This window comes from Condylostylus longicornis, unplaced genomic scaffold (assembly GCF_029603195.1).
Source record: "Condylostylus longicornis isolate FDR11 unplaced genomic scaffold, ASM2960319v2 ptg000007l, whole genome shotgun sequence".
In the NCBI taxonomy this organism is placed as follows: domain Eukaryota; kingdom Metazoa; phylum Arthropoda; class Insecta; order Diptera; family Dolichopodidae; genus Condylostylus; species Condylostylus longicornis.
In genome coordinates, this window is record NW_026577976.1 from 1,259,095 (window position 1) to 1,403,273 (window position 144,179).

Here is a 144,179-nt window from a genome sequence, read left to right on the forward strand (position 1 = left end):
TGGCATAGTAAAAACGTAATTTGAGTTTTGAGATGACTTCAAGTCAAATACTCAAGCTGCTATATAAACTAGTTAAATGTCAAAAAAGTAAATCAGGAATGGATGTTATACACAAATTTTACAGAATAATAAGAAAAGAAGTAAAAGTAAATACAAACGAAATTTGTACATAGCTACATAATAATAGGTCTGGTATAAAACTTGAAAAAACTTTTAAAAGAGAAAACAGCAACGTTTTCATTTTGAAAAAAAATTTTCATTTTGAAAAAAATAAACCAGACGGAAAAGTTGAAAAAACTTTTAAAAACTTTATAAATAGGTGAGAAACGCCAAATTTCAAGATATTTATCAAGCATAAACAAATGTTTTTTGGTTATACAAAAAACCGAAAATTTTAATTTTGGATTATAAATGTGTGAAACTTAAAAAAGGATTTATGAATCCAATTTGTTTATTTTACTTTATTTTTAATTAGAGAGTTTCGAAAAATTATTGTTGGTAAAATTTTTTTGAAATATGTAACTAGAAAAACATACGTTTTGACACCTTTATGATTTTAAAAGTTTTCAGAACACTAAATTTTAATTTACAAAATTTGCAAAAACCTTAAACATTGAGAAAATGATAACGTCATCAAAAAGTATTATAGTGGACTCTTCACAAGGGAAACTTTAGAGTTTTTCCAAGTTTTATTAAGTTTTAACAAACTCTAATAACAGACGTAAAGTGTGGATATTTATAGCTAATTAAAATTTGAAACTGACCAGATTTGTTTTGTAGAAAGGGTTCATTACGCTATTTAAGAAACTGTAATAATACTGAAGAAAATTAATAGGTTTATAAACACTTTCTTGTCCATCAAGGCGACTGGAATGAATGGTGTTATCCTAGATGTGCTACCTAGCCCAATGGAACTAATGCTTTTAAAAATCCCATAGATTTTAAAAATTTGTAGAAATTGTTTAATACTATGTTACGATGCTTATACCCAATATCAGCAGTAGTGGTATTTCTTCATTGTTTAGGCTTCTGGTAATGAATGATGTTATGCTTAGACAGGACAAAAGAAGCATAGTATATTTCGATGATCTTTCGGTCGTATTTTCTTTCAAAAATAATGTAAATCATTGAAACAAATAGAATGTTTACATTGACAACATAATGTAAACATTCTATTTTTATGAAGTGAATTTCATTTTTATCATAATTTTCTTTCTTTGAAAAGCTTCTGAACTTTCGCGTCAACGCTGTCAAACAACATGTGCTAAAATTAATACAACTTGTAAAAACATAAAGTAATTTTTGATGAAAAAAAGCACGTTCACGAGACTACGCTTAATATTTTTTTATAAATATCTTTGAAATTTAATTCTATCACATGAAACTTTTTATATTAGCAACCGGTGGCAACGACTCACTTTTTGTGCTGTCCGTACTTCTTTCTAGTAAGCTTGAAATGAACGAAAGCGATTGCGTATGGTTGTGTTTTTTTTAAATTAATTAAAAACTAAAATTCGATGCCAGACAGTTGGTGAGCCTGCTTAATTGTCATTTTTTGATTTTTACTGAATGTTGGCTACCATATGACATATTTCTTTTCAACATGGCTACGTCAGGTTGGTCTATTTTAGATTATATAGATTAAATAAATTAAAAATTTGAAATTTTTAAAAATATAAAAATTATAAGTAGCTCTTTATAGTGCAAATTAATTCTATTTAAAGTTAGAAAACGAAATAAATTTTTATTCGACTTATTATTGGTAGAGAAAATAAATTTAAAAGTAGTGTTTTGACGTGTTGGCTGAGGCCTATGTAGAAAGTGGGTTTTTTTTTACCGCGTGGCTATTAAAAAAATAGGCTTTAATAGATTTTTTAATTTAGTTTGTTTAAAATTTAGTAAGTTTATCCTTAGATTGAAGAAATTAATTTTGATCATTTGGCATTCCAATAAAGGATAACTAGTTTTGCAATTTTCAATGAGTCATCATAGTAATGATTATGACAAAAAATAACTTAAAAAGAAAAGCAAAAATGGATAAAAAATACTTTTTTGTTTATTTCAAGGTAAGAAAGGTAAAAAAACTAAAGGGAAAGTTATTTCTCTGCAATCATTTTTGAGCAATGGTGAAGCAACTCCGGGAGTGACACAAGTCACAAAAATTGTTAAACCCCGATTTGAAGAAAGTGATGAAGAAGATACAACGCTTCAAGTTTTGCAACTGCCAACTGCTCCGAGAGCAAGTCGCATATTTGATGACGACTCAGTGCCAACAAAGCCTCCATTTATTGCCCATATATCGAATTTGCCTTTTGATATTAAAGAGGATGATCTTTATGATTTTTTCCCAATTCCAATTATATCGCTACGTCTGCCTAGGGAAGATGGTGAAAATGGTCGCCTTAGAGGTTTCGGTTATATTGAATTTGAAACAAGGGATGATTTAATACAAGCTATTAGCTTACCCGATCCACACATTAGGAATCGTAGAATTCGTATAGAAGTTTCGAATGAAAACGAACAACAGCAAGGAAATAGAAGGGAACGAAATAATAGGAATCGTTTTGATGGATTTGGTGGCTCAAATGAAACTCGCGAAGCATCTGATTGGAGGCGGGATAACAAACAACAAAGTGATGACAGAAACGATAATAGAAGAACTGGCGGTTATGGGTAAGTTTACAAAATACGATTTCATTCTTCAATAAATAATATTTTATTTTACAGAAGATATAGAGATCGTCAGAATGTAGAATCTCGAGATGGTTCAACAGATTGGAGATCTAGAGATGGGCCGAAATCAGAAAACTCACCACGGAGGGATGGCAGAGATGGGGACCGATATAATAATCGGCGTGATCGCGATGACTACCGAAATAGAAGGAACAACAATGAAGACGAGCCACAACAAGAAAGACCAAAACTAAATTTAAAACCACGTACACTACCTTTACCGGAGATAGTTACAAAACCAATTGAAGACGATGAACCAAAACGTGAAGACAGTCCAGAACCGGTACAGCAACCGCCTAAACCGCGGGGTGTTGGTGGTGAAAAAATTTTCGGTTCTGCTAAACCAGTTGACACTGCTGCCCGCGAAAAGGAGATAGAAGAAAGAATGGAGCGGGAACGTCTAGAAAAAGTAAAACAACTTGAAGAAGAAAAGGAAAAGAAAGATGAAGAAAATAGTAAAAAGGAAAATGATGATGAACTACAACAAGAAAGCGAGGAAACAGAAAAAGAAACCCTAGTGGAGAAAGACGCTAAAGAAAATAAAGAAAATAAAGTTATTGTAAGCAGTTGGCGTGTTCGTGACGAAAGTAAACAAGAAGAAAGCAACAGAAGATACAGTCCACCTCCACCACCTAGAAGAAATGGTAATTTTAAATTAAATAATTTCTTTTATAAGCTTCTACTATTATATTTTTAGATGATAGAAGAGGAGGTGGAAGAGACATGAGAGACAATAGAGATCGTGATGGAAGAGACAACAGAGATCGGGATGGTAGAGATAATAGAGATCGAGATGGAAGAGATAATAGAGATCGAGATAACAGAGACAACCGAGATCGTGATATGAGGGATAATCGAGATCAAAGACGTGTTGGTGGTAATCGTGGTTATGATAGAGATAACCGAGATCATAGAGATAATCGAGATCAAAGAGAAAATCGTATGAACAGAGATAATCGTAATGATAGGTAGACTAAACCACTATTTGAATCAAGATATTTTTATTTTTTAAATAAGAAAATATTTTAACATTTGCAAATTACAGGAACGATCGTGACAATTACAATAGGGATAGGGGTTATAGCAATAAAGATAGCGGAAGGAACAATCGCGATAATCGAGATAATCGTGACAATCGCGACAACCGCGATAATCGCGATAACCGTGATAATCGCGATAATCGTGACAACCGCGATAACAGACAACATCGCGACGAAAAACATAAAAGAGAACACAGATCAGAAAGACCAATGCCACAATTTAAACAAACAGTAGGTCCAGTAAGTATTTTCTGTTTTTATTTTTTTTTTATAACAAAAACAAATAATGTTTTGATAACAAAAAAATCTAGTAATTTTTTTCAATTTGTTATTTATTCGCTTGAAACATTAAAAAGTTTAAATGCAATATCTTCCATTTTGTTTCTAATTTTGAAAATAAAAAAATTAAGCTTTGTACCAGGTTAAATTATTTTTTGACCTATGACAATAATTTTTTCTTGTACATATACTAGATTATCTGTACTTACTGCAGTACTGTATATTAATATTAATAAAATTGTATATTACATACAGTAATTTATTTTCGTTTTTTCATATTTTTTTCAATAAATGTAAAATTTATTGAGAAAATTATGAAAAAACGATGTTGACATAATTGAGCATAGAGCCTAGGGCATGAAATTTAAATTTTAATAATGCATTTTTATTTTATTATCTCTTACACCTCTTGTAGAAAAAAATACAATACAATTCGTGTAATTCTTTAAATATTTATCAATATTAAAGACTTCACAGAATTTTTTAACTTTTTTACTATACATACATATTATTTACGTATACGTTATTATGCAGTGAATCATACACAAAATTTTATATGAATTAGTTCAATTAAATAAACCTCTTAACTATTTTCAAATACATTAATATCAAAAATTTTTATTTTTTCAATAATTAATCTAGGTTGTTCAATCAGTCAATAAATTTAATGGGTTAGATGAAGAGGATGGTTCAGAGTAAGGCAATAGAAAAATATTTGCAGAGGAAACAAAATAAGTAAAAAACATTTTAAAAAATCCGGTTAAAAAAATATAAATAATAAAACAAAAAAAAAAAGAAAAATAAAATAAAAAAATATTAAATACTGAAAACAAAAAATTTTTATTTTAAAATTAAAAGAAAAAAAAAACGCAAAAGCAAACACTTAAATTTAAAATTATAAAATTAATATTAAATATATATATATTTAAATATATATTTTGAGTATTAACTTTACTTTGTAAAATCATTGTACGTTTCATAAACACATACATAACTTTTAAAATATTTTTACCAATCAAAATTTAATTACACTACCGTATTAGCTAATATTGCATTACCATTATTATAAAATTGGAAAAAATTAATTGGAAAAGACCAATTAAAATAATTTTAAGAAAAATATTTATATATATTATAAACAAGAAAATGGTCGATAAAATGCGGTTTTTGCAGCTGATTCTAATTTTGTTATCATATCGATTTTTTATATATTAAAATTTTCTTTGGTTAAAATTATCGAATCTTGTTCTAAACCAAGAAAGTAAACAAATTGTAAACATATATGTATATAATTAGTCAATTTTTGAAAAACAGAACTAGAATCAGCTGCTAGTTGAACAAAATATTATTTTTAATACAATTTCACTATTACAGTAAAAAAAAGCATACGGTAATAATTTTTAATCGTATTTTGAAAATTTACAACGATTTTACGAAATATAATAAATACTCTACAATTATTCTTAATGCAATTACTATTTACTATTATTATTATTAGTTTTGTGTTAAATTTTTTTTTTATTTGGCCCTAATACATTTTTTTTTTAAATTTATTATTTTCTATTTTCAATATTACAATTTAATTTTTTTTTAGTAGTGATTCTCTTAAATTAAAAAAAATAATGGAAAAAATATTGTTTATCGTTATTCACTTTTTATATAAATACATAAAAATATTTTTTTTTTTGTAAGTCATATTTATTAGTATAAATTATTAAAATGAGAAAAGTCAACAAAATTTAAAACAAATAAAAAGTTTATTAAATTAATTTATAAAAAAAATTGTGAATATTGTTTTGCATAAATAAAATAATGTAAGAGAAACACGTTACGGAAAGAAATAAACAAAATAAAATATTCATAGAAACAAATCATTGTAGAAATAGAAAAATTTAATGAATTTAAAATAGGTAATGGAATTTGAAATGAAATATACATAATTATGCACCCCAAAAAAAAATAAAATAGAAAATAAATAAAAAGTTAATTTAGAATATAAGAAATAAAAAAAAATAATAGCAAATCTAAATATTAAGAAGTAAGAAAAAGAAAATGTTAAAAGTTCAGAGAAAGGAAAAAGATGGAATAAATACTTTTTTAAACTTATTCAGTTCAATATAAAAGTAACTATTTTCAATTTTTTAGCATATTTATTGAATATAATATACACTTGTGTTCTTATAAATTTTAAAAAATTGTATCAAAATATCTTAAAAGAATTGCCATTATAAAAATATCTTATACACATTTAACGCCGTTTATTTCTCATTTTTGTATTAAAAAAAGAAAAAAATAAATAAATAACTAATATACTTTGATGTTAAATATAATAAGGTAGAAAAAAAGACAATATACAATATTTTCCATAGAGATTTCGTTCTTTAAAAATCTACATAAATAAAAGTTCTTTAATCACATATTTTTACCATAAAATCTTCAAAGGAAAAAAATTTATTAAAAATTGCTTTATTTAATTTATATAAAAATTTCATGGGATAAATTATTTGTATAATCCATACATGAATTTGATATTAGATTAAATTCTTAGCATGATTTTTTTTAATGAATGTAAATATTTGAAGTATGTACACATCCACATATTTTAGGATACACTTGAACTGATGGGATATAATTCAAAAATATTGTAGTTTTCAAAAGAAAAATCATTTTTTAAAATTTAAGATTTAGCAATGAAAACATTAATATTTTTGGCTAAAATCCCATCAATTCAAATGAAATATCTTAGAAAATATAGTTGATAGTAAAAATTATGGTTAGTAGTTTAACAAGAAATAGAAATTTGATTTTTATGTTAAGAGTTTTTATTTTTTTTTTGAAGTATCAAAACGAAATTCCGGTTGTTGTGTTAATTTTTGGTAATTAATCTATTTTATTTTTTGTAATAAGGAAATAATTATTTCCGATTAATACAAATTGTGCAGAGCAAGAGAATATGTAATAAAGAATTTTTAAATTTTCACTATTAATTTTAATTATAATAATATTTGCCCCTCGAACATTTTTCTTTTACATACATATTACATATTATAGTATATAAGAAGAAAAAATAAAAATTTTACTTGATTTAAACTTATAGAACAGTTTTCAAAAACAAGTTCTTTTCAAAAATATTAAAATTTGAAAAAGCTGCATCTTCTTTAAAAATACAAGATAGCCCAGCCCTACTTTTTTTTTATTTACTTTGAGAATCACTTTAGAAATTTCTGGTAAATATTTTTGGGACTGTTTTTTAAAACCAAATTATAAGACTGCTTTGATCTTTCATTTAAGACTTAAAAAGCACATTTAGTAAATTTGATACTAAATCTAAACTGCACAATTATAAACAATTCTTTATTTTATTTATTGGTTTCTTTTTCAATTTCACTAAAAAAAAGGCAATTTTAAATTTTTAAATGTAGATTTAAAATATATTTTTAAACTTGCGATGTAATTTTGTAAGCTTTTCTCTTAACAAAAAAAAAAAATATATAATTACAAATATTAGAAGTGAATGGAGAGTAAAATAATAAAATGAAATTCAATAGAATTGTTGAAACAATGTAGCTGAATTTAAAAAATATGTAAGAATTCTTTTATGTTCGTATTGTAATGTAATGATTACATTACACTACCTACTTTATTTTTGTAATATAATTTTTAAAAATAATTATTCTCGCCTATTTTATTATTATTATTATATATTTTCTTTAATTTAGGGTTGATAAAATTTCGATAGTCATCTGAAATATAGCTTATACTTTACAATATAAAAAATTTCTTATTATAAGATTCATATTTAAAAAAAAAAAAATAATTTTTATATCAAAAACAATTGGGTTGCATCGTTATTTAAATTTTTAAAATATTTTTTATTTGGTCAAATATTTTTTAACATAGCTAAATACTTTTTTGTAAATTTAAACTCTTTATGACATAAAAACAAAAAGAAATAAATATGTTTTTTGTTATGTTTGTTTTTAATATCAAAAAATTCATGTTAAATTCTATTATATTTCCGTTTAATATTTAAAAATTACTACATATATATATATATATTTTTTTTGTAAATTTATATCATTACTATTTATGTATTTAAATAATTTTCACATTATTTTAAATAATGTAAAAATTTAAAATTCATTTTGTTTTCAAATTTTCAATACAACTGAAGAATATTTATTTTGCAAATAGATATATGTATAAAAAACTTTTGTTTAAATAATATTATAAAATTTAATAACCATTTATAAAGAAAACTTTCTAAAAACATATACATACATACCTTTTTGATGTTATAAATTTTAATTTAAAAATGAAAAATGTTTTAAATTTAAGAAGGTTTCGATATATTTTGAAACGAAAAAAAAAAAATAAATAAATTAATCGTAATTGTAATTCTGTAAAAGAAAATATTACTTTTTTTCTTGCTCAGCCTTTAATATATTTTGGCACGAGAATGAAATAATAATGATAACAAGAATAATAAAAATAAATTTTGTAATATGTTATAACTTGATTTTAATTTTTAAGGCACTAGAATATATTATAATTTGAGTATGTAATTTATAGGAACCAAAATATGAAAAAAAAAGTACTGAATTAATGAAAATTAATATCAATTTCATACCAGGAATGGACCCTTATTATAATCAATCAATTATAATTCTGAACAAATTATTTTATTATTTTTATTTATATTGAAAAAACTAATTAAGAAATATGAAAAAAAAATAATTTGTTTTTCTAGCTATTTTGCTTATAGAAATCAAATAAACTAAATTGTATTGCATTACAAGTTTTAAAAAAAAAGCAATTTATTGAAATTAAATTTCTTTTTTATAAAATTTTTAATAAAGGTTTAATTTTTAAAATTGTATTTAATTTTTTTTCTTACTTAATAGAAGGGTCCTCAGTAGATTTAATTTTTTTACGAATTCTTCCTGTAAATATTTTTTAAATCATAAAAATTTTTCATTCTATGCAGTTTTAGTAATATAAATATATACATTTCATATCATTCATTTTTTAGATAGAATTAGATTTTAAAATAAAAAGGAAAATTTCACACCTAATAATAGAGTTAATACTTTAGCAATATTATTGAAATCAAAAATTTATACTTTTACTTTTATATTCTGATAATTCTAGATAATATTTTATCATAATTCTTTTAATTTGCAAACCCAAAAAAACAACCATACAGTTGACCAAACAATTGGTCTAAATTTCTAATTCAATGATTTTAATTAAACTATTTAATATTTAATTATTATATTATTAAATTTCAAATAGTTTAATATCTTTTAGTATTTGAAGAACTATTTATGCTTTTAATAAAGCATTTCAATGTCCGAAAATAAACGAAAAAATTCTTTCGAAATCGAACTTTTTTCTTTTAAAATCTTCTTTACTTTGTAATAAAAAATTATTTAATTGAGAATTATCAGATTTATTCAGATACCTTACAATATTATTGTCTCAAAGTCAGTTATAAAGTTATTAATTAACAAAATCTATTAATAAAAAACATTTCAAAATACATAAATGAATAGTAGAATTAAATGACCAAAGTTAAAAAATTAAAAAAATTTTAAATAAACTTAAAGTGCTTTTTTAATTGCAAAAAAAACAAAAAGATGCAATAGAAACAACAAACAAAATAAACAAAATCAATGAAAAAAATAATAATTTTATTAAGTGTAATAATAAAAATCTTGATGAAAATGAAAAAACGTTCATAAAAATTAAAAATATTATTCGATTTTTTTTTTTAGAGAACTATTTTGACAGTCACTTCATAAATAACTTAAAATCTTTACGCTGTAAAATACAAACTTTTTAAAATTCTGGAATTTTCGATAATTCAGATATGTATTTGATGCTCTAACTTAAATTTTAATTTTTTTTTTGTGTCATTACAGATCTACAGGGACTGATTAGTTTACTTTTTCAGATTTTTAATATTTTACATTTCTCTATGTGATTTTGTTCAAGCTTAAAATACTTTTGCAGCATTAAAAAAAATTTTTATGATTTTGTAGATTTGATTTATCGAATATGCTTTATATTAAGATTCAAGTTAGAACTGAATTTTCGAAAATTCCCTGTTATACATATTGCATTCAATTTTTCTAAATTTATTATATTGTATTTACCAAAAACAAAATTATTTGACTTATTATTTTTGCCATAAACAACTGTTTTTAACTAGACTTTATTTGTTAAAATTCTTAAATTCATCTTAAATCTAGCTCTTGAGATTTCAACTTAGAACTTATGTTTTTGGAAAACGGAGTATTCTGCAGAATATATTAAATAGCATTCTTTTGAAAAAATACCTTGTATCTATAGAATTTCGATTGTTTACGCACACTTTCTTTATATGAAAAGTAAAACTAAAATAAAAATTTACTAAAAATTGAAAAATATAAATTTTATACAAAAAAAATAATAAAATATATATAATAAATTATTATTTTAGAAAAGAAAAAAAATTATAATATAATTTAAAGTTTTATAAATGGCTTATATTTAAATATTACAATTATTAAATAGAATGACATTTAAATATTGATAAGTGTTAAAATTTATTTAAAAATTTCAATTTAATGTTAAATATTTGATTTAATTATTAAAATATTAAATGTTACAAATTACTAAAATTAATTTTCTAATAAATAAATGAAATTTGCAGTAAAAGAACGGAGGAGAGCGAAAGTTAATGTCATTTCAAAATTCACAGCTGAAACTCGTCATTCGATAAAAAACGCAAAAATTAGTCATGTTCAAAAAATAACATATCAATTATATTTTATACAGCGGTGAAGTTAATGGGGGATACTCGATAATTCAGTTCTTACTTAATCTTAATATAAAGCACGCTTAATAAATCCCAACTGTAGATTTGCAAAAAGTAAAAAATTAATTTTTAAACTTCTTTATAACTTCTTCAAAAATATTTTAAATTAGAAGAAGAGTATAATAGAAAAATGTTGGATATTGTAGAATTGTTCGGGTATGTTAGAAGTCTAAGATTCGATTCACAACTTTCAATGCATATCTGAATTATCGTAAATTCTCCAATGCTTAATATAATTATTGAAAAATTTTAAAATTCCTTTTTGGTTTTGAAATTGAGAAAAGTTTTTAATTTTGAATGTATGCGATTGTTAACCCTATTTACAAACTAAAATTTTTAAATAAAAAACAAAACATTTGTAAAAAAGTGACTGTCAGAATTAGATTCTTAAATAAAATTATACATAAAATGTATGTATATATTTGTATATGCATATACATATAATGTATAATAAATAAATTTGATTAAAATATTATTAAAATACTAAGAGAATGAAAAACAAATTAAACAAAAACAATTATCTTTTAGCATGAAACATTTAACTATCTTTATAATTAGAATTTAAGTAATTGACATCTATTTAATACACGAATAAGGTAATAAATTTAAAGAAAAGAAACTTAAAAAATTAAAATCAGTAGCCTAAAATAACAAAACAAAAAACAAATATTATAAAAATATGAAATTTACGTATTTGTATATTTCATAGATTTTAATTACAATTATATTAAATGTAATATATATATATTACATATATATATATATATATATATATATATATATATATATATATATATTATATAAATATATTTCTTCTATATATTATATAATATTTTATTGAATATAATAATATGAATATAATAATAATAATGCATACATACGTGTAAAATAATATTAAAATATATATACATATTATAATGTAAAACATAAAAATATGTTAACATTAAATTGTATTCACATTATACATACATACATACATATATAATATAGGGAAGAGTAAGAAATCAGAAAAATAGTCAAACAAAAAATGAAAAAAAAATTAAAAATTAATTAATTAATAAAACAATATATAAATAAATAAATTAATTATATAATGGCTGATTAATAAATATAAAAATTTTTATATTTTTATTTAATAATTTTGTGTACATACGTGTATTTAATTATTGTGTATATGTGTATGTAAATTAAATATAATTAAATAAAATTCCTTATGTATTTTATAATCAAAATCCATTCAAATTAAGTAAAACAAATTTCCATTTTATATTTTTATTTAGCCAATATAAATTTGAAAATATATTTATATGTATATATTAAATACAATATACATACATACATATATACATATATGAGAAATAAAAAAATAAAATAAAATAAAAATATAATTATTGAAAATGTTAAAAAATAAAAATTTTGAACTCATCAAAAAAGAATAAACAAATTCCATTTGCATTAATTAACCAACAAGCACTCTACTACTATTGGGATGGAAATTTAGAAGTCATTTTTCAAGTTCAGGTATTTCGAAGAAAATTCATTTCCATTCTAAGACCTAATAATAATATAAAAAAAAAAATATAGTCACTGTTAACAACATACTAACACGACAATTTATAACAATAATATTATTTGCATAATTATACATATTTTACATTAATTATGATAATTAAAATAAAATCCTAAGTGTATCAAAATTATTGTTTTATTTTTAAAATAATGATCTAAATATAAAATATTTATTAATAAATTTTAGTTTACATGCAAATTTTTATTTAGCATAGAAATTAAATAATAATATACGAATTTAATTTATAAAACAATCATACGCACTTAGGATTTTTTTCATTCATATCTTAAATTAATGCAAGAGCAAATAAATTAATATATTATAGACCTTTTCACAAATGCGGTATATAGCGATAAATAGCGAAAACTGCAATTTATTTCTGTTCATAAACAAATTTTACTAATCTATAATTTGTTCATGAACATTGCTAATTTTTGACAATTAAGTAAAATTAGTTAAAAGTAGCGCAGTATAATTAAAAAATATGCAAATTGAATTTCGCAGCTATTGCCAGCATTCAGTATTGCGTTTATGAAAATCTCTTATATACTTAATAACATTATTTTAATATTGTTCTATATTAAATAAAAAAAAAAAAAAAATAAGCAAATGTATTTCAGAAGCAAATACAAATGAAAAAATTAAAATGCCTTAAAAAAAAAACAGTACACTGGTACAAAAAAAATTAAAATTTCTTTTTGTGAATTTTTTTCAATATATTTAAATAAATTTATTGAAATTTAAAAAAATTAATAAATTTTATACTGCTTTGTAGGTTGGCTTTGAAAATATTTCTTTAATTAGTACAAGAAGTAAAAAATCCCTTTTACAATTTAGTTATAAAATTCCTCAAAAACTTTTAAAATCTATAAGAAAAAATTGGGGGCAAATATAGTTGTTCTATAATTATTTATCCGATCCAATTTATTTTTTACAACGTAATTGTTTTATTTAATTTATAATAGATATCAGCCTTTTCGAACAAGTCAAAGACATTTTATTTATACTATCTTAGATAATATTATATACTATTTTATTACATATATCTTAGATTACAATCTAAATACAAGTTAACTATTACTAAAATCATTAATATATTTTGAAATGATATACATTTTGCTAATTGACCAGTGTACTAAACTTAAAAAATAACAAAAAAAAAAAATGGAAACATAATTTAACGATTTACGTAGAAATAAAGAAAAATAACATCGTTGAAATATTTAAATATAAAGAGAAAAATATTTAAAGCAAAAATGTTGAAAAAAAATTTTAGCAATACAAAAAATGTATTTATTAAAAATGTAAAATGTAAAAACAATATTAAATGCTTTAAAAATATAAAAAAAAAGAAAAAAAATCAAAATATATTTCTTTTTATATTAATAAATAAAACTTGAAAAATATGATTTAAAAAAAAATGAATTAAGAAAATTTAATTAAAGACTAACTTTTTGGTTTTTACCAAAAATTTTTAGTAATAAATAAATTGTTACAAAAAAGAAAACAATTAAAAAAATAATAATAATTTTTAATTTATTTTGTTTTTTTTTTTTTTTATTATTCCCCCATCAAACAAAAAAAAAGAAAAACTAGCAAAACAATTACATAAAATAAATAATTATCTAAAATATTTTTATTTTTTAAATATACATAATAGAACTGTATAAAACTGTACAATAATAATAATAAAAAAAAAACAATGGGTTCGATAAAAACACAAAACAAATAATTCTTTTATTTTTAATATTAAAACACTAGTAATTTTGAAATCTATCACAATTACAGTGACTGAATGAATCCGCAGTGATTCTTTAAAAAAGCAAAATAAAAACTGTTATACTTTTGAATCTATAAAAATTAACGAAACTAAACCCCAATTTCAGATTTTAGAGTATTTTAAAGTTTACAATATAAAAAAAATCTAATGTGGTCAGCATATAACCGACCGCAATGTGTATTGTATTATAAAAATATTATAAAAATGTCTGTTAAATACTTCTTTCCAATTTTTAGGACATTAGTAAGCTTATAGTTAACATATCTAGAAATATGTAAATTTGGCTCTTACTAGAGTATCGCTTTGTGCTACCCGAATTCCCCAAAATGCTCGCCAGTTAATTTTGGTAACAACTAGAACTCAAATATCAAATTTCCAGAAATTCTATCAATTCGTTCCGTAGATATGGTAATAAATGTAAAATCGGCTCGCAGATCTGTTTTCGAGCCCTGATCTGATTTATATGTTCTTTGTTTTAGTACGAAGAATTTAAATATTAAATTTCAATGAAATCGATTGATTATTTCTCTTTATATACGCAAAAATGTATATCTGGCCCGTAGTAAAAGTCCAGTTGTTGACACCTGATTTCTTCCAAAAGTTAGCAGGTTTCGCGAACGATCGACCAAAGCTTATATATGAAATTTCAAGTAAATCTGTTGAATATTTTCTTCGAAATGGTCAAAAATGTAAAACAGGCCTGCTAAAAAGTGCAGTTCCCGAGGTCTGATATATCCCAAAAGTTGATCAATCCGTGCCATGGTCGAAATAAATTTATATATAAAATTTCATTAAAATCGGTTAAGCAGAACTTTAGATACACGCGTGCACACACAGACCGAAAGACCGACAGGTTGCTAAAAATAGTTTACTTACACTTCCCTACTATGGAAAAGTGCACTCCCACCCAAAACTCGATATGCAAAATTTGTTGCCATCACATAACCTAACTGTTGTATACACAATACGGTCGGTAAAAAATTAACAGATAGGCTAAACTTTCCAATTAATCAAGTTATATTCATAAGAGACATATACACATGTATGTGCATATATTTTTACATAAATGCATTAGAACTGTATATTTTTGAATTATACCTATGTGTATACATATATTTTTTAGTGTTCCAAACAATCTCATCATATTTAATCAGCAACTGATCAATCATACAATATTTAACATTATGAGATCCACAAAAGAAATGTGATCAATCATATACAAATTCTTCCAAAAGTAACAATTTTCTACTTCTAAATTTTTTATAAGCAATAAATAACTCTTTAGCATTTATCTTGACAACATATCTGACATACATATGTAATTCAAGTTATCCCTGAATTTTGCTTAACTTTTTAATAAAGTTTTTAAAAGAACTTTGCTTGAAATAAGAATTTTTGAAAACGCTGTTCCCAAGGTTAGAATTGCGACCTTTCAATATTTCATATGCAAGTTAAATGTACAGCTTAAGACTTTAAAGTTTTAAACTTAAGAATTGCATTTTCAAAAATACTAACACGAACATACCCCTGTTTACACACACAAAACTTGGAAGTACATACGTTTGCGAACTTGTAAACTTGAAAGTACATACGTTTATGAAAAATACTTTTCGGGATAGCCAGGAGCTGTAAGAAATGTATGAACTTAAAAAACAAAAAACCATATTTTAATTTTTAATTTTTTATTGTTACAAAATTGTAACAGAATAGTGATAACTTAATAAGAATTATAAACGTCTTATCGTTTTCTGTGTAAATGTAAACGATTCTTGCGTTTCCAAGCAGCACGACGTGATCCACCAATTGTTTGTGAATATCTATAACCTTTTCCAATACCTCTAGAGCTTTTACCAGCTGAAGTTAAACCACGTAATTCACGATGTTTGTGAACTGCTTTGCAGATCCAATTAATTTTAGGATCGCGACGAATAGCATTGTGGAATGGATCAATTAAGATAACTTCGAAATATTTATATGAAGCATCTTGAGCAACCCAATATGAATTTAGAACTCTAAGACTTCCAAGTCTACGACCAACACGTTCCTATGAAATAAAAATAATTTTATTAGATTTTGCATTTAAAATAAATGGTATTTTTGAAAATATATGTGTCAGACATCTAAGGAAGTTTAAATCAACAGGGTTTTTATGTTTTCTAAATGATTATCATCATTTAATTAGTTGAGTTCATGTTTGCAATAAATTACAACATCCAGCTTCTTTTTATTACTGTACTATGAAAATTAGGTTTGGTTTGTTCGTAGCTCTGTGCAGCTGTTTATTTACTCTGATTTTGACAAATATTTGCCTTCTTTGGTCATTTTTCACTTTGCACATTTAGAAAATTACGAGTACAAACTTCTTAAGTACATATGTATATAAAAAATGAGTTGATAAGGATTGCAAACATAGACTAAACCTTTCTTACGCTAAGTGAAAAATTTAATATTTACCTCAGCAATAGATTGCAAGCAGCGATATGGTTTAAGTTCATTAACACCATGACTTTTTGGTTTACCATATGTGCAACCTTTTGGTACTGGACGTTTGCGACCACCACGTCGTACACGTACTCTATAGATTACATAGCCTTGTTTAGCACGATATCCTAAGCGGCGAGCTTTATCAGGACGGGATGGGCGTGGAGCCCTATGCAATTTTGTCATTTGGCGATATTGCCACACACGAATACGTAATAAATATCGCATAACATCACTTTGCTTTTTCCGATAAAGCTCCTGCATATAACGATACGCTCCCATTTTGATTTACCTAGATAGACCTAGTAACGTGTAAAAATTAGAAATATGTATTTATAACATTGTTTTTGATTGTTTTTAATCAAAGCGTCACATCATCGGTCTATCATTTTAAACCGACAACTTTCATCTTCGACAAACATTTTCAATCCTTACCTGAAATTATAAAACAAAAAATTTTAAATATAATAGATGTATGGGTACAATTATACATGTAATATTAAGAGTTACATTCCAAGTCGTTTTTTCTTGGTTATATTTAATAAATTCTCTACACGTGGACTTTTGCACGTGTATTGAAATTTAGAGCATGCTTTTCACCAGCAACTTACCTAGAAATAGAAAGAAGTGTGTAAACATAAATAACTTTATTCACATTATAAAATATTTCATTAAATTTTCAATATAATCAGATTTTTTACCAATGCTCGTCATGTAATAAAATTTATTACAACTCGGAGTGGTGCATGGTATCTCATCATTTTATTGAATTTTTTAAAAACTTGAATAAAATTTGCAATATTTCAATTTTTTATATAAATGACTTTTTCTGAAGTCGATCTTATATGTAAATTGATTCACTAAAATTTTTATATACTACTTAATAAAGATTTCTGGTGTTTCTATTTAAATTAGAAGACAAAGCAATTCCTTAGTATTTTTAAAACAAATATAATTTAAAATTACAATTAAATTATAGTTGATTGCAAAAATTTTTTAAGATTTAAAAAATTCAATTTAATATTTTAAGATATTTATAACCAGTAAAGACATACCTCTGTCTTCTTTGAGATCCAATGAAGAAAGAAAGAATGAAAATTGATTTTGACACGAATATGGAACAAAAAAACGAGGAAGTACAATTTACAAAATGAAGTTTCATTGACAATCGTTTCACAATCACAATCGAAAAGGAACACTCATCATCAGGGTTGCCTTCCCAAAATTTTTTTTTTGTCAATTTAAAAAAAACAACAATTTAACCCAAAAACTTTAAGGGTACAAATTTTTAAACTTCATAAGTTCATCAATAATTCTTAATTTTTTACCCTTAATTTCCATTATTTTTCTTCAATTGCAACTCAAAACGAAAATTAAAATTAAATATACGAACAATGGAACTGAATCTCAATTTGCTGCTCAAATTACCATAGTTATCATATGGACAAGTTAATTTTTGATAATTGTTGGAAGCCTTTCGTTATATTTTATCTGTACGGTGTTGTCGCATAAAACTTCAGCTCCTTAAATTTTTTGATAGCTTTCAAATCATAACCCCAAATGTTACGATTGTTTTGGGTTTTTAATTCAGTTAATGTTTTTAGCAATTTGACATTCAGCTTTAAGTGTCATTTGGCATCTAGCCTATTAAGACTATTAAAGTTAAGCATATTAATAATTTGAAATGTTTCATACCATTTGATCAAAAATTTTCAATTTTTATTCTCTATGCGAATATTGGGCGAACAATAAAAAAAATAAAATATTTTTGAGTTCTGATAGTTATATTTGTTGCTTAGCAATTATCAATTTAATTCTAATAAATATTTTGCTAATTATTAAATCTTTTAAATAAATGAGAAAATCAAAATTCAACATTTGAAGGATAGTTTTAATAAAATAACTGAATTTCGGAAAATATTTAAATTTTTAATAATAAATACAATATTTGGGAAAATGAAGAAAAAAAATTTAAGTATTTGTTAATAATTTTGATCTGACATTAATTTGTGGTTTAACCTTTGAACATTAAATGCATATGCATGGAACATTAGCAAAATTATGCACAATTTTACGGTAATGTGTCAAAAAATATGTCAAATTGTAAATAATGAAAATTATTTTACACTAATGAGAGTTAAAAAAGATTAAAGTATTTTTTTTTAGAGCGATCTTCAATAAAAATTTTATAAACCAATAAATATATTTAATCTGTACAATACCAATTTACAAAACCGGCAGCTTATACAAAGCCGCACGAAATTACCGCGCGGTAATCGCGATATTTAAATTCCGATTTCCAATAGAAAGCGAGCGTAAAATGAATTTCAAACATATCACAGCCTGATTGTGTATCATGCTTTTTTACTCACTTTCAAATCGGAAGTTTCAATATTTTCTAGTGGATGTTTCATCTTTAAAATAAGATTACTAATTTTTTTAATTGGGTTTTTGCATTTTTCCTCAAATTATCGACTGAACGTCTCACTTTCTTAAACAAATTGAACAAATTTTCTATAAATTTTAGAAAAAAACAAGATACACAATACCGAATAGTTCTTCTCACTCAAAAATTACGTTATACAAGAATATGATATTTACTCATTTTCTTCTCACTATCCTAGTAAAATAACGAGATAGACGATCAGTCCCTTTTAATTGGCATAAACCACTTAAAGCAATAATAATAATCATAATTAATTTAGCAAGACCAAACTGCTATTGCAAAATACTTCAGGAAAAATATTTGCAAAAAAGGTTAATAAAGTGTACCTAGTAAAGTGGATGAAAGTTTTTATTAAAAAATACTAATAAAAAAATCTGTAAAAAATGATATTTGTGCAGACAAAATGAAAATAAAATAACATTTCTTTCTGCAATAATCATTAATGTCAAAAACACATGATTTTTTTTGCAGTAATATTAAGAAATAAGTTCCTTTTTATTACCTAGTCAATTTTCTTCTTTTTAAGTTTTTCTTTTAAAATTGAAGAGAGTAAAAATTATTTTTTTCTTTTAAAATGTGAATTTAATAACATTTTTTGTTAATAACATTTAGGAATTAATATATAGAAATTCTCTTTTTTTCGATTTTGGTATCCCCACACACCAACAAAATAAATTTTCAAAGTTAAAAAATAACCAAAAAAGAAAAAATGAAAAAAAAAATATAAAAATTTGGTTTGTGTGGGGATGAAAATAAAAAAGTACTTGGTGTTCGAAATACTTTGAAGATTTTACATTACTTAAAACTTTTTTTTTTTTTGTTTTTATTATCAATAATTTACCTTCAGATAGTGGTTGCAGCAGGTGGTATTTTACATACGAAAATTTTCATTAAAAAGAGACTTTTCTTTTGAAGTTCAAAACTGAATAAGTAAGTTGTAACAAAAATTTAGTGGTAGGGCTATCCGTTCATTTATTCATCCACCACCGTTTATTGTATGGTTAAATTTTTATTATGGAAACAAATAGGAATTACAACCACAGACACGATATGAAAGCAGGCTAAAACGATACATTGCCGATACTCAAGTGATTCAGATCAAATTTGTTTCTTGAATCGAATGGACATTTTATATTTTGTTTAAATTGAATCGGTGAGGTCAAAAAGGCTTATACAACAAAAAATAATGAAAACTGAACAATTAGTAAAAACAAATTCAATTTAATGTCAGTGTTTTTCGTTTATTCAAAAAAAAAAAAAAAGCGGATTAATAATTTTGTGCTTTTTTTTCCTCTCGATTTGTGCTGGTTGTAGATTTATTTTTAAATGAAGGTTACTCAAAAGAAAATAGTGAAAGTGTTTAAATTATAAATAATTAAATGTTAAAAAAAAAAGAGTAATTTTCAATTTATGAATTATTTTAATTACAACAATAATTTATACTAATGAATAAAAGTAATAAAGTTCCCAATTTCCTATACTTTAACATTATGAAAATATATTTTGGTTATTCAATCAAAATTTAATAATCCTAGAATTGATGACCCTCATAAGATATTTTTCTTCAAATTATTGTACCTTTTATATGCATGTGTGTTTTAATATAATTTCATCAATAAAATCAATTCAAAAAGGTTTTCTTATTTGAAAAAGATAAATACAAAAAAAAAGAAAAATTACAAAAATGGCATGTTTAGGAAATTCTAGATTTTATACAAGGGTTGTTCAACCAGAGAAATTATGTCAAATAATATTAAATAATACAAATAAAAATGTAGTAGCTGTTGGTTCATCTAATATTGGATTACCTTATAAAAAAATATATAATAATAACGATTATAATCTAAAAACAAATGAAACAATTTCCGCTTTAACATCCTCACCAATATCTTCAAAATCTACAGCATCAAAATTTTATCAACAAAAGAATTCACCAGTTAATAATAACGGTATCATTTTTGCAACAAAATCTTCTGGTACTGGATTATTATCTTATCCGAAAATATCAAAACAAAATGGATTTATAAGAAGTTTTTCTTTAAAATTCAACGTAAGTAAAAAAAAAAAAACATTTCTTTTGTATTTTTCTAAATTTAATTATTAATTATTTGTCTATTGATTACATAATTAATTTATTGAAGAAAACAATTAAAAATTACCTAAGTGCACATACAAAACAAATGTCAAATTCACTATCATGTCATTGAATTATATTATGGGATAGTGTCTTATATCTAATTATTTAAATTAAATTCAGTGTCCAATTGTGTGAAGCGTGAAGATTTTGTTGAATTTCAAATACATTACAAATAAATACAAACATACTGGGTATATAAGTAGGTACTAGTTCATCATATCTACATAGCTACTAACAGTAATGAATGATATTCAAAAAATTCACTTTTAATTTTTAGTAATTTTGAATTTCTTTCTTATTTTTTTTTTTGAAGTTAATGTTTAATTAAATCAAAATTTTATAGCATGTAAATTAAATTTTATTTTCACTTTCTTTTTGGCGTTCAAAAAATTTTTTTCCTTCATTTAGTTTGTATTATTATTGCATAAACATAATTTTATACAGAAAAAAAAGACAGAGTCGTATTTTTATATTTAGACATTTAAAACTTTTTTTATTTTACACGAGGCTTTCGTGTTAATTATTTTAATGTTAAAATATAAGTATATAGGTATTAAATGAAAGTACTATTTGAGTACTTTAGCGATTAAATTCTTAAAAATCAGGTTTTTGTTTTATGTACGTGGATTTAGTAAGCAAGAACTTATAACTGTGTTACACAATATTTTCTTCATAATAGTAAAAATAATAATAATATTTTATTTCATTCAAAAATTTAAAGATTATTAATTAACAATTTAATTTACTTATAAATATAATGAAAATTTACATATTAAACAAAAACTACACAATTACTTCAAAATTATTTAATGTTTCTGAAATTTTGGATGAGAATATTGTAGAAATATACTATTGTGTTGGGAAACATGTATCGAATGCACACTTAGTTTTTTGCATGTAATAATATTGTGTTATGGGGGTAGAAAATTTTAAATTTTTAAAAAGAAACCATTAAGTGCTTGTTTATTATGTAATATCTAAAAACAAATATAGAATTAAAAATAAATATGTATCTAAAAATAAATACAAATAATTAAGAATACATAGTTATGCAGCAATGGCTAGTAGAGTCTCAATGGAGTCGTGGTTAGAACCCAAAATTATTATATTCAATCTTCTTTACTTCGTTTCTGTTTAAAAAAAATTTTATTTTATTTTACATAAAAAGTATTAGTTTTTTTTTTAACAGTGCTCATAGAGTTGAAATTGCTCATAACACAAGCATTTTTTGGTCTAGTTTTTTAAGATGTAAGATGATCGGGTCTTTGTTCCTTTATGATTGTTGTACGAAAACAAAATTCACATGGACATTTCGAAATAGTGAAATTATTTTATATTTTATAAATAAAAAGATTACTAAATTAAACTGATTAATTTTTTCGTTGAATTTTTGAAGTTTTCAATTATTCAGTTTGCCTTGACGTTTATAATTCGATACAACTGCTTTAATATATCAAATTTTGCTAGCAATGCAATGGTGATGTTTCATTTTTTCCATTCTCTTATATAACTAATGTGTTAAGATATTGAATTACAATAATAATATCACAATAATTCTACCCTGAATTTTGTTTTTGTAAGCAAAGGCATATTTATGTATTTTAAATTATGTAGGTATGTTCCTATGTATTTTCTAAATTGTCCATGTAAAAACTACAAAAAAGGAAAACTTTGTCTTTTGTGACAATAACAAAATCAAAATTATTTGAATTTTTTCTTGTATCTCATATTAATTTGAAATTCACGAGGCGTACAAACCTTATATTTAATGGAAAGAGTAAAAGAAAGTTTTTTTGGTTTCTGTTTCTCTTTCCTCAAAAATTAAATTATTGTATTTAAGTAACTTTATAATATTATTTGAAATTCAATATGAAAATACGTTTACATTATGTTTAAAATTTTGAAATTAACAAAAATGAATTTTATGTTGTTGCCATTTAAAATTAAAGGAATGAATGCGATTCTGATTTCTAAATTTTTTTTTTGTTTACATTTTCTCTTTTCTGTTCTTATAGCAAAAGTTACATGTGTTTCAGTGTCATAAAGTGGTTATGCAATTTTTTGACATTTGTTATCAAAAGTCTGCAAGCAAAAATTTTTTCTTTATTTTTTTTTGTTTTGATAGTACTCGGCTGTAAACTGTTTGTGAACATGTGCGAACTCAATGTTTCTGTATATGTTTTGTTTTTATATTTTTATTATTGTTATTTTAAAAGTTCTATTTTATTTCAGAATTTTTCGCTGCAAATGAGAAAATAGATAAATTTAATATTTTGTTTATGTCAGTAGGGTAGCATTCACATAATATTATTACATATGCAGTTGAATTATGTAGTTTTCTTAATTTTTTTACTTTCATCAGCTGATTTGCTTTGAAATTAGTTAAATTTTTGTTAATAAAAAGTTAGGTTATGACGCATTATGTCAACAAAATTGAAATTTGTAATTTTCGATGAAGTAGGTGTTTAGTTTTAATTCTAGAAAAGTGATAAGTAAAATTTTGTTGTTTCAAAGTAAATTATTGAGTAATTTCAAATTGCTTGGAATAAAAATTATGTTTGATGAAAATAAATGAAAAATATTATTTTATTAGAAACCCTTTTATACTTGACAATGTTTTACGGCAAGCTATCGAATATATTTTAAGGTGGAGATTTTTGTTTTTGATCTTGTAGAAGTAAAATGAATATTTCTTATTTTAAAATTGAAAGAAATTAATCGACTAAATTTTAAATCTTTATTTGTTGTTTCTTATTATAAATATGATTCTGTGTATGTGCAAAAATAAGTACTTACATATCTGTAAGCTAACAGTGTTGGAATAACAAATGTAAATACAACTTACATACATACTCGTATTTGAAGATGCAAAAATATCAAATCCATAAGGTCGAGATATTTTCAAATATTTGTTTAAGTTATCTTTTTAAAAATATTGATATTGAAAGCTGATTTGTTTGAGTTAGTGTTATCAAAAATTCTGACGATTTACTTAGTATGTGGTACCTACTTACTCAATGCTTTTCATTTCCTTGTTTTAAGTCAAGTGATTTGTTACAAAATGATAATTATTTGTATAACTTCTACAACAACAATTTTATTGTTCAATATGAAAAAAATTGTATTTTTTTTATTAAATCTTAAATTTGGTGATTTATTATTAAATATACTTCAATATTTAGTTATTATACAAATAAAAATATGATTAGATTCAATTGTTTTGTGATCCTGGCATTTACATATGTATGTATATGCGGCTATGGTTAGAATATTCAGATATGTACTTTAGATTGTAAGTGCATTGAAACAAAATCAAATCATCACTTTGTGATACGATAACGCGTAAAGAATTAAAATTTATACAATATTAATTGTACTTGTGTACATCTTTCAATTCGGAATACAATAATATAACATTTAATTTTCATAAAACCATTAAAAAATTAATCATATATCCTAAATTATTAATTCTTTAACATGGTATTAAATACGAGTACTACAAATACTTAAGTAATTTTAAAATAATTTCAATAATAATTAATATTATAGTTAAATTATTTTAAACAACGAATAAAATTTATCTACATTCATCTCAATTATCTTAATTTTATAGGTGCCTTGACCAAGATTCTACTTACCCGTTTTAACTATTAAAAAATCAAAATAATTTAAAATCATTTTTATGATAATTGAAATGAATTGTCACGTTTGAATTAATTTATGTCAGGTTTATTGTAATTACTTACATATTTTGCATTTTTTTTTTAAAAGACGTGTCCCATTTCGAATTTAATTTTTCTTGTTGTATACCCGTTTAGAAAGTAAAATTTAATTTTTTACTCACAACAAGTTTTTGAAAGGGTAAAAATATGTTCTTGTGTGTTTTCCTTTTTGTCTTTTCCTTTAAAAAAAATGATTTATGTTAAATTCAATTTATGATTTAGCGGCTAGTAATAATTTTATTGGATCTTAGTCTAAGTGTCCTTTTATTATTGATTGGTTTCTTGCGTTTGTTCTTCAAAAAAAAGTGCAAATTTTTTCTAATTCATTTTACTTGAAAGGTGGAAATCGTTTAAAATTCGATCTATCAGTATTAAACTACATATTTGTCGCATATATATATATGTATGTACATATATAAATTATTATTTAATAAAAAAAAAATGTTATGTAAATCGGTTGTAAATAAATTTAACAAAACTTGATTTTCAAAATACAAAAATATTAAATTCCTTTTTCTTGCAAGTTTTTTTTTTTTATATCAATTTTTGGGAATTTTTATTGGTGGCCGACGTAACTTGCCAAAAGTTATGTAAACTGAAAAAAAAAAAATTCAATTTGATCACAAAAAATTTAAAATGTGAACTTGTTTATCAAGTCACAATTAAATTTAGAGCAACTTTTACAAAATATTGAAATGGATGTTGTGCATAAGAGAAATTGGGGCATTTTTCTATATTGTAGTTGTACGCGCATATAAACGTACGTTAAGTATGCACGTAAATATATGTATATGATTATGTGTGTATATAAAATAATTTATGTATTATCAATTGTTCAGAAAGAGACTTGTGTAATTAACGATAAGAAATTGTTTACATACATGTACATGATTAAGGCTGTCTATAATGTCTACTGATGTAGTTTCTGATTTCCTTTCTAAAGCGAGCAAATTTCATGTGTACATATTTGAAAAAAAAATATATACATATATACTTAACCACATAAGTATTTATTTACGCATAATATACTTTAATAAATCAACAATGAACGTATGTATGTAGTTTTGGTTTCCAATTTCAGGATAATTTTTTTATTATTAAAAAATTTAAGAAAAGAGTGTAGTTCAATTTGTGTTTTGATATACATACGTAATTGAATACGTAATCGAAGAAATTGAATTGGGAAGTTTTACATAGTTATATATTACATACATACTTGCATTTTGTGAAGAATTAGGTGTAAAGTATTGTTTCTCTTTAGAACAGAATCGTTATAAAAGCACTATAGTTAGGCTACAGATTTCTCATGGGCCCTTTAATCGAGACTGCTTATGAGGTATCTGCCAAGTGTGTTCTGGAAAGCGAGTGCACTTCCCGGTTTTTTGAGAACGAAGAATAAAATGTTTTTATCACAAGGAGAATGGGTTTGGAAATGGTGCACTGTCGCCCTAACACTATATGAATTGCTAATTAAATACAAATAATGTTAAAGAATGTTCGAACACAGAAAAACGCATTTATTTCTCAGAAAATTTTTGATTGTGAAGAAATTTTCAATTTTAATTATCTACAGCCACTTATTTTTTGTTATTATTTAATTAATATTCATTACTTATCTAATTGATTAATATTACTGTTATCCTAATGAAAATATTAATGTTACAAATAACGACACTTACATAATATTATTTTATAAAAAGCATTCTACAATTATACGCATTGTTACGAACTTGTATACTTGAATTATAAGAACTTGTATAGTTTTTACTACGATATTAACGTGAATTTACTACGATATTACTACTATTTTCTAAGTAATACTAGTTATTGAAAGTACACGCAAAGTTATGCTTGCTCAATTTATCCCAAATTTTTATGTTTAATAATACTATACTTACTTGTCCGCAAGCATAATAACTTTTCGGAAATAATCAAAAATTTTAAAAATCATTTTTCGTTGCGCTTACGGCATAAATTTTACGTAAATTTTTTATTTTTGTTCATTTGATGTTTACGATAATGCGTGCATTGATATCTAGTTCTTTAAAATTATCTTATCAATATATGTATATATAACGTTAAAGAATGTTCGAACCCTTAGGTAGCAATTTATAAATATTTTCTTTATTTATTGAATAAATTGAGTAGTATTTCAACTAATTTTTTTTGGTTTCAACGAAACAATTTTTATAAATTATAAATTATTTAGTGTTTATTAATCATAAAATACAAAATTCGAAAATAAATTGCTGTAATCTAGTACAAATACAAATTTTTATTCCTTTTGTTAGGGTGAACTAAAATCGAATTATAATTTTTTTTTTCAAATTAATTAGTTATGCTTTTCTTGAATTATTTTCATTTTTAATCTTGAACTGTATAGGGTAATATATAAAGAGTAAATTGACTAAACTATTTTATTTTTAACAAGCATTTTTGTGTTCTGGTTGATTAACCATAAATAAATGTAAAAACTGAAAATTCAAGATGGAATTTATTCAAGGAGAAAATTTAAAACGATTATTATTTAGATCTCAGATTATTTATGTACTCATGCATATTTGCAATAATATATTAATTCATATTTTAAAATTCATTATTATTTAATAAGTACTTATTGAAAATATTCAAATTAAATAAATACAATTATTATATCGTAATCATTTCTTTGACTAAACAAATTTATTTTCTGTTAAGAAATTACAAGATCTTATTGGTTTTGAGTACCATTGTTAAATATTAAGATTTAATACTTTACTACTTACTTATATCGCATTATTTAGTAGTACACACAAACTTACCATATCAACTTAGTTACGTACATAATTTGGCACAGGATTGATAATATGCTAATTCTATTTTAAATTAAAAACTCATATTTTTTTTTCTATTAACCATAGTGTAAATATTAAAATTAAATATTTTCTTAAAAAAAAAGTAAAAAATGTATAAAAAAACCTTAAAGAAGAAGCTTAAAATAGTTATGTAATTAAAATATAAAAAATTTTAGGTTAGGTCGTCTTCTGAATGTATGGGTTCGTGCACTGCTCTTACACATATTAAAATGGATTTTGTTGTTATGGCGTTTTGTTGAGTTAAAAAAGAGTTTTGTAAAATAAGCTTATAGTTAGGCGTTATTTTAGTTTATTATTTAAATTGAATTACTTTTGTTTTAATTTCAATAAGTATATGAGTATCAAATAAATATTAAGTATTTACTTAAGCACTAATATTACTTTAACCTCAATAATCATAAATACGAACATATGAATGGTTTTAAAATTTTTATATTGTACTCGTAGAAGCATTGGTTTCTAAAATAAAGCTTGTATATACTTAAAAAAAAAAAATATGAATCAATAAAAATTTAATTGGAAAATTAAATACATTCAACAATGCTTAAAAGTTTTCGTTTACAGTAAGTAAATATTCTTAATTTAACATTATTTGTAGGTGTTGTAGACAACTAGTCTTTTGTTAATAAGTTGGTCAAACAATTAATTCATATATAAATATATATTTGTTTCATCTAAATTTAACAATAGTAAAAATGAGTGTTCTTAATTTGTACTTACTTCAATTTTGGCAGCCAATGAACCACTTACTTTTTATTGAGTATTCCTTTCGACAGTTCAAATTTTCACTGAAACACTTTGTACTTTCAATGTATTTGGAAATGTGATATTAATTGTGTTTAATGTGGTGCGTATCTTTGGGAGAAAAGTGATAAGTTTATAAAATATTCTATGTTATAAGTAATTTATTAGTAAATTATTTGAAATAAGTAATTGAAAAAAAAAAATTGAAAATAGTTTTTATGGAATTTATTTCACATTCAATTATGCTGATTTAATAATTAAAGGCAAAATGGAAATTGGACTATGTTCTTTCTTACATAATTAAAAATTTAAAATTTGTTCTGGTTTTTGTGATTTTTTGAACTTGTTATTTAATTTTATTGGTATGGAAATTATTTAATAAAATTTTTTAAAGGTTCTTTTTGAGGTTTTTTTTATGTTATTTTCTATTGATTCTATGCTATCGAAATTTTTCTGATTTAATTTAAAATTTGATTATTTTGTTTATTTATTTTCGAAAATAAAAATAATTTTGTACGCAATTTAATTTCGAAATATTTTCGAAATTGATGTGGGTACAAAATATATCAAATATACTTATTTCTAAATTTGGGTATATTAAATTTGTTATACAGTGCTGAAATTTTATTTCGATGGCTTTGGCCACATATGATGTTTAGAGATTATTGTTGATCATTGAATTTAGTGCTTTAGTATGTAGTGGTTCTATATATATATTTTGACTTTCGACCCATACCTATATACATATTTTGTGTATGTAGTTTTGAATAATTTTATTTGTTGGCAAATTAGGGAATTCGGATAAAAGTTTTATTTAAATAAAATTTGTTGGAAGGACCATTTATGAACCAAATTTTCGCAAATTTTAATTATTACCTATAAACGATTAGCATATAATGACAATTAACCGAAATAATATCAAATAACATAAATAATCATTTATTGAAAATGAAAGAAAATGTTGTTTTGATGTCTATCTAAGGTGAGTGTGTCCAATGGCAAATCAATCTGAATTGATTTAATATTGTCACCTTTAACGAATCACGTGGGAAGCATCAATAATGGAAATTGAATAAAAACTGAACAGCAAAAAAATCACCCGTTTTATAAGGGTAAAACATTACTATTGTTCCGTTTGTTAAATCATCTATCATTCCTTTAGTTAGTTTTCATTGTAAATGAACACATTTTTTTTGTATATATAAGTATAAGTATGTAAGTAGATAGTATGGTGAATATTCTTTAAATTTTAACAAATGAAATTGGCCTTCAAATTTATTATTATTACTTACATATTTATTTTTCGTGTATGTACCTTACATACCTACATATAATATTTTTTTTATTTTATTTACATTTTATTGTATTCTTACATTAATATTATTTTTTTTTTTTTTGTTAACACACCCAATCACAAACATAGATATTTATTTTAAACATAGCTCTAATTTACTTCAAATGTAAAAATTTTTTTTTTTTTAAATTATTACTATCTATGTATATTCAAAGTCATTATAATAATTTAGCTATCTGTGAGTTGCCATTGTGTGTGCATAGCTACATTATTAAGTATATTTTTAAACTTTTTTAAGAGGGTTTTGTAAAATACTTGTATATTGTGAATTGATGATGATAATTGTTTTGATAATATGATATTGGTGATGAAATATTCACAATATTTCATGTGTATTTTATTTATTACAACATTTTTTTCTTTCTTCTTTGATTACTTTAAAATTTAAAAAGAATTCAATTTTTCGTGATATGTACATACACTGTACATACATTGTACGAGTGTTAAGGTAGGGAGTTAGGTACACAAAAAGGCATGCTAAGGTAAAAATAAAAATAGATATAAAAAATATACGCGACAAATATTACACGCTTACTTATATAGTAAAAACAAAAATTAAATTTATTTTAATTTTAGGAGTTTTGCCTTAAAATATGCAGTGGGTATATCAAAAAATTTCTGGATTAAGAGAGGAATAATTAATTTTTAGGAAATAAAACTTGGAAATTTTATTTTTGGAAAATTTTTCAGGATTCTTAATTATAAAATCAGATTTGTGGGATAATTCGTCCAAAAATTCCAAGTCTTGTATTTCATTTAGTAAGTCTTTTAATAGCTTTTGATAAAATTTTTTCGACTTTCGAAATTATAGAATAATTTAAGAGCTTATGGGGAAAATTCTCGATCCAATATAAGAAAAAAATTTATAGTATTTTGTAATTAATGAAAAAAATATGCTAATAGGAATTTTGGCTGCAATATTTTAGAAAACTAAATGTCTTACTTTTATCTTACAATCTTATTATATATTAATAATAATATTAATAATTAAAATGTGGAAAAGATAGTTTTCCCCTTAAATCTTCGATATTTTTCGTGGCATTACTTTAATTGAACTATTTTATAATTCAATTATTTGAATTTATTACAGATTTGAATAACGAGGACTGAAATATTGTGCATAATAAATAATATTTATTTTGTTTTGAGCTGGGTTGCCCAGTTTTTCTTTACTAAAAGCGATATAAAACTAAGTAGTTACTATACATAATTTCTTGTTATTCTAATATGTAGTAATAACCATCAGATCCCAATTTACTGTAACTGAATAACAAAATGTTAAAACAATACATTAAGAATAAGGAATTGTTAAAATAATATTAAAATTATTTTAAGAACTAGTTCTCCAACTAGATGTTTTTTCCATCATATACCTAAAAACAGTATATAAAACATAGCGAAACTAATTCTTATATTAATTATGATTGAAATTTGTTCTTTGCAAATTGCAAATCTTAAATGTTCTAGAGTATAAAATGCGGGGAATTACCGATATTAATATGTATACAAGTTCGTATTTGTTTTAAACAAATTAAATTACATTTTGTATTAAGTATGTTTCAGTACAAGTAAAACTTTCACACTTGTATAAAACATTTAAAAAAAAAATTTAAAATATAAATTAAGTAAACGTTTTAAGCACTTAAATTTTCATTATAAAGACCTTGGTTTTTATATGTAAAATAAGAGTATAAGAAAGATATTCTTTAAAAAAAAAAAAGAAGATCGGAAGGTACTTTTTGGAATTTTCTTTCAACTATTGTCTACTTAAATTTTGTTCATAATATTTTATACGTTAGTCATAAAGCACCAATGTACATAGTTAATGATTTTAAAAATAGTTTAGCCTTCATTTTATAGAACGTGCCTAGAATAATTACTATAAATTTAATTTTTTTAAAATTTGCTTTACAAGATGAAAACATAAGTAATAATATGTAATAAGCAAGTTGACATAATAAAATACAACAGAACAATGTATACGTACCTAAAACAATATAAGAAAAAAAAACTGAAATAATTATTATTCATCGCTTAATACTCTCAAGAATTGGTCAAAAGTCTTTTTAGTTTTGTGTTCATATTCAATTTTTAAAAACTAATATACTAAGTATAAGTATAATTTGTTTTAATGCACGGATAAAGACAAAGATTTTACGCCTTGTTTTAATAATTATTGTGTTTTAGTTGGAGTTCCCATTGGTCGCACGATGTACTTAATAATAACGAGTGCAAATATTTATTGATAATTTATTGAGTTTTATATAAAGGAATATAAGACCATGAACTCCTTACATATTCCGTTTTAATAAAAGCTGTTTTGTATATGATACGCTCTTTTGTTAATGTTGATCCTGTTACATATAGGCTACTCCTCAACATTAACCTATAAATTTTTAATTTAATTATTATAGAAATATTAAAAACGTTAAGCCATCTATCGGAATTAATGTTCATCATTACTCCTCTCAACTACTTTCATATACTTAGCTGGATAAGTGTTATACGTTTACAAAGTGATATGTAATATTAAATGAAATGCAATGTGAATTATTTTATATTAAGTGGAATAATTCTCCAAAATCATTTAATTGAACTTTTCTATTTATAATTATTTAAATTGATTTGTTTGATAATAAATTCACCCAAACAATTAAGAACAATAGCAATTCCGAATTTTCGGCATATGTGTTAGATATTTTTTCCTTTTTACGTATTCTTATATGTACAACTCTTCCTTAAAAAAAAATACTGGAGCCTATACGAATTTGTTCTACATAAATTACATAAATAATTAAATATTTTATATATTTTAATTTTCGTAAGTAAACTTTGATATTGAACAAAAATTATAAGTAATTTTTTTTAATAAAATTCATCGACTATCATTACAAAAGTTCGTGTCAGGTCGTATTTCATAAAAGAAAATTATTCCTTTTTTCTAGCAATAATGAACTTCTTATATTATATATTGTATATTTATGTATATAATAATATCCTATATAATAATATCCTATACAGCTTCGCACATACACGTACATCTTAACTATTAAGTACAAATTGTATATAAACCTATAATGTCTTCAAGTTCATTGTATACCATAATGTATGAAGGTACCACATTCATTTTGAATTTTTGATAATTGCGCCTTTCAAAAAATTAAACAATTAAAAAATTTAATAATATTATGTAAAGTTCATCCGCATCATGAACGTTTACCGTTTAAAACTAATAATTTAGTGTGTAAAATCAATTCACAAAATGATGATTATGTAGTTATTTTTTTATGATGACAAGTCAGCAATTAAATGGAAGAGCAAAACTTAGTTTGCAAATTTTTATTTGTAAGTAAATAAGTCTTCATATAATCGTGAATTTACTTTCACTAAGTGGTAACAAAAGTGAATCAACAGTTTTCGTTCGATTCAGGAAAAAGAAGAGAAAAAAATAAAAGTGCAAAAATTAATACTTTTTTTGAAAAAACAGAAAATGTAATATGATTTATAAGGTTGCCGAATACATGAAATTCTTTATTCATTTAAATTATACTACAAAACTGTTATACACAACATTATAACTCATATTTTTTATTTAATAAGTAAATAAATTTATAAAAAAATTTCTATCAGTTTCGAAATTTGCCAGTTCCGTCAAATTATTTTCAATATACACGATGAACAGGCCTTATTAAGTATAATAAATTAATAGTAAGAGGATAAATCATGAGAGATGTCGGATATTCAACGAATATTTGGGTATAAAGATTTCAACAAGTTGCAATTTTCATGAACGATAATAAATCGATGGGAAATAAAATTTCACATTATGAGCTTCAAATTTTTGATATTGATTCATCTTTGAGTTTTTTAATTAAATTTGAATTGTGTACCACTGTAATTAAATAATTTTTTGTTAAATTGCTTTAACAATTTCAGTAAATAAATAAAATTATTATTGAAGTTGGCAATATTAAGTTAAAAAAAAAAAATAAAGTATAGAAACAAAAATATCTTCATACCACAACTGTAGTAATGAACTAGGAAAATCAAAAAGGTAATTTTGAACTTTTATAGATAGCCAGTTTTCGCTGTATGCAAGCTGTACAATAAATTTTATATTTAACTTTTATACATGTAGTTATTATGTGTTTATACATAAAAATGCTTAAGTAATGTGTACGTACTTATAAGTGTACTTACATGAGTTTTTTTATTTTTCTTTTGCTATTTTTTCGAACAGCTGAAAGATTTTCGTCAGGTGATAGGTAACCTTGCAAGAAAATTATATTATTATTTTCTTTTTATTTTCATATTTTTTATTTTAAATTTATTAAAGTTTGTATACAGACATATATGTAGCTACATTTATGTATAATTGCTAGTTTAAGAAAAAATCCTTGTATTGAAGTTGTCAACATATTTTTATGCAATATACGCGTTTGAAGTAAATTTTTTTTTTTCGATATCTTATTGATTTTAATAATAGTATTGAGGGTAGCCCTTTATTTTATAGTTTGTAAAGGTATAAGTATAACAGTATATTTATTTTTAAGTAATTGACATTTTCTTTTTATACAATATGTGTATAATAATTACATACTCATAGAAAGTTTGAATGAAAACCGGTTTTATTTTTTTTAGGATTTTTTCTTAAATTTTGTGTTATTGTGAATAAAATTGAAATTTATGAAGAAAATTGGTACATAGTTATTAAATCCTTTAAATAAAATAAAAATTTTTAGCATTTTTTTTCAAGAAAATGATGAATTTTTATTATAATAAAAAATTGGTGCATTGTGATTTGTTCTCTTTTGTTTCGCGGAATATTATTTAAAATACAAGTAAAAGAGGAATTTTAAATTGTGATTATCGCAATATGAAATCTAGTGCAAGGTTTTTCCAAAAAAAATATTTATATACCTGTATCTACATATATATTTTAAAACATGTTATAAAAGTTTCAACGTAAGTGTTAAATTTGAGTTGTTTTTTGAGTAAAAATGGGGATAACCTGCTGGATAAGTCTGTCTAATGACGAGTTCGAATTCAAGTAATGCAATCTCTTTTGTTTTTTTTTTGTTAAATTTTATTAATAATTTGTTGGAACTAGTTTGATTTGTATAATGTTAAAATTTTAGTTTAAGTATTTGGAATCCATTTTGTATAATTTTGCCTTTTCAGTTATAATTTCCGTTCTTTGAATTTTAAAGTAAATAAATACTTTACTTTTTGTTAATCTTATGTTTGAAATAATGTAAAAGTAAAAGTAGAATATTAATTTGATAGCATTACTAAGTAGTTATTCCAATTTGTTCTTGTTTATTATTAATTTTAATCGCATAAGATTCACTTTATATGGAAAAGTTACACAATTCACTAGAATTTTTGTTTTCAATTATGTTTTGTTAATTAATTATTAGGGGACTTTTTTCAGACACTTATTGTTTTTCTGAATAAAACTGATTGTTGTTATAATACTGTCGTCTCGTACTGGTCTAATATGATTAATTCATTTCAAGTCTTTAATAAAATTCAATCATCTCAATAAAATTCAAAAAGAGATTGAATTAATAAGAAAAAGGATGTGAAATCAAGTGCAAAGCTTTTAAACATGTTGGCCAGTGTAGAACGGTCTTTATTATTAAAATTTGTTTTTTAGGAATAAAGAGATAAGCAGGGTTATAATCGAGAATATAATAGAAAAATTTTACTTCTACCACCATCTTCAAGTATTCAATTTTATTTATTTTATTTTTACATTTATACTTAATATTGTTATATTTTAATTGCACAAAGTAAAGGTCAAATTTTATGATACTTCATTTGAAGCTCTTATTTACCAATTTTTTTTTAAGTTATCCGGCAACTTCTAGTGATATTAAGGGATATACAAAAACTTATACACTTAAAATTTTTAATTGTTATGTTAAATTTTTTATATTACCTAAAATTGTTAATGATCTTCGTGAAATAAATTTCCCGAAATGACAATTTATATAACAGTAAAATTATAGTGTGGCAACAAATTTAATAGTAGCCATGAAGCCCAAGAATATTACGCCATAAATTGTTTAAATAATTGATGTATCAAAACTTGGACAACCATAATGCACCAAACCATCATATATTGATCGTTTTATACATACCTACAGAAATTTTAATAAATTATGAATTTTGATGAGTTTTAGGCCCCTTACAACTTTCTTTTTATTATTTATGTAGTTTTTCTTTTTTTTTTTATTAATTTTATGGTCAATGCAATTATGAGAAAAATTTTATTTTTAAATTTTAAAAATAATTTTAATATTTTAGTCATAAGATCATTGTTATTGTCATTGGTCACAACAATTCAATATTCAAAGAAAAAAAATCTATAAAAACCTACGAAAAATTTTTATTACTTTATGTCATACGTAATATAACAGAAATATTTAACCTATAAGTATGTATATATGTATGTAGTTATGTCGAGTATTTATTATACATTATGTTTAACTGGATAAAATAAAAATAAATAAATTAAGAGTATATTTTACTAGAAAACAAAAGTAAAATTTATGATTAAAGTTAAAATAAAGAGAGTGGAAGACAAATTTTTATTTTATTGTTTTTTCTCTTAAGGCTTTTATTTAAAATTGTTAATAAAAACAAGTTGAATTATTTCTTTTTTTTGTAATATGTTAAGATTTTTCATAAAGAGAGAATAAAAATTTACAGCTCAAAATAGGGCAGTATGTTTTTACATTTACAGTCAAAATTTTGGTAGCAAAATAGTAGGAAAATTAAGAATGTTATTTAAATCTGTATCATTGAGGGTTAAAAAATTCTGTATGTCAAGTTTAATTATGTACATTCTGTAATTTTGTTTTCAGAAGTGTATATAAGTTAATGTTTTAGCTTCGACCTGTTTAAGACCTATAATGTAATCATAATACATTAATATCAAAAACATTTTTGAAAATTATCTACGATAATAAGAACCCCTTACATATTTTCAAAATAAAATTTGGCAATATTATTAAATAAGAAATCATGAATTCCATGTGGAAAATGAAATTAATTACGGTAAAAGCTTTGACTCCAAATATCATCTTAAAAGTTGAAATTCTTTTTTTGTAAAATTTGTTTTGAGCTCTTAAAATTTGTCACCTTTAAAGCTTACTTTGTGTTTTATCACTACATTTATCTTGACAAAATTTTTTTCTTTCACTTCAACTTTTGATATTTTTGATCTTGAACTTCCCATGATTCATTTTTATATTTTGTATGTGCAAGTTTAGATTTTATATGGTTACTTAGGGTTAATTTTTATTATAAGGAGATATAATAACGACTGTGTACACGTACACGTGTAAGTTTTCGTGAAAAAATAAGAAATTATTACTTTATGAAAAAAAAGAAACATTTGCAATTTATCTTAATGGAAATTTCTTCATGCAACTGCAGAACAGATGGATGACGTAATCAAAGGAACGAGTTAGAGGCAGAAAAATTCATTAAAAAAATTTTTCTCCTCGAACTGGACTCGAACCAGTGACCTACCGCTTTCTAGGCGGACGCTCTACCAACTGAGCCACAGAGGCATGAAGAAATTGCCGACGAAATGTTCTCTACATTGCTTATACTGTAATACACATGATTACTAAGTATTTGTTTTGTTTACATTGATTGCTACATACAATCTACTATTGAAACACACAATAACAAGAACATATATATTTATAGGATTGTGCCTATTGCACTAATTAAATTATGAATTTTACTAATACAACATCATAGTTGCGGAATTAATAAGAATGCGCTTATTACAATTTCTTTTGTCAAATAATAAATTTGGCATGTTTTTTTTTTTGAAAAATTTCATTTGACATTTCATTAGAGTTTTTATTTATGAAGCTATGCAAAAGAAAGTTTATGCTTATGTAACTTGTGTCAAATAATTTTTAATTTATAATTGAAATCGTTTTAATTTTAACTTACATGAAATGAAGAAAACTTTTTGATATATTTTATATTCTTTGAGTTTATTACAGAAATATCAATGATTTAAACAAGACCTAGTAGGTATAATTTTTATAGTATGTTAATGTTCGAACAAGGTTGACATTTAGTGGTTAGTTTAAATATTATGATTTAATTTATGCGTGTTACGATACGTATTCGTACGTTCACTGACCGCCTGGTGATCACGGGGTAGTGGTAGCAAAACGTCACATTTGTGCTAATTGGGGTGCGGTAGGCCTAATGCACCACCGTCCACGTCAATCAATCATGATTTAAATTATCTCTTATATTATGTTTTTTATTTGGAAAAACTATGTAAAGTAAGCAATCTTATCATTATTTTAAATTGAAATCAGATAGAATCAAATATGTTATATAAGTAATACTCGTATTATATATAACAGTTATATCATATAACAGTTTAAAGGGAATTTATAAAAGTATTATAGTAAATAATATCGTAAATTACTTATTTTACTATTCTAGTATTATAGTAAATATTGTATGCATAACAGTTCTTATATAACAATAAACATATATAACATTTGACATTTTATATAATAATATAGAACAGATTTGAATGTGAAACTCTAATTTTTTGTTCGAATTCGGTCCGCGTTTTTATTCATTGACAATAAAAGCAAATTTTGACAGAAAGATATACGTAATCTGTATAAGAATATGGTTAATTAAACAAAATCTTATACGTACTTGCAAAAGATTTAATTACTTTTATAAAATAATTTTTTTGCCCATATAAGATTAACGTATTTAATTCAGGCTTTAAAATTTCTATTACGTGGTTTAATAAAAATCAATGAAAATTTTTATATGAAAACAAAAAATGATAACTTTAAATTAATTTTATTCCTTAAAACCTTGATCTTAATTTAGTATTCAATTCTTGAACTCATTATATTAGTATTGAATTCTTGAATGAAATGTGAGTAAAATAAGCTTTTTTTCTTTACACACAACACCTATAATCATGCCATTATTGACCAATGTATGATCATATTGCGAAAAGTTAAAATTTAATTTAAATAATAAAATTAAATTGAATTTCGCCTTAAGCTGCACCCTTACAATAATCAATAAAAATGCATTTAAAATATTAAAATTTCCATAATATGTACATGAGTTAGTGATTGTCTCCTTTATATATACCATACAACAAAAGAAATAAAATAATTTTAATCACGGAGTTTTTTCTAAAATAAAAAATTCTATTTGCGAACCGATAAAACTATTTCTGAGATCATGACTTGTAATTTGTTTGATTAAGTTAAAAATTATTAAGTAAATTATTAAATTTTATTCAATATATTGAGTGATGATGATTTCATTGATATTATGTTGTACATAATAATGAAAATCCACCAAAGTAAAAATGGAATTTCCTATACTGTATAGAAAACAAATTCGCTCTCTTTATAGATGATTACTTTTTCATAATATTTTACAGTGTCTACTTATTCCGAGAATTTTAAATGTTCTTCTGTTTGCAATATATGCTTCTACATATTGTGGATAACGTCTGCATGCAAAACGATGTGTGGTAAAAAAAGGGAATAAAGTAAAATGATCCATATTTCCTTCGTTTTGCGAAATACAAGAAGAGCTCTAAAAATGTTCTGAACTTTCTTAATATTTTTCTCATAATTTGCATATAATCAGTTGAAATTCGTTAAAAGTCTTTATTGAACGGTAATGAAAGTTAAGGTTGTAAATTTAAAGGTCTCAATCTTTTAAAAAATATGCAAATTTCTATACGAATAATAACATTATTATAATAAAATTAGTGCTAAACTAAAAAATTTTCTTGTTAAACAGTTGAGCAATTTTAATCTTAATTTGCATTTCATAAGGCATGTAATTGTATGCCTGAAACAATTTTTTTATGACTTTGAGCAAATTTATTATACCCTTCACCTTAGTAAATTTGAATTTCGGTATGTCAACTTTGTCATGGAGTTTGTACCCTCTTAAAGGAGTCGTCTTTGGTATGGACAGGCATATATATTGTTGCTCAGCGTAAAATTCTGCGTTGATTTAGACATGTCCGTACGTCCGTCCGTTCATCCGTCCATCCAATCGCACGATAATTCGAATTTCAACGAATAAAGCATATGCAACCAAACTTTCACAAGTTGTTTTTTTTTGTTCCAAGGAAGAATCATGTTGTTACTGGACCAACTCGGAAAATGGGTTCGTGTAGCTGCCGTAACACTCAAAGAGATTATTTTAAATATTTCAAAAACTAATAAAGATATACATAAATATGAAATTTTGTATACATGTGTTCAATTATATCTTGCATGCGCTCTAAAAATTTTAATATAATAGCTGTAATAACTGATTCAGGTAGTTCCCATACAACCTTAAAAGGTCAAATTTTTAATATTCGGAAAAATAACAAAGTTATATTCATGAGACTTGGCAGTTATTTGTTTAATTATGGGTCAGACATATGCTTGAAGTTTTTGTGGAATAATCTGACAGGTTCGAGGAACTATAAAACCATGATAAGCTAATTCTAAATATTTTAAAAACAAAACAAATTTTTATACTCTGATTGTCAAGGCAGGGTATAATTCAATCGTTTTTACTTGTTTTCTGTTTCAGAATATTATATAAGTATATTTAATTATTACTAGTTAATAGCAAATTTTTCTTAAAAAGGGTAATATATGTAATAATCTATATGCCACAATACAAACTTAATTATTATGTAAAAGGCGAACTATTAATAAATTTTATCAAAAATGTAATTTCTGGTTAGTTTAGAGAATTCATTTATTAAAATTATTTTATTAATTTCCGAATTCTATATATAAAGACAGAGTGTTCCCATTATAATTTTCATTTTTGTTAATTCACCTATTATTCCTAATTCAATAAATAATTATTTGTCTGTCAAGTGGAGTTATCATAAAAGTTGTTGAGAGATTCCCTAACAAAAACAAAAATAATTCTCCAATTATTTAGATTTAAATTTTGGGTGGGAATTAGAGCGCTAAATGTGGATGTGAACAAAGAAAAAATTCTTAAAATTTTGATAAAAGTATAAAATACTAATTAAATAGCCGAATTTGTAAATTAAGTTCGAAGTCAAAATGCATCAACAACTATTATTAGACGCAATTTTGTATTACACAGAAGTAATTTAATATTTTCTAGCTAAAAAACCCAATAATATTTTGAAAACAGCGCGATTAAGATTAAGACAGATTAAGAGTACATAATTGCTTAAAAATTGTCTAGTAACTTTAGACTTATCGTGCTAAATAAAACTAAAAATGTGAACGTATGGATTTCTCTTTCTTCAATCTAACATAGAAAGCAATCTATTTAAGAGATAAAAAAAAATTTATTGCTACTCGTTAGTCACTTATTTATATTAAATTTATTTTCTAGACTGTTACATAATATTAGTAAATGCAAAATTTTATCAATTTTTGCTACACATTTCGTAATTTTCTAAATTTTTTTGTTTTTTGACATAAAAATGTAACACAAATGGTAATTCATTAATTACATAAGAAAAAAATTGTCAAAATATATTTTTAAAAGCAAATTGAATTTTGACATTTATCTGATTTATTTGACTTTAAATTTTCTTATTTTGTTTAAGTAAATCGATTTAAAAATAAGACACTTCAGTTTCTATAAGTGGATTAAGTGACATACTCTCCAATATTTTTATATTTGCTTGTTTTCAAAGTGGGCAATTGAAATAAAAAAATTGCTGATGTCTTCACATGTACAAGAGGAGAAAGATAATACACGAAATTGTTTAAAATTTCATAATTTTGCATTTAGGTTTTTTAAACTTTGTTGTTTTCTTTGTACACGCTTTTAACTTTCTAGTGAATAGCGCTTACATGAATGATTTTTGCATTTATTTATTTTGCGAAAAATAAGAGTTTATGTATATCTAAGTAGAGTAGATCAATCGATTGTGATCGAATATAATCGATTATGTCATAATGTAATTATTAAATTCTGATTCGGTAATTGGATTGTTAATTATATTTTTGGAATTCTTATAATAATAATTTCCTCAATTGATTTTTCAACTTTTGAATAATAATGAAGAAGACTAAAAATTGGAAAAACAAATTTTTTTTTTTTTAAATTTAAATGAAATTTTAATTTAAAATTTACGGCATTATCACAATTTTAACATAACAAATAGGGTTTGTCTATTAGAAAACCATCAATACGTCAAAATCGAGTTAGTTTTTGATAGTTTTATAGAGTATGCAATAATTTTAACGTTTTGGACAAATTCACTTCAATAATTCAAATCAGTTCAATAAAACGATATAACAGCAGTTTCGTAGCAGTTATCCATTACATCCAAAATGCAGTGAAAAAAGTTTTACTATTGTTTAACTGTTGTATTAATACCGTAATGAAACGAAAAAAACGACTGCATTGTTTAAGTCTCGATTTTTTCACTTCGTTGTTTCTCGTCTTATTGCACAGTTAAATTTTTAGTAATTTTATTATTTCTACACTGTATAAATTTTTTATTCTTCAATATAAATAACAGATACAATGTATTACTGCATTTACTACATTTTGGATACCAGGGTATTTTGTATGTAGTATATATGAAACTTCGTGTAATATTTCAATTGGTTTATCAGCAGTAATGGAGAATTTGGCGAAAAACCCAACTACTATTTAAAATTTATTAAATTTTTAGTAGTTTTTGTTGATATTTAGCAAATATTATAAGTGTTGGTATGTAAGTTCATATATTGGAAGTTTGTTTGTAAGTTGGAATATATGTATAATAAATTTTCATTAATAAAATATAATTTTTTTTAATAAATGAATATAGTATGTAATAGTTAGATATGTATATGAGCACAGCTAGGTACATACATACATAAATTGTACGTATTTATATTATAATATGAAATAAATAATATCATGCAATGTGAAATAAAATTAAGCGAACTTTCAGGTAATCGCCCCCGTTATACTATATAACGGTGATTATATTTTTTATTTTCATTACATTTTTTTTTATAATTTACCACTTTAATAACAATTTTCAATTATACTTTCGATTTCATTTTTTTGGAATTCTCTTCTTTTTTGTCTGCATTTTATTGCGAATGTTATGTAAGTAAAGCGGAAAGAAAAGCAAAACAAAAAAAAATTAAAAAAATGTAAAAAGTAGAAATTTTTTCTTCTTTATTAAAGGAAGAAGTGAAAAAATCAATCGACAGGTACAAGATTTTTTTGGTTTTTTTTTTTGTTTCTTTTTGTGTTTTTGTTTAAGTACACCTGTACACACTTTTGTTGACTTCTTTCAGCAATAAAAAAATTTATAACGAAAAATAACTCAGTTTTCGCGCTATTGTGGTATAGACTTACAATTTTTTTTTCATTAAATGCAAAATAAGAAAAAAAAGAAACGGTTTTGGTTCACGCAAATTTAAAATTTTGCGGATACATGTGAAGTTCGGTTTGATTTAAATCTCAATTTTAAGCTGCTCTGCATGCGTAAAAATTCAACGCTTTTTGTGTTTTTTATAGTGCAAAATTTTTTTTTGTTTTTGTTTTGGGGTCTTTCTTAAGTTTCCAAATATTTTCGGTTTCTTATATGGCGTGGTCAGTTTTACGACGCGTTAAATTAGTTTTTTTTTTGGGGTTTTTGTCTCTTTTTTTTTACTTCATGTATTTTTATAAAATTTAATTGGAATGAAAAACGATTCGCGAATGTGTGAACTGTACTTTTTTTTCGTGATGTGATAAAAGAAAAACAAAACAACATTTCATTTATTTTTAATATTGGTTCCGGTTTGTAGAGAATTGTTAAGAAGTGAAACTATTTAATTTACAATAATTAGATAAAAAAGTAAGTAGGTACATGTATAATAAAGGTTTTGAGAATTAAAAGTCACATAAGTTTTGATGATTAAAAAAGGTTATTTACAATGTGAAATTAAACAATAGCTATGATAAAACAATTTGTATATATGTATGTATGTATGTATGCGCAATATAAATGTTTCATATTGATGAAAAAAATCTGATTTGATCAGTACATAAACGACCACAAGGGGTATTGTCTAAAATAGCGAAAGTCTTACAGAAAATTATGAAAATGCCTTTTAAAAACTTTTTTCCAATTTTTAAGAAAATTGGTAAGCTTTTAGTTAAGATACCTGTGAATTTGGCACACACAAACCGATAGACCGACCCACAAACCGATACACTGTCATTTCTCTAAAAATGGTTTACTTATGCTTCCCTACCATGAAGAAATGTGTTTCCCTTCGAAATTAGGAACATCCGAAAAAAGGGGCCTTCACATAACCTCCCTTATTGTATGCAATACAATAATTAAAAGACGTCGGTAATTAAAAGACGAGGAAAGTCGTCAATACAGAAAGTTAAAATAATTATAACCAATTTTTTTTTTAATAGTCACATACATATTTACTTAATTTGATCACTTGCACTAATACAGAATTTACAGTTTCGTTTCGATGCTGCAACAATTATGACGTCGATAAAACCGAACTGTATCGAACTTAAAAAAACTAAGAGAAATAAACAGTAAAATATTAATAAACTTAAATATTTAATATAAATAAAACTACGGCAGGCTAACTAGTTAACTTTGAGACGCTATGAAACTAGGGCGGGATGTTATGCACTAGCCCTATGTTCCTCCTAGGAGTGAAGAAGCACAAAAAAAAATTTATAGAAGCAAAAAATGTATGAAAATCAAATGGTCAGAAAATTACATTTTGCTAGATTTAGGATAGTTTTGCTCTAAGGCAAAAATAAAAGCAATAATTTTATTAAGTATAATGCAAAATATTAGTATTAGAAAATATTTTAATTATTTTGGAAGATTGTTCTATATTTTTAAGAATTGAAATGTAAAGAGTCAGGAATTGAGTTGCAATAAGGAAAATTTTATTTTTCAAAAGAATTTATTCCTTTAAAAGAATTGTATTAAAAATATATAACGGTCAAAGAGCTTTTAAAACCAGCACCAGTGAGTGAAAATCGGAGAAAAAAATCAAAAATTTTGTTTAACCTAATTTTGAATTTTATTGTTGCTTCTTTAATTTTCTTTTAAAATTATTTTTGTTACGTTAAAAATTCCTAAAATTTAATTAAAAATAAATAAAAATAATTAAAGTAATAAAAATAATAATTAAGTTTTAAGTTGGTAGCAAAACAATTTATTATTACCTATGATTGTTTAAATTGTACAGCAATTTAATTTATATTGTTTTGCTTTAAATGTTACGTGTTATATGTTATGTTAAATCCAATGTAAACAGTATTTGTAAACGCAGGAAAGTGCAAAAAAGGTATAAAGAAAATAAAAAGAAAATTTTTTTTTATTTACACGAAAATTATTTATAAGAAAAAAAATTTTTTTTTTTAATTTATTGTTAAACATTTTTAAGGTAGTAAGGTAGTTAATCGATTATGCCAGTTGAATTTTTTATTTTTTATATCAATATACTATAAGTACATTTTATACAATAAGTGTATATGAAAATTAAATTTAAACAATTACTTAAGTAAATTTAATTTTATTTCTCACAAATACCACAAGTAAATAAATTTATTTAAATTAACTATACAGTACACTCGCGGTTGTGTGAACATCCCACTTAATATGAGCAAAAAAAAATTTTTAATATTAACTCTTTATACTCCAAAGCTGTTTTTGTTTTTATTCCACCAGTTCCACGCTAACAGATGAAGCACAGAGATAAGTTGTTTACGACGCGAACATATAACAGTGCGATAACAAAAGTAGTTGTTATCATGTTATTATGTAGTATCGATAAAATTTTTACATTTGACAGGTATTACACCATGTATATCACTCGACAAAATCATTGTCGAGTTACACTCGACATTGGAGTGGAAAGGGTTAATACTTTACAATTTGAATAACTTATCACTCTAGTCTATTGTACGAACAGCCAAACTCATTGATATAAAAGTGCTTTTTCATTATTAAAAATTTTCTATTTCTTATCATATTTGCTTTGGTCAAACTGTTAACTTTGCAGTTATGTTACATACATGCATGGACCAATTTCAAATTTTTATTCATTCAATTCACAAAAAATTAATTTGTATGTAAATTCAAATTTATATAATATGTCCACATTACTTCGTTTTCGTGGTTTTTGAAGTGCTTCTTGGAAAAGTCTTATTTGCATCGGGAATTGAGTGACCCGTATGTAAATATATAATTTTAGAAATTTAGAGATTAATATTCTTGTTTATTTCATAAGAATAGAAACGTCTTATATTATTCTTTTTACTATTATGCATGCACCATGTATGTTCAATAAATTTACAGTTTATAACTGCTTATTACTTTTAAAAAAATGTAAAATATAAGGCAAAAGTAAAGTAAATTACACTAAATGTTTTTGTATTAACGCTAAAGTCTATGGTACATATATATATAAAAAAATTTAAACCACCCACATTGTGAACAAACTCTTTATTATGAACTAAGAGGCGCGGAGTTATTCTGTTCACACTACCGCCTGTGCTGTATTTTATTTTTTTGCGCCTTTACTGTATATGATGTGCATTTAATTTATTAAGTATTATAATTTTTTAACTTAAGATTAATTTTTTATAGTACTTTATAGTTATAGTTGTAAAAATAAAGTTGGGTCAAACCAATGGTTTGTATTGTAGCACTTTTCCCTTCAACAAGTGAAAATTCTGCTTTTAAATACAGTCTATGTATACCTATCACACTATAAAAATTATTTTCATTCATATACAAAACTATTACTAGGATTGCATATATTTAGGATGACGCATATATGCAGTCTTTGAAATAAAGCAAAAATTAACATAAAAAGGGGTTAACATTATGCTCGATTTTAAGGGTTAATTGTGTGAGTTAAGAAAAATAATTATATTTTTTAATGTCATGGAATTTACCGTTAACTTTTTGCGTTTATAGAAATTTGAAAAAGCTTGCGGTTTCGGAAATATAGGGTGTCAAAAATTCAAATTTTACGATTTTCAAGAGGTGATAACTTGAGAGGGGGTGGAAATGGAAAAAAAATTTCTTCTAACGAAATGAACTATTTGTTAATGTCTAAAAGCCTCCAAAATTTCAAAGTTCTAGAATATAGGATCTAGAAGAAAAACGACATCAAAAATTTGGAAAAAAAGGACTTTAGATAACGGTAAATTTCAACGGCCATTTTGTTTTTCTAAAGTTTAGCTATAGTATACCGCGCTAGGGGAAGCAAGCCGCTGCCTTTCTGCGTTTGCAAAATTTCAAAAATACTTATGGTTTCATTGCAACAAATATTTAAAAAAGGCCATTTTTAGGGTTTTGGGGGGGTATAACTTCTAGAGGGGGGGAGATAGGTAAAAATTTTGTTCTACGAAAATAAGTTTCTAGTAAAGATCTATGTATATATAAAATTTCAGCTTTCTATCTTCAAGGGTGTAGAAGTTTTGTAAACAGACACACGGACAGACGGACGGACGGACGGACGGACGGACGGACGGACGGACGGACGGACGGACGGACGGACGGACGGACGGACAGAGTGAAACTAATAAGCACTTTTTTCAAAAAAATTTTTGGAAAAGTGCTAAAAAGTAAAAACTTAACATTCGATTATTGACATTTTAAACATAATTAGCCTTTATATTTTTTTGAGTTGTTGCAATCATTTTTGTTTTCTTCTTTATGGTCAGTAACAATGTTGAATTTCAATTCTTTTATTTTAAAGAAACACGATTATTGATTACATATTATGGTCATTCATTTCTTATTTAAAATGAATCAATGAATTGTTAAGCAATTTTTTTTTGTATGTATTTTAATTGTTTATAGATTAATGATCTGTCATAAATTGAGTAAGTTATTTGAATAAATTTTTTACGATATAAAATTTTAAAAAATTATTTTTAAAATAAACAATGACCAGTAGTACATTTTTAATACAAGAAAATTAATTATTTTTGATATTCTATTGTTATTTATATGACCTTATGGTAATAAAAGGCAAAAGGATATATTTTTTGCAGTTTGTAAAATTAAGGAAAAACAGAAAAAATAGTGTAGAATCTAAAATTTTTTAAAAATTGTAATTTAGACCGAAAAAAAAAACTATTGTACACTTGTAATTGTTTTGAAGATTGTGAAGAATTATGAGTTTTTTGTTAAGTGATAAATAGAAATTCTGGCCGATCTTGTTGGTTTAGTCCTCTTTTAAAGGTGCTTGAATATACAATAAATTCCTGTGAATAAAGAACGTACAAGTATTCCTCACTTAACGTAATTTTTGAGACCCAAAATTTTCTACGTTAACTGAAATTACATGATCATGAAACGTGTTCGTTTATAAAACAACATAAGATTTCAATACATACTACAAAAAAAAAAATCAAAAATAGGAACGTATTAAAATTATATTATATCATAATATGTTTTGATTTCATACACATACGTAGGTAATTATTTTTTTTTCCATTGACATCAACTGAATTTCCTACAAAATCGTGAATTAATATTTGCTTTAAGATTTTTTTGTGCCCTTCAATATTTTGTGAGGCTCCACACTTTTCCATATGCCGGCGGTAACTTCATTCTCATATTTTTCCAAAAATATAAATAGCAGAATTCAGAAGTTCGAAAGCTTTTTCTAATTTGGGATTAAATTGGGAATTTTGGTTTTTCTGGTGAAACATTTTCTTCATTTTCATTATTACTATTCTCCACTTCTAATAAATTTAACAAATCGGTGTTTTTCCTTAAAAAAAAAAAAATACGATAAGCGAGGGAAAAATTTACGATAACTGAAATAATGTCGCATAATGTAATTTAATTAATAAATCGTCAACAAGAAAATGTTATAAATGAAAAAATCAAACCAAAAACACGATTATTAAAGTCTGAAACCAAAAATAATAAACGATCAATTTTACATTTTTCATCCAGAAAAATATTTTTTATTTAATGATTAAATTAAATAAAAAATTATATTAACAAAACCTAGAGGGTTAAAATTATATTAACCCTTAAATATTTAAATTATTATATATTTTCTATTTATGAACGTGTGACAAAAACAACGTCTGTTATAGTAAAACTATACGTATAGTATATTACTAATGTTAACTATTTTCTTATAACAATGTTCATTTTATTGTAAATTTATGCACATTTTGTGAGAATTTTAATGAATAAGCGAAAAAAGTGCATTCAAAATGTAATTTCTACTCATATAATTAAAATTTTTTTTAGCATGACCTTTGTAAAAGATTCGAAAATATTTAATTTTAACTTCTTTGTATTTAAATTAGTGGCTGCTTTCTTTTTTATTCGCATTTATAGCTGCATGCCATACTTTTATACTATGTAAGTATGTATATAGCATTAAAGCTATGATTAATAAAATAATCATAAAAAGCGATTACAAAACAAAATGCCGATAATTTATTTATGCAATTGTATTTAAATTAGAAAATTTTCTTCTTTTTAGACGATTTTAAACTCTGTATGTATACTTATACATATAAATGTGAATAAGAGTGTACACTGAATAAGTGAAGAAATTTTTGTTTTGTTTGAAACTTCATGCAATATAAAAAAGAAAATAGTATCCGAATAACATCATTATCACTGAGATCAGCTGGTGGTAACGATATAATTAAACTATTAACGATATATTACGTCGTATACATATATATGTATGTACATACTTACATAATGTATGTAAAAATTTTTGCTACCATACTGCACATAAAGTATATGCATATATTTTTAATTTTTTGATTTCAATAAAGAATTTTATTAATTTTATCACGTTCAGTAATGATTTTTGAGCATTCATATTTATAACATTGTGCATATGTATACATAGGTATGTATGTATATTAAATTAAATGTATACACTTATACAGTAAAAATTAAGGAAGTAAAATTTCATAAATGTTGTCCAAAAAAATGTTAAATTTTATTTTATTTTAAATTAAATGATTCCGCATAGTAACGTTAAGCAATTTTAAATATGAAATTAATTTTCTTTGCATAAATTTATTCAAGAAGAAAAAAAAAGGGAATTAAATTAAAAGGTTCAAATTAAATTTTTATATCTGAATTTTAAAGATCGTGCAGATTATTGCAAAAATTCAAATAATAACGCGAATCAATATTATAAAACTGAAAAATTTAAACTACCATTAAAAACTTTTAAATATGATGTCGTATTGTGTGATATGAGAATGAGTCAAAATGTATAAAGGCTATATGTATTTTGCTACAATTTGTTAGTCTGTCAGTCTGTCTGTCTTTCGATCTGTTGGCCTGTTAATTTGTTAGTCTGTTGATCTGTCTGTCTTTCGATCTGTTGGTCTGTTGTTCAGTTCGATCAGTCGGTCTGTTGATCTGTCGGTCTGCCGATCTGTCTGTCTCTCTGTCGATCTGTGTAGCATGTGTGTATCTCACGTTCGGCTGAACCGATTTTTACGAAATTTTATACTTGTAACGTGAGTTTATTTTGACTATGTCACAAAATTAAAAACTTTTCGGATATATATCAAGCCTCGTGAACTTGCCGATTTTAAAAGTTTTCGCGAGCCGATTTTAAATTTTTGCGCATTTAAAGAGAATTCAGAAACTGAACTAATGTGATTTTACATTTTTTGCTATATCTATGGAACTGGTCGATGAAATTTCTTGAAATTTAATATTTAAGTTCGGTTGGTTACCAAAAATAATTACCTAACTTTTCAGGGAATTCCAGCGGAAGTCTACTAAGAGCCAAGTTTACATTTTTTACAGAAATATTGACAAAAACCTTACCAGCGTCCTTAAAATTGTAACAAACTGTTTAAAACGCATTTTCATATTCTTCTGTTTAATAAAATTATGCATTGCAATTCGTTATGTGCTAATTTTTTTAATGTTATTTTTTGTAATCAAAATTCCTAGCACCCTTTTTTTTCATAAACTCATAGGTATACACTCTTAGGTATGCTTATAATAAATATGCTCATCAAAAATTCAGTAACTATCCGTCAAAGTAAAATTTTAAAAGCAAAAATTAAAATAGTAAAACGAAAAATGAAAACCAAATGTAAATTGAATGTTTAAATAAAAAATATTTTTACATAAGTAAATTTGATTTTAAATTTTGAATAACCAATGAATCTTCAATATACAATATCGCAATAGTTTCTATATCCATACCATTTGGAATGGAAAAAAAGCGAGAAAAACACAAAACAAAAACCCATTGAATTGATAAATTTCGATCCTATCTATATCTATTCGTATCTTACCTACCTATATTTACGAATTTATTTACATTCAATAGAGAGGAATGAGACAAAAAAACAAAAAAGCAATTCCAAACGTAAACGTTACGCATTCCAAAAATTGTGCCAAATTCATTTTCAATCATTACCGATAGCAATGAAAAAGCAAAAAAAATAAAAAACAAATAAAAATAGTAATTGCTTTATAGCTCTTCTCATTCCTTATTATTTAACAGTGTTCGATGAATTTATTGAATGAAGAAATTATCACTTTATTTTTAACACTTTTCCATATTACCTTTTGCTTATTTTTGCTTGTTAGTTTACTTTATATATTAATTTAGTTTTTTTGAATATTTTATAATTTTATCATTTTAAAATCTGATTATTTTAGGTAACTGTTGAAAAATTAAAATTTGATTAAGTTAGTAATAGAATTTCTCCTGTCTGTAAGGATATAGAAAGTAAATTTATTACTTTATAACTGGGAGTTCTGTGAACCTTCTTGAAGAATTCAGAACCGAACCGGATGGGAGTAGGACAAAATATAGCAAATCAGATGAGTTAACGAAAAATTTGCAAGTTTTAGTTCGATTAGATTTTGAGTTTTTGGCAATAATGGGGTCAGTAAAGAAATAAATAGATTAACATGAATTGTTTGTATAAAAGTTAAAGGTTTTATAAAAATTCATAATGTGTTCATTTGCTAAATTAGAGAAATCTAATACTAAAGTTGTCAATCTTAACACAAGCACATTTCTTATATTATGAAATTATTATGTATAAGTATAATTAGTTTAAAATGACCGTAATGATGTTATAATATTGTTATACTCATCTTATCCAATTTTCAAAGAATTACGAGTATGACAATAACATTAATTTTTCATACTTTTATTATTTCTTTTGTTTTTTTTTTGTCTATACGTATAATTTTTAACTAGCCAAACCACTTTCACATGATAATTACTTTTAGTGACTTCTCTTATGTGTGTAATAAAAATAATAAAAGAAATTGTTAATGTTATGTTATTGTACGCATATTAAGTTATAATAGTATGAATTTATGTATGTTGCAATGACATATGTATAATGTCATAATAACCATAAATTTGTTATCAAAGAAAAGAAGAAGAGAAGAGAAGAAGAATTTTTATGGTGTAAAAGATAACAATAGCAGCAGTAATGATGGCAACAATTACCTACTTGATATTTAAAAATTATATACGAGAAATGAGGGGACAATTGGGTTTAGCTTTCTGTCGGTAGCTGCCAAATAACTTCAAAAGTTTTAAAACATTTTAAAATTTTATATAGTCTAAAAAAACAAAAGGTGATATTTAGTAAATTATATTAAATATTAAAAAAAAAACCTAACTTTCATTAATTTTTAGGGGTGCCACGGAGTTGAATAGATTATGTGATTTATTATTGAATCGAATTAAATATGTGATATAAACAATCAACACACTTATTTAGAACGAATCGCAAGTTTAAATTTTTCTAAAGTTCATTCAGTATCAAAGAATATTTCATTATAATCAGAATATATGAACTGCGTATACTTATGTGTATTTAGGCATATCAGACAAATATCAGATGATCAATATAGATTTTAGTTTCATTACTGAAAGAAGTGATTGTCAAGAAAAAAAACAAAATATTGTAAAAATTTTTTTGTAAACAAGAAATTTTAAGAGACATGCTAAATATTTACTTTTTCTGGTCTATTAATTTAATTAGATTGTTATTATTCAGTTAAATCTTGAGTAAAGATAAAACATAAAGTTTTTCAATATATGCTCATTTAAGAATTTTAGCACATATGCATAAAGATTTATATATGTCTAAGTAAAATAAATCGAGTCACTTTCATTAGTTGACTAATTTAAAGAAAACATTCAAAATGTCCTTGTGTACCTATATATAGAGTCCAATGTTACTAATTTTAGATTTATTATTCGAATAGACAAAATTGTTTTTAGAAATAATTATTTAAGTATTTACATGTTATGAAGTATAAAATTTTGTATGAAATAGAACATTAACATAAATAGCCTTATTCTTTGAGTAAAATTATCTTCTATCTTCCTTTATTATACATAATGAACGTCTAAATTCGAAAAAATTTCAATTTTCGGTAACTCATGAAACTATATGGGTATCATAAATTTATAAAATACAAAAAGAACTGACACTGTTCTCCTACAATAGTGAATAGTATCTACATATATTTGAATATATTTATGTAAATTCATTTTGTACCCCTAAAAGTATGCAACTTGGTATTTTAATTCAAATTTATTATGTATAATTTCAAAACAGTTAAATTAATTGAAATATTGTCACTTGCTAGTAATTTCCCACCAGTACGTCGTAAATATCAAGCATATATGTATATATGTTATGTGCATGTATACATTTTTGAGGAATAAAGATTATTTCACAAAGAGAGAAGTTAAACAAAAAACTCATCTTTAAACTTAATATTTAAGTTTGGGCTCCAAAGCATTAAAATATAATAGTTTGAGGTTAGTTTTATTAAAATTAATTATATATGTATAAATGTGAAGCTATTTAATTACGGTAATTTTAATAAGTGTGAAGCTATTAGTTAATTTTACGTAAATTAATATCATTAAAATAATAAAATGTTATTACCATTATTTGCTTTTTTACGCTTATAAATGCTTTGAACTATAAAAGAAATGCGGTTAAAATTTTTTTCAAATCGTGTTTTTTTATATCTACTACTTTTTTTTTGTATTTTCAGACTATTTCATAATTACACATACAATATATATATATATATATATATTTTCTATATGCATTTTATATTTGGAATGCGTTACAATTTCTTGTTTATTAGAAGGAAATTAATAATATAAAATTTTAAAAGAAAATATGTGTAGGAAATCTAATAAATTTTATTGAATTTGTCTACACTCGTACATTTTTTGTAATGAATTTTATAGTATTCTTGCATAATGAAAATTAATTTCTGGAATTTCTATATCAATTTGATTTCATACGTTGTTTCTTTTATTTCATATACAATGCAAGTCAAATATTAATTGTTGATTTTTTTTTGTGTTTTTCGGAAAATATTTTGTATTAATATGAAATATAATAATTAGATAATAAATGAATTGGAGCTTTAAAAAAATGAATCATTTATTTGTATAGATTGTTTACAATTTGCAATGGTATTGATTGACAAATTTATTGAAATAAATCAAGCCAGTTAAAAATTAAGAAAAATATTTTAGAGTGAGAAAATATTATTCGAGTTATTTTGAAATATCACTTGAAATTTAGGATTAAGTTACGCTGTATAATTATTTCGGAGTTAAAATTTGGAAGATACTTTGAACTTCGGCTCCTTTAGAAAATTATCTTGTGAAAATCGCAAATTATTAGCACCTCGGCTTTAAGGTTCGATTTGTTGGTTTTTCTGTTCGATTTTAATATATTGTGGATGTGCAATAGATGGTATAATTGTTCTTACATTCACTAAATTTAAAATTTTTAATTGCGACTTGTGGATTTTGTTCGTAGAGGTTCTGTGATAGTATCCAAATAAGTTTTTTAATGTTTTACTTTTAAATTTTTTGAATTTTGTTTGTATTTCTGTCGTTACGTTATACTATATTCCAATACGTTATCAATACTATGCGTTACCATGCTAATCTATTTCCTTTTGATACAATCTCATTTGTTTGTTCATTCCAGTTAAGATACTCTTCTAAGTTTATTTCAAAATATTCAAAAGATTTTTATTTTAATGTCCACCCCCCGGAGATATTCTGTGAAATATTATTAAAATTCAAAATATTTTGACTCCTTTTAAGTGTTACAAGCATATTTTAATTATCTTTAATTTTTAAATCTCACATTTCCTCACAATAAAATTATTTATGCAATATTAAGAATGTTTTGACCTTTTAATATTTTTAAAAAACACACTCCATTAATTTCTTTATGTAAAATAATATTTTAAAAAATGTTAACAATTTTCTTTTATTATGTTAAAAAAACATAAAATAATTATTTATACAAACTATAATTTTTTTTTAAAGAATTATTAATGAATGAATTTTTTTATCGATAAGTAATTATTTAAATATAAAAAGAAATTGTCGCTGAAAATAAAATATGCGTGTATATAAGGAAATGCAAAAAAAAATTTTTTTTACAATTAATTCACGTTCTACAGGATTCAGCATTAAACTTGATATCGAAAAAAATGCTATGTATATGTAATGTTGTAATGTACAACAGGGGTCGGCAACCTATTTCGGGCGCGGGAACTTTTCAACATAAAATTTTTACCACACATTTTTGCTACGATAAAATATGAATTATTAAAAGAGATTTCTTCCTGTGCTTCTTTCGTCTCTTTCACGCTCTATAAGTAAATTTATTGATTTTTTCCAATAATATGGTGGTCGATTAGCGGGCTACATGTGGCACGTTGGCCACAGATTTCCGATCCCTGATCTACATAACCCTGATGTATGCTACACTATATAGACAAAAAAACTTATTACGAAATCATTTCTGTTTTTCAAGATTATTGTATTATTTTACAATACAATAAATTTAATATTGAAAAGAAGTCGTAAAAAAAATAATCGTAAATTTTAATAACTCTTGTTCAATCATCACGTATCTATATACAAATATTGTTATACATACGAGTACTATATACATTTAATTGCCATATGATTTAATGGACTGCATCATATAATATGTATATCTTTTGTTTTTTCTTTAAAATTATTAGATAATTAATTATAATTGATTTTTACTACAGAAATTATTACAATTATTTTGTAAATGAATTTAAAATAAATATGTAATTATAATATACATTGTTGCGTTACAGATAATACTTAATAATAAAAATACACAAAATGCATTTTTGCTCTACATATTTGTATGTGTGTCCTTGAGAAAAATAATTTTCATCAAATTTTTATTAATATCACATACTATACAATATAATTATTACATATAAATGTAAATGTAACAGAAAATAAAAGATTAATTATCTTATAGTTTGAGTGCATTGTTTTTGTTTTTATGTTAAACGATATTCAAGAATATTATTATGTTATCATGAATGTTATGTTAAACAAGGTCAGTTTACATAGCGAAAATGTACAGAGGAAAATGAGGAATAAATATGAAATGCAAACAAAATTTATGAGAAAATAATATTTAGTAATAAGTTTCTTATTCATATGACTTCATATGCATAATCGGCAATTTCTTCATACCTTTGTAGCTCAGTTGGTAGAGCGTCCGCCTAGAAAGCGGTAGGTCATTGGTTCGAGTCCAGTTCGAGGAGAAAAATTTTTTAATTAATTTTTCTGCCTTTAACTCGTTCCTTTGATTACGTCATCCATCTGTTCCGCAGTTGCATGAAGAAATTTCCATTAAGTTAAAAAAAAATGCATTATCTCTTTATTTATTGGGTATTGTTGTTTGTGTTTTACTTATAAATTGGTTAAACAAACATATAATATCGGCTCTATTTATTTGTAAAACCTTATGTATTTTTTTAAAGATTCACACAATTTATTAATTAATAAATAATAATTACTCTACAGGAAATTCTAATTAACTAATTACTGTCCTGACTTAATAGTACTCTCGAAACAGGTCATGATAGAGTGCGTTCTGAGTAACAAAAATCACAACAATGACATTTTCCATTTTGGTCATCCTTCTCGAGTTATGAGACTGCAAGGTTGAAATTTCTGAAAATCGTTCATTAAAAATGTAATGATTAGACGGAAAAGTAATAATTATGAGGCCTTAATGAGAAGTGCCCACTTTAAGGTCTTATAACTCGAGAAAGAGGACGGAGGATCCAAAATGCAAAATGTTGCAGGATGCTTTTCTTCATCTGGAGGAATTCTAACATTCTGCTTCGAGAGCTCTATCGAGTTTTGGACATCGTGCTAAGTTCTTGAGTTAAAATAACTGCCAGAGTAACAGAACTGGGTTTTTTTTTAGAGAAATGAGATTAAGTGGAACTTAAACTAAAAGCTATTTAAATTATAGACTTTGGCTATATAAAATGTGAAAGTTGAGAGACACGTGATTATTCTATAGCAATCATTTTTGTTTATATAGAAAATTAGAACTAAGGTCACCATATGTGAACCACCCTTTATTATATAACAATTCTAACAACGTAGTTATTATTAGGACTAAATTGCCATATAAACCGAAAATTGTTGGAAATAAATAAATTCATATACGTAATTAACACAAAACAATTTTTATAATTTAGTCTTAAGATTTTCTCCGTTATTATTTCCACAGATAAACTATTTTTCATGAAATAATACCCAACTTTGTAAATTTTATAAGTGCACTCATAACCTTTTAGAAATTGTGTATGCAAAAGCATTTAATCATTTTAAACAATAAATTATGCAGTTTTTTCTTTTTAAAACCACACTTTTTATATTTGTTTTCTCTATTGTTGCAAATTTTATAATGGATCGACCATGTTATACAAAATTTTAATAAACTATTAATATTTGATCTCGTTTTTTTTTCTTTAGTGTGACGAATTTCAGTGAACAATAAAGATTTTCTCTTAATTTTTTTTTCTCTTTTTAAATATTCATAAATCACGAAGTCATAACTAAAATAAGAAAAAAATTTATTATAAAAATATTAACAATTAAAGAATTACATGCAACAAGTTTATAACAATAGGATAATTAATGTTGTTGGTATCATCAAGATTTGTTTGATGTTTGATATAATATAAACGCAATATATAATATACACATACATACATAAGTATATTTCTTGTTTTGGAAAAAGGAACTCATTGCAAAAAAAATTATATTATTTTATAAAAATAGAGAAAAAATTATATTTATTGCTCTTAAAATAAATGATAAAAGATCAGCGAGAAAAGAAAAAAAAATCCCAAAATGTCATTCATAAAATGAGTAACTTTTGAATAATTTGCCACAATACTTGCACATAATGTTATGAAAATGAAAAATTTTTGATAATGATAAATGACATAAATGAGAATTGTTATTATGTCATTTTAAAGTAACTTTAGTTATAAATAAAAGAGTTAAAAAAAGTGATTGAATTAACTGGCAAAAGAAGGTTATTTTCTAACAGTAACTGACGGAAAGTCATTTTTCAAAAATTAGAATATAGGAACCAAAGGTATTCGATAGGGTTTAGTGCGGAAAATTCCAAAATATATTCGACAAATGCATGTAGAAGGTACCGTTCAAAAGCTTTGTTCGGCGATTCTTATAAAAATCTATTCGGCGAAATCATAAACTCCAAGAACTTTTAATATTACCAGCACACATTTAATGCACTTTCTGCAAACACACTTTTTAAATGTATTTTGTATTTATGTATGTATATGCTCATCTTGCATATAAAGAAATGTTTACATGAATCTTGTGGTTGACCATTTAGCTATTATAATACTTTCGCGCATGTGAATTTATGATGTGACATAATCATTAAATAAAAGTAATATTAAATTATATTTTTTACAATTATAATACAAAATAAAAAGAAATGACTTATACTATGAATGCAGATTTTTTTTTAACTGTTACAAGGATGAATCGAATTACTGAATTGATAGTTAAAAAAAAACTAAAAATTTTTGCGCATTTTGAGGGTAAAATTTTAAAAAGACAATAAAAATTGTCTTATTTAAAAATTTAAAAAAGGAAGGCCAGCTGTAAAAAATATATATATACATATATGTACAATATAAAAAATTCAAAATGTACCGAAAATATTATCAACTGTATTTATGCATTTATGGTCATCTAAAACGATAAACACAAAAAAGAAGTGAAGAAAAATTAAATGATGCGGTTTACGTGCAAAGTATACTCGCTAGTTTCGATAGGTAAATCGTTCACTAAATATGGTACAATAAAAATATTGCGGTATAATAAAAACGTATATACATGTATGTGTGCTAGTATACGCATCTACAATATGATTTTTAAATGATAAAATTGAAATTGACCCAAATAATTCGATTTTATGTTAAACGAGAAAAAAAGTAGAGTTGACTTTGTCAACTCTGTGATACCCGTACGAATTTGTTGTCCTATGTGCGAATAACTATGGGGCAGACTATGACTTTAAGTTGCCGTATTACCATATTAATTTATACAAAATTTCAGTACTATGTGTTTTTCAAAATACTGGTTGTGCCAAACTACTATTGAAGTTGTATGGCAGCTACCAGAAAGAGCCAAGAAATTTTAGCGAATTTTATCAAGCACATCGGCCCTACTAATATATTCACTTGTGTGAAATCTCAATATCACAGCTTTTATAGTTTCTGAGATATAGCCAAATAACTTTTGAAGTTGTATGGCAGGTACCAGAAGGAGCCAAGTAATTTCAACGACTTTTATGAGACACATTGGCCCTACTAATATATTCGTTCGTGTGAAATTTCAATACCATAGCTTTAATAGTTTCTGAAATGTAGTCAAATAACTTTTGAAGTTGTATGGCAGGTACCAGAAGGAGCCAAGTAATTTCAACGACTTTTATAAAACACATTGGCCCTATTAATATATTCATTTGTGTGAAATTTCAATACCATAGCTTTAATAGTTTCTGAAATATAGTCAAATAACTTTTGAAGTTGTATGGCAGGTACCAGAAGGAGATAAGTGATTTCAACGACTTTTATGAGACACATTGGCCCTATTAATATATTCGTTTGTGTGAAATTTCAATACCACAACTTTTATAGTTTCTGAGATATAGCCAAATAAATTTTGAAGTTGTATGGCAGCTACCCGAACCGGTACCCCGATCACGTCCAATTTAAATAGGGTTCTGGCACTTACTACAATAAATCATTTGTGAAAATTTGGTGAACTTAGCTCAATTAGTTTTTGAGTTATCGTTCGGACGGACGGACGGACGGACGGACGGACAGACAAAGCTAAATCAACTCAGAATTTGACGCTGATCAAAAACATACACTTGAGTCTATATCTAACACCGTTATTTCTTAGCGTTACAAACGGTAAGGCAAATTTAGTATACCCTTCGAACATACGTTCGTACGGGTATAAAAAAAAAAAGAGCTTTAAAAAACCAAAAATTTCAAAATTTATTTAAAACTCTGGTGCTGTGTACGTAAGGCGGAAAGTAATTAAAATACAAATAAGTAGAATATTTGTTTTTTAAATTTGCCGCTTTTTTTTGACTAATTCATTTAGCAAATTCATTGAATTAAAATTTTGTAAAATGTACTTTATATTATGTGCTTATCTTTAATATTACTTACTCGTTTAAATAGGCAAGGTCAAAGATAATAATTCATCAGCGTTTTTATAACTAAAATTTACATAATATTGCATTTATTTACTTTCACTTCAACGGTTCCATGTAATTTAAATAAACTTTATAAGATTTTGCATAATTATGTGTGCAGTATGTTCAAAAAGTTGATTAAATGACTCATTAGAAATGAATTTTTTTTAGAAATTACTAGTACATTTTGATGCGAGAAAATTGAGCTTTTAAAGAACTTTAGTTTTTTTTTATCTTTTAGGGTTAAGACGTCCGTGGTCGTTCCTTTTTGCAGCCAATAAACTATTCTGTTTGTGCACATATTTACCAGTTTTGTTGTCACTTTCTTCTTCATGACGGGACTGTTGATGTATTTAGTTGAATACTCATTTTTTTTCGGCATGGACACTGTCAAATTTTTCTCGGCTTTAAAGTCTTCTTTTTTCCTCGGCATATTCCGCATTCTATGAATTCGGTACGAATTTTGAATGTCGTAATCGTTTATTTTTTATGCCAGTTTTAATGGATCAATATTTTTCACTGGAATTGGAAAAGAACTTTTAAAATTTCTATTAAATCATGGTAATTTAGTAGATCTTTCATCTTTGTGGACAAGTTCATAATTGAAAACTGTGTTAATAAAGTTTTTTCTTTATTGGAATAAATTTATGTCATTCACATTAAATTTATACCATTATTCCAATTTTACAGGCATGAAATCAAGTAAATATTGTTATGCATACGTTCATCAATAATTGTCCTTCTTTTTGGTGTTTTCGTTTGAACTTGTTATTATGTAAGTCCTTTGGTCCAAAAATAATTGTAATTTAGTTAACCTTTTCTGGAAAATCTCGTTATAGAAATTTTTATTAAAATTTCAATTTGTAATTCAAATATTTTTACGCGCACTTTTAATATAAAATTATTATTCTTTTCATATACATGCTTTGCTTTTTGTTTGTTTTTTCTTAAACTGCTTACATTCTTCTATATAAAATGCATTGTTTGTCATCTTACAAGTTTATTAATTCACCCTATGTGTATGACAACTTAATTTGTATTAAGACATAACTGAAGATCATCAATTCATAGAAAGATATCAAATAATTATGCGCATAATATTGAAGTTGAGTGGTTTGATTTATCGATATTTTTAGGACCTGAATATATTAAGGCGGATATTAAAAATTTATAAAAATTGATTAAAATTTAACAAAAAATAATATTTTTTAAACAAAAATAAAATGAAGAGCTTAACTTTTTTTTAGAAATCTAAGAGCGGTGTAGTGTAAATTTAATGGTTCGCATGTTAAAATAATTTCTTTTTTTCATAAATAAAACAAAATGGAAATGATTTACACACACACAAAATTCATGCACAAATTGTCACATAACATCATCATCGTCATCATTGTATCTTTGACGGTAGAGCAAAAAATTATATAAAATGACAAAAGAATCGTAAAATTTGACAAAACTTGTATTAACAATTCTGTTAACATGACTTGCGGTTTTTTCTATTGTATTGATTTTTAGAGGAATTTAAAATAAGAAAAAAAAATTACACTAAAGTTTGAAAGATAAGGAACATACTGGAATTTTGTGAATATTTTGCTCAATGTCATGATTATAATGCGTTTTTGTAAGATATTTTGAAAAAAACTAAAATTATTTGCTTATTATTATCTAATCTTCGCCTTCAACACTATGTTTCTAATATTAGCTAATTAACGGTTTAGCACTTATTGATAGAATTCTACAATCAAAGGCGAAAGGTTTAAAATCGGTTCAGTGTTTATTGAAACCAACATCGAATGTTTTCTGGTTTGAGCCCAGGTCGGTTCGTTATAAGAAATTAAATATAATATTGTGCAATTTAATATTCAATACCAGCTTATATACAGTTCATGTTAAAAATTGTAGTCCACAAGTTTGATTAACTAGCTTAAATGCATCCAGTGCACAAAACCTCCAAAGATAGTTTTAAATATAAATACGATTTGATGGAATGTTATAATTTGAATGTTTTTTTTCTAAATATTTATAGGAATTTTTTTACATAAAATGTCGTAATGATCATAATTAAATACATAATAATTAAAATATTTTCCAATGAACTAATTATTTTTAGGATTCACATAATATTAAATTCCTCAAATTTTTGTTATAAATAATCACATTACTATGAAATTTACAAGATTTTTCCATTTATTATGAATTTAATTGAATTTTTAATTATTTTCTCAATAATTTGGTAATTATTGTTCAGCACTGTAGTTTGATTTTTATAATTCATTTAACGCTAATTAAATAAATTATAAATAAAATGAAAAAATTGTTTTATGTTTTTGTTCAAAAGTTGGTTATCCTCAATTTGCACTCTGAAATTTTTCTTCTCTTTTTCTTTTCGATTAAATATTTCATGTTGATCACTGCTAAAAAAATGCTACTGCTGATAATTTTTTTAATGCTTGGCATTGCAACTTGGGTATATGCAATTACCAAAGATATTTTGACTTTATTTTCTGAAACTTTGGCTTTTTTTTTCATTAAAGTGTTTTTAACAAAAGCGCAGACAAAACAACTTAAATATGCACATTTTATGTGTGGTTTGTATTAAAGTTTTATTCATTTGGATTTTTGTTTTAAATAGTTTAGCACTTAGGTTTTCCACTCTCTTATTTTTTCATTATATTTGATAATCGCATGTGAAAGTATAAAACGGTATAAATTTTTTTTTTTTATAAAAATACAAAAAAGATGAAAAAGGAAAACAAAACCAAAAAAAAAAAAACAAGAAGTTTAAGGTTGTTGAACATTGCTAATCGTATACCAGTTTGGAAATGCTATATAATAAGATTATACTTACTCGTATACTTATAGTGAAAAGTGATAAAAATTGTTTCATCTAATAATAAAAGAGTAAGGAAGTTTATTAGGTTGATTCAAGAAGAGTTTCAAGCAGAAAGTTTTATAAAATTTTTGGGAAATGTAACACAAATTTGTAGACCAGCGAACTACTATGTAAGCTCTTTACCCTTTATAAAGGCTTAGGTAATATTTTGCTTTGCTACGATCTTTTTCAAAAATTTTAGGAGATAGCTTGAGAAATTACAAAAAAAATATTGCTTTAATAAATTGTATTATTCATTTAAAAAGGAAAAAGTATTTAATGTCTAAACTTTAACCAAAGATAATCCAAACAAAAATATTTAAACTTCCATAGAAGTGGTTTTTCATACATACACACATTCATATACAAATTTCAAGAAATATTTAGATCGAAAAATTAGATCAATTTTTCCACATAAAACTTTATAGAGGTTTGTCGATGGGCCTCTTAGTTCTGGGCATTTGTATGAGGTGGTGCTCACAGTTTTACTAGTCTAGTTTTACTATAGTAGGGATGTTTTGTATAAGTTTTAGGTTCTCCTGTTACTAAATCTAATTAATTATTTATTAATTCTAATTTAATATTTTAATTTGTTACGTTTTGCTGTACTACTGAGGATAAAAAATTACAAAACATAAAAAACTAAATAAAATTTGGTGTTTATTGAAATCATTATTACGTTCAGCTTGTTAATTTTAATGAATAAAAATCAAATTATAATTTCATAATTGTTTTAAATACAATTTTATATAATTACTCAAAAAATAATGACATTCTAATTTATATAGTGTCTTGAATTCATATTTTATGGTATTTAATTTTTAACAAGAAGCTAATTTTATGGCATGTCGTTAATATAATTAACAATACTTAAATTTAATATTTTATTTGTGATTAATTCTATTAATATTTTTCTTAAATGTTAAGCATTTAACATAGATTTGTTAAAAAATCAAAAAAAAAAATGACGTCCTGCTTACATTGTTTTGTTGATTTGTAAAGTGTTAAAAATTTTAATTAAAATGATTCTGTAATGTTATTAAAATATTTTGCGAAATTAATGTTGGTATTTGCTTGTCGTAAAATTAAGTGAAGTAAGTGAAATGAAAACTAGATAAGTATATAGAAAATTTTTATAGTATACGGAGGTTTGCTTATTTTTTTCTACTGCGAAAATTATATTTTTTATGAAGTAAAATATAAAAATTAATTTTATTACGGTGTTATTTAGACATAATAATATGTAATTACAATTAAAAACTAATTAAATTTTAAAATAAAAACCCTACCCTATACAATAGTTAATATTCACAATGTTGTTAAAACAGTCGATTCTTATATGTTATGTTTTGGCCGACCGTATTGCATACAATAAGAGAGGTTATGTGATGGCAAACAATTTTGCATATCGAGTTTTCGGTGGGAACGCATTTCTCCATAGTAAGGAAGTGTAAATAAACTATTTTTAGCAACCCGTCGGTCTGTGTGTGCACACGTGTATCTTAAGTTCGGCTGAACCGAATTTGATGAAATTTTATATGAAAGTTTATTTCGACTATGGCACAGATTAATCAACTTTTGGGATATATCAGGTCTCGAGAACTGCTTTTTTTAGCGGGCCTGTTTTAAATTTTTGACCACTTTGAATAAAATATTCAACTGATTGAAATTTCATATATAAGCACTCCGCGAAACCTCCTAACTTTTGGAAGAAATCAGGCGTCAGCAACTGGACGTTTACTACTGGCCAAATATTCATTTTTGCGTATATAAAGAGAAATAATCAACCGATTTCATTGAAATTTAATTATACACAAAAGAAAGAATAGGGCTCGGAAACTGATCTGAGGGCCGAATTTACATTTTCTACTATATCTATGGAACGAATGGATGAAATTTCTTAAAATGTGATATTTGAGTTCCGGTTGTAACAAGAAACTACTGAGGAACTTTTCGTATAATTCGGACAGCATAAAATGAAACTCTACTTAGAGCCAAATTCACATTTTTCTAGGTATGTTAACTAAAAGATTCCTTCTAACAGTATTCCTTCTAACATTCGTTGACAACATAGCAATTCGACGTTCGCGTAAATTTGCATTTTACAGATTTGGACTTGAAAGTATTCTTATAACTTTAGTATCGTTTGATATTCTTTCTTTAATTCTTGGTTAAAATCGTACAAACATCGCTGTACAGTGAGAAACCTTGAAATTATTCAAATTTTCGAATTAGCGGTAGTTGCAGTTAAGTTAGATAATAAAATTTTTCTAATAAATACCATTTTACATTTCTCATTTTTAATTATCATTTTTGTTTGCTTCAACTTATAAAAACGACCAACAATAGCGCTCTAAAAAAGATTCTGCTAATTAATCATTATAGATAATTAAGCAACTCTTTTTATAATTTTTTAAATTAATTATAATTTAATTTTAATTTTGATTTCATATATGTAGGTACATGAAATGTGTTGCAAATCGGCTAATATTAAAATTTAATATGGAAAAAAAAATCTATTAGAGTCTTAATGGCAAATATTTCATAATTACCAATGAACGAAACGTTTTAAGAATGAATTAGTATTAAAGAGTGGTTTTACAAAGATCTATGTTCATACCTACATTCATATTAAGGTTATGTTAAAAGAGAATGCATATTATTGCAACAAAAATGATTTTGCATTTTTATAATTTTCCATCGAATATTGCAACAACAATAATTAATGATTATTAAAATAAATTAAAAATTTATAAATGCCAGCTTAAAAATGCTAATAATTTGAATCTATATAAATCTATTGTAAAATAGAAAAAAATAGAAATACAAAAAAGCGCGCGTTTTTTTCACAACCATATTATTGTCCATAATATAACGGTATATAAATATGAAAATAATAATAATTTATCATTTTTATCAAATACCCCATGATTAATCAATTATAATTGCCTTCGTTTTACAGATTTAGTTCGAACTTATTTTTAGGTATCTTTAGGTTTAGGTTTAGCTTTTTTTTTTAGAAAAATTTCAACAGAGATGAAGGTACAAAAGTAACATCACATTTAAAGTAAACAAATCTTGTCAAAAATAATTAATGAACGTGTAGAAAAACATGTGAGTAAAATGACTGCAACAGTATAGTATTTCTGGAGGGGAATTTATATTTTGTTTTTTTTTTATTGATTTTATCACACGCTTCTATATGATGCTGTGAAATTGAATAATCGATTGATAAATCAATCTAGATATAGGGATTTTTCTAATTTTGTAATATGCCTGTTGAGTTTTTTGTTTTTCAATCTTGTTTTTTTTTTATTGTAAACATAAAATTTAGGACAAGGTTATATTTGTTAGTTGTTTCTTGTAACAAGTTTTTTTTGTTTTCTTCATCTTGTTAATATAATAAAATATGAAAGTGAAAATTAGGTGGTAAATATATTGAGAAATTTCAATAATAATTAAATATTGGTAAATCAAAAAATTCAAAACAAAAAAAAAAAATAAAAAAAAAATTTAAGATTCTGTTTAATTTATGAGTACTCTGAAAAATATTTGATTATATTAGGAAAAGGTTTTCTTTTTCTAGATAATTTTTGTGCTAGACATGAAAATCAATAGATAAACTGCGATTGTTTTAGGAATATTTGATTTACGGTAAAATATAGCGCCTTGAATGGGTGATTTACAAAAAATTTCACAAATTATGAATTGTACAGCGTTTCAAAACTTTTTAAATGACATCTCATATGATAATATTTAGTCACTTTGAATTTCATTAAAAAAAAAAATGAGGCTTGAATGAGCTTAATAGTACCAATGCCAATTATTTTGGAACGAATCCAATGCCAATTACTTTGGAATTAATTTCGAACGAATTAATTTCAACTCTCGCGGATGGTGGCCAGGTTAAGTTTTGAAATTATAAACTTTACTTAATACTTACAATACGAGTAATGATATTTTTAAAATAATATATTAGCGCTCCGCTCTGATGACGAAGAGGGAGCGCTCTTTGGGAGGATATCGGTTTGACGGATTGGAGGTGTCTCTGGGTGATCTGCTGAGCTTTTTCAAGGGACTTTAATGGTATGTACTGTGGAGGAACGCCGATGGGCCTTCTGAGTTGCTTGGGCTGCCGCTCCCGTCTCTAAACTAAATGAAACTAGTAAACTCTTATAAATCCCTGTATCGAAAGTATATGCCAAATTGTGTCATAAATGTTTTAATTGTTTTGGATTAATATACTCGAAAACTATTTTAGATTTAATCTGCTAATTATATACCTACCTTAGTACGTATTATACATATGCTAAAATTTCTATAACATTCCCTTACTATTTTCATCCTTTATTTTAACTTAACATTATATGAAAGTTTTTGATAAATATTATAATTGATTTTTTTTTTCTTATATATGATTTCAGAGTTTAGCTACATCATCACATCACCATTTACCTTCTAGAATAGCAGTAACAGAGCAAAATGAAAATAACAGTAATAATACCAATAATAGTATAAGAGGTTATAGTTCAGTACATACACAACAGCCAGCTGGTCCAGTTAGAGAAATTCAAATTGATCCATATAGTTTAATTGACGATGACTTAAAGTTTTTTTATAAAAATATTCGAAATGTAAGTTTAAAAAGAAATTATTTTAAAGAATTAAAATTATGAAAAAAAAATCCATTTCAAGACCGCTCTAAGCGGTACTACACAGACAATCTTTTAAAATTATTCCGCTCAGATCATGATAAGCATATTTTATAATTTGCAATTTACATACTTTTGTAAGTACCTATATGTAAGAACATAATATATTTAAAATATTCACAAAGTTAAAATTATAATTTTTACATATTAAATTAATAGTTCCTTAATATAATAATAAAATTTAGTTATAAATTACGATATAGTATTCTCGTACGTGTGCAGTATTATAAAAAAATTTTTAAATACTATATACAGTAATCCATTTATATAATATGCATTTGTAATATCCTTAAATGCAACTTGTTTGAGAGTACATTTAAGATTTTTAAAATTTAAAAAAAAAAATCAGTCAACGCATTTATCTGGGGATGACTGTATTAACACCATATTTTTCACTATATTATTTTGATTATTGTTAAAAAAAAACTATTTTCATTGTTGTTAAAATTTCATTCAACTAAATAATTGTGTAATTTACTTGAAAATTACTTAACACCTTTGATGTGCTATTAATAATCACAAACAAAACAAAAAATACAATGAATTATAATGCAAAACTTAAATTTGCCTACAATGTACTTAAAATTTACTAGAATATTTTAGACACATGAAAAATTTTACTTAATGTGAGATTTTAATAAAGCAGAAATTGTATATTGTTTGTACATATGTAAAAGTTGTCATTTTCAGTTATTATTTTACTGTAAAACATTAATAGATAGGTAATTTTTTATTTGTCAGTTTGTTAATTGTTTAAAAAAAAAAGAGACTTCTATTTATTATCATTTGCTATTATATTTAATTTAAAGTAACCTTCACGAATTCGAATGTGTAAATTTAAAATTTTAAAATGGTTGAAAAATGGGATTTGCTTTAACAAATATTTACAATTTACGTCAATGAATTTTTTTGGTTACACATTTTATGTTTTTTGACAGTGATTTAATTAATATTTATGGCAAAAGTTGTTAACATTGATTTTTAATAATATTATTAAACAAATTTTCATGCAATCTTCATTTTTTTAATCAATATTTTTTAAAATGAAATTTTTTTTAAATTTAATTATCTTATATACGCAGCCTTATCATGAATTTCAGTTCGTAACCCTTCCGAAAATTACGAATGTTTTATTGCCAATTTCGAATTACGAAAATTTTGCTTCGATTATTAGTAATAGAGTAATTATAAATTACGTTCGTAGTAAAATACATGTCAAATGTCTATTCCGAAATGGATATTCCGAAAAATGGTGCTGCCATTGCTAATTCAGAATCTCTACGAAAGGGATTTGTGAACATTCAAAATGTCGTAGCTAAGTTCGTAATTTGTAGGTTTCTTCTAGTGGAATTCATGATAGGACTGATAGTATAAAATTTAATGCAAAGCTTTTCTTAAAAAATATGAAGTGTACTGCAATAAAGACCTCGTGGCCGTGAGGTGGTTGTAAAATGGCACACTTATGAAAAGAGATTTAAAAAAAAAAAACATTAATTAGAAAGTAATTAGTAGGAAATTTTCAATCCATATACATATAGATTTTTTTTGAATAAATTTAATAGCTATAAATAGGAAAGAAAATAAAATATTTAATAAATTGATTTTCTTCTTTTGTTTTCTAGGTTTTACAGAAAGGTACAAATCAAGTTGAATTAGAGAGAATCGCATCATATTATTTTGATGGTTTAGGTAAAGCTTTCCGACCGATGTTAGTTATGTTAATGGCCAGATCAATAAACTATCATATGAACACAGAATCAAGGTGAGTATAAAAAAAAAAACATAAAATGTATTAAAAGATACACGTACACATGTACATATATATTATGTACTGTGTTGCCATACTTTTGCATTTAATTCCACATGTTTATTATTAAATTGACTGCATTGTTTTCATTTTTTATTTTTTTTTTTTTATTAATTTTATAGCATTTCATTATGGTTTGTGATGCTTTTAAGAAATTATATGGTTTTTTTTTTTCATTTACGAAATTTATAACAGTTTATGGGTAAATAAACACCCATTTATTATTATGCATATATTGTGGACTATATCGCCATACCATCTTCATTATATGTATACCATCAATGCGTTGCAAAGGTCTCCACGGTTGTTATATAAATGATTGTGCAGTTTTTGTTTTAGATTTTGTTTTTCATTTTTGTGGTATAGGTGGAAATGCGTATATGAAATTGTCAACTCGCGTGTATGCAATTTACATATGAAATTTTGAAATTTTTTTTTGTTTTGTTGAAAATGCATCAATTTTTTTTGAAAGAGTTTTGGTTTCTTTTTTTTAATAAACCTATTGAAGAAAGAAAAAATAATTTTTTTGACATACTTTATAGGCATGTTGGTATGTATATATGTATATGCAATGTATTCAAAGTACAATAAAATTGGTTAATTTATTAAAACAACTAGTATAGGTTTTACTTACTTTTATGCATATTTAGTATGTTTGTCGATATGCTAGCATTAAATAATTTTTTTTTTAATATTACGAAAATTTTAATATTTGGTAATCGGTTATAGTAATTCTCATAAAATTATATTTGTTGCCTAAAAACTTTAATTATTTTTATCCGGTTTTATTTTTTTTTTTCAATTCTTTGTAAATTGAAAAAATTGAAGGAATGCAATAAAAACAAAAAAAAAATGCATTTTCAGTTTTCATTTTCTTTATTATTTTTTTTTTAATATTTTAATAATAATAAAGAAGATGAGACTGGATTAATTTTCTTTTCATGCCATTTTTGAATCCGAAATAAATTTAAATTTAGTATTTTTTTTTTAAATAAAATAAATAAGGAAAAAAAGAAAAAGATTGAATTGAGTGTGTTTGTAAACGAAATTGCATAAATGCATAAATATCTGTAATATTTTTAAAATAATGAAATTTATTTGTTATACAATTGCAAACACGGATAGTTTCTCATTTTAATAGAAATAAAATAATAAATAATGTTGGGTTAAACCAATGGTTTATAAAGAAACATTTCAACAAGTGAAAATACTGCTTTTAGAAAAATCTATTACATGATTAAAATTACTTTCTAAATATATTTCAAAGATTGCATATATTTAGGATGAGAAAAAAAAAAATTAAAGATGTATTAACATAATGCTCGAATTCAAGAGTTAATTGTGTGAGCTAGGAAAAAAATCATATTTTTTGATGACATGGTATATACCGTTAGCTTTCTGCATAAAAAATTTAGTAAATCTTGCAATTTCGAAAAAATAAGGAGCTAGAAATTAAAATTTTATAAATTTTGAGATTTCATAACTTGAGAGAGGATGGAAGAGAAAAAAAAATTTCTTCTAAAATATAAACTATTTATTATTATTTAAAACTTTTTAAAATTTTATGGTCCTGCGGCTTACTATCTAGAAAAAAAACAGCAACAAAAATTTCGGTAACAGTAACGAATTTCAGATAGCGGTCATTTTGTTTTTTAAAGTTTAAATATGCTGTTCTGCAACAGAACAGACTAGCTACTACTTTTCTGCTTTTGCAAAATTTGAAAAATGTTTGTGGTTTCGCTGCAATAAATAGTTATAAAATAGCACTTTTTTCTATAATTTCAAATTTGATTGATGTTCAAAATAACGTTAAATTACTTATTATCAGCTTTTTCGAATAATAATTTTTATTTTTGATATTTCAGTCATCTTTTGGAAAGACAAAGAACTGTTGCACTATTCGCAGAAATGATTCATTCAGCTAGTTTAGTACATGATGATGTAATAGATCAATCAGATTTTCGTAGGGGAAAACCTAGTGTAAATGCCATTTGGAGTCATAAAAAGGTAATCATTTAATATTAATTTACATTTTCTTTTACATGAATTTTAAATTTTATTGAATAATTTGAATAATTGAAAAAAAAAAACTGAAAGTATATAATTTCTTCAATATTAACAAAAAAAAAAAATATTTAAATTAAAAATATAAATTAAATTTTTATGTTATACCTTAATTAAGCAACTAAAAGGTGTGTATTCTCTTTTATCTTAGCGATTTTAAAAATTTAAATTTTAAAATTATACTTAAAATATGTTCAATAATAATTTTATTATAAATAATAATTTATGTACATTTATTTTTCTCTTAAACTTTCGATAGTGTTAACAAACATTTCAAAATTTTTCTTTTAGTTTTTCGATTTCATTTCGAATTCAATGAATGTATTAAATATTCACATTTTCATTTTTTTTTTGATATTTTACTTCTTCATGGTATGTCTTCTACTACCAGATTTACTGATGTCTTCATCATAATGAACAATATTGAATTGATATATTACATAACAGGTTTAAACGGTAAATATTATTAATAATGTGTTAGCAGAAAGTGAAGGTTTCGAGTTATTCAAAAATAAAGTAATTTCTTACAATATTCTTTTCTCACTATGTAAAAATAATATTATTATTGCATTAACCTTGAGATTTTTTCGCAAATACTCGTATTTTTGAAATGTGAATGAAAATTTTTTTGCTATTGTGAAAATGGCATCCTTTGATTCATTTTGGAAATTATCAACTCTATTATCTTTTAAGTACAAAGTTTTTAATAAAGGTGTGTGAACAGAAATTATGTTGCAAAAATTTGTTTACAGTAAATTTATTTAATATAATTGAGAATTAAAAATCATGAATTGAAATTTTTGAACTTAATTAATTTGAAGAACAAATATTCGCAAAATTTGAACAAATATGGGAAATTTTGAAAGGTTTGCAACTTGATCTTAGATGGTTTGTGTTAAGAATAAGTTTACTTAAAATTATTCCATAAGCACCGTCATATAATTAATTCTTTTTGAAAATTTAGAAATGTAGATTTTTTTATTGAAAATTTATTATCAATTTACATTAAAGAAATAAATTCCTCTCATAACTCATAACTCCAAGACCTACTTTTATTATTGATTTTAAATTACCTAATATTTAATAACATTCGCTTAATAAAATGTCGTTCTCATTTACGATCTAAAATGAATTATGCTTAAAATTTTCAATATTTCATAAAATTTATATTAAATAACAATAATATTAGCTATTTTTGAATTTCGTATAAAAATTAAGTAATTCTAAAATTATTTAATTTTCTAATTGAAAACTTTCATAATGACATAATCAAATGTTCAAAACGATTATAACAGGTGAATCATCATATACCTACTTATATACAACGCACTAAATATCAAAGACCACAGAGCATAATGAATTTTTTTTTTTTTAATTTTTATTGTGTTTTCTTTTATGTTAGTCTTCTTTTATTTACTTATTTTTTTTTCTCTTAATGTTTAAAATTTATATACCGTAAAAATTTGTATTTTATCGCTTTAATTATTGTTATTATTATTAAATATTATTATGTGAGAGAAGGTGTAACATAACCAACATGCAACTGGAGAAAGTGGGAAGTTTTGAACGTTTAATAATTTAGCTACCGCAAAAATTTTGGAAAAATTTATTTTTTGTTTTTTTTTTGCTATATAGCACACTTTGTTTGAAATTCGCTATATAAATTAATATTAAGTAGTGTAATAAGGAAATGGACGTTAATAAATTAAGTTCGAATGCACTTTATTAATATATGAACTATTAATTGAATTGTCCAAAACATAAAAATAAAAACTGCTTACATTGAATGTTATATTGAATGTGCTTATTTAAAAAAAAATTATTTATTTTTTAAATAAAATATTGAATTAATTATTTTGCAATTATTTTAAACTTTAGTATAATAAAAATTATATAATAAACTTTCTTTAATAAAAACAATTTGCTGTAAAATTATAAATTTCTTGATGTCATGATATGATTTCGAATTTGAAGATTGAAGAATAATGTAATTAGAGCTATAATATAAAATTATTGCCATAAAGCTATATAAAATTATTTTATATATAAATTAAGCACATTCTTTACATTTGATAATAAAACAGATTTTATTGTTAAAATTTTTATTTCTGAATTTCTGCAAGTGCCCCGCTCTAGGCGGAACACGCTGGCGCGGAACAGACATATCGAAAATTAGTATCAGGGAAAATTAGACTCGGGATGGCTTAGATAGTGCACCTGTAATAGTAAGTGCAATGACGACATGTTGATCAAAGGATAGTGGTGGCAAAACGGTTCATTTGTGCCAACTGGGGTGTGGTGAACTAAATTTAAAATATTTTATTTTTTTGAATGAACTTCGAAGTTTTTTAGTAGCTAAAATGAAAAATTGCTTATAATTAGGCGCAACTTAATTTTTTTTTAGAAATATTTTATTCAATAATAATAATTTGCAATTTTATTGCTCATAAAAATTTTTAAAATTATTGCCATTGACTTGCGTTTTGTTGAAGTGCATTATAACACTGAATCAACAATTCCGGACTAGATATATGAAATGCTTTTTCTGTATATAAGAAAATTCTGTACTTAATATAAATTGGGGTATTAATAATGTGACATTTATTTTCCATCTTATATTATTTTCCATATGTAAAGTGCGTAACAATTCCCCTAAAAAATTTATTTTAGATTATCTATGGTGTAGTAGGGGACGGTATATGTTTAGAGGTTATATAACTTGTACAAATAGGATAACATTAATGAAAAGGAGGATTAATATTACTGAATTTCTATTTATTCTGTGAATTATAAAAAAAATATGCCAAGTTCACTTATTAATATACCAAAATATGCCAAGTTTCCAAGTCATCTGAATTGGAAAGTGAAAAATTTAGTTGGCAGTTTTGAATTTTTTTATATATTTAGAAGGGATTATTCTCATAATTTTACTATATCGAAGAAAATAAAGAGTTAAGAGAGTTCTGATCAAATATATTGTATAATAAAAATTAAATTTTTTGTGGATCATATTTTAAAATTCAGTCCTATCATGTAGTTCCATTTTGATAATTTTATATTTGCCAATTAAATTTTTGGTTATTGAATGTTTTTCCCTTTATTAAACAATTATTGTGAAAAAAAAAGTATTTCAAAAATTATTGTAAATATTTTAGGCATGTAAAAAACAAATAAATTTTAAAATATTTCAATTTCTTCCACAACCTTTTTTTTTATTGTTGATTTTTGTTTTTTATTTATTACATTTTTATTAAAGTTCAAACGAAAAACACCATTTGAATATAACCATCTTTTGAATTAAAACAACCACTTTATTAATTTAACAACATATCGGGGTCACAAATTATCGCAGTTTAAATAGAAAGAAATTTTATTTTTAACTCTTTTTTTTTTCATTTCTTCTCTCTTTTAATTTACTTCTTTGTTATAATATTTGTGTATATGTGGTGACGGGCACGGCGCTATCGCGTATACTTCTGTAATTTTTAAAAGTTGGCGCGCTAAAGAAAGTGAAATTATTACGCGATCAGAGTTTATAATAGTTATTTAGTAGTTATTTATATACATACACATATATATATATATAAATGACTGTGAAGTTTTAGTTTCTTCTTGGAGTTTTTCTTTGTTTACTATACACTTTTAAAACTTGTTTAGCTTTTTTTTGTCTATTGAACGTATAAAATCATTATTTCAATTTAAGTTTGAATTTACACCTGTACAACTGCTTTTGAAATTTTTAGTGTTAGGAAAAAAATGTATGTAATTTGTAGGTATATGTACATTTTCATTATTAAAATTGAACTTTTATATGGTAGATTTTATTATCATTATTGGTAATCGAATTATAAATTTTTTTTTTGTTTTTGATTTCTTATTGTTTTTCTATGATGATCGACTACTCTGACATGTGTGCATAGAATATTAAATGAAAATGATTGACGGAAATGAATTTATAATTGACTTGATGAACCCATACTTAAAAAATTTAGGGTAATTTTTGAATTTATTAAAAAAAAAAAAATAAAAGTGCATTTTTTGTTTGACTTTTAAAAGAAAAACAAAAATACCTTGTTAACAATCATGTTAATCACACGGATCATATTAAATTATGATTTTTCATTTTCTTATATTACAAAAAAAAGAAAAAATATGAAGACGGATCTAATTAAATTTCTTTATTAAATATTCGTTCATGCAGGGTACATAGAGGAATTCAAAAATTATTCAAATTTTATTATAAGCCGAGATATAATCTTGCTTCTCTTTAAAATTTAAGTGAATTAATACAAAATTTCATTAGTCAGACAGTAGACAACGCATGTTATGTGTAAAAATATCAAATGGAATTTAAAATTTTTTAAAAATTTCTACTAATAACATATTTAGTTTGCCTAATAATGTATTTGTAATATTCAATTAAAATGACACTATTTATACTAAGTATTGCCGAGGTTTTTGATATTTTCACATTTGTTAACCCAATATTCAAAATTTGGAGATAAATCCATTCATTTTTGTGGTATCTTACATTAAAACTCTGAAAATTTGTTACAACCCTTTGATATTTTTGATAATCGCATTCTATTTTTTTGTATTAACATTAAATGAGTTCCGTTTCCTTCATATCGACTGTTGCGATACGATAAAGGACTTGATTGATTCGGAATGTAATAACAAACGAAAATTTTATTAAAAATGTTAATTAGAAATAAGATTATATTGACTAAACTGGAAAATTTATGACTTTGGCAATAATTGACCATATAACCCAAAAAAAAAACACTTATCAAGAATGTAGATAAAATTAAGAAAATTACATTAAGTAGAGTTACCAATTATGTAACCTTAATTATGCCTTAAAATTTTTTCCATCTTAAAAAAATATGAAGTCAATCGAATAAATAGAATATTTTACCGATTACTTTAAAAAAATTTTTTTTCATATCATCATGAAAAATTATTGATTAAATATTACAATTTTACATCAAAAATGTGTTAATTTTCTAAAGAAATTTTTTTGAGCGTTAAACAATCATCAGTACTTAGTATTTATTTAAGTGTGTAATTGAAAATTTACGTAAAATCCGGGTTCTTTTTTATGCATAAGAATATTATACCCTTTTTATATTGTGCTAATTAACAACTAATTTAGAAATTTTTTTTTGTTGAATTTATTTGATGATATATAAAATTAGTATGAATAGAATTCTTAGACTATATAAAATGTAAAAATACCTTTAATGTTATACCCTTAATGATATTATGGGCAATAGTTAGAATTATTTGTAATGGTCAAAACTTGCTATAATAGTTACATAACATAATAAATTTTTCTGTAAATTTGAAATACTAAAATCAATCTTATATTTTTAAGCAAATATGTAAGTATAATAGAAATAATCTTCTTCTTACATACTTGTCTTTCGTGATTGAAACATAAGAAACTTTAAAGTATAGTGCGGAGATTAAAATTGTATTGATATCATGTACTTTTAAGCGTATGATTCCAAGAAAAATGTTAAGGGCAAACGTTTTGCTGTCCAAACTTATCTAATTAGTGAGTTAATTTTATTTTAATATGTCATCCTAAAAGTATGCAAAGAACGATATGTCATAAGCAGTACAAATAGAAAATTACATTGTATGTATTAAAAAAAAATGTGTTCGCTATTTTAAGAGAAATGTGCTACTTTAAAAACCATCGGCTTGATTCGAATTTATTATTATAACAGTTATATAATCGTGAATTGTACGTGAAAACTTTTCGAATTGTTTTATTAAATTTATATAATGCATTTTTGTTTTGCATTTCTTAAGTAATAATTATATTTTTTGTTTTTCTTTTTCCTTCTAGGTTACAATGGCGGGAGATTATATTTTATCAGTGGCTTCTATTCTTATTTCAAGGTTAAACAATAATGAAGTTACTTTAGCATTACAACAGGTAAGAGTATGTTATAAAAATGCAATTCTTCTTCTTTGTCACGATATTTTTTTCCTATATGACCTTCATACGATTCTTGTTTTAAATATAAGATTGTTTAGATTTTATTCCACTCATTCACCGATTCTACTGTCCGAAGTTTTGAAATTTCAGAGCCCATGACGTTGGTTTTTTGAAAAACAAAACCTTAAAACCAGATTATATTATGGAACACACATTAGTAAGCTGTGCCAAAAGTTATTAAATTCCATTTTCAAAAAAAAAATATTCATTTCCTTATTGAATTTTCACATTTCGTTGTTTAAATATTTTTATGTATATTCAATTTTTATTTAGATAAGTAATTATCATATACGCATTTTTATTTTATTTTATTCTCGTACATGTATACAATATAGTTTTTTTAAATAAATTTGTCGATATATAAAAGTTTTTATATAAATTTGACGATTTTGGTGGCAAATAACTTAGCGTTTCGATTTGAAAATTTGAAATAAAGAAAAAGGAAAAATAATGTTGAAATTTTGTTTTTTTTTGACAATTTAGTCACGTTCATTTCGGAAATCTTAGCTTCTTTAATTTTTTTTTCATATACATAATGGGTTTTATTCGCTCTCTATTTACTATATGCTTTTGTTTTATTAAACAATGTACGTATTAAAGATCGTTTACATAATTTTTTTTTTGAAAATTTTAATTATTTTGTTAACTAAATTAAAATGTTATTGACAATATTTAAAAAATTGTAATATTTGTAGTAGTATTTAAAGTAATTGTTTTAATAAATTTATTTTGAAATTAGTAAAAATTTGGAAAATATTATAAATATTAATATTAGGTTAGGTTGACGCGGCTATCTAAGCGTATACACTTCTGCGCGATGTGATACCGACGCATCTGCATATCATAATCTAAAGTCTAAAAATTAAATTATATAGTATTCTGTAAACTGTAATGAAAATAAAAGTAAGATAGTTTAAAAACATCGAATTTTATGTACAAATTATTAGGTGCTTATTAAAAGTATATTACTCTAAGGTAAATACTGAATTACCTGCCTATTTATAACGAAATTTCTTGTAATTGTTATTTTGGATGCGGTGCTACGTATATTAAAATATTGTTATACATATTTTGTTTCATTGGCTTATATTGTTTCTATGTGTACTCGAGCTTATCCACAATTATAAATGCACTGTAGTATTTAAGGTGCCCTCTATTTATTTTGTTGCTAAAAATTTATTGTTATTGTCAAAGTTTTCAAGATAAACAAAATATTTATGTAAACACGATTTAAGAAATTTTCATAAATTTGTTAAACATATTCTATTTAATTATATATAAACAAACATAATAATTATATGTACTTCTTATATATTCGCATTACAAGGGATTTTTAGATTAAAATTTTTGATTAAATATTTAAAATATGTTTTATGAATTTTAAAAGAATTCAAAAATAAATCTTATTTCGGGTGAGCACAATGTTCTGTAATGGTTAAATTTTATGAAATAGTGTCCATTGTTTACTATTATAACATGTATGCCTTAATTTGTCGTTTTACTCTACGTATACACAAATAATTTTTATGGCATATTTTAGAAATATATTTGACTTAGGTTAATAAATTGTACAAGATGTTTCCATTTTGAATCAAAATATGGCAAATATTTTTCGAAAAATATTTTGGCAAATTTATTAAGAAAATTTTATATTAAATAGTAGAAGTAATTTAACGGTAACGGTATAAGTAATTTCAATACCGGGTAGTTTTAAATTGCTTTACAGCAAAACGAAATTGAAAAGTAAATCCCCTAACTTCAAAGTTGCAGTAATACTGTATTAATATACATTTTAATTTGTGAGTTCTTTGCACTGAATTCTGTATTATATGCAAGTCATTCCTACAATTTCCAAATCAGGGGGCCTGTCAACTTGTAGCTGAAAATCATTTTTAATTATAAGTTTTTCGAATAGTGCAGAATCTTTGCGTCAAAATGTTTAATAATAATCGACAATAATATGCAATAATCGACAAGTTGGAAACAAGAAGGCAATTAAATCTTATGTGCAAAAGAAGAAAGCTGTTTTTACTGCTTTTTTATTTGTTCAAGAATTAGTATTGATTTTTTTTGGATAAGTAAAGTTATAAAGTTATTCCACAGAGTATAGACAATGAAACACTTTGTATATTTTGAAAACGCAAATTTGTCTAGCAATGATTACCGATAAATACATGCTAATTAATATTTCGATATGAGTAAAATTTCTATATATTTTGGCTTTAGTGATTTTCTTTGCGAAATTTAAATTCGCACTTTTTTTTTTATTTTAAAAATTACTCATATTTCGCATAAAAAGTAGTGTTTTAATGAATGTGTAGAAGAAACAATGTATTCAATTAGCTCATAAACTTTTAATGAATATTATAATTGATTATGTATACATAATGTTAGATATATGTACGCACATACATATGTTTACATAATATGTATATATAATTTAATGTCAACAATAAAAGGTTGATTACACAAAATATATACTTAACTGCTTCGTCAATATTAATATAATTGCAATGTTTAAGACAACAAGATCAACATAAATCTCTTTGCGATTTTGAATTGAAAATAATGTATGTATATAGAGTCTCATCAATATTAAAGAAGGAAATAATTTTTATGTAAATTTATTGCTATTAGAACAAAGATTAAGTGCAAAAAAATGTGTGAATTGCATAAAAAACAATTAACCTCACCTTAATTTTTTTTTTTTTTATGTGACAAATAAATATTTTTAAATCAATTTTCAAAATATGTACGAGTAGAAGTAGTTAAGCAAAAAGAAAATATTTGAATGCATACCGAATTATGGTGTCTAAACTTTTATTAATTACATATTTACATTAGTAGGATCAGTTGCACATTGCATATCGTATATTTTTTATGCTAATATTTTTTCTATATAGTAAATTATGTAAAATTTATAAGTGATATTCGAATGTATTTGCAAAAAGAATTTTAAAAATGTTTTTATAATAAGATATTTATGTGTAGTACGTGTTCATTTAATTTGTGTAAATTTAATACCAGATATTTTGTAATATACAGATTTAAAAACATGCAATACGATTTAATTTGATGAATGAGTTTGATGCGTTTTTATACATAAACTAATATACATAGATGCAAATATCCTTTTATCCTTTTAAATAAAATTTGGTCTGATATTCGGCTATCCGAATAATGATTCATATTTGAAGCAAATTAAGAATTATTTTGCAGATTTTTGTATTAGAGCACAATTTAAAGGTATGGTGCACCACACTTATGGGCAATAATAGATTTTTTTCATACAAAATTTTTCCGACAGAAATATTTTTCTGAAATACAGTCGTATTTTTCCTTATAAGTACATAATTAAATAATAAGGAACGAAGATCTGCAGAAAAGAAAATGCTTTTGCAAACTTTAGAAGACAAATAAAAATTCAAGGCAGACTTTCATTTCGAAAATCATTTATTCCAATCTTTCAAAATTTTCTTGCTCAATTCTCCTACTCAGCTTCATAATCAAAAAATGGTTTCCAAAATTTTTGACAAGCAGTAACTTTTGTAAATAATTTTTACCACAAAACAATAGAAAAATCACTAATTTCTTTTTCGCTGAAAATTCGTCGTTTTACGGCGAATTTCGGCGAAAATTAATTTTTTTAACAACTGCTGTGTCGGTAAATTTTGATTCCTGCTAATAATTATATAACTATATAATTAAAAAATTAAAAGCGCAAAATTTTTGATTTTTCGTTTTATTCTTAATTTATATTAACAAACTAATGAACGAACACACGAAAATAAAAAAAAAAATTAAATAGCTAAGATAATTAAACAATTTTTAATGGCATAATTTTTTACACTCAGATATCAGATTAGGTGTTGATCGAAAGTAAGGGTTAATTTAGACTAAGGGTTATTACAAACAACTTATTTAAAACAAATGTTGAAACAGTTTTAACAAGGTTAAGTTTTGAATTTCATAGCTTTAATACTTTAATACTATAAAAGTGTTATAATCGGTTCTGTTTATCATTTACATTTCTGTTAACCTTTCTTGCATGTATTCGTTTTGGAGAGAGAAGATGAATTTCAACATTTACATACACGTACATATATATCTATACTAAATCGTTGCATTAATTACAAATCAATGCGGAAATTTCAATTTAAATGTGAAAATTTATTTTTATTTACTTGTTACGATTATGCGTTAAACGATTGAAGCCAAACTGGCTGGCAGAGTTACTTGTTTTAATCGTATATGCGTATTTTTTGTACATATATCATCATAATTTTTATTATTTTTATTTACATTTAAACCACTATTAAGTTGAATTGTCTTACACCACCAGTAGTAGTATTACTCAATGTTATGTAATGAAAAATTTCCAAGTTTTTGTTTTTGTTGTTTTATTTTTATGCAAAAGCAAAATAGTAAATATGTAAAATTTGTGTCGATCTCATGTCATTTATAATGCATAGTTAGATTTTTAAATTTTTTTGTTATTAGAACATTGCGGCCAAACTTTCTAAATTAAAGCACAGAAAAGTAAAATATTCTTAGAGAAGACAACTTATTTAAGTGTAATACACCTTAAACTCGTCTATTTAACATATTAGAAAATGCGATTTGAATAATTTTTATTTACTAAACGTAATATTACTTTAGAATGAGAGTTTGTGAATGATTTCAGATTTAAAATTTTTTATTACAAATTGAAATTGAAATCAAACCTACACCCGAACAGACTGACAGATGCGCACAGATTGACAGACAGCTAATCAATTGCTATTTAAGTTTCATTTACAAGAAAACACTTAATTCAATAAAGTGATGATTATTTTAATTACTAAACAATCATTTCATTTAACCAACGATTCGATTTTTATTTTCCGGGTTTTTTAATACGAAAGTGCAATTATTGGGATTTAATTTAAACCTCAAATATGTCAAAAAAATATGGTATGTCAAAATTTTTAATATATTCCTTTAATTTCTATAAGTTCATTGAAGAATTTGTTAACAAAAAGCTAAACGACCTTGAATGAGTACTAATAATAGCTTATAATAACATGAGTTGAAGATCGTGATAGCAAATTAAATTTATCGTAACTGCATTTTACTATATGTATATAAATACCTTCAAACATCATTAGCATAACGGTAGTTTTTTACGTGACTATTTAATAAAATATTTAGAAAATTTCACACAAGAAGCTGTCCAAAATTTAAAAAATGTAAAAATCATAAAAAATTTCAAAAAATTTGCCGCAATTTAACCAAAAATTTAATATTTATAGGTGTAACTAATAATGTGTAATCAATTTAACCCTCGTATTTGTCCTATTTTTTTTATGTAAATTAAATTAAGTATGTATTGAGGTATTGAATTTAATTCACTAACTTTAAATGAATTTTTATTTGATTAGATTTAAAAATTTTTCAAAAAATACCACCAAAGACAACAAAAAATAAAGAAGTCGAAACAAAAAAAACAAATTAAATATTTCGGAATAATTCAAGTTTTAAGTGATTTAATTTTATTTGTTAAACTTATGCAATTGATTTTCGTTTATGATCGGTTTTAAGAGGAATTTACTTGGTATCAAATAACAAAATCGCTAATGAAATTTTTATTAAACAAGAAGAAAACACAGAAAAATATAAGACTGTTATGATAGTAAAATCTCATCTTTTGCGGATATGCGAGTTAAATCGTAAAAATCATGTTATTGTAATATTTGCCATTTATTATTTTTGTCTCTTTCCTTTTTTTTTGTTTTCTTCAATAATTACGATCATTGGGAGTTATTGATGAGAGATATTCAAAAAAAGAAGGAAAGGTATTTAAAAAACACATTTAAAAAATTTATTTGTAAAAATTTAACATAATTAAAATGATGACTGCACCAGAATTACCACAAGGATGGGTCAATTTCAAAAACCTTGTCCTAAAAATAAGTGAATTTATTGAATAGTTTAAAGAATTTTAGAATGAGTCGTCCAAAATAAATAATTAATAATGATATCAAAGTTTACATAGAAAATTTAGGAATTTTCAGGCAGTGTTATTAATTTATAAAGGAACTTATTTAGGAATTTAATTTATAATTAAAATAACTTCAGTAATCAATTGAGTTTTCAGATTTTCAAAGAATGCTTCTAATGTTATTTTAAAATCAGCTTCAATTTGATAAAGATCAACTTGATTTATACAGGCAATATAATTTTAATTGCTGATTGTATTTAGGCAACAGTCCTTAAAACAGCCTTCTTTTGCAAAGAGGTATAACTAGTAATCTTTTAGCTAGTATAAAATTATTATATAATGCCGAAATTAAATTCAATTCGGCTTAAATATAAATTTGTAATTTATATATGAAAACCATTTCCCCGCACTTCAGTAGATCAATGTGTGAATGTAATATTGAAAAAAAAAATTGAATGTCGAAAATAAATAATATATAAAAAGTTTTATTAATTTTTTAATATTTAAAAAAAAAAAATTTTTTCCTATTTTAAGATTTCAACAGATTTAGTTCAAGGTGAATTTATGCAACTTGGTGCAAAGGAAACAGAAAATGAACGATTTGCGCATTATCTTTCAAAAACATATAAAAAAACAGCTTCTTTGATTGCAAATTCATTAAAATCGGTTGGTTTATATAGTTTAATTTATTTATTTTAATTTTATATAATTAATTAATTTCCTAATTATAATTGTTTTTAGGTAGCCATTTTAGCTGGTGCTAATGATGAAGTAATCGATATTGCTTTTCAATATGGTAGAAATATTGGTTTAGCTTTTCAATTAGTTGACGATATGTTAGATTTTGTATCATCAGCGGAAGCAATGGGTAAACCAGCAGCAGCTGATTTAAAATTGGGTTTAGCAACAGCACCAGTACTTTTCGCATGCGAAAAGGTAAACCAATTCTAATATTTTTCCTATTTTTAATATCATTAGTGCAAAATTTTATTAGGCCTCAATATAGTATATGTTTAATAAATCTGTATATACATTAATAATATCTATTCTTATGCTAGACTAAGAACAGTATATATGAGTGTGATATTTATTAAAGTGTTTTTTATTATTATTATTTTTTAGTATCCCGAATTAAATCCAATGATAATGCGTCATTTTAAGGAGCCTGGTGATGTTGAACGAGCATACGAATTAGTACACAAGTCACAAGGATTAGAACAAACTAGATTTTTGGCTAGAAAACATAGTATTGAAGGGATTCGATTAGCACAAGAATTAACTGATTCACCATATCAGAAAGGCTTAATGATAGCATCAGATTTAGTCATTAATCGAATTAAATAATATTAAATTTGTTTTTTTTTGGATGCAATAATTAATTTAGTTTATATATTTAAAAAAAAAACATAATATAATTATTTCTATAATTTTTTTTTCCAATTTCAAAATTAAACAAAATATGCTTCGCTACCTTTTTCTATTAAATCTTGTTGTTTTCTTTTTAATTATGTTATTTTTTGTTTAATTTAATTTTAAGTTAATTTAACGTATTAAATATAAAATTTAATTTATAATGAAATTTTTATCGTAAAACGAAATCAAACCTTAAATGTTTAAATTAATTTAGATTGAAATATTTGAGTAACCAAACAAAAACAAAAAATTAAATAAATTTAATATGCGTGAAAATTTGTTAAATTTTTTAACAAGAATTTTTGATTCTAGCTTGTATAATTTAAAAGTGCTTCCTTTACAAGATGTGCATATTGGAATTGTAGTAATCTTGAGATTTTATTTTGGTTTTTATCAAACAGAAACCCTTTAAGAAGCTTTTATCCTTCTATATTTTGAATTTTATTCTACTTTTGTTCAGCTAATACAACCACTTGATTATTTATTGAGGCAGTTTTGCAGAAATATTATCACGTTTTTAAAAATTTCTAATAACAATATTAATTTAAGTTGTTTTATTGTCAAAAGGTTTCAGGTACGAATTCAATAGTTAATAACAAACTAAATTCAATTCTTTTTTTGTTTATCAAGATGATATTGACAACTCCATCTATCTTCTAATTCAAGATTACTAACAATGACACAAGTAATGCGGATAAACTTTTTTTTCCAACTTTTTCTAATTATAATTTAATAATTTTATTATCTCCTTAACTTTTTATAACATTTGTACATAAAATTCGGTACTATGATTAATGCTTATAATACGTTCAAATCGTAGGCCACATCAAATAAATTAAATTGATTATTAATTTACAAAAACATGTAATATATTCGACTTTTAATTACTTAAATAAAATGTTAATTATAAATGTATTTTAAATTTAATGTGTAATAGAAATACCATAATAAATTGAAAATAAATAAATAAAAATTAATTTTCATTTTAAAATAAAAATTAATCTTAGAACAACTAAAATTATAATTATTGTTATGAATGCAATTAAGAAATTAAGAAATTATTATTGATATTGTATATATTCTTGTAATATATTGAGACAAAAATCTAACAGAAAAAGATTGTACTGTAAAATGTAAAATAATAAAAAGTTAAAATTGAACTGAGAATGTAAAAAATATAATCTAGCATGAAAATGGAAACATGTATTTAAAATTAGAAACAATTTAATTTAAAATTAAATTTTTTGTACTTTTTATTTTTAAATTTAAATTTAAAGCTTTTGACTCAATTGAGAATCGCTGAATAGAGAAGACAAGCTTTTAGAAAATATTGCAATAAGGCCAAATATTGTTGAAGTCTTTTAATATTTAGTAAAACACAGAATTATGTATAATTAAATTAAATTACCGTTCTATTGAAAAGTTCTATATACAAGTTATACAATATAAAAATTTTGTCTTATAAAAATGTATATACGACAAGCATGTTTCCAAGAAAAAATTTTAAGACGAAAAATAAATTATTATCATTTTCTTAAAAAAAAATTTATAATTTTAAAATTTTGTGTTTGTTTTCTTAATTTGTGAATTAAATTTTTTATTTAAATTATAATTGAATGCAAAATTTTGTAAAAATTTATTTATATTAATCAGAGTAAAAAGAAATAACTTGATATTGCGAGTTAATGTTCAACCGTAATTCAGTGTTTTTTCAGTGTACAGAGGATTCATCTCTTTTGTTTGAAAACTTTTCGAAAAAAAAGACAATATTCTTAAATATTAATTGAAAAACATAATGAAAATTGGTGCTTATATTACAAAGTAATTAGATTTTTTAAATTTAAGTTATAGAAAAACTAATCTATATTTATATTTGTAAAATTTTAAATGAATAATATAAAAATTCGTTTAATATTAATAATAATTATTCGTTCAAAAGTAATATAATTTTCTTACTAATTTTCTTGATCATGATTAACACAAATTTTCCAACTGTTATACAAAATAAAAATATAATATTTTCTTGAGCATTGCGTAATAACTTTGCGCTTTTCAAAAAATGAAATAGCAATTTTGTTATCTTTGGTTCAAAATTAAATTTTATTAATTGAAAAATATTTTTAACATTAATTTGATATTGTATACAAAGATGTTATACTCGTATGAAGTCAATTCATATTTTTCTCCTTTCTTTGCTAATGCACATTACTGTTAAAGATTTTTTTTTTAAATTAAAATGAAATTGAACATTTGAAATGTGAAATATTAAATATGTAGTTGATAAATAGTCATAATTAAGTTCAACTTATATTCGGAAATATAAACAAAATTTTATATCTAAGGTTCTGTACCAAAAAAAAAATATTTATGTATATTTTTTATGGAATTTTATAAACGGAATTTTATTGAAATTTAACGTACTTTTAATATAAAATTGTTTAAATTCCAAAAAGCCATATTACTTTTAAAAAAGTATAATGGAAATTTTTTGGTAAACCAAATTTGGCTGAAAAGTAATTGGTAAACCATAAAATATGAGCGAATCATTAATTATGGAGAGTTCATAAAAATTATAAATTATACTTAATTATTTTTAAAATTGAGAAGAATATTAATTCATAAAATTATTATTATTTTTATTTTTCATTATAATTTTAATTATTATTATTTTTATTATTGTTATTATTACTTTTATTATTGATATTATCCTTTTTATTATTATTATTGAAATTAAGTTTTATTTTGTTTATTATGATTAATTCTTTATTTTAGAATATTAATTTTAAATGTCTAGCAATTAAGATTAGGAAAAAAGTAAATATTTTGAAATTCATATTGCCGATTTTCATAATCGTTTTTCACCAAAACATAATAGCAATTTTTTTTAACAGTCATAAATGTTTGCTTGTTAACATTTCGTTTTTAAACAAAATTCAAATTTAAACACCTTTAACACTATAATATCATGTTAAATTAATTTTCTAATATTTCAGTTTAATTTAATATATTTGTAAATTTTAAAATCGATGCATAGATCAATTAATTTAATATTTAACATTTACTCATATGAAAGACAAAATAAAATTGTATGAATAAAAAATTCTATTTTGGGTGTAACATTTTATAATTAGTCATAATTATTTTAAAAATTATTTTAATACATATTATGTTATATAATTTTAAGAGTCAGAAAAAAATAAAATTGCTATAAAAAATATTACCATACTCAATTGGATATTGCACTGCCAAAATTAATAGAAAAAATCGAAATTTATGAAAATTAAATATCAAAATTTTATAATAAATCAAGCAATATATGTAATTATGCGGCACAAATAGTTAACCTGAAATTATTTTAACTATTATACTAAATTATAATTGAGATGCATTAGCTATTTAACATCATATATTCATTTATTTGGATTATTTTTTTAGAAATTGAATTTTTATAAAAATCGCTTTATTATAAATCCATTAACTAATATTATGATCCGTGCATAGTTTAATTCGTGTATATTATAACTCATGTATATAAATATATTAAATTTATAAAGAATATGCACTGAAGAATTGAAATAATTTTTAAAATTTTCAAGAAAATTCAAAAACATATTGTCCATTAATAATTGGAGTGAACAGAATTCAGTTATTATAGCGAATATTAAATGTTACTAATTAAACTGAATATAAGTTTTCCAATCATAAAATTCATATTTTCTTATATTAAATTAACACCAAAGTTAAATTGCACTATTTTCATTTTTGCAAAAATGAATAATTAATAAAATTGGTAGCTATAAATGGAAAATTTGAATGTGAATAAAAAAAATTTTATTATTTTGAATTAAAAATTTTTTATTTTTCTTTTATTTCATACATTAAAATGTCCTTAAATGCCCAAAAAAGAAAAATTTGTAATATTTGTATAAAATATATAAGAACAATTTTAATAAAAAAAAATATTAAAACCAAAATGTCCAAATAGAATTTCCTATTGTAAAAAACGTTACACGCTTGTACTGTTATTTTAACTATTTCATACATTATTTTTGTAAAAAAAAATATTTTTTTTTTATTTGTAATTAAAGTCATAGTATGGACAAAATTACAATATTTTATGTAAATAAACAAGGAAATTAATAAATAAATAAACTTGAAAAAAATTTATTGCTCTTAATTTGAAGAAAAATCTTAATTATTCGTATTAAGAAGCAAGAAATTAAAATTTAGGAAAAAAAGAAGGAGAGTTTTAGCCACAATATTGTTGGTCAAAAGTAATGATGTTAAGCAGTTAAACTCGATGTAGATTAATTTTTTTTTCACTTTTTATATTGCGATACCTTAACTCTAAGAAACCCTAAAGATTTCTTTAATTTTTCAAGTTGCCATTCAGTACTTAAAAACTTTCGTTTCAATTCTCTTTTCTCGTATCAATTTCGCGTGGAATGAACTAATTTAGCTTACCGACTCAGTTTAAATCAGATATTATTTATCTATATTCAGTTAATCGCACGACTTGAGGTTATGGAATATTATTGAAAAAAATTTTGGTTTTCAATATAAAATTTCGAATTTCGGAATAGATTTTATTCAGAAAATTACAAAATTTTTAAATAACAACCCAACATGTCAAGTGAGAGAGTAGGAGAATATGGGTGATTGTTTTTATAACAAACAGTCAAAATTGTAAGAAAATAATAAAAATTCATATTTATCTTGGTGTCTGGGCCCGAACTCAAGCTTGTATGCATAACATTTTAAATGTATTATCAATCTTTTGAATTTTTTGAATTAAAAAAGTATTTTTCAATTGCTGTAGCTTGTTCCCTAGCATAGGTCATATATTTTATAATAAAAATTTTAATAATAAAAAATTTATAGTAAAAAACAAATATAAACCTTTCTTAACTCTCGATTGGTAATTTTCAAAGAGCATGGAACTGAGTTTTTGATAAAGTCGATCGTATCAGAAATTGTTTTGATTGGAAGGACGGAAAAAGAAGACTTGAAACTATCGTTTTTAAAACAAACTGTTAAATTAAATTTTGTATTACTATAACAAAATCAACGGTTTTGAACCGCAATTTTTGTTAAATTTAGAAAGAATCAGTACGAGGGAGAGCTGGTATTTTAATTTAGGCATTTTAAATAAAAGTACTGGCCTTACAAGATATAAGAACCATACACGATATCAAAAATGAGGAGTCAAAAAATTATGTGACTATTTGTATGCAGTCTTGAGATATAGAATTGTTTGTTCGTCCAAATATTGTCAGACACTATTATCTGCATGAAGAATTTTATAAACTTTTTCATCATGACCTTGATCAAAAATTTTTTTTAATTATTTTAAACTTTATGAAGAGTGCTATTTCTATAAAGCATATATTTTCAAAAATCAAAATTAAAAATTGGAACCTCTACGGAGTTTATCATTGAAAATCATATGAGGATAGCGGTAAAATCGATTAAACAACAAATTACTTAATATGTAAACCATTGTTTTGTGAAAATAGGACAGTAGGTATTTAACTGTAAAAGTTGCTAAATAAAATAACTTTAAAACAATATGTTATCCTGTGGGATAGGCAATTTTGTGTGCACTTTACATTTCCTTAAACGATAACAAATCAAAAATAATGTAAAACACCTTTATTTTGGTAACCATATAAGTAAATTTTTTTTCCTGTATACACATTTCGTGTCACAGAGCTATAAAAGAAATTTTTAAAAAAGTTTTATGTACCTAGGAATTTTATATAAACTTGAATATAATAGGAATATTACAATACAAGCAATTTTTTTTTGAAAATACTATTGAAATTCAAAAAAGGAAGGGATTAGAAAGTATTATTTCAAATATGTAAATGTGTGTATGTCTTTACCCAATTGGAATATTCTGTGATTGCCCGAGTTTTTGTAGTGCGTGTTATTACCATTTCTGATTATTTGACTGACTGACAGCGATGAACAATAACACTAACCTATTTTTTGATATTAAGTCGAAAAAAATCTAAAAATCAAATTATGAGTGCACCTACATACATATGTGAATTAGTTATTGATTATTCTTAATAGAAATTATTCTTATTAGAAATAATTATGTTCTATATTTTAAAATTAAAAAAAAAAAATAAAAAATGAAATGCATTTTAATTTAAGGAAATGCATTTTTTATCATTACAATTGTATTTTTTGTTTTAATATTGTGTTTGCTTTGAAATTCCAATATAAAAGAATTTATTTTTTACTTTGAAATTTCTGAATTCTTTAAATTATCGCATTGATTGGATAAGTTGTAATGAGGACGAAATCATAATTTTTTTTTGTAGTATTCATTTGTTTATATTTTACTTATTCCTCTTCGGAGGAAATATAATTTTCTTTCAGTGGTGTGGCATGCTTATTTTGAACATTGAACAGTGAAGTATTTTGATAATTATTTAGTTTCCTGCTAGACGTATACATTTAATATTAAGCTGGCTTATTTGTTCATCAAATTTCATATGTAAGGGGAAGATATTATTTTCGAAAACGAGATTTCGTTCCAGAAATTTTGCAAAATTGAATTAATTATAGATTTGGCTTAGAAAATAATATTATTTAATTAGAAAGTCATAATTGTAGAAGCATTTGAATAGAATCAAAAAAAAATATTGCACTTTCTAAAGACGATAACTGTTTTGAGTTTTTTAAAACAATATTCACGTATTAATTTTACTTTTAATTGTAGGAATTTAATTGATCATTTACTAAAATTTGTATCGTAGAAGCATATTCCTGGATTTAATAATTAAAAATTCTTTGTATTAAAGCTAACTGTTTTGGCAATTAAATCTAGAACTTGTGTATTAATTTAGAATTATCAAATTCTTATTGCTCTAACATTGAAATTTTCGGTGATATACATATGAATTTCATATTCCAAGTGAAATATTAATTTTGTAAAAACAAAAAACGTCACTGATTTAAAAATCACAATAATTATATTATTATAGGAGAAGGAAAATTATATGAAGAAAATTTTCGTGCATGGTACAGACTAACATTTAGGAGCTTCTCTTTTGCAATAGTTACTCCTCTTTTCCTATTCTACATTATAATATTATAGTCTATATTTAATGAAAAAAAAAACAAATTGTATTAAACGACAATATAACTACTCCTAAGTATTAAATAGGTAAACCTACTGTATATAGTTACTATTTTTGGCTGTAGGATAAAATGCCATTTTGATTTCTCGTTAGTTAAAATAAATACAATTTTCTTATTTATACTCTGTTATATTTGGTTCCCTACGAACCGAAAATAGGAAATTTGATTGTAAGTTTATTTTATTTGTTTTAATTTTTCAATAATATAAGAATTTATATTTACAAATTTTTCTTCATTCTTATTGTTTTTTTTTAGTTCACATTTAGTTTTTAAGATGATATGATCAATTTTGAAAACCGGAATTTTCATAATAATACAACGGTTTATGATTCTGTTCTAATATTCATCAATATAACAATATTTGCAAGGAATAAGAAAAGGATTAAATTTAATTATAATTTATAAGAATTTTAATTAATTTTTAATAACTTAAAAGTTAAAGAAAAGTTCTAAGTTTTTAATGAATCTAATTAAGAAAACAAAAAATCAATTTATAAATAATTTGAGTTGCTAAGAGTCTAAAATATTTCAATTTTTTTTCAAATATTTGATTTTCTTTTATTTTGTTTGTAAAAAGAATTTCATTTGGTTATTAAAAATTTTTAAAAAATAATTAATTATAAGCGATATGGGAACATTTTGTTACGATCAATATGAGCACCCGTTATTGTGGTGTGATGAAAAAAAGAAATTTGTTGAGAAAAAGAATGCCGACGAAAGTATGATGCAATGGAGGCAGAAAAGAATTGAAGAAAAAACAAAACAACAAAGGGATAAACTTGAGGTGAGTCGAACAAAATTTTATTACTTATTTAAGTTTTTATAGGGTTTCTGATTGAATTTTTTGAAATTTCTAACGTTTCCAACCCGACTCTAAATTAGACTTCGAATATTATTTATTTGAAATTCAAGTCTAATCTCGTTTATCGGCTTTTATTTATAAATTTTTAAAAATATTTTAATTTCTCAACTTCTACCTTGAAAGTTCAAGTTTTGAGAATTTTCACACAACTATGCGATTAGTATCCCGGTTCAACAAAGTAACGGTCCTTTCAACAAAGTAACAGTCTCCCATTGTCATTTTCTTTGTTATTTAACCATAATTTAATTCACAATATTTTTTTCAATAAAGATTTTACTTTATTTTTATATGATGCCGTTATCTCAGCATGCTATTCCACAGCAGTTTTTCTTTTAGCACATTTCCAAAAAGATTTGGAAGAAAAGGACAATAAATGAAATATTACTGGTTGGCTTTTATATTGCTTATTTGCTTCCAAACTTCTATATCATTCAAGATGGAAAACTGAAAGTTAAATTATGACTATTCTGAATGTAATTTGTGACTATTTTAAACGGACAATATGAAATTGGACCTGAATTTTTTATCTTATAAAAAAGCATAGCGAAATTTCAATAAGTTAAAAAATTTTTTCAGATAAAACGATATCTAACCGATTTATTTTTAACTTTTTCAAATTACTTCTCTTTTCAACGAATATTTTATAATAGGAGAACGTAAACTGTTTACAATTTGAAGTGAAAGATACATTTTTCAATAGATGAAAATTTCTTTTTACTCTCAGTTATTTCTTCCTTCTCAATTCTTTCTGCTTGGATAATTTTCGGCTTTTTTAATGACATAAATTTCTTTTATGAAGGACCTCTATGAAAGCAAGAATGTAGCGGAAATTTCTTTAACCAAAAATATACCTTTAGATTGCTGGTGTAAATTTTCAGTAATAGTGCATTGCGGTGAATGATATCTTTTTGTGCCACCAATCTATACATATTTCTCAATTACATTGCCTAAGGAGCTCTTTTGAAACCCATCCTCCTCATTCATAAATAAGAATATGGTATGCTATATACAAATCTGCATGGTCAATTGTGTTAGTAAAAGTTTTATTTAAAATATTACTTTTAAATTCCCCATAAGTGTGTATGTATATTAAAATAATAAGGCTATTTGGATGAAAGAAATCTCCTTTTCTTCGGATTAAAATACTTTAATTTTTGCTAATATATTTCGGGCTCTGCAAACCCAAATTATCAAATTGTTTTCTTCCAATTAAGAAAATAAAAATTAAAATAAAACTCTCTTTAAATTAGAAATATTATACCTGACTTAACCTAAACTTTTTTATTTTTTTTCTATATTAATTGTTAACTAAAATTATACTCAATTGCTTTAATACTTAAAACTGGTCAAACAATTAACTAAAAGAGCCATGCAGACGCGTTTTCTTTACACGTATTCAGCAGGTAGCCCCTGTTGGATTTGTGTATCTGTTTCATGAACTTCTCTCCTGTGTTTTCCCTTTATCCATTTTATTACCTTCAAGTTGTCTTTCGTAATTTTGTGATCCATTTCGTTAATCATTTTCATTATCTGGATCTGAGCCTAAATAGGTTCCATACTTAATTTAATAAAAGGAGGAAAGGTGCTTTTTTTTTATGTTATAAGTTGCCTAAAAAACTAAAAAACCTAATGGTGTTAAGTACATAATCTGCAATACTTAACAAGTAAATGAAAATACAGACACTTTTAAAATTTTTACAATCTGATTAGAGTTAAGGCTTATTAAGAAAAAACGTGGGTTCTACCACATTTCTTTTATCGACCCGTAAAATGCCTCAGTTCCTGAGGCCCGAAATATTCTAATAGTTGATAATATCGTAACATCCGAGACATAGCCAAGATGAACTCATATATGAATTATATATAAGAATAATTTTGCTAAAAATAGTTTACTACGCTTCCCTACTATGGAGAAGTGCGTTCCCACCAAAAACTCAACGTCCAAAATTTGGTATTATCATATAACCTCTCTTGTTGCAATACGGTCGGTAAAAACAATTTTAATTGTGGGTTGTGTCACTCTGCCCCTCTGCCAACTCTGCCTCTGCTCCCTCATATAATATTTAAATTTTATATTAAGGTAAAATAATATTATGTATATAGTATCATACTGTTATGTATTATACTGACTATGTAAATATAGTATTATGTATATTATAGCAAAACAAATTTAAACCTATCATATTTTTCCAAATAATTTTCAAATCATTTATTTTATGAACAAAATTAACTGTTTAATTATAAATAACATTTTAAAATGTAAGAACTTTTATACTTACACTTTAGCCATTATATATTAAAAATTTTTATAAAAATAATTTATTTTTAAATTTAGGTTAAATTTTAAATTTGTACAGAAATACTTTATTATTTGAAATGATATTAATTTCAAGGTGTTTTATAATTTATTTAATTTTAAAAATGATTTGCACGAAATGCAATAAATTATCACTCAAATATTTTTTATTAGATTGACAAATCAATGCAAATTTTTTAATTGAATTTTTATGTTCTTGATGAAAAAATTTATGACGCACTCATACTATATACATACATATGTATAGGGTGTCCGCCAAGTTACATGTTAACAATTTTTAACTTTGAGTAATAAAGCTTAAGTACTCGTAATTGTGTTTTTGAAAATATTTTTGGTTTCAGTTATTTTTCGAATGTTTTAACCTTATGTTTTAGCTTTATAGACATATTATTCCTTAGATTTTGGCAACATTATGTTATATAAAACTGAAAGATGGCTTGTATTCCAGTAAAAAAAAACCATAGAGTAGTAAAGTCTAGTTATAAGTAAATGACGTTTAAAGCAAAATTATTGGAAATTTTTCTGATTTTCGACATACAAATCGCCAAAATTTTGATTTTTGACATACAAATCTCTAAAACTAAAAAATTATTCGAAACCATTAATTCCCCATTAGAAGATGAAATTTATGCGCCTCAAAATGAGCATACAAAACTGATTTTACCTGTCAATATTCCTGATTTATTCCTTAAAATTAAGAAATTAAACGATTTTTAGAAATTCCAAATTTAAGATCTTATATCTCCAGAAGAAAGGCCACAAAAGTAAAGTGCCATTAGGTGTTTTCTGTTCATCCGAATGTATTCTATCACTCTATTTCTGGAGTACTGTCGATTCTTGGACACCCTGTATTGCAGCTTGTTATAAATATTTACTTAAATATGCTTTGGCATAAAATGTTATCTCTTAATTTTTCATATATAAAATTTCTATTTTTGGGCTAATTAAAAATAAGGTTATAATATTGTAAAAGTGTTAAAGTGTTACAGTTATTTTTAAAAATTATCCTTGTGTAGCAATAACTAGTTATTCCTTTTATACAATTAGTAGCTAATAATGCAATGCAATAATCAACTAGATTAATCTGCTTATTTTGAAAATAAATGGTGTGTAATTTAAAATTTTATAATTACAAATTTATTGATTTTAGATTTATATTTAAATAGATATTCGTAAGGTATGCATGCTTATTCTTATAGAGAATAAATTAAATTGTTCTATTTTTATTCATAAATTTAATATAAAAACCTTATCATAAAATTACATCATTTTCCTATTATAATGAACAGGAAATATAAATGTAAAATTATCAAAAATTTTTATATTTTACTTTAATTTTTAATATAAGAATGTAAAAGTTTTATATACTTTTAATAATTGTAAATGTATAAGAATATTTTATTAAATATAGGTCATGTTACCACCTAAAAACAGGATTTTCAAATTGATTTTGTGTACAAAAGTAGAATTTCTACTTAAAAAAGAATTCTGATTTCAAAACATTTTAGATTTATGTATTACATAATTTTTATTATAGTAGTGTTATATATGTATAACAGTTTGAAAAGTTGATTTGTAGGTATGTATTTCAAATATGATATAACCCCTACACATTTCTATAAATCCTTCCTATTCAAAAATATTTATATATCCTTACCTTTCTCTATATAGAATATTTCACTATATAAATAACAATTTTGTTTATTTTTTTTGCAAAAAGGAATAAACCAAAAGACAGATAACAGTATATGAGAAACAAAACAAAAATTTGACATATTTTTTCTTCCTTAAAATATTATCGAGAGTGATGAATGCAAACTCCTGTTCTTCTTTCTTTATTTCATGTAATACATACATATATCATATAATGTATAATACTTGTGCACATTTCCTAACCATTTTATTGTTATATTTATACATTTTACGAGTATATTATATAGAATTTTTTTAAGCTTAATGTTCGACTACATGTGCTCTACAATATACTACATAAGTCTATATAAAATTCTTTCAAAAATTTTTTACAATAGAAAATATTCAGAGGAAAATTTAAATAAAATTTTCATGTTGCCTTCCTTTTAGACATATAAATTTCGTGACTATAGTCTTCAGACTTTAATAATTTTATAATAAAAAAAAAGTCTAGAAGCGAAGAAACGTAACAAATATAAATAACAAATCAAAAATAAATACGGAAAATGTGTTTTTTCTTCTTTGTTTTCGTTCTTTTACTTTATTTTACTTTTTTACCTTATAGGGAAGAGCAAAATCCAAAGGAATAAAAATGAAATCCTCCGAATAAAATAAAAAATTTCTTCGGTTTTTGATCAGTCAGATTATCCTTTGAAATTTATTTTGCTTCTTTTGTTGTTTATCATAAAAATATTTTGCTTTTCTTTAATTATTTTTGTCTATGGTATATGTGCACATATTGTTAAATAATTTATTTATTATGTCTAATAATATACAATTTAGTATGTATTTCTTAACTACATAATAAACAATAATAATTATTAAGGTTATTTTAAAGTTTTTTAATTGTTCCGGAAGTTCATCATAATTTGCCGAATATAGATTTTATGTGTGTTTAAAAAAATAAATTTAAGTTAAATTTCCTTGCATACCTTTAGGAATATTGTTTCAAGTTTACCATAATCAGTTGTTGTTATACGACAATTTTTATTACTATGCTGCCAAAATTTTACCGTAACGATTTAGTTTTGTAATTGTAAATATAATTATTAAAAAATTTCGTCATTAAAGTATAATGTCAAAAATCAAAATAAATTAATTTTGATTTTCAATAAAATTTATTATACGAGTATTTCTAATGCAAAGACTCTTTTTGAAGTATTTAGAGTTTTCCAAGACATTGGCAACTATAAACGGCATAATTATATTAGCCTGATTTTTTCAAACACTTTTCTCAAGATCTGGAACACCAATATTGCAAAAAGTTATAGAGATTGCGTAGAGATTTTTTCAATGATGAGACGCTTGACTATATTTTGTGAATTTTCAATGATCTGCATTAAATAAAAATTTGCATCTTGATAAAATTTTAAGTAGGACCTGAGCGCCGGGCTCAGAAGATATCCCCTGGTGCTGGAAAGAGGTGTGGAAGAAGTTGGGAGGGCCATGGCCGAGTCATTTGAGTCCTTAGCGGAATGAGAGGCGAGGTTCACAGGCTTTTAAATAAAGCCAAACGAGAAGGGACCTGGGATAGGTATAGGGAAAAATTGGCCATGTATAACAAAGAGATCTGCAGGGCCAGGCGTAGAAGTTTCAGATCCTTTTGCGAAGGCGTAGCGGAAACGCCGGCTGCTGCTAGGCTACATCTCTGAGGAGGCCGGATTGTAGTTACACGGCGAATGAAGAGCAAAGGGGCTCTTCTTCTTCTGGAGACGCATTTTACTGGCGACAATTTTGACAAAAATCGGATGACATGGGAAAGTAGGTCCCCATGTCGTGAGGATTGGAAAAGGGCGGCAAATATTTTTACGTATTTTATGTACGTAAAAAAAAGGACTGGGTGCCTGGACATGTGGGCGTACAAGAAAACGAGGCGGCGGACGCGTTGGCGAAAAGGGGGGCAAGCACACCTCTTCTTGGGCCAAAGCCCTTCTGCGAAATCGGACCACATACGATTCAAGGAGAATTAAAAAGGAAATGGAGAGGTGGCGTTCGGAGCGCTGGATTTGTCTTCCAGGACTTCGACAGGCTAGGGAGCTTTTGGGAAATTATGACCAGAGGCGCTTTAAGAAAATCATGGGACTCAGGTGAGAATTCTCACCGGGGTCTTGACGGGGCATTGTCGCCTCAGGGCTTATCCTAGAAGGTTTGGCCTGGGAAGAGAAGATGTATGCAGGTTTTGCGGACAGGATGAGGAGTTCTCTGCACACTTTTTAAGGGAATGCATGAGAAGCCAGGTACTGGGAAACTACGTACTCACGCCGGCGGAGCTGCGGTCTGCCGGCCTTCAAAGTTGGCGGATGAGTTTCGAGGGGGTGTTGCAGGGCTATGTCCCACACCTAGTTGGCGGGCACAATAGATCTATATTTTCTGGTCGTGATGCCCTGTTACCCCTTCTTTGCAATCTACAATCTAACCAACGAATGCATGGTCGGGCGGATATAGCAATTAGATTGACTTAGAATGTAATTCTCAGCAAGAAAATGTGTATTTTATGATAGTGCAGGTAACATTTTTGTGGTATATCAGACGTGATTAGAAAGGGAATTCCTCTTTTATAATGTGTAGGTGTGTATTACATAATATATATAGCAGAAATAAAACGAATGGCCCCTAAAATAGTTCTGTTGCAGAAGCTTTGTGGAAACCCTGTGCTCCCAAGGGGAGTAAAGCAGGGAAAAAATTTAAAGTTTTATTTTGGTTTTCTAATTCTAGATTCTTTTATGGTAATACATAAATTATTTAAGGCTATTACGTAAAAAATTTTAATTTAGGTTTAAAATTAGCATACTCATTAAAAATATTCGTTTATTTGCGATTTTTGCATTCATAACTAATTAGTAATGATAAGAATGCACAGAAGAAACTTAATCACAGTTTCGTAATTGTGTGTACTTATGCATGTGAAAACGCAATTATAATAATTATTTCCGTTCCCTTAAAAAATATTCGTGTTTCCTCATATCAGTTGCATTTATAGAAAATATTAAAAGAAAAATGTTATTTGAGACCAATATCGCCTTTTATTTTTCAGTTTTAATGTTTTCACTTAATTTACTCATATCTTCCTTTTTATGTTTAAAAAATTTTTGCAATTAAACTCATCGCAAATGCATTTTTAAATTCTAAAGAATTTCATATTGATAAAAAATTTTTTTTGATAAGTTGTGGAAAACTTTAAAAATAATTTTTTTTTAGCGTACTTTAATCTTTTTTAATGTGGAATTGTAAGGATATCTTTTTGTTTATTTATTTTCTTATTTAAATAAAAACTTTTTCAAGCAATTATCCTTAATATCCTTTCAATGTCAGCTTGAATATTCCCTTTCTTAATTTTGTTATTTTTTTTTGTTGTTATTGTAAATTTATAATTTGTAATTTTTAATTCAAAACTTCAGACCTACTTTTAAAATCGAAATAATTTAAATAACAATATGCAATTATGATTTATGAAATTCTTGATATGAAATTATTGCGCATAAATTCAAAAGTTTAACTGGATTAAGAGGTCCTTGCTATAATTTCATTTTTGTTCTGATAAAAATTTATAAAACTTGAAAGTTTTTTTTGTTTTATTGCAGTCAAGGGAAGTTTAACAAAGTGTGTTACTAAAATTCTGATAAAATTTTGCATTCTCATTTTCCTTTTATTATTAAAAAGTAGGCCTATATTTCGAATTTGAATATACTGTACGAAAATATGTTCTTAATTTTTAAAAACTTATCGCTAAACTGAAAGTTTTGTCTTTTAGAAAATTTTTTAATAACCTTCGACTTGCATTTTTCATTACTGCTAACTGATTTTTGTCTAAAATGTTCTTGTTGTTTGTTATAGTATACAGATCTATCACAGAAACATTGTCCATGGGGTAAACCGGGTGGTGGTGCACCAAATGTTGACGTACGACGACATGATATTACTGTTGAAGGATTACATTCTACACCAGGAACGGTAATAAAAAAATTTTTTTTTTAATAAATAAAATATAAAAAAATTTTTTTAAAAATTTCAGTTCAATTTTGATTTTCATATAGTTAAGATCACCAATACGAAAATATTATAATTAATAATTTTTTTTTTTGTTTTAGAAAATTATACCAGGTTTAAGAAGTTATCCATCATCACGTAGGCCAAGTATACCAAGAGGGCATTATTTAGGTGGTTGTGATCCTCCACCACATGGTTTAGGTAGTGGTCAAAAGAGAGGTTCTGGTATTTCTGGAATTGGGCCTACTAGTCCATATAATACAACAAATCTAGGAAATATAAGTATAAGTAGGGAATTAGGAGGTGGTGGTGCAGGTCGAACTGATAGTTCACAAATTCGTAGTGCTGCCGAAAGATTATTTATTACATTAAAAGATCAACCGAATTCAAAAGGTAAACCACACGTTGATATTGAATTGAGATATAAAACAACACCGACCGGTAATAAAATGTTGGATAAAATTGTAGTTACTGAACAAGAATGTCCTGGAACAAAAAAAAAATCAAGAGAGGTGAGAAATATTATTTTTTTTCCTAAAATTTACATATGTGTTTCATTTTTATTAAAAAAAGATAAGAGTTTCATAGAACGTGTACAATTAATTTTGAATTGTGAGGATGTAGAATGTTGTCCTTCTACATATGGAATGACGACATCCTAATAATTTCGATCATAGCCATTTCTCGATTTTGATTCATAATTTAGATTAAATTTTCCGAGCTTTACAAAGTTTTAGAATTCCTGAAGATATTTCATTTGAGTGTGATAGAAAATTTTGTCAAAATAAGAACTTGAACTTTTAAAATTACAAATTTTATGGTTACATTAGGGTAAAAATATATATGCGAAACTTTTAACGTAACTGCTGAAATTTTTAGCTATAAACCGCGATTATAGTTTCATATGTAGGTACTGAAATCTGTAAATAGCAACTATTTGTATTTCAGCATTGTTTTAAAATTTTTATTTTATAAAATCATTAATCCGTCATTACAAAATCATACACAAATTCATGATCATCATAATCATCATATCTTAGTTAAATTTTCCATACATACATTTTTTTTTGAATATTGATACTCCATTCATTATATTTTTTTTACAAGAATCCTTGGGGTAGACCAGGTCCAGGGGGTAAACCTTGGAGAAGTCAAAGTAAAGTCGGACATGATTTTTTACATTCTATGGTATTTAAAAAAAATAATTTCGAAATTACATTAAAAATGTTTTTTTTTTTTAATTTTATTTTCTTTTCATGTTATTCATCCATCATCATCAGGGTTGGACAAGTGAACAAATGTTACGAGATATGGATGATGTTAAAAATGGTTTGAGAACAAGATCAACTGGTGCAAAACCAAAATTAAAAAAGAAACGTTCACGTGGTGATGAAGTTCTTAAAAGCTGTTGTGAATTATGTGTTTGTAAATGTCCTGTTAAAGTTGAAAGAAGTGGCAGTAAAAATGGTGTAAGAACATCAGCTGGTGTTAATGTTACAACTAAAGCTGATTTAAAACGTGAAATACAAAAAGATTTAGAATTAGAAAAAGAGAAAATTGATTTTCATACAACTGGTAGTGGTCTTTCGAAAGTTCATCAAAAACCACCACCAAAAGTATGTCCACGTTATGAGGGTACATTAACAACACCAAGTAGTAATGTTGAACTTGTACCATTATTAGCACGTAGAAGAGGTGCAAATCGTCCTATAAGTTTATCAAGTACAGATGTTACAAAAAGAACTGTGGAAAATAGGTACGAACCACCAAGTAGTTCTGTAAAGAAATTCATTTTGCATATTCGTTAGGATTTTTTTTTTTGTGTTTTTTCATTGTTTTTTTTTTCTGTTCTTTCAATGCAATTAGATTAATAACTTACTTATATAGTTGTAAAATAAATTATTCACTGTATGCAAATTAATTATAAGATTAATTTAATTTAATATAAAATTATATATTATAATTATATTTATATAGTTTTATTTAAAAAAAAAAAAAAAAATGTAAAAATTCAAAAAAAAAAAAATCATAAAATTCACTGAACATAAAATGGAAATCACTAACATTTATGAATTTCTCATCATTTCATTAATATAAGAAAAAAAAATTATCATTAAAAAATTCATTATTTTGCAATTTCAATTGCTATATTTAAAAACAAACACTGTGGAACGCTTCAACAACAACAAAATCAAAAATAATACCTATAATAATATTTGTAATAAAATACAAAATCCAAAATCATATCTCATCTAATGTTATAGCACACCATTTGCTTTGGATATCACAAGAGATTTGAATAATCAAGTAATTGAAAAAAGGCAAAATCGGACATTACATAGATTGGCAGAACGTCAAGCATGTAGCGATCATTTCCAAACATTGGATACATATTGGGGTCGACCTGGTTATGGTGCTCCAAAAGGTGTCGTTAGAAAATTAAATTTAGATGAATTATTGTGGTCTGGTGGAGAATAAATTCATTTTTGTTCTCATTGCATTTTTTTTTTGTTTTTTTCAATCATTATTCATTTTGTTTTTCTTTTATATTTCCATTATTTAATTAGTTTGTTTTTATAATAGTTACTATTTATGTTAATATAATTAATAGTCAGTGAAAATATAGGCAAAAATAATATAGGACAATAAAATTAAAATGAAAAAAAAATCAAGATGCTGCCAATATTAAGATATTTTATAGTATTTTTTTTTTTTTCATCTAGATTTCATCAATTCATTTTGTAATGTAATATTTATTGAACCAAGATTTTCCTGGTTCCATACCAAAATCCTGGTTATAATTATTAATTTGAGCTGATTACATAATTTGTTAACTGTTCGGTATGTTGTTCGGTGATTTATAAAATTAAATTGTCGCCCAAATTCGCTATTTTCATTAAAATTTTAAATTAAAAATAAAATAAATGTAGAAACTAATTTTAAATCTTTTTTATTCTAGACCCTAAGATATGACATTAAAATTTAAATGAATTAAAGAAATCTAGAATATTTAATATCATTTCGTTTTTGTAATGCCGAATATATCTATTAGGATTCAGGTGTCATATCATAAAGTAGAAATTATTTTCCGAAGTATTCCGAAGTAGCGAAATTTACAAAAACAATGCTAAAACTATTAAATTCCGATCTATTCTGTCGTAGTTATATACGGCATTACAGTTTTTGTATATTTTTAAATTATACTTTTAGATTTTAGTTTTCTTTAGAGTATGCTAGTAGTCTTATGTAGTATAATATATCTCATTTAAAATATAATATTTTATAAATTTTTTTTTTATAATGGTACCCATTCCATTTTTACAATTTTCATTTAAAATCTTCTTCCAATTAATTTGTATTTTTTTTTTAAAACTAATTACATTAATATGTTATAATTTTAATGTAGTAATTCGTAATTGTATGAATATTTAGAATAATAAAATTTTATTGCAATAAAATTATAGTATAAATGAATAAATATAGGAAATTTTCATTTAAATTAAAAATAAATAATGAGAAAAATTTTGCCAACTTACTTAAGCGGTAACTTGGTTTAAAGTTTTACCTTATTTAGAAGCATAATTTAAAAAAAAAATAAGCTGATCTTATGTAAAAATTCCTTTCCTTTTGCTTAAGCCTCATATCATTAATTGATATGATTTTGATATTTAATCAATTGGTAAAGGTGGAAAAATTTATTTATTTCAAAAAAATTAATTTTAAAAAGTGTAAATATTAAACATTATTTGTAAATTTATAAAGATAATAAATAAAATTAAGAAAAATTAAAATAAAAATTGATAAAATAAAATTGATTAAATATAAATTGATATCTATGTGAAAATTATATAACATGTATTTTGTTTCTATGAATTTCCATTAAGAAATTTTAGTGTTATTTGTACAAAAGAACTTAATGATTAAGTCTCAGAGGTCAGCGTAATATATATATGTGGTAGATAGCCCTGTTCTTATATCGTTGTAGCTTCAACAGTTTTGCTGGATATTCGTCAGGCCAAATTTTATCATCCGATTTTTGTTAACCTTCTAAAACTAACCCTAGACATTTGAGTTCTTTTACCATATTTTTTTCAAAAAAACTCTAAGGAATCACTTACAGAGAACGTTTACACCAGAACTGGACCGCCCTCTATAAATGTATGAAAAATAGTGTGCGTTTACACTGCGAATTATTGTAAGTTGAAACTTGGAGTCATTACCGTAATAAAAATTCCTGCTGCCGAATCGAAATTTATGATCGTAATCTTTTAGTTGATGACTTCCGTATGAGCTATATGATGATGCGTTTTTTCAGATTGTTAATTTGTGACTGGAAAATTTGTGACATTTCTGTACTCATAACCACTATTTGATTTGTCTTTGTATTTCAAAAAAATCAAAGAAGAAATTCAAAGAATTTGTTCTATAGAATTCGGTTCTTAATGTTAAAACTGCAAAGCTTTGAAATCTCTATATTTAATTTTTTCATAAAGCATTGAAAGCTTTTCAGCTCTAACATTAAGAACTGCATTTTCAGAAATACTCTTATACTTTAATTTGACTTACTTTATTTTACAAGCGTGAACTTGTTTTGTAATAAACATTGGCTAGATTTCAATAGTTAGACAAGATGAGATTTTATTTTGATTTCTGTTTTATACTGAAATTACAAAATGATCTATTATACCACACTAAAATAATCATAATATATTGTTGCCAGATTCTTGGGTTTGTTTTTCCATATTTAATGTGAGATTTCAATAGATACAATTGACAATATTTTTTGGCTTTTGAATTACTAAATAAAATTTTTTGCAAATTATCAAATATAATTTAAAATATTTTTAATTTAAATATTTTAGTGTATATTTGACAAACTCTGGTTTTTCTATTTCAACTTTGAAAAGTAACTGTAGGACATTGCATGTAATAAGAACCTGAAATAAAATTTAAAACCTTACGATAAATAACAATTGCAATTTGCCACTTTTTTTAAAACTTTCACCAAAATTTTTCAAAATTTTTTTAAAAAAACGTAGGAAATGTTTTTTTTTATTTTGCTTTAAAAAGTTTTGAAAAATTTCCTTTTTTGGTTGAAACCGAAAAAGGAAATTTTTTTTTTTTAAATAATATGGTGAAAATACTTGATAATTAGTTTTTTACGATAAAGCAAATACAAGAACCATTTATGTAAATTTTGATGGCTCTCAAACTGTATCGAATTTTTTGTCATTTTTACTAAGCATTTGAAAATTATATGTGGCTTTCTAGTAAATAAATTAATGTAAAACTTTAAAACTTTATTTACTCGAACTACACCAAAGAGTGTTTTTTAAACTGATATTACCCAGATTTTGGTATTAAGGATATTGTTGTATTAAAATTATTGTATAATAATGGTATACAAGTAATATTGTATACAAGTTAATACATTTGTTATTAGATGCAATTATAAAGATATAGGTGCTATTTAATTTCAAGTGTGTACTTCCCATTCTTATATTTGATAACATTATTAATTGTTTTAAAATAAATTTAATTCTGTGCTTATAAAAAGTATTTGAAAAAAAATGCTTAAGATGTAGACTGTAGAGAATCACTTGAAAACGTAAATAAAGTGCTAATTAATATTTACCAAAATATTTTAAGAATATTTTAAAAAATATTTAAAATTTTCCGGAAAATTTCTGCAAAGAGCGTGGTAGATAAGACAGATATGATTTGATAAAAGTTAAAAAACATATTTAAATACCAGAAAGGTTCGATATTTTTACTACTTCAAAATTTCTGCTTGATTTATTGGATTAAAATTAGCTTGAAAAAATACTTAAAATTTAAATTTTAAAATTCTTTTATTTTATTTCTGTAGTTTGTGGAAATGTTTTATTTTAAATTACTTCGAATAGTAGCGACAATTTAATTTTAGTTGCAACGCCTTTTTATATTATTAAATAAATTATTAATTAAGTTGAAATTTTGAGATATGAACAGAAAAAAAATGTTCTTCTGATTTTATTAATTTTATTAGTTTATAATATTTTTAAGCCTATAATATTTAATTGGATTTTTAGCATTGTTATTTTAGCGTCACAGTAACGTATTAGATTAAAAAGAAAAACGCATTTTTGGTATATAAGAGTAAAATAATATAAGAATGAAAAATAATTCAAGTGAAATTCTTTTCAAATACAAGAGTCCGAGTTCTTGCATTTGAATAAATTTAAAAAATCGAATGCGATCATTGATATTTCACCATTAGAAGTTTAACAAAGAAATTTTATTTTAAGTATTGGTTTACCTCACTATATCTTTTTGCATACGTTTAGGAGAAATTTAAAAACTGCATCAACTTGATGTTGACCATGTGTAATAGCACAACTAAGTTATATTCACAATATTTTTTAAGCAGGAAAAGTCTCCGAATTTATAGCTTTGTATTATAGAAAACCTTTTTAATATTATGAAATTTCCGATATAAAGAAATCTAATTTCATATCGCTCGCTTCAAATAGAATCAATAGATTATCCAAGTCCGCCTATTTTCACATAATGTAAATTTATCCGTGCATCGCTTACTTTCAAAACATCCACATCATAATTACAAAATATGTGATCTTTTCTATGTAATATTAAACAGGTCACACTATAGTTCTTAATTAATTTCTTTACTCCTTTTTATACAGGAGACAAAACGAAATGTAGAATTAGATTATCTGTGCTAAAAATAGAAGCATTTTGGCTTTCCAAAAGCACCTATAAATAATAAGCTTATTTTTATTTCTTATAAAAATACTAATAAATTTATTTTAAAATTAATTTAAATGTATGTAAAATTATTTGAAAAAGAAGAGTTATTTATCGTATATTCATAATACTTTGCGAGATAAATTAAAGTTTTCGATTTTTATTAAATAATAAAATCAAAAACTGGTTTTGGGGAATTTTAAATTAAATAAGGTTGAATCGAATCAATGGTTTGTAAAGTAGTTTTCTTAAGCGTTTTAAAACAATCTACTGCAATTTCATTCATTCATATCATTGGATGGTTAAGTAAGTGAGTTAAGATAAATAATTTTATCTCTTTGCTTTTGTAGAAATTGGCAAATATAAGGCATCGAGAATTGAAATATTATTAGCTTTTCAATATTAGTTGAGCTGTAACTTTTAGAAGCGGGAGTCAAAAATTTCTAGTATAATATTAATATTCATATACAAAATTTATTACAGCTTTCTATCTTAAAGAAAGTTGAAATTTTGTAAAAAGAGGTACGAAAGGGTGATGGACGGACCGATAGAAAGGAAATAATAACCACTTTTTCAAATTTTTTTTAATATTGAGAGCACAAATGTGAGATATGCACATGTATAAAAATAAATCTACTTCCATATATAATCTTCGAATATGAATCATGTTCTTGGGAAATAATTTTTAAGTTGATTTAATTTTGTAATTTAGTATTTTAGTCGGCACATTGCTTTTATTTTTTTTGTAAATTATATAAATAATTTTAGATAATAATATTATGAAAATAAAATTCCATGTTAAAAAATGTAGGTAAATAGAATCGAAAACAATATTTTTTTAAATGTGTTTACGTGATTTTATTTTAAATTTTCAAAGTATTTGTTACTCTTTTTAGCAAATATGCGAATTTTGGTCTAAGAGAGTTTTCATTATCTCAATTGCAATTGAGAGAATGAAAATTCTCTTAGCTTCTGTGGCAATGTGTAACTCAGTAGGTCACGGAGATTACTCGGACGTCATACTATCATAGTGGATGAGACACCGGCGTTCGGTCTTTACACACATGAACTTGCTGTAGATAAGTTTTGGGAGAGTATTTTAGTCGAGGTTATTTGAATTGTTACACCAAATTTAAATTTATTCCAAACATTTGTCTTATCGTTCTTTGAATTCCGAAGGTTTTCTATTATACTCGCATAATATATTTTAATTGTGTGCACGTTTATTTATTTTATTTTACTCTTCTTGCTTCTTACAGGTCCGACCATGCTTTGTTTATTTTTTAGCACTTTTCCAAAAATTTTTTGAAAAAAAGTGCTTATTAGTTTCACTCTGTCCGTCCACCCGCCCGTTCGTCTGTCCGGGTGTCTGTTTACAAAACTTCTACGCCGTTAAAGATAGAAAGCTGAAATTTTATACGTACATAGGTCTTTACTAGAAACTTATCTCCCCCTCTAGAAGTTATACCCCCCAAAACCCTAAAAAAGGCCTTTTTTAACTATTTGTTGCAATGACACCATAAGCATTTTTTAAATTTTGCAAACGCAGAAAGACAGTGGCTTGCTTTGCCTAGCGCGGTATACTTTAGTTAAACTTTAAAAAGACAAAATGGCCGTTCAAATTTACCGTTATCTAAAGTCTTTTTTTCTCCAAATTTTTGATTTCGTTTTTCTTCTAGAACCCAGCCTGTATAAGCTTGAAATTTTAGGGGCTTTTAGATATTAACAAATAGTTTATTTTGTTAGAAGAAATTTTTTTCCATCTCCACCCCTCTCAAGTTATCGCCTCTTGAAATTTGTAAAATTTGAATTTTTGACGCCTTATATTTCCGAAACCGGAAGCTTTTTCAAATTTCTATAAATGAAGAAAGGTAACGGTATGACATTAAAAAATATAATTATTTTCCTTAACTCACGCAATTAACCCTTAAAATCGAGCATTATGTTAACCCCTCTTTATATTAATTTCTGCTTTATTTCAAAGACTGCATAAACCGTTCATCCTAAATATATGCAATCCCAGAAATAGTTTCGTTTATGAATGAAAATAATTTTAATAGTGTGGTGGATATACATGGACTGTTTTTAACACTAAACATACCATAACGGTATAATTTTATTGCGTTTGCACATTTGACTTCATGACTTTTTCTAAGTAATTAATGTACAGTTATAACATTTTTTTTTTGTTTGTTTTGTTTATTCTGAGTAATTCTTGTTGTATACCGATATCTACCACAACGGGTCATTTGACCCGCTATGTTAGGGAAAAGTGCTACAATACAAACCATTGGTTTGGCCCAACTTTATTTTAAATAGTATGGTATCCAGAATTTAATTAAAACTTTTTAAAATTTTATGTGATTTAATTACCTTTTTATACCCGTACGAACGTATGTTCGAAGGGTATACTAAATTTGCCTTACCGTTTGTAACGCTAAGAAATAACGGTGTTAGATATAGACTCAAGTGTATGTTTTTGATCAGCGTTAAATTCTGAGTTGATTTAGCTTTGTCTGTCCGTCCGTCCGTCCGTCCGTCCGTCCGTCCGTCCGTCCGTCCGTCCGTCCGTCCGTCCGTCCGTCCGTCCGTCCCAACGATAACTCAAAAACTAATTGAGCTAAGTTTACCAAATTTTCACAAATGATTTATTGTAGTAAGTGCCAGAACCCTATTTAAATTGGACATGATCGGGGTACCGGTTCGGGTAGCTGCCATACAACTTCAAAATTTATTTGGCTATATCTCAGAAACTATAAAAGTTATGGTATTGAAATTTCACACAAACGAATATATTAGTAGGGCCAATATGCCACATAAAACTCGTTGAAATTACTTGGCTCCTTCTGGTACCTGCCATACAACTTCAAAAATTATTTGGCTATATTTCAGAAACTATTAAAGTTATGGTATTGAAATTTCACACAAACAAATATATTAGTAGGGCCAATATGCCACATAAAACTCGTTGAAATTACTTGGCTACTTCTGGTACCTGCCATACAACTTCAAAAATTATTTGGCTATATTTCAGAAACTATTAAAGCTATGGTATTGAAATTTCACACAAACGAATATATTAGTAGGGCCGATGTTCTGGTAGCTGCCATACAACATCAATAGTAGTTTGGCACAACCAGTATTTTGAACAACACATAGTACTGAAATTTTGCATAAATTAATATGTTAATACGGCAACTTAAAGACATAGTCTGCCCCATAGTTAGTTATGGCACATTAGTTATTCGCACATAGGATAACAAATTCGTACGGGTATCACAGAGTTGACATGGTGAACTCTATTTTTTTTCTCGTTTTTCAATATTTTATTCAATTGTTTAGTTATTTTTTGATAGGTGTAGTCATAAGATTGAGTTAATATTAAAAAAAAATTGTTTCTTATAAATTTCAAAGCTTAAAATTCATACATTAAGGTAAATTTAAATAACTTTTGTAATTCAATTGTTAGTATAAGAGTTCTGAAGAAGTAGATTTTATACGTACATGTAGAGCATTTTTAATTATGTGGGAAAAGTATAATTTGATTACATATATCTTGTTATACCCTTAACTTAAGTTTTTATTAAATATTTTCCATACCAAAAAGTTTAATTTGTGTATTAAAATAAAAGAAAATATTATTTGGGTAAAAATATGAACATTTATACGAAAACATTTATTTTCCGGTTTTTATGACTTTTTTGATATTACTTTTTGGCTACTAAAGATAATTAAGGTAATAAAGCTCATGGGCATGGTTCATATTTTGAACTAAAGGAATTACGAGGTTTTATATTAAGAACAATGAAATTTTGACAATGCGCTTGTTGTGTTCATATCGGGTGTTTCAGATAGTTCAACGTATTATGGGCTTTGCACTTCATTTCTCAAGTCTTTTATAAGACCTTGAGTGCCACTCTCTATCTTTGAATTCAGAGAAATCATCCAATTAATTACGTTTTTATTTTTAATTCCCACTTTCAATTGCACAATCAAAACATAATATGTATCCGAATTATTTATCTAGCAGTAGCAGATTAGTATCATAACTCGAGATGTATATTTAATTTCAGACTTAACTTCTAGAAATGAAAAAACAAAAAATATGTTATATCAAGGTTTAACTCTGTACTGTATTCTGAATGACTTAAAAAACGAAAACAAAGTTCCTATTTATAAGTTGAGAATTAAACTTAGTAATAAAAATATTTGAATTATTTACAAAATAAAGTAAGTTTCAGTTTTTTTTTTAAATTTAAATTCTTAATAGTAGAACTTTTGAAAAAAAATTAATAAAATAAAGTAAAATTTTTACTCTACCACAGCTGAATTAATTATTAGAGTAATCCAGTTTTAGATAAGCTCTTCAGCATATTTTCAAAAAAATTGAAAAAATATGTTTATTTATTTTTTTTTATATATCGGACTTATGTCCGCCTGTGTGTTTCGTTTCGAATTTTTATTCAGGAGAAGAATCTTAATTTTCATACAAACACGAATTTTTTTTAGAATCCTATTGCTTTATTATTCTCATTCATATACAATTAAAATTTTATAGGTTCAATTATTTTGGATTTTAAAGTGCCTACTGTGAACTTGGTTTTATTTAGATAATTAATTGTATCATATCAATTATATTGCGTTTAAATATAATTTAGCCAAATTGTAACATTGATGGAACTGAAACCTGAAAAAGTGTATTTTTAATTTTTATTTATAATCATTGATCAATGATGAATTTTAATAATTAACCCGTAAAATGTCTTAATTTTTTTGATAAAGTTCAATATTCAGGTTTTATAATTTAATAATGTCTGTATAAAATTAAAATTATCATAAACAAAATACTAAAATTTGAATAAAATATAAGATGTAAATTAAAAAAAAAATTAAGAGAATACTTTAAAATTGAATTCTAACTGCTTAATCATACCAATTGTGCTTTTACTATATTAAAACTTGTTTAGTATTTATCTGTAGAACTTTGTATACTCTTATTGACACTTCGTTATTATTCTATAAATGTTTTATTTATAATATACAGGTTAAACTATATTGTTTATGTACAAATTGTTATAATTTTTGTTAAATTTATTGAACTAACTCGAAATAATAAAAATATAACGTATATATGTGTAGTGTTTCCAAAATATACGAAAAATGGAACAAAATTTTAAAATTTTGTAAGAAATATGCGATTAGGATGTTATTGCTTGTTTTTATGCAAAGTTCCAATTATTAGTTATTAGATTATTTTAAATTTAAATAAATTCTGGCACAAAGAGTGTATGCTTCAAAATAGAATTAAAGCACTTCAGCTGAAAGAAATTTATCAAAAATTGATTGCCCGCATATTTTAGCAACTATAAACTAGCTTGTCAATTTAAGTCGATTTGGTTAATTAAAAATTGCAATAATTTTGTAAAAAAACTACAAACTGTTTGATTACTTTATTGCATGCTTTCATACAGTTGCAAATGTGCGCGCTTGAATATGAACCTACATATATGAAATAAATCCAAGTAAGAAGTAATTTTGATAGAAAACATAGGTTTATAATTAAAAATTGAAAATTTTTAATGGTTTATACAGTAAATTTTTAATGGTTTATACAGATGGCTATGTATGAAATAGCATATAGAGTAAATGGCCTCCAACACTTTGCTGCCACATACGCGTTCTTTTGTTGAAATTTTCCATGATTGTTTTGCATAAATGTGGCTAAATTTCGTTGGTACCGCGCACAATTTTCTCCTTCAAGACGTGGGTGGCCGCGGGCTTGTTGACTTAGACTTCAAAAAACTTTAAAGAAAAATATGCAACCACGGTAAATCGCATAATCTGGGATGCCAATTCTGATCACCAGAACGGGAAATTACACGTCCAGAAAATAACTGATGCAGTAATTGAATTGTTTCTCGGGCTGTATGGCATGTGTCACCGTTTTTTGAAACTACATGTCGTTTACATCCATAACTTGTAATTTTGGGCACAATTCTGGGACACCTATAAATTTTAAAAATTTGTAGGTGTCCCGAATTATTTAGAATTTTATTTTGCTATTTTATATTATTTAGTATTTTATTATTTTATAATGTAGTAAAATTACTAGAATTTTTATAAATTTCCAACTCTTTAAAATTAAAAAAAAATAAATTGTTCTCACCTTTACTCATCATCTATCTCAAAGCTTTGTTCTGATCTTTATTTTTTTACGATTTTCAAATACAATTTACAAAATATATAACACTCTCACAAAACTGTACCATACACTGATGGTTTCTCTCCTTAAAATATTTTAACTTAAAATTCTATAAAAAGGATGTGTAAGTATAAAAAAGTTTATAGTCTCATTTTAAATTTTGTATGGTAAATTTTAAAATATTTATAAGAAAAAAGAAAAAAAAAAACAAAGTTCTTAATTACAAAATGATTAAAAGGATTGCTATTATACCTTTGGGATTTATTATAATTATTAATTTTGTTACAGTTTTGGTGAAAGGACAATTACGTGAGTAAAATTTCCATTGTAGTTTTTTGAAATGAATATTAAATTTTGTGGAGATTGTTTTTTGCTAATATAAAAATTAAAAGAATAAATATTATTTGTTTGTATATATTGAACTTGGACAAATTGGAATATTGTCAGAAGAATTGTTAATTCAAATATTTATTTAAAATTCTATAGTGAAATAATTAAGAGTTCATGAGAATAATTTGTGAAATTAGTGAATTGAAATGATTTTGGAATTTTTGTATAACATAAAGTCAATGATTAACATATGATAATAGAAATAAGTACAATGTCAAAATCAAATACTGTAAATGAGTTTAAAAGTGATTCAATTCATTACAATGAAAGTATAGATTGTTAAAAAATAATTGAATTAGTGTTGAATTTGAAAAAAAGAAGTTTCAAGTTTGAAACAATTATGAAATGTCAATGTATTATGACAAATATTTATTTCGAAATTTTAGAAGCGATTTCTAATATTTAAGATAAGGACATGTTCCGCATTTAGCGGCGGATTGGAGGGAGTGCGATAAATTTTTGTGTGCGGTCAGGCTTTTATCCTGGTTATAGAAATCTTTAAATATGCAAAGTTGTAAAAGATGAATTGAGGTAAACCATAAAAAGAAATCGATTATAGTATTCCAATTGTTATAAAAATTAAGGCCATAGCATCGTTATTAGTGTAATGGTTATTGGCCTGCTTACTAAGAAAAGTTGTTTTTTAGAATTTCTAAAACTAATTTTATAAATGTAGTATAGTGTTTGCGAATTCAGTTAATCATTCAGGCGTATATGTGCGATGTGAGTTTAATGGTAAGAATATTTTCGAAATCTACCTAAAATCGCCTATGAAAGCGAAGAAATTAAATAAGATTTACATCTGGAATTAAATATTAGTTTATTTTATGTTGCTAGTATGTCCTTGGAACACAAATATTAATCAGAATTTGAAAATTTTAATTTCATTTTTTATTAAGGTAATTAAAAAAAAATTTAAAATTTTAAAATAAATTTTCTTTGAAGTCAATTATTTGTAATTAAAATCAGTTTATGATCCAAATTTATTATTTAATTTTGAATATTTATTTTATTTATATTTCGAACTTTTCAACTATTCAAAATGTTTATTTTATAGCAATAATTACTGAAAAACAAATAATAAACTGTGAAAATATTGTAAAAGTGAAAAATTAAAAGCGAACTCAATAAATTAATTATAACAGAGTAAATAAATTTACAATACTTTTGCTATATTAAATAAAATTAAGTCGAATAGTTTTTGTAGTAACTGCGATATAAGACCTCATGTAATCTCAGCTATATGCATAATATGTTTTATTTAAGTATACTATGATCTTAATAGTTCTTAAGAAATATTAGAATAATTTTTGAGATTATTGTTCATTTCTAGACTAAGAAACGAACAGATTGATTGACAATAGCAACATATGAGATAAAAAGACAAATGTACTGAAAAAAATCACAATAAAATCAAAATGACTTCGTTTGTGAGGGATTATACATTTAATTATAATTATAATAATAAATTTATACAAATATCAACTTTTATTTGAATTTAAAAAAATATTTTAATATTCTAATTACAGCTTCAGATATTAAAAAATGTAAGTTTGCTGATGAAAGTTGTTTTATTGAGCGGTTCAATTATGTATTTAGAACTAGGAAAAATGGTAAAAAATAAATATAAAGTAAAATTTTACTAAAATCTTTTTTAAATTTTTCTATATATAATATAGGTGACCCAGAATTAAATTTAGTTAAATTGGAACCATTGGATATATCTAAAATTTCAATTAAACAACCAGGTGCAGTTGTAAATATTGATTTAGAATTTATTAACAGTAAATTACATGGATTAAGTGAAGCCGTATTAATACAAGCAAAGTAAAACAAAAAATTAAATATTTTACTAAATTATTTGTGAAAAAAACTAATTCAAATATAATTAAATTTATAGAGGGCCTTATTTGGATCCAACGAAACCAGTAGAATTTCGTGCTAAAGGAGATCTTGTAGCTTTAATTGGTGATTATAAAATTGAAGGTCGTGTTCTATTTCTACCAATTGTTGGCGGTGGATCTTCTAATATGACAATAAGTAATTTGAATTATTAATTTCAAATTGAATTTCTAATTAAAATTATGTTTCTTATAATTTTTTAGGAGATTTTGAAATAAAAATAAAATTTGATGGTTTACCATTTGAGAAAAAAGGTAGGGAACATGTTAAAATAAGAAAATTGGCTGCTGACATAAAAATTGGACAATTATATATTAAATTTGAAAATTTATTCAATGGAAACAAGGAATTAAGTGATAATATGAATTTATTTTTGAATGAAAATTGGCGTGAAATTTGGTCCGAAGTGAAAAGGCCAACACTTGCCGCATATGAAATTATTTTTCAAACATTAATACAGAACACATTAGATAAAATTCCTTACAATGAGCTATTCGATGAATGATAAATTATTTAAAGATTTTTAAATTTAATTTTCTAAAATGTATTTGTATATATGTATGTATATATTGTTTAGTAAATTTTTGATATTTTTTATTAATAACATATTACAAGAATTTTTATATTTAATATATTTTTTAATTTTAATATTTTTAGATCAATCAATACACTGAAGTTGAACGATATGTTTGAACAACGCGTTCTTTATAATTACTGCGTCAACATGAATGAAGGCGTCAACTACATTTTTTTTAAGAATATAAGGTCTTTTTGTATAATAGATTCTATGTTTTTATTTTTTAAATCAAAAACTCCGTTTTCCAAAAAAAAAACCATTCCATTTAAAGATGGTTTGTTATAAGAATTATAAAGAAACATTTTATAACCTAAAAAGGTCGAATATACTCGAAACTTCAAAAGGTGAAAGTGACATCTTCATTCACTCGTGTTTCTCAAATTTTTTTCTATCGGATTGAATTCTAAACAAATAATTTTATTAAAACAAAGTAGCGGTTCGCAATTATGTTTTATGAGATTTCCCATACCTATTAGTATGCATAATAAGGGAAAGTATGAACTATGAATTTTTCGCCGATCTTATTGTTTGTCGTTTTAGCGGGCCTGTTTTATATTTTTGATCATTTTGAAGAAAATATTCAATCGATTCACTTGAAATATCATGTCAGCAACCGGACGTTTACTACGTGCCAAATATACATTTTTGCGTATATAAAAGAAAAAATCAACTGATTTCATTGAAATATAATATTTCAATTTTTCGTAGTAAAACAATGAACATATAAATTTTTTGGAAAGTTCAGGGCTCGGAAATTGAACTAAGGGCCCATTATACATTTTTTACGATATTTGCATAACGAATTGATGTAATTTCTTGAAATTTGATAATTGAATCTGGTATCTTTTTAATTTGTTAATTGAATCTGGTATATATTGCATAATATAACACGTGAATGCATTTCAAATCAATAATAAATTACAATACAAATTGTGGTCTTTCTCTCTTTTAAAATAAATCAAAAACTCTTTATACTATAGCAGTTTTAAACCGGAAGCCATTCATCTTATTTATTATGTATAAAAATTCACTAAATTGAAATTTTATGAAATGTGTAAGTATAAACATTTAAATTAATAAATTCTTTATAATAATAAACTGTTATCGTAAAATTAATAAAAATTCACTTATCAACAATCAATTTTCGGTAGAATTTACGATCTTTGGATATTATTATTGTGACCTTCTTAATTTTTTTTTGTCACTTGATTCAATTATGTAATTTTCTTCCTTATTTCAAGAAATTCCGCGGAAATGTTTATGGTAAAATGTGCATGTACCAGAATGAAAACTTGTTTATCAACAATTATTATCTTTTCATATATTGACAAATAAACCATTGTATATACTGATTCTGTTAATAATGTGTGTTAATAAATGTGTATATGAAATTTAATATTGGTATAAATACCTACCTACCTATATATATTATCAAGTAATACTACATTACCATTATCTACCGTCATAACAGTAAACTGTTTTTAATTCTTCTTTGTCTTCCTCTTACATCGAATAAAACTTTCAATTATTGAGTGTTATGAGTGTAGTTATCATTTTCATTCTTAAATTTAAAACTATGCTTAAATTCTCATTTTAGTTTTGTTTATTTACAATTTATATGTTGATTTTTTTGAATTTTATTTGTGTTTTGAGTTACATTAAAAGCGTTCTAAGCAAAAACCAAAAAAAAATTATTCTTTCTCTGTTTTTTTCTCTCTTCTTGTTTCTTGTTTTGTTCCCTCTTATTTTTGTATAGCTAAAAATTCAGATCCTCTATAAAAAGGACGCTTGAATTTGAGAAGCACTACAGTGTTATTTTGAATTTTGAATTGTAAATTAAAATATTTACAAGAAAAGAAAAATAAAAACCGTTATAAAATGATTAAATTTATTGCAATTGCTCCTTTGGGATTAATAATAATTGTTAATTTCGCCACAATTTTGGTGAAAGGACAATTACGTGAGTAAAAATAAAAAGAAAAACAAAAAAATTTGTAGAATAATAAAGTTAATTTTTTTTTTACATTATATTCTTTTAAAAGAAAATATTAAAATGAAAAAAAAATATAAAATATAAGAAAAAATTATAATGGAAATTTTTTTATTAAGTGATAAAAATAAAATGATGAAATTTTGCACTCGAAATGAATTATAAAGTGTGTGTATAGAATGGGAAGCTTTTTATTAATTTTAGTAAAGATTTTAAGATATAAGGAACAGATTTTAAGTGAAACATAAAATGTTTTATAATAAATATGGGAATAATAAGAGTGATAAGGAAATAAAATGAAATTATCGTAAATTTTCTAATTAATTATAATAATTAATTTAAGGAATTATGATTATTAACTTTTGACTTACGAGTAGAACTTACGAAAGTAAAAATTATTCACTAAGTGAGAATTATTGTTTTGTTCAGAAGGTGTACATACATTTATGATGTTATATGTAAGCTAATATTGCTCAAGCAAAAGTTTACGCAAGTTAATGTTATTTACAGTGAATCACATTACATACAAGCTTTCTGAAATTTAGTTTTGAAGTGATTGAAGTTCACTTTTTTAAATTAAAAATTTCATTACTATTGATCTAACTAACAAAAGTATAATAATCTCTACACCTACATGGATTTCAAAATTCAACGCGGTTTATTTTGGCGTTTACACTTCTATAAGTTTATAGCTATATGGCAATGCCAAACAAAAATTTCTAATATTTTAAATTTAAAAAGAGTAATAATTGCAACACTTTCATATTGAATTTGTTAAATTAGAGTCTATATTCGAATATATAAATATTCGAACAACAGTAAGAAAATATTCTTGTGAAATATTTTAAAGAGTTTTGAACGGTATAATTAAATAATACTTAAATAATGACATTAATGTTGACATGAATGTAATCATCAGTAATGCGATTCTGATTGCTTTAAATCTGAAAGTTTCATGTTTTTAAAAATGCATTCATATACATTATGTATGTACTTACATAGTTATGTGCATGAGTTCATAAGATTATTTGATTGTAATTAAGTTTTCTAGTTGGAAGTTAATTTGCTGTCTTGTTTCTTTGCAAAACATTTATGGTCTGGTTGCCATCCAGCTGGTTTACATTATTGTTACAATATGTGTGCATATGCATAATTATTTTTCACTTTCTCACAATTTATTTAAATTGATAGTTGAATATATTAAAGAGTTTTTGTACTAAATACTTCAAACTTGTACATCTTATGTATTTTTCATACAAATATCACAATTAAAAATTTGTTCTTATAATATCATATAAGCAAATAGTTTTAAGAATTCGATATATTCGACGTAATTTTTACGTGTGGGTGTCATCATATTATACCAATATATTATTCAGGTATATTTGATACATTTTCTGTAAATTACAGTACCTGAAATTTAAATAACCAGAAAAATCACTGGGCGTTAACATGAAGAAATTCTGTTCCTACGCTCCTATATGGCATGAATTGTCGAATTATTGTAGATTAAGAGAGTAGATTACGTTTTCGAATCACTATTTGTCAATTTACATTCTTCATTAAAGAGAAGTGTCTTGTTCACTAACGTCATCTTTCAATTATGTTAAATTAATTATCAAAAATTATTTGTTTACTTATTTCACATAGCAACAATATACATATGTATGTAAATAAATATGTATACTTCCGATGTATTATAAAATAAAAATTAATTTACAGAAATTTTTAAAAATTCAAAAGAAATGTCATAATTTTTAGCAATATTTCAAAACTTTTTAAATTAATTTATTCGGAAAATTAAGATGATTTAAAACGATTTCTTTACAATTTTATAAATATTCTTCTTCACAATTTTCAAATTTTTTTTGTAAGAATTCTTTTAATTTTTTCTCATTTATATTTACATAAAAAATTTATTTTTCTAATTTTGATTTTAAAATTCTAATGAAGTTTTTGTAATATTGACTTTGTAAACAATAAGAATTTTTTTCTATTTTGTTTTTATTCTAATCTAAGTGGCTTTTGATGTACTTATTCATAATTTACGTATGTAAGTCAAAAAACAAAGTTATTGTAAAATACATACATATATGAGTGTACTATAAGTAAAGGCTAGGGTGTACGTTTTGTAAATTTCATAAATTATTTTATAAAATTTCTTGATTTTCAAACTAATTTCAATATAAAACAGCAAAATCCAATTAAGGTACATAAACTTACTCATATGTCGAAAACGGAATATCTGAATATCGAAAACGCATTAAGCGAGTGAAATTTTACTGTCATTAGATGTAGAGAATTCGAACCCCGGCCACTAGTATCAAAAACTTCGGGTAAAATTTAGAAATAAAATTTTTATTTTTTAATAATTTTATACACATTTTACATATTGCATGTACATAGTTGTATGTATATATGAGATGTTACGGTGTCGCGCATAAATATAAGTGTCAAAATTTAGAACAAATAATTTTAAATTAAATGGTCTATGTTTACTTTTTAAACTTTTTTTTTTGTTCAAATTCTATTTAACTTATTTGATATTTACATACATACATAGACCGGTACATTACAGTGGTTAATATGGTTTGTAAAATGTTTACTTTTTAAGTAAACTGATAGAATACATAGTTAAATAGTATACATAGTTACCTATAGTAAAATTTAATTTTGGCCAGTTTTAATTTGTCAATTCAAATTTTTATACGGAATTACCAATATTTTGCGTCATTTTTATTTTATTTATGTAACTTATTATTTCTTTCTGGAATATAAGTACCTGAATATATACAGGGTAATTCAACAACAAGGTAGGAGACATTCGAGAATCAGTAAAATTTTTATTTACAATTTATTGTCAAATCGGAACGGTTTCGGAGTTACAAGGTATTTAAGAAAATTTGACGAAATTTTAACATACTCAAGCTTGTTTTAGCTAATAAAAGATGTTTTTAAACTGGCTAACAAACTTGATAAAGATTTGGATATTTATGTCTCTACTAAAGTACAACCATCCGAACTTCGCATATTTCTCATTTTTTATTTATTTACTTTAATTTTACTCCGACAATTGCTCATTAAATTTTTTGAAACTTCCAAAATGCTCTTTACAAATCTATTATTGCTCTAATTTTGTGATTAAATAATAAATTTTAAGCTAGTTCTTTTCATACTCTAAATAATGTCGATTCAATTTATGTTCAAAACTATAAGATCATTTACTATTGTCGAATAATTTTTTTTGGGAGTCTGCCTTATATTCCATATATGTACATTAGAACCGTGAAAAAAAAACCAGCAACGGAAGTTTTTTATTTTTCAATGGGCTATATGTCAAAAAGTTTTTTTTAAAATGCATTTTAATTCTACAAACGGGAGAAAATAATGATCAACGTACTGAATAATATGGAGGTGGTGTTTTTGTAAAGAAAAAGTGATGTAGTTCAAAGGCGATAAAAATCTGGTCAGACTAGGGATGTGGTATCGCTATAGAGCTCAGGATACATTAAATTTAGATTTTACTGTAATTGATTTTTGATTATGTCGATTTAATTTTTAAGTTATTTAGTTTCAATTTTCATGTGGTGTTAATTTTGTACTCAATCTTTTTTGGGTATTTATTATTTAATTTTGTAAGTACTCTTAACTGTTAAGAACAATTCTTTCACCAGTATTTCGTTATTTCAATTTCCTTGCATATTTTTTAAAATTAATTATTAAAATTCTTATTTGTATAATTTCAATTTCCTTTAATAAGGAAATTGAAATTAATAATTTTTTCTTCTTAAATTTAATTCAACAAATAATCAGCTTATATAAAAAAATTTTTAATTTGTATAAAGCGTGTATACAAGTTATTATTTACATATGTATGCTTAATCTTCTAATAAAATTAGCAATTCAGTAGCAATTCCGTAGTAGTTCAGTAAAATTGAAAATATTATAAATGCACTTATTGCTTTGATTCTATTATTTTTCAATTAATTATTTTTAATGAAATTCACTGCTAATTCACTACTGCTATTCACTAATTTAATTTTATTTTGAATATTAAAATTTTAGCTCCAGATGTAAAGAAATGTAAATATGAAGATGAACAATGTTTTATTGAACAATTTAATTATGTGTTATCAAATAAAAAAAATGGTAATTATGCATTTAATTATTTTTAATATATTTTTAATTATTTGTTATTAAAATATTGTTATCTATCTGCATTATCAACGCCACCATATTGGTATGAATTATAATTTACTCTAAAATTTAATTGTATATATTAGGTGATAGATCAATGAACTTAGTTAGTTTAGAACCATTGGAGATTACATCGATTTCAATACAACAGCCATCTGGTAGTGTTACAATAGATTTGAGATTTTTTAATAGTAAATTACATGGATTATCAGAAGCAAGATTATTTAGTGCTAAGTATATGCAATTTATAATTAATAAATTTGATAAATATTTATAATGATTATATATTTTGTCTAATATAGGGGACTTCACAAAGACATTACAAAACCATGTGAATTTCGTGCTAAAGGTGATACAATAATGCTTATTGGTGATTATAAAATTGATGGACGTGTTCTATTTTTACCGATATCCGGTGGTGGTGCTGCTAATATGACAATAAGTAATTAAATTTACTAAACATAAAGCGTAAAATTTAATTTTATATAATTTTCTTTTTGATTGTAGGAGATTATGAATTTAAATTGAAATATGATGGTACATTTGTTGAAAAGAAAGGTAAAAAACATGGTAAAGTTCGTAAATTAGTTGCCGATTTAAAAATTGGAGATCTTGATATTGATTTCGAAAATCTTTTTAATGGTAATAAACAATTAAGTGATAATATGAATGTATTTTTAAATGAAAATTGGCGTGAAATATGGAATGAAGTTAAAAAATCAGCAATTGGAGCATTTGAAAGTGTTTTTAGAACATTAATTGATAATACATTTAGTAAATTGCCATATGATGAATTATTTTCTGAGTAAAAGCAATAATAATAAAACACAATATGTAATTTTTAAGTAGATTTTAAAAAAAAACAATTTTTATGTAATGAAAATGTTATTTATTTATAAATTAATTTTTTTTTACTATACGTTTTTAAACTATAATTTTTGATTGTTTTAATTTTAAAGTTTGAGTAATTATTGTATTGAAATGAATTGCGAAGCGCTAAAAATTTTCGCCTTAGTATCGAGTTATGATTCACTTCAGCTATATTTATCTTCGTATAAATGACCTAAAGACAATCTTAAAAACTTACCCAACAAAAATCGTCCGAATCGCACAAATGATTTGTAATATAGTAATCAATGCCATATAATCTGAATCGAGAAGATGATTCAGTTTACTTCCATATTATATCTTCAAAAATAATTTAAACATATTTTGAAAAAATATTCCAACAATATTACCCAAATTCAATAGGATCAATATCAATAAAGAGACCCATATTCTTGGTAATTATTACATGATTAATTAGAAGCATTCATTTGTTTAGGGTACCCAAATTACAGAGTTTATATAGCTAACTCTTTGCCTAACCGTTTGTTAGCTATGTCAAAATTTCGTTTACTTTAACATAATGCTTATCAAAATGTCGCACTTCATTATTCCAATGTTATTTGCTTAAACTAGAATAAAAGATAATAATATAATATTGGATGGAAATCATATAATTTTCAAAAATAATACTGTTTTTGTTATAAATTTGGTATATCGTTAAAAATTATCGTTATACGACTTAATCTTGTGTCTTTAATAACATACTAATGTTGGTAAAACATAACGTATAGATTGTACGTGAAGGAATCCTTCTGTATTAGATCACTTTACATTAAATGTAGAGCTAATAAAATTTATTATAGATAATAAAATAATCTTTTTATCTTTGAAATCATCTGTTTCATTTCTTAAATTATGTTTTAATAGATTTATTATTTAAGATATTTTCTTATAATATTTTCATAAAGTTTTCCTTTAAAAGTAATATGAAACTTTTCCACCATAATAACTCGTTTCCTTCATAAAATAAATAATTTTTGTTAATAATATAGAAAATTATATGAAACTTATTGCTACAATAATAATATTCCTTTTATATAATAAGGCTTTTAATAGCAGCGTTTATATTTAAGTCTTAAATTTGTCTTAAAATAACCACAGACAATATAAGGAATTTATTAATTTTTAACTACACATTAGGCTTATTCCCATACAACAACAGAAAACAAACATTAACTTTATCCATTAATGAAATTTAATTTCATACTCAACAATTTATAAATGTATGAATTCCAAAATTATTTTATATTTTCTGAATCTTCCTCCATTATACAACAGTTTCCTTGTATAATATGTAAAAAGAATGAAAAAAAATTAAAAAACAAAGTAACAATTTTATGCTAGACATGAAAATAGTTCAATTTTTTTTTTCAAGGAATGGAAAAGTTTCATAAAAAATATAGACATAAATTCTTAAACAGCAACAAAAAAAAATGAATGAACCACTAAGAAAAATGTTTTACTTTTTCATCCCTAAGGATAATTCAAGGCTTGAAAATGAGAAAAAAAATATATGTATATAATAAAAGAGTAGAGAAGAAAAACTCAATTACGTTAATGTAGTGGAAAATAAAGAAAAGAAAAAGAATGTACCTAAACTCATAAAAATTATGAAGGAATGAAGGCAAGCAAAAAAGTAACAACTTTAATATTTTCGGCAAAAAGAAAAAAATACGAAACCTCAAATTATTATTCAATTCACAAAAAATTGGTAAGATCAAATAGGGTAGTTGAACTGGCATAATATTTGACTTTTATATAAAAATTTGGAAAAAATAGAAAAAATTTTTTTTAAATGTGGACGGCCGGCTACAAGTATCTATATAAACGGCATCCAGATGGGAAAATAACTATTTTAATAATAATTGAATCTAAAAGGTCTTTTTCATCTGTATATTATTAATATTATATGGGTGTATATCGTATTGTTTTTACGATATTATAGTCTATTGTTTATATTTTAGTTTATATTTGGGCGGCATATTAAAAATAATAAATTCAGGTCTAAATAAAAATGTTATCTTGTATTTTTAGAAATAATAATATAATATATATATATATATATACATAAATATATTTGCAATTCAATAACAATAACTCATAAAGTATATAAAATTAAAATAAAAAAAAAAAAAATAAGAAAAAGCCAATCCCTAAAGGACATAAAAAGTCTTATATATAAACTTTATTCTTATGCATTAAGAATAGATTTTTTTGCTTTATCAAAAACTTACTTGCTATATGAAATTCGAAGATTGTCGATGATTATGTCTTTATTATGTCCTGGCTAGAATTACTATACTAGAATGAAATTTAATGTTGTATATATTGTACAAATATTTATATATGCAGTTATTAAAAGGTGTTTTCGAAGAGATCAGGATAAAAAGCAAAAGGATATTTTCTTTTCATTATTTTTTTTATGAAAAACCTATCGTAAAAAATTATTAAAAAAAAAATTTTTTTTTTTATTTCATTATTCAATAGGTGGTGGGTATTAATAATCTAAAAAGTAAACAGTATAAACGGGATATAAAAGAAGAGGTGGAAAGCAAAAAATTTTGATCAGATCAGTCATGTAACCGAATATGAGAATGAGACTTAGGTTATTTTAAATTTCAGAGAAATTGATAAGATCTCCTGAAGAATTTCTCGGTGAGATATACAATAGTGTACGAATTTTAAACTTTCAGCAATGGCAATAGAAAAGTATAAAGATTGCAAAATAAGAAAAATTTTCTCCACCAGTACAATATAGTAAAGATCTCAAGTTATTACATATGCATATAGTGCGCAACTTACTGCTTTAATTGTAGAAACTTTCACTCAAATTTTGTAGTGTGTGAAGGAAGTTATGTAAGTATACTTTCGTTAAATTTTTTCGAATTATATTATTTCACTTGGTTCAAAAACAATACCTTTCTTATCATTATGGAATATGGTCAGTAAAAATTTTATGAAGAATTTATTAGAGACTTAGATTTTTCTTTTAAGATTTTTTATTAATAATTCTTTCGTTTTTCCTTTTGATATTGTGTTTTTCCATGTTTATTTATAGGCAGTTTTCTTTATTAGAAATTCATATTGATATTTTTTAAAATTTTTATAACTTTATAAGAATGGCATAATAATGGTTTTTGGAATTGATTTTTTTCCTTTCATTGGATTCAAATAAAAATATTAAAACGTCATAATTTTGTTGTACCACAATGCAATACATAACCACATCGAAGTTCAAATTAATTGCTTACTCATTTTCTATATAGAGTAAGGAATAAGGTGAAGTAAATTTCAGATCTAAAGGTGTCATTACGATGATATCGTTGGTTAATGTCAGACTTACCGTTTTCGAGCAATAGTGGCTTAAACACAAAATTTTTTTTTAGAAAACTGAAAATATTTTGAAAAATGTTAATAACCTCAAAAAAGTTCGATATTTTTTTTCATCATGCTCTTTTTCAACTTGACAGTATAGTCATGTCAAACGTACCGTTTGTCTTTAAGCCTTCAAAATTATCCCTAGATGTCCCTAGATCCCGAATTCATTCTCGCTCTCACTCACAATTTTTTTTTCAAAAAAACTCCAAGAAAACATTGATCGAGAACTTTAACACCTGTTCCAAACTATCCTATACATAATACTTGATCTTCAATAATTCAGTTCAAATAGTATCAAAAGTTTTCATTTTCATTTCACTTCGTCTTACCTATAAACTTAAAGGTGGATTGAAATTGTGTGTAGAGTAAAGTATAGTTCAATTGTAATAAAATTTGAAGGTTTTAGTAAACTCTAAGTGCTGTAACATTAGAAACAATATGAGTAACATTAGAAACTTATAAAGTTTAATAAAAAAAAATTACATTAAAATGAGGAATTTTATTAACATTTTTTATGTTTCCGCTCAGAAAATTTAAAAAATCCTTTAAAAAAACCGTAAATGTTAAAAGCTTCTCTGTATTCAAGAGGCTACCCTATTATACCTAATTATCTTGGTTACCCAATAAGAATTGAACTGGAAAAAAGTATAACGATTCAAGGGTTTTTATTTTAAAAATTTAATTATACGTTTTTAGCACTTTTCCAAAAAATTTTTTGAAAAAAGTGCTTATTAGTTTCACTCTGTCCGTCCGTCCGTCCGTCCGTCCGTCCGTCCGTCCGTCCGTGTGTCTGTTTACAAAACTTCTACACCCTTGAAGATAGAAAGCTGAAATTTTATATATACATAGATCTTTACTAGAAACTTATTTTCGTAGAACAAAATTTTTACCTATCTCCCCCCCTCTAGAAGTTATACCCCCCCAAAACCCTAAAAATGGCCTTTTTTAAATATTTGTTGCAATGAAACCATAAGCATTTTTGAAATTTTGCAAACGCAGAAAGGCAGTGGCTTGCTTCCCTTTGCGCGGTATACTATAGTTCAACTTAAGAAAAACAAAATGGCCGCTCAAATTTACCGTTATTTAAAGTCCTTTTCTTTCAAATTTTTGATGTCGTTTTTCTTCTAGACCCCAGACTGTAGAAGCTTCAAATTTTAGGAGCTTTTAGATATTAATAAATAGTTCATTTTGTTAGAAGAAAGTTTTTTTCCATCTCCACCCCCTCTCAAGTTATCACCTCTTGAAATTCGTGAAAATTGAATTTTTGACACCTTATATTTCCGAAACCGCAAGCTTTTCCAAATTTTTATAAACGCAAAAAGCTAACGGTAAATTCCGTGAAATTAAAAAATATAATTATTTTTCTTAACTCACACAATTAACCCTTAAAATCGAGCATTATGTTAACCCCTTTTTATATTAATTTTTGCTTTATTTCAAAGACTGCATATATGCGTCATCCTAAATATATGCAATCCTAGAAATAGTTTTGTATATGAATGAAAATAATTTTAATAGTGTGATAGCTATACATAGACTGTATTTAAAAGCAGAATTTTCACTTGTTGAAGGGAAAAGTGCTACAATACAAACTATTGGTTTGACCCAACTTTATTTGTTTTTAATTTTCCAAAATAAACAACTTCCTTATTTGGTTAAATAAAGACATTAAGCTTTAATAGAGAGCTTAAAATGAGCACGCGACGGCATTCTGCTTTAATTTTAATTATATAGGTTTTCTTTATTAAAATTCTTCAGATATTTAAAATCAATTTTTTTGTTTTGTGCATTAAAGATCATTGGAAGAGGCAAAGGTTAAAAGATAGTTATGATATTAAACATTGATTAAAAATTTATTATTTTGTTTTATTAAAAAATTTTAATAAATTCCTTTAATTTCAATTTTAAGAACCGTAAATGGAAATAACAATGTGAACAAGTCAATTTATAAATTGAAAATTAATTTATGAATGAAAACGAGGTTCAATTGAATTGGGTGGTTATAATTAATAGTTGAGCAGCTTATTGCATCTTATTTTAGAAGGACTGATAACACAGTATAGGAATAAAAAATGTAGTCTTAACAAGCGACTCTGTTGATATATTATGTCAATAGACCTGTGATATAACGTAAATTTTATACAATTTTTGGTATATTATTTTAGAAATATATCACTTGAGGGAATTGATCTGAATTATACGTGAATTAACTTTGCTTCTTTTAAAGAAAAGTGGTAGATTACTTGCTGTTACAGACATCTAAAAGTTAACTTAAAGAAGCTAGTGTTTCAGGCACGTTAATTGGCAAAACATTAAAATTAAATATGACAACAAACATTTAAAATTTCAAATTATTTAACAAAACCAACTACATAATTTATAAAAAGTTAATCTTGTTAAATTTAGTTCGACCATCCCAATTACATATTGTGCACTAATGATGCTTGAGTTTGCATTACAGTTGGATAAATTTCAGAAATTTTCACTTAAGACACAAAATTTAATTGAATGTAATGCAACACGAACATATTTTTTATTTAACAGAGATATTAATTGGATGATAATAAATTTTCTTATGTTCTTAAAAACCAGTTGAAACTAGTTTAACTGCACATTTTGTTAAAATTCATCAGGATACTCACAATTGGTGCATAGCTTTGATCAAGTACAAATGTACCTAGATATGAAATATTTTAGTGTTATATTCTATAAGTGCAAGAACATTATCCAAATAAAAGGTGCACATGTACCTACTATATAGGAATAAGTTCTTAGGGTAAAAATAATAATTAAAAAATGGATTTGTACAGTAAACTGAATAAAATTCAGGAAACGTTTTCAAATTTATAACCGGAATATGAAAAAACAAAAATCGAATAAAGCGGCCTCCAATGTTCATTTGTTTCAGTTCCAATTTATAATAAAATACTTTCAAAACTACAAGTACCTGTTAGGGTTTTTAATTATTGATTCTGTTATTTTGTTAGCATCTCGTCATTTTTTACGATTATGTAAGTTAATTCTCTTATCATTTAAAACGGTACATACAAGTATTAAGCTTTCAAAAATTAAATCATGTAAGACAAAATGTTTACTTTTTTTTTGTTATTGTTAATATTTTTTTCGGACATTTTAATGGCTTTAATTTTTAAACCTGTAATTTTAATGATTAAACTGTAATTGGTATTAAAAAACCTGTAATCTGTTTTTTGACCCGAAATTTGGAAAATACTGTTTTTTACGGTGTTGTTTGTTTATTAAGTAAAAACAATGAATGAATAGTTGTGTTTCTTGTTTTTTGATTTTTGTGTTTTCATTCTTTGTGCTTATTTTTTAAGTAAAGTGTAGGAAGTTAAAGAGAATAATTAAATATTATTGACGGTAATGAAAAGTCGTTGTTTTGATGATGTGTTTACGTTCTCAACTTATATAAAATATTAAAAGAAAATTACAGTAACCTTGAACTTTTCCTTTGAACTTGTAAAAATTTAAATAAAAGTTTTAAAAAACAAGCAAAGTTTTTTGTTTTACTTGTATACATGGGAGTAGAATGCAATAATTGGTAATTAAGCGAAAGTAATTGAAAGTTTAATTTTCATTGAAGTAAAAAATTTTTGTTTAATGTTTAAATACACCCTTGCTCATTTTAATTCACATCAGAATTTTAAAAGTTAATATAAAAATAATATAAAAAATTTATAAAAATAAATTTGTAAAATTTTCCACTGTTACCATTGTGGAAAGAGAAGGTAATTTATTCAGTGATTAAGAACAACAATTTTGGAATCATAAAATTAAGAATTTTGACGTTGATGTGCTAAGCAAACACATGCCGAACAAGAATGTATCAAACAAGAATTCTAGGACAAAATCTTTCATAATATTCTTCCTAGTAGACAATAGTGAAATTGCAATAATACCAGTGGTGTCCCCGTAAGTAAGTGAAGAAATAAAAAACTGTGCTATGAAACATATGCTACGTTTGGAGCAGCATGTAGATATTGAGGCCTCCCGCCCTATAGGAGTGGGGTTAAGACAGAAAAACTGAAAGGAATTAGACCTCTAAGTTTAACCTAAAGTGCTAATACGCCTCTTGCCTATCTTTCTTCACGGAATATAGACACAAAACCCCGAAGTTAGATCAAATCTTAATATTGAAATTATTGTTAATATTAAGCAGCATATTTTATTAAAAATGTTAATTTTGTTATTTAAACATAATTTTTATTTTAAAAAATATTCTCCAAATCGTCAATGTTAGGCTTGCGAATTTCATTATGTTATCAAAACTAATGCATTTGCGTAATTTCGTGGAAATTTTCTTTTAGGTTATACAATTAAAATTTGGCTTATGCGATGCGTGCGTGATATAGTGTACATATGAACATATTCACGATTAATTGCAATTACAAAATAAAAATTATCAAAAACTTTTTAATTTCACTATTAGACTCAAATCACTTCAGTGAGAATCCTCATCAATATTTTGTAGTTTTAATGCAAGCGAATGCTCGATATTGTTTTTTATATTTTCGAATAAAAATTCGTGTTTCATTTTACATTTTCAATTAACTTTAATAAAACTTTTCCATTTAAAGTTTCAATTAAAATCTAATATAAAATTCATTTCTTCAAACACATGATTTCAAAAAAACTAATTTGTAATATAAAACTTTATAAACTTATACGGAGAATTTTTTTTAACCAATTTTCTTGAGGATGTTTTTTTTACAGTGTTTGACATGTCGTGACTACTGAAAGGAATTAAGCTAACTATCAAAAATATATCGGAAATTTCAAGTGTAATATATATAGAAAAAATTTTTGGGATGATTTTGATACAATCATTCTGTGGTGCCGTTAAATCAATTTAATAATTCAAAATTTTCTTTTGATATACTATGACGTCAAAGTTAGCAATAAAATGCTTGTATTTTGCAAAGTATCACATTTAACAACTTAATTAACTCCCAAATTCTTTTATATTTTATCAGAACCGCAAAATTTCGTTATATTAAGTGAAATCATTGCCAGACCCTAACAGTAACCCTTTTATGGCAATTAACAGTAAAAAAAACTTAAAAATATATTGTTGTTCAAAACTGCTCAAGCTTTATTAACTGCTCAATTCTGGAAAACTTTTCGCTGACATGTGTAAACAAAAAACAACTCCGATTTTTTGCTGCGTTCCTTACTTTTCTGCAAGTTGAGAAAACCTGCTCTCGAAGTTTTTGAAAATGCTCGTGACATTTCGTATGAATTCGTTTGAATATTTGCATTTAAATATTTGCGGTACTTTTGCAATCACTGTTATACAAATATAATATTAGTTTTACACATTTGTATTTAAACTTTAAAAAATTTAATAAGCTTTTTGAATTTCTTTATAAAAAAATTTTAATTCAATTTTAAGAACTTTTTTTTCTTATTTTAGTTAATTGATTTTAGTTAAGGTTGAGTTCCAATGTAATTGAAATTTTGTAAATTTTGTACGAGTACTATAAGTTTATTTAAGTTAAAGAGTAGAAAAAAACTTATACTTTTTTTTACCGACCGTATGGTGTATACAATAAGTAGGTTATGTGATGGCAACAAATTTTGCATATCGAGTTTTCGGTGGGAATGCACTTCTCCATAGCAAGGAAGTGTAAAAAAACTACTTTTAGCAACCTGTCGGTCTGTTCGGCCGATTCTGATGAAATTTTATATGCAAGTTTATTTCGACTGTGGCACGGATTGATCAACTTTTGGGATATATCAGGCCTCGGGAACTGCACTTTTTAGCGGGCCAGTTTTATATTTTTGAACATTTTGAAGAAAATATTCAACTGATTTACTTGAAATTTCATATATAAACTTTGCTCGACCGTCCGCGAAAATTCCTAACTTTTGGAAGAAATCAGGCATCAGCAACTGGACGTTTACTAAGGGCCAAATATACATTTTTGTATATAAAGAGAGATAATCAACCGATTTCATTGAAATTTAATATTTGAATTCACCGTATTAAAACAATGAACATAAAATTTTTTTGGAAAGATCTGGGCTCGAAAACTGATTCACGGTATTGAATTTTGCCAAGATAAAAATTCGGCCGCTATTTTAATGAAATTTTAAGTTGTCATTTACGATAATTACCTCGTAATCATTAAGCATAGCAAATTTGTGTTGCATATATTGGAAATTTTTATAACTATACGAACAGTTTCAAAAAAGAACAACCATTCTAGAAAATATCTTAATAGAGGCTCGAATCCATTATTCAGCTGTAACTGATTATCAGCTCAACTATAACTCTGTCTAGATAACTTTCGTACGGGTGTGACGAAGGTAACTTGGTTGACTGTATCTTTTGTCGTTTTTCTTTGAATATTCATAATTTTATTTTTGATAAACTAACTCTATTTTCAATCCTAAATATAACGTTATGTAACCATTCAATATTTTCACATTGTACAATTTTAACATTATATATCATATAGAATATTATTATATATTTAAATTACGTCAGTAAGTCAATTATGTTCTACGCTTCAATTTAATAATTCACGTTTTCATATAACAGCAAACTATATAAAATCCCACAGAATATTTAAATCAAACCGCTCTTATATAAAATTCAGATTAAAGTTTTCCAAATTTTAAAATAGATTATTAGAAACTAAGACTAATAGTAACTAAGAACGTATATGGAGGTACATGTTGTATATGTTGGTAGTGTTATATTGAAAAATAATTATTACCAAATTTTGTTAGAAATCCATTTTTAGAATTCTTTGCAGAAATAAATTTTATAAACAGAATTTTAATAATTATTTCTTTTTAAAATTTAATTATAGATTTTAATATTATCGCTATATTTTATTTGTGTTAGATAAATTTATATTAGTATGTGTTCTATAATAAGTGTATGTTATGTTCATTTTACGTATATAAGCATATAATCTTATGATACGGTATATTGCTATAATTACTAAAGCAAGTTGTGAAAATATTTTCCCTTTTCGTGTTTTGTTTTTTTTTCTGTATTATTACACTCCAATTGGTTCTATTCTATAGATTTTAAATTGCTTGCCCAGAAAAATAACAATAACAACAATATTCAAAATAAAGTAAAATTAAAATTTATTATCCTTGAAGTTGAAAATTGAATTGTAATTCTAATAGTATGGGAGAAGTCCTTTTCAGATGAATTAAGAACGGAGAGGGAAGAAAATATCAAAACCTTTAAAGGATACTCGTAACAACAAAATTCTCTGAATTTTTCCGCCACCTTGTGTCTACACATAAAAAGTTTCTTTTGTTTAAAAAGTAAATTAGACTATAGGTAAGAGCTTCAATAAGTTTTTTTATATCGTATATTTAAAATCGTAGATTTTACAATGAAAAAATATTCATTAGCCTCTAAAACATTTAGAAGGACTTTGTAACAATTTGTTTTAATTTTTTTTCGTCTTTTTTTCTTATTTTTTTTTTGTTTAATTTGATTTGTTTAGATGTCGACTGACTTGATTTGAATTATTTTTTATTCGCTTTGTTTTTTTTTCTGGCTAATTTTTTTCTTTAGTCCTATAACTTTTGTAGTTTATTAGGGTATAAAAACAGACCTTTGGGATAATCTTCAAATGTGTCTCAAAAGGACGAAATACATAATGATTTCAATATTTAAATTAATTTAGCAAAAAAAAAAATTAAACAACAAAAAAACAAGAAGAAGAAAAAAAGAAATTTTTTTAACGGTTAACAAGAAAACCTTTTTGTTTATTTCTTTTTGGTTTGGCTTTCGTTAATGTTGTTGTTATAGTTTTATTGTTATACTCTTCTACAAAAAACAAAGATCCTTCAAATGTAATTATAAAATATAATAAAAAAGAGAGAGTGAAAATACTAAAGTTGAGTGTATTGGGAAAAACTTTCAGGAAAAAAGCATTTTTCTCCTTGAAGAATTTTTTTCTTTCTTGTTTCTCTTTTTTGTAGTCTTTTAAATAATATGATGCAATATTTTATAATATAATAAGTGTTACCGCTTTATTATGAAGCGAATATTTAGAAAATAAGGAAGAAGGAATTTTTCATAAATTCGGACTAAAACGTGAAAAAATAGAGTTGATCAGGTCAACTCTGTGATACTCGTATGCGAACTTGTTGCCCTATTAGCGAATTTATAACACCCTTCGAGCTATAACATTTATAACACGATAAATTGTCGTATTAGTTTACGCAAAATTCCAGTACTGTAATACAAATATTTAATAAGATATGACCCAACAATTACTATTGAAGTTGCATACCAAATACAAGAAAAAATACCAACATTTATATCAATTGTGAAAATTTATTAAGCCAAGCTCAATTAGTTTTTGAGTTATCGTTGGGACGGACGAACGGATAGACAGACGGACGGACGAACGGACGGACAGACAAAGCTAAATCAGTTCAGAATTCGACGCTGATCAAAAACATACACTTGAGTCTATATCTCAGACAATTATTTCTTAGTGTTACAAACGGTAGGGAAATTTTATAATACTCTTCAAACACACGTTTGTACGGGTCTAAAAATGGTTTATTAAGTAAAAATTTAATTTAAGCAAAAAAGTACAAACTGTTTAACTTAATGGAAATTTCTTCATGCAACTGCAGAACAGATGGATGACGTAATCAAAGGAACGAGTTAAAGGCAGAAAAATTAATTAAAAAATTTTTCTCCTCGAACTGGACTCGAACCAGTGACCTACAGCTTTCTAGGTGGACGCTCTACCAACTGAGCTACAGAGGCATGAAGATATTGCCGACGAAATGTTCTCTACATTGCTTTATACTGTAATCCACTCGTTCCTTTGATTACGTCATACATCTGTTCTGCAGTTGCATGAAGAAATTTCCATTAAGTTAAATTATTAGTGTAATAAGCACATACTTATTAATTTCACAACTATGATGTTGTATTAGTAAAATTCATAATACAAACTGCTTGATTTTTTAATTGCATGCGATCATACCTATATGGAACACAAATAAGCAATTCCAGAAATAAAGTTGGAAAATTAAAAATTGCATAACTACCTGAACCCTAACATTATACTACATTTTTACTTATCTTCCGCGTGTGCATGATTCAAGTTGGTAATCAAGGAAGTTGAAGTAGTTTATGAATATGTATGGGAAGTCTCTTCCTATATTTTGAATAGGGTACACTTCAATATGTAAGAAAACTCCGATTTATCAAATAAGTCAACTTTTAAAAATTAGAATGATAATGTAGAAGAAAAAATGGCCGCTTTTTAATTGAAGCGTGCTAATAATAAAAAAATAAAGAAAAACTTTTGTAATTACATTTATAACAAATGAAAATGAGAGGAAAAGTAAAAAAAAACCTACTTTGTATTTTTCATCTTGTCTCCATTGTTATCATTACATAACCTCATTTAGAGTTGAAAACATTTAGGACACAATTATTAAGAATTTTCTAGGTCGATGATATTTTCTCGGTTCAATGTTGACGGTTTTTCCTTTCTGAATTACTTTAAGTTTATTGTTGTTATTTTTACTGTAAAATAATTTCCAAATAAATATTGGTGATTGAAATTACTTTTTGTTTGTTTGTTTATTGATTTTTACTTTTTTGTTTTTGCATTTTTCATTAAAACACCTGAGAAATCTGTGGATTGCTTCTTCAGAATTACTTTTTTTTTTACTACAAATTAGAATGAAAAAATTCGATTTAAATATTATGTAATATTGTAATATATGAATACCTACATATATAGAATTTCATATAAAAAACTAGCAAGACGCGTGTTTTACTTTAATTCCCTTGTGTATTTTTGAATTTCCAACATTTTATTTGCGTTTAGATAGAATGATATTGTTATTTATTGTGAAAACAATGATTTTTTTTGTGTACTATCACACAATCAATTATACATGCTTCAGATTCCAAATAAATGAATTCAATCAAGCTTAAACTATGGCTCAAGTAAAAATAATTTATTCGATTTTATGGGACAACTGAAAATTATACTATATCATCTATTGGAATTTTTCGGATTATGTCAAATATAAAACTTGAAAGGCAAGCTCGTATTCTTTTAACTGAATTAATTGTAAAAAATTATTCAAAATTTTAGCTTTAAACATTCCTTTAGTTTACTTGTGTAATCAGAAATAATCTGTAATTATTGGTATAGTGTGTGTTATTATACTGACAATATTAGATTATGTCATTTTTAAATTAAAGCTTGTAACACCCAATAACAAAAGTTTCGACAAAATAATGAATATGACTGGCAAAAACAAGAATGTTAAATAAAGCTGTATAGAATGCTACAGAAATATACAGAGATAAACAAACTCGTAAGGTGTTATATATAAAAAATTGTTAATCATTTTCATGATGGACATGAATCCATCACGTCATTAACAAGTAGAACGGTTGTATTTATTATTATTATCACTCAGATAAAACCAATACTTTTTGTCCTCCTTTCAATCAAATTTTATATTTTTATATTATTACGTACACGGAGCAGTATGTACAACGTTAAATTCGAAGTATTATGCTGATTATATAACCATTGATTAGTTTGAATTTAATCAACAAATTTATTTAAAAGCAAAAATAGCAGATTGGTTAAAAGTTGAAAAACAATTTCAAGAATTACAAAAATTTTCGTATTCAATCGTATTTACAGTAATCATCATCATTATCATTATTGTTTATAATGAGATTGTGGTAATTATGTCAGCCATTTTAATTTCCCTTTTTGTTATTCGAATCGTTTCTCTTTTGGTTTTTTTTTTATATCATGGGATAAATTTAAAAAACTAAAACAAAAAATGCAGAAAAAAATTGAAAATTTGTTTAGAAATAGATAGGCAATTGGACAATTAAGAAATAAGAAATGAAAAAAAAAATCTCTTTTATTAAACCAATAAATTCTGAAAAAGGACATTGCTTTAGGGCCAATATTAGAGAATTTTGAGAAATTACAAAATAAACCAAAACAAAAAAGAAAAAAAAAATTAAATAAAAAAATTTATAGTTGATCCTTTCGATATTGTTGCATTTTTCTAATTAGTAGAATGAAAAATATAATATTTATTTTATCCCTTTCTACAGATGGGATGTGTACTTTTAATTAAATTCAAAGAAAGTATTTTGAATTTTTCAGGTTTTGGTTTGATTCCAATTTTACAGTTTAAATAAATTAAAAGTTTAACTAATTTGCATTAAATTTAAACCATTGAATTTGGAATGATCAATTTCATATTAAAATCTTCTTCATTTTTTAAGATTTTTGAGTAATTTTGTTGGTTATTTGACTAATAATTTTGTAATGATCGTATCTTTTTTGCCTTTGTATCGATTAAGAGTTGTTAGGAAGAGTGTTAGCTAACGCAATTTGATTTATTAAATTAATTTATGATTTTGTTACTCCCAACATTCCCATTATCTTCAATTATTGGTTATTCTCTTGACTTAATCCAATGACAAGTCCAATTACTTTGGCTGTGATGTTACGAATCTACCCTATGTATTTCTGGTGCATTCGAGTCAACATTGCTTATTTAATTCTAAGCTCATTCTATATCTTAATTTGCTAATCATTCTTATTATATAGCATTATTAATAATTTACTAATGAGCCAGAGCTCCGAATTTTCGCATAATTTCAATTTCATTTTCTTTCGTTACTGCTCCAAATCCATTACTTTATTTGTGCCTATTCCTATATAAAATTTGAATTTTATTTTATTACTTGATTAAAAAAATTATAAGTTTTAATTGTAATAATGGAATATGACAATCGTAATATATTTTTAAAATAAAAAACACACATTTGAATTTAAAATGTTGGAATTGCGTGGTATCTAAAAAATTCATTCCAAAATAGTCTGAATACGAGGAAAAAAGACAATAAATTTAATTTAATGTGACCCCATTCCATTGTCATTTTTTGGTTTTATTTTGGTTTTCGTCCTAAAAAACAAAAATTTATACAATTTTTTTTGCATTTTTTAAATAAAACATTTGTTATAGGATAAAAGAAATTATAGATGAATGGATAATTTTTTTTTTCTCTGGAACGTGTCTGTGCTTTTTTTTTTTAAAAGAATTCGAGAAGAATTTTAATGATCTTAAAAATTAAATGTAATAAATTTTAAGAGGTTCAAAAATATTGTACAAATTAAAAGTTAATTTTGTAGATTTTTTTAATATGATAATTTTTTTTTTCTCTTTCAAATTCTGGTCAAGTTTTTCAAGAGTTCTATTTAAATCCCTAAAATTTATATGGTCATTATATAATTTTATAAAAATTTTATAAAAGATTATTTTATTTAAAATTAAAATTAAATGTGGGTACGTAATTGAAGGATCTTCAAATTAAAAAAAAAATCTAATCAATTTAGTTTATTGAATACTGCCACAGCGACATATTATGTATGAAGAGAATTTTGTTGCGTGGTACTATCTTGAAACTGTTATTTTCTCTGTTTATTTTTTCGTATATTTTTGACATCTCACATAATATAATACGCTACAGTTGTCAATGTCAAATTGAATAAGTTTTGACATACACACGTTATTAGGGCACCATTATCTCTTCATTTTATCATGGATTGACTGGCGTCCTAATAACGTTTTTGATTGTTTAAAAGTTTAAACAAAAAATTATTTCGAATTCTTTTAGTGAGCCCAATTTGAAAACATCGATTGGCTGCCATGGTCACAAAATTTAATGCTTCTATCTAATTTATGCAATGCGAATGCGTCGATTCCAGCTGTGATAAAGAGTAATAAACGCGTTATAATGATAATCCAGCAGGAATGTTCAAAAGTTTACAGAGTATATTAAGTAAATGGTAAAGATTAATAAATTATATTATTATTGATTTAAATTGAACTCCTTATTATTTTCATTTGAAACAGCTTATATCTGATGAAGTATTATTACGAGTATATAGAGGAACTGGTTAGAGCGAAACCATTTTGACGTAATTCCGACGAAGTAAATTCAATTTAGTTGTTGTGTTTTGTTAAACAAATTTAATGACTTTTCGGTTCAGCATTTTTTTTTCCATTTAGTGAATTCATTTAGGTATATTACAATAATATTTCTAATATAACGAGAAATATATAATCACAATTTAGTTAATAAATTTTCATTCTACTGAAAATCTATATCTATGTTATATTAGTATGTAAAGGTCCAGAAAATAAAATAAAAATGTAGAACAGGTCATAAACATTCAACAAAAGTATACTCTTAATGAGGTTTTTTTTTTGTTTTGTTTTACAAAACCATGTACTAAAGAATATTTTATTACAAGCAGTGAAATAAAGACCATTTACCATTATTATATTGTATTTACAAAATATTTACAATTTTATAAAATACATTACATACTTATATGCTCGAGTAAATATATTTAAAAAAAAAACTGTTATACTATAAATTATATACTTATATTTTCATCTTAACAATAACTGTCAACAATAGTGTCATAGCCATCAACATAAAAAGGAACAATGAAAAAAATAAAAGAAAACAAAGTTTGTTTCTCCTTAAAGGAGAAAAATAATAAAAACAAAAATAGAAAAAAAAGGGAATGTTATAATTTCATAAAAGCGTAAATCCTTTTGTTAAACGGAAAATAAACCCGTTTACCTAGTTTTCTTTTCAAGCTGCTTTTTTTCAGTTTTTCCTGGTTCACTTCCTATATACATATTTACTTCATATATAACAATGTTTTTTTTATTTCCCTCAGTTTTTGAGTGGAGGATTATTGTAATGTAGTAATATACTGTAATATTATAATAACAATCAAAAATGTCACAGGGTTTTAGTTTCGTAAAATTTAATGTTAATCACGACATAATACAAATGTAAAAAGTCTTTAATTTTTTAATATAAGTGAGTTTTGAAAAAGTTTAATGAAGATAAACAAGTTTTTGAATGAAATCGCATAATATAATTATGAATTTAAAAAAAAATTGGGATAAAAATTATTGAGTTTTATATGAAATTATAAAATGTACAGCATTTGCAATTGGAGTGGGATTTAAAATAGCTAAAAAGAGGTAGAAATATGGTTGCCGACAAAATTGCATGAAAAGTACATATCTCATAGATTTAGTAGTCTTTTATTCCCATATCATTTTCACTAACATATTCTACACTTACAAGAAGCTGGTAGCTCCCAAATTCCGACGAAACAGCACGCTGATATTAATATTTTTCGGAGTATTTTGAAGAATTCCGAAGTAACAAAATTTACTAAAACAATGCTTAATGTGTTAGTGTCCAAGTATTCTGATCGAAATATTTATGCTCAATATTTGTCATTTATTTGAATATTCATTGATGGAAGCTGTGATGCATTACAATTTGCAATTCTAATATTAGTCAATATTAGGAATATTAATCAATTTCCTTGAGACAAATGGTTTCCAACAATATTCTGGTGATTATATTTGATAAACTCTCTAAGATCGTGTTTACTGACTATTCATTAAAATTACATAATCTATTTAAAGCAGTAAGTCATGCGTCTTGTTTTTCTTACAAATAATAATGGTATCGCTTAGCTACTGAAAGTTACATACAGTGACTTATTTTTACGCTATATATGACGTAATTACTAATGCTTGATCTAAGCAAATTCCCTAATAATATTAGGGAATTTGCTTTAATATTAAAAGTGAAAAATCAAATAACGTAGAAAAAATACATATATTTCTTCCCTTTTCAGTATAACTTAAGTCACCTAAAACCATATCTTCAGTTTTGCAACAACAGCTTAAGTCGACTTAAACTTCATGAAAATGCAAAAGTAATTTTTCACAAATCGCCTAAGTCGAGTTATGCTTTGCAAAATGCTTTTTATAAATTTTGTATAACCACCTATCCCTCTTTTTCCATAATTATGAGAAAACTATTAGTTGTTTTACTTCAGATTATGAGTTAATCGCTTCCTTTTTAGCACTTTTCCAAAAAATTTTTTGAAAAAAGTGCTTATTAGTTTCACTCTGTCCGTCCGTCCGTGGACACTTTTTTTGTTTACAAAACTTCTACACCCTTGAAGATAGAAAGCTGAAATTAAATAGAACGTACATAGATCTTTACTAGAAACTTATTTCCGTAGAAAAAAATTTTTACCTATCTCCCCCCCTCTAGAAGTTACACCCCTCCAAAACCTTAAAAATGGCCTTTTTTAACTATTTGTTGCAATGAAACCATAAGCATTTTTGAAATTTTGCAAACGCAGGAAGGCAGCGGCTTGCTTCCACTAGCGCGGTATACTATAGTTAAACTTTAGAAAAACAAAATGGCCGTTCAAATTTACCGTTATATAAAGTCTTTTTTTTCAAATTTTTGATTTCGTTTTTCTTCTAAACCCCAGCCTGTAGAAGCGTGAAATTTTAGGGACTTTTAAATTTTATTAGACATTAATAAATAGTTTATTTCGTTAGAAGAAAATTTTTTTCCATCTCCACCCCCTCTCAAGTTATCGCCTCTTGAAATTTGTAAAATTTGAATTTTTGACACGTTATATTTCCGAAACCGCAAGCTTTTTCAAATTTCTATAAATGAAGAAAGGTAACGGTAAATTCCATGACATTAAAAAATATAATTATTTTTCTTAACTCACACAATTAACCCTTAAAATCGAGCATTATGTTAACGCCACTTTATATTATTTTTGCTTTATTTCAAAGACTGCATAAATCGTCCATCCTAAATATATGCAATCCTAGAAATAGTTTTGTATATGAATGAAAAATAATAATTTTAATAGTGTGATAGGTATACATAGATTGTATTTAAAAGCAGTATTTTCACTAAATTGTTGAAGGGAAAAGTGCTACTATACAAACCATTGGTTTGACCCAGCTTTATTTAATTATCTTTCGATCAAAAAAAAATTTGGTTCAAAAAACTTCATAACTTTTTTCAAAATTTAATTTAAAGTTTTAAATGCATATATCTCGAAATCACTAAAACAGACTCAAGTCGTTTGTGCTTGAAGTCACTGATATATTCATGTATGTAAGTATAAGAAATTTAAATTAAATTGTAATTTATTGCTTACTTACTAATTCAAACCGGATAAATTGAGCCAAAATAAAATTGAGTTAAGTCCAAATATTTGAAATTTAATTATTTTTTTAAATAGTTAAAACCTCACTGAAGTATGAGATTCACACAATTATTATTCAAGCAATTTGCACCATAAGGATTATTTAAAATAAGTTTTAAAAAAAAAATTTTTTTTTTTTGGAGTCCTCGAAAAGTTATTTCTGATTATGAACTATAAATAGAAATTGAAGTGGAAAAAAGTGGAACTAATATACTAAAGA

At 24.7% G+C, this 144,179-nt stretch overlaps 6 protein-coding genes across 8 annotated transcripts; 5 read left to right on the top strand and 1 right to left on the bottom strand.

Moving 5' to 3' along the window:
- The first annotated feature begins 1,597 nt into the window (after positions 1-1,597).
- LOC129618469 (eukaryotic translation initiation factor 4B) lies at positions 1,598-5,541 on the top strand. 2 transcript variants are annotated; one of them, XM_055533248.1, is made up of 6 exons: positions 1,598-1,616; positions 2,067-2,673; positions 2,728-3,377; positions 3,431-3,701; positions 3,779-4,013; positions 4,695-5,541. In XM_055533248.1, the coding sequence occupies exons 1-6, from the start codon at positions 1,604-1,606 to the stop codon at positions 4,749-4,751; spliced, it is 1,833 nt and encodes a 610-aa protein (XP_055389223.1). In that variant the 5' UTR covers positions 1,598-1,603; the 3' UTR covers positions 4,752-5,541. The 2 variants fall into 2 exon arrangements, with proteins under 2 accessions (XP_055389223.1, XP_055389224.1); XM_055533249.1 differs by lacking the exon at positions 1,598-1,616 and adding an exon at positions 1,964-1,991.
- A 10,388-nt stretch (positions 5,542-15,929) lies between these two features.
- On the bottom strand, positions 15,930-17,937 carry LOC129618475 (60S ribosomal protein L15). 2 transcript variants are annotated; one of them, XM_055533258.1, is made up of 3 exons: positions 17,801-17,937; positions 16,719-17,047; positions 15,930-16,308 (listed from the first exon to the last, which is right to left on the bottom strand). In XM_055533258.1, exons 2-3 carry the CDS (start codon positions 17,025-17,027, stop codon positions 16,003-16,005), a joined length of 615 nt encoding a protein of 204 aa, XP_055389233.1. In that variant the 5' UTR covers positions 17,028-17,047; positions 17,801-17,937; the 3' UTR covers positions 15,930-16,002. The 2 variants fall into 2 exon arrangements, with proteins under 2 accessions (XP_055389233.1, XP_055389234.1); XM_055533259.1 differs by having other exon boundaries at positions 16,719-17,180; positions 17,801-17,819.
- Positions 17,938-19,783: 1,846 nt separating this feature from the next.
- Positions 19,784-87,519, top strand: LOC129618481 (all trans-polyprenyl-diphosphate synthase PDSS1). The gene is made up of 8 exons (XM_055533265.1): positions 19,784-21,241; positions 67,972-68,181; positions 69,882-70,021; positions 71,932-72,073; positions 77,988-78,077; positions 84,655-84,786; positions 84,862-85,056; positions 85,243-87,519. The coding sequence occupies exons 1-8, from the start codon at positions 20,876-20,878 to the stop codon at positions 85,462-85,464; spliced, it is 1,497 nt and encodes a 498-aa protein (XP_055389240.1). The 5' UTR covers positions 19,784-20,875; the 3' UTR covers positions 85,465-87,519.
- Positions 87,520-93,316: 5,797 nt separating this feature from the next.
- LOC129618490 (uncharacterized) lies at positions 93,317-104,114 on the top strand. Its single transcript, XM_055533274.1, has 6 exons — positions 93,317-93,472; positions 101,394-101,510; positions 101,648-102,058; positions 102,654-102,734; positions 102,827-103,302; positions 103,811-104,114. The coding sequence occupies exons 1-6, from the start codon at positions 93,317-93,319 to the stop codon at positions 104,022-104,024; spliced, it is 1,455 nt and encodes a 484-aa protein (XP_055389249.1). The 3' UTR covers positions 104,025-104,114.
- Positions 104,115-115,093: 10,979 nt separating this feature from the next.
- Positions 115,094-117,289, top strand: LOC129618486 (protein takeout-like). The gene is made up of 5 exons (XM_055533271.1): positions 115,094-115,151; positions 116,418-116,495; positions 116,562-116,709; positions 116,783-116,922; positions 117,039-117,289. The coding sequence occupies exons 1-5, from the start codon at positions 115,094-115,096 to the stop codon at positions 117,287-117,289; spliced, it is 675 nt and encodes a 224-aa protein (XP_055389246.1).
- A 1,950-nt stretch (positions 117,290-119,239) lies between these two features.
- On the top strand, positions 119,240-124,357 carry LOC129618488 (protein takeout-like). Its single transcript, XM_055533272.1, has 5 exons — positions 119,240-119,321; positions 123,417-123,500; positions 123,635-123,782; positions 123,851-123,990; positions 124,056-124,357. The coding sequence occupies exons 1-5, from the start codon at positions 119,240-119,242 to the stop codon at positions 124,355-124,357; spliced, it is 756 nt and encodes a 251-aa protein (XP_055389247.1).
- Positions 124,358-144,179: the final 19,822 nt, after the last annotated feature.

What these genes read in the sequence shown, in the direction of transcription:
- LOC129618469 (XM_055533248.1), top strand. An exon ending in AGAAGAACTGGCGGTTATGG is followed by an intron (nt 2,674 to 2,727) that starts GTAAGTTTACAA and finishes TTTATTTTACAG; the next exon opens with AAGATATAGAGATCGTCAGA. An exon ending in TCCACCACCTAGAAGAAATG is followed by an intron (nt 3,378 to 3,430) that starts GTAATTTTAAAT and finishes TTATATTTTTAG; the next exon opens with ATGATAGAAGAGGAGGTGGA.
- LOC129618475 (XM_055533258.1), bottom strand. Translation starts at nt 17,027, where the DNA reads ATGGGAGCGTATCGTTATATGCAGGAGCTTTATCGGAAAAAGCAAAGT. An exon ending in GCTTGCAATCTATTGCTGAG is followed by an intron (nt 16,309 to 16,718) that starts GTAAATATTAAA and finishes TTTATTTCATAG; the next exon opens with GAACGTGTTGGTCGTAGACT.
- LOC129618481 (XM_055533265.1), top strand. Translation starts at nt 20,876, where the DNA reads ATGGCATGTTTAGGAAATTCTAGATTTTATACAAGGGTTGTTCAACCA. An exon ending in TTTATAAAAATATTCGAAAT is followed by an intron (nt 68,182 to 69,881) that starts GTAAGTTTAAAA and finishes TTTGTTTTCTAG; the next exon opens with GTTTTACAGAAAGGTACAAA. An exon ending in TTACTTTAGCATTACAACAG is followed by an intron (nt 78,078 to 84,654) that starts GTAAGAGTATGT and finishes TCCTATTTTAAG; the next exon opens with ATTTCAACAGATTTAGTTCA.
- LOC129618490 (XM_055533274.1), top strand. Translation starts at nt 93,317, where the DNA reads ATGGGAACATTTTGTTACGATCAATATGAGCACCCGTTATTGTGGTGT. An exon ending in TACATTCTACACCAGGAACG is followed by an intron (nt 101,511 to 101,647) that starts GTAATAAAAAAA and finishes TTTTTGTTTTAG; the next exon opens with AAAATTATACCAGGTTTAAG. An exon ending in CAAAAAAAAAATCAAGAGAG is followed by an intron (nt 102,059 to 102,653) that starts GTGAGAAATATT and finishes TTTTTTTACAAG; the next exon opens with AATCCTTGGGGTAGACCAGG.
- LOC129618486 (XM_055533271.1), top strand. Translation starts at nt 115,094, where the DNA reads ATGTCAAAATCAAATACTGTAAATGAGTTTAAAAGTGATTCAATTCAT. An exon ending in TTCAATTCATTACAATGAAA is followed by an intron (nt 115,152 to 116,417) that starts GTATAGATTGTT and finishes TTACAGCTTCAG; the next exon opens with ATATTAAAAAATGTAAGTTT. An exon ending in ATCTTCTAATATGACAATAA is followed by an intron (nt 116,923 to 117,038) that starts GTAATTTGAATT and finishes TTGAGAAAAAAG; the next exon opens with GTAGGGAACATGTTAAAATA.
- LOC129618488 (XM_055533272.1), top strand. Translation starts at nt 119,240, where the DNA reads ATGATTAAATTTATTGCAATTGCTCCTTTGGGATTAATAATAATTGTT. An exon ending in TTTGGTGAAAGGACAATTAC is followed by an intron (nt 119,322 to 123,416) that starts GTGAGTAAAAAT and finishes TTAAAATTTTAG; the next exon opens with CTCCAGATGTAAAGAAATGT. An exon ending in TGCTGCTAATATGACAATAA is followed by an intron (nt 123,991 to 124,055) that starts GTAATTAAATTT and finishes TTTTGATTGTAG; the next exon opens with GAGATTATGAATTTAAATTG.